The sequence below is a fragment of the Hydra viridissima genome, unplaced genomic scaffold (assembly GCF_058129835.1).
Source record: "Hydra viridissima isolate aposymbiotic clone 2 unplaced genomic scaffold, HvirCarnegie_v1 scaffold_4, whole genome shotgun sequence".
Taxonomy (NCBI): Eukaryota; Metazoa; Cnidaria; class Hydrozoa; order Anthoathecata; family Hydridae; genus Hydra; species Hydra viridissima.
In genome coordinates this window covers 12,405,921-12,546,041 of record NW_028324303.1, presented here as the reverse complement: position 1 = coordinate 12,546,041, position 140,121 = coordinate 12,405,921, and the positions used below count along the sequence as shown (strand labels likewise).

The 140,121-nt window shown below is 29.1% G+C and overlaps 16 protein-coding genes and 5 long non-coding RNA genes across 45 annotated transcripts in view; 6 read left to right on the top strand and 15 right to left on the bottom strand.

Moving 5' to 3' along the window:
- Positions 1-526, top strand: part of LOC145182853 (uncharacterized) — a 12,379-nt gene extending 11,853 nt beyond the window's left edge. For all 3 annotated transcript variants that reach the window (XM_090083659.1, XM_090083658.1, XM_090083660.1), the window contains one exon: positions 1-526. This exon is cut by the window's left edge and continues 82 nt beyond it. The gene's annotated coding sequence lies outside the window, so the exon portion shown is untranslated.
- Positions 527-6,067: 5,541 nt separating this feature from the next.
- LOC145182460 (tRNA-specific adenosine-34 deaminase regulatory subunit adat3-like) lies at positions 6,068-8,523 on the bottom strand. 2 transcript variants are annotated; one of them, XM_080057589.2, is made up of 6 exons: positions 8,391-8,523; positions 8,088-8,219; positions 7,694-7,880; positions 7,338-7,434; positions 6,954-7,252; positions 6,068-6,607 (listed from the first exon to the last, which is right to left on the bottom strand). In XM_080057589.2, the coding sequence occupies exons 1-6, from the start codon at positions 8,443-8,445 to the stop codon at positions 6,436-6,438; spliced, it is 942 nt and encodes a 313-aa protein (XP_079913715.2). In that variant the 5' UTR covers positions 8,446-8,523; the 3' UTR covers positions 6,068-6,435. The 2 variants fall into 2 exon arrangements, with proteins under 2 accessions (XP_079913715.2, XP_089939782.1); XM_090083656.1 differs by lacking the exon at positions 8,391-8,523 and having other exon boundaries at positions 8,059-8,163.
- Positions 8,524-8,545: 22 nt separating this feature from the next.
- On the bottom strand, positions 8,546-9,751 carry LOC145182459 (beta-1,3-galactosyltransferase 5-like). Its single transcript, XM_080057588.2, has one exon. The coding sequence runs from the start codon at positions 9,749-9,751 to the stop codon at positions 8,645-8,647; it is 1,107 nt and encodes a 368-aa protein (XP_079913714.2). The 3' UTR covers positions 8,546-8,644.
- A 4,482-nt stretch (positions 9,752-14,233) lies between these two features.
- On the bottom strand, positions 14,234-30,643 carry LOC145183211 (dipeptidyl peptidase 3-like). Of its 2 annotated transcripts, XM_090083654.1 has the most exons (18): positions 30,576-30,643; positions 27,762-28,077; positions 27,274-27,363; positions 26,490-26,627; positions 26,296-26,370; positions 26,078-26,168; positions 25,436-25,572; positions 22,883-23,013; positions 21,954-22,012; positions 20,639-20,833; positions 18,774-18,880; positions 17,766-17,858; positions 17,623-17,685; positions 17,389-17,513; positions 15,108-15,228; positions 14,821-15,000; positions 14,588-14,741; positions 14,234-14,453 (listed from the first exon to the last, which is right to left on the bottom strand). In XM_090083654.1, the coding sequence occupies exons 2-18, from the start codon at positions 28,047-28,049 to the stop codon at positions 14,311-14,313; spliced, it is 2,190 nt and encodes a 729-aa protein (XP_089939780.1). In that variant the 5' UTR covers positions 28,050-28,077; positions 30,576-30,643; the 3' UTR covers positions 14,234-14,310. The 2 variants fall into 2 exon arrangements, with proteins under 2 accessions (XP_089939780.1, XP_089939781.1); XM_090083655.1 differs by lacking the exons at positions 22,883-23,013; positions 30,576-30,643.
- Positions 30,644-34,390: 3,747 nt separating this feature from the next.
- LOC149889959 (ceramide phosphoethanolamine synthase-like) lies at positions 34,391-41,565 on the bottom strand. The gene is made up of 5 exons (XM_090085079.1): positions 38,681-41,565; positions 37,550-38,422; positions 37,184-37,306; positions 36,011-36,091; positions 34,391-35,459 (listed from the first exon to the last, which is right to left on the bottom strand). The coding sequence occupies exons 2-5, from the start codon at positions 38,369-38,371 to the stop codon at positions 35,430-35,432; spliced, it is 1,056 nt and encodes a 351-aa protein (XP_089941205.1). The 5' UTR covers positions 38,372-38,422; positions 38,681-41,565; the 3' UTR covers positions 34,391-35,429.
- Positions 41,566-46,754: 5,189 nt separating this feature from the next.
- LOC149889958 (uncharacterized) lies at positions 46,755-48,253 on the bottom strand. The gene is made up of 3 exons (XR_016451869.1): positions 47,759-48,253; positions 47,401-47,681; positions 46,755-47,221 (listed from the first exon to the last, which is right to left on the bottom strand). It is a non-coding gene; the product is annotated as an uncharacterized LOC149889958 (long non-coding RNA).
- Positions 48,254-49,610: 1,357 nt separating this feature from the next.
- Positions 49,611-57,702, top strand: LOC145183741 (uncharacterized). 5 transcript variants are annotated; one of them, XM_090085481.1, is made up of 4 exons: positions 49,611-49,767; positions 50,486-50,664; positions 55,061-55,236; positions 55,636-57,702. In XM_090085481.1, exons 2-4 carry the CDS (start codon positions 50,522-50,524, stop codon positions 56,385-56,387), a joined length of 1,071 nt encoding a protein of 356 aa, XP_089941607.1. In that variant the 5' UTR covers positions 49,611-49,767; positions 50,486-50,521; the 3' UTR covers positions 56,388-57,702. The 5 variants fall into 5 exon arrangements, with proteins under 5 accessions (XP_089941607.1, XP_089941609.1, XP_089941608.1 ...); XM_090085483.1 differs by lacking the exon at positions 49,611-49,767 and adding an exon at positions 49,784-49,807; XM_090085482.1 differs by lacking the exon at positions 49,611-49,767 and having other exon boundaries at positions 50,135-50,664.
- On the bottom strand, positions 53,646-57,695 carry LOC149889957 (uncharacterized). Its single transcript, XR_016451868.1, has 2 exons — positions 57,137-57,695; positions 53,646-56,391 (listed from the first exon to the last, which is right to left on the bottom strand). It is a non-coding gene; the product is annotated as an uncharacterized LOC149889957 (long non-coding RNA).
- A 4,372-nt stretch (positions 57,703-62,074) lies between the features above and the next one.
- Positions 62,075-69,809, bottom strand: LOC145182785 (carnitine O-palmitoyltransferase 1, liver isoform-like). 3 transcript variants are annotated; one of them, XM_090085363.1, is made up of 17 exons: positions 69,721-69,809; positions 68,590-68,789; positions 68,182-68,459; positions 67,347-67,558; positions 67,140-67,225; positions 66,642-66,878; positions 66,308-66,356; positions 65,736-65,865; positions 65,479-65,615; positions 65,053-65,252; positions 64,681-64,849; positions 64,423-64,494; positions 64,096-64,259; positions 63,355-63,427; positions 62,949-63,032; positions 62,748-62,864; positions 62,075-62,639 (listed from the first exon to the last, which is right to left on the bottom strand). In XM_090085363.1, exons 2-17 carry the CDS (start codon positions 68,721-68,723, stop codon positions 62,436-62,438), a joined length of 2,346 nt encoding a protein of 781 aa, XP_089941489.1. In that variant the 5' UTR covers positions 68,724-68,789; positions 69,721-69,809; the 3' UTR covers positions 62,075-62,435. The 3 variants fall into 3 exon arrangements, with proteins under 3 accessions (XP_089941489.1, XP_089941487.1, XP_089941488.1); XM_090085361.1 differs by having other exon boundaries at positions 69,586-69,807; XM_090085362.1 differs by lacking the exon at positions 69,721-69,809 and adding an exon at positions 69,508-69,532.
- Positions 69,810-73,166: 3,357 nt separating this feature from the next.
- LOC145182993 (uncharacterized) lies at positions 73,167-80,508 on the bottom strand. 6 transcript variants are annotated; one of them, XM_090085435.1, is made up of 16 exons: positions 80,077-80,508; positions 79,865-79,945; positions 79,573-79,638; positions 79,076-79,126; positions 78,579-78,662; positions 78,324-78,436; positions 78,085-78,184; positions 77,890-77,919; positions 77,773-77,804; positions 77,579-77,615; positions 76,907-77,034; positions 76,759-76,789; positions 76,128-76,261; positions 75,801-75,924; positions 74,060-74,101; positions 73,167-73,357 (listed from the first exon to the last, which is right to left on the bottom strand). In XM_090085435.1, exons 3-16 carry the CDS (start codon positions 79,588-79,590, stop codon positions 73,262-73,264), a joined length of 1,020 nt encoding a protein of 339 aa, XP_089941561.1. In that variant the 5' UTR covers positions 79,591-79,638; positions 79,865-79,945; positions 80,077-80,508; the 3' UTR covers positions 73,167-73,261. The 6 variants fall into 6 exon arrangements, with proteins under 6 accessions (XP_089941561.1, XP_089941562.1, XP_089941564.1 ...); XM_090085436.1 differs by having other exon boundaries at positions 79,838-79,945; positions 80,077-80,478; XM_090085438.1 differs by having other exon boundaries at positions 76,759-76,786; positions 80,077-80,469.
- A 3,716-nt stretch (positions 80,509-84,224) lies between these two features.
- LOC149889956 (uncharacterized) lies at positions 84,225-85,925 on the top strand. Of its 3 annotated transcripts, none has more exons than XR_016452252.1 (3): positions 84,225-84,325; positions 84,819-85,428; positions 85,715-85,925. It is a non-coding gene; the product is annotated as an uncharacterized LOC149889956 (long non-coding RNA). The 3 variants fall into 3 exon arrangements; XR_016452253.1 differs by having other exon boundaries at positions 84,245-84,325; positions 84,879-85,428; XR_016452251.1 differs by lacking the exon at positions 84,225-84,325 and having other exon boundaries at positions 84,355-85,003; positions 85,240-85,428; positions 85,715-85,924.
- Positions 85,926-87,551: 1,626 nt separating this feature from the next.
- Positions 87,552-89,366, bottom strand: LOC149889955 (uncharacterized). Its single transcript, XR_016451898.1, has 2 exons — positions 88,702-89,366; positions 87,552-88,607 (listed from the first exon to the last, which is right to left on the bottom strand). It is a non-coding gene; the product is annotated as an uncharacterized LOC149889955 (long non-coding RNA).
- A 777-nt stretch (positions 89,367-90,143) lies between these two features.
- On the bottom strand, positions 90,144-92,634 carry LOC145182994 (uridine diphosphate glucose pyrophosphatase NUDT22-like). 2 transcript variants are annotated; one of them, XM_080058292.2, is made up of 5 exons: positions 92,053-92,630; positions 91,805-91,906; positions 90,835-90,932; positions 90,458-90,551; positions 90,144-90,354 (listed from the first exon to the last, which is right to left on the bottom strand). In XM_080058292.2, exons 1-5 carry the CDS (start codon positions 92,512-92,514, stop codon positions 90,238-90,240), a joined length of 873 nt encoding a protein of 290 aa, XP_079914418.2. In that variant the 5' UTR covers positions 92,515-92,630; the 3' UTR covers positions 90,144-90,237. The 2 variants fall into 2 exon arrangements, with proteins under 2 accessions (XP_079914418.2, XP_089941654.1); XM_090085528.1 differs by lacking the exons at positions 90,144-90,354; positions 90,458-90,551; positions 90,835-90,932 and adding an exon at positions 91,221-91,368 and having other exon boundaries at positions 92,053-92,634.
- Positions 92,635-92,756: 122 nt separating this feature from the next.
- Positions 92,757-94,371, bottom strand: LOC145183393 (BTB/POZ domain-containing protein 6-like). Its single transcript, XM_080058733.2, has one exon. The coding sequence runs from the start codon at positions 94,307-94,309 to the stop codon at positions 92,969-92,971; it is 1,341 nt and encodes a 446-aa protein (XP_079914859.2). The 5' UTR covers positions 94,310-94,371; the 3' UTR covers positions 92,757-92,968.
- A 1,785-nt stretch (positions 94,372-96,156) lies between these two features.
- LOC145183076 (beta-hexosaminidase subunit alpha-like) lies at positions 96,157-98,820 on the bottom strand. Its single transcript, XM_080058406.2, has 3 exons — positions 97,707-98,820; positions 97,389-97,537; positions 96,157-96,974 (listed from the first exon to the last, which is right to left on the bottom strand). The coding sequence occupies exons 1-3, from the start codon at positions 98,545-98,547 to the stop codon at positions 96,312-96,314; spliced, it is 1,653 nt and encodes a 550-aa protein (XP_079914532.2). The 5' UTR covers positions 98,548-98,820; the 3' UTR covers positions 96,157-96,311.
- A 1,324-nt stretch (positions 98,821-100,144) lies between these two features.
- Positions 100,145-111,892, top strand: LOC145182809 (golgin subfamily A member 5-like). Its single transcript, XM_090086534.1, has 16 exons — positions 100,145-100,458; positions 101,071-101,385; positions 101,583-101,792; positions 102,030-102,252; positions 104,374-104,497; positions 104,589-104,685; positions 104,798-104,904; positions 105,078-105,242; positions 105,349-105,477; positions 105,740-105,802; positions 105,971-106,006; positions 110,537-110,686; positions 110,781-110,862; positions 111,005-111,098; positions 111,393-111,456; positions 111,730-111,892. Exons 1-16 carry the CDS (start codon positions 100,200-100,202, stop codon positions 111,799-111,801), a joined length of 2,190 nt encoding a protein of 729 aa, XP_089942660.1. The 5' UTR covers positions 100,145-100,199; the 3' UTR covers positions 111,802-111,892.
- Positions 108,521-109,617, bottom strand: LOC149889954 (uncharacterized). The gene is made up of 2 exons (XM_090083967.1): positions 109,433-109,617; positions 108,521-109,358 (listed from the first exon to the last, which is right to left on the bottom strand). Exons 1-2 carry the CDS (start codon positions 109,498-109,500, stop codon positions 108,521-108,523), a joined length of 906 nt encoding a protein of 301 aa, XP_089940093.1. The 5' UTR covers positions 109,501-109,617.
- A 1,438-nt stretch (positions 111,893-113,330) lies between the features above and the next one.
- Positions 113,331-116,229, bottom strand: LOC145188710 (uncharacterized). The gene is made up of 4 exons (XR_016452265.1): positions 115,477-116,229; positions 114,880-115,251; positions 114,031-114,761; positions 113,331-113,832 (listed from the first exon to the last, which is right to left on the bottom strand). It is a non-coding gene; the product is annotated as an uncharacterized LOC145188710 (long non-coding RNA).
- A 1,365-nt stretch (positions 116,230-117,594) lies between these two features.
- LOC149889953 (putative ATP-dependent RNA helicase DDX49) lies at positions 117,595-123,739 on the bottom strand. 2 transcript variants are annotated; one of them, XM_090085659.1, is made up of 5 exons: positions 123,626-123,739; positions 119,560-119,918; positions 118,933-119,194; positions 118,710-118,831; positions 117,595-118,323 (listed from the first exon to the last, which is right to left on the bottom strand). In XM_090085659.1, exons 2-5 carry the CDS (start codon positions 119,799-119,801, stop codon positions 117,663-117,665), a joined length of 1,287 nt encoding a protein of 428 aa, XP_089941785.1. In that variant the 5' UTR covers positions 119,802-119,918; positions 123,626-123,739; the 3' UTR covers positions 117,595-117,662. The 2 variants fall into 2 exon arrangements, with proteins under 2 accessions (XP_089941785.1, XP_089941786.1); XM_090085660.1 differs by lacking the exon at positions 123,626-123,739 and having other exon boundaries at positions 118,933-119,178; positions 119,560-119,698.
- On the top strand, positions 123,599-124,612 carry LOC149889952 (U7 snRNA-associated Sm-like protein LSm10). 2 transcript variants are annotated; one of them, XM_090085661.1, is made up of 2 exons: positions 123,599-123,746; positions 124,144-124,612. In XM_090085661.1, exon 2 carries the CDS (start codon positions 124,163-124,165, stop codon positions 124,571-124,573), a length of 411 nt encoding a protein of 136 aa, XP_089941787.1. In that variant the 5' UTR covers positions 123,599-123,746; positions 124,144-124,162; the 3' UTR covers positions 124,574-124,612. The 2 variants fall into 2 exon arrangements, with proteins under 2 accessions (XP_089941787.1, XP_089941788.1); XM_090085662.1 differs by lacking the exon at positions 123,599-123,746 and adding an exon at positions 123,861-123,885.
- Positions 124,613-125,059: 447 nt separating this feature from the next.
- On the top strand, positions 125,060-136,664 carry LOC145182655 (tRNA (32-2'-O)-methyltransferase regulator THADA-like). 5 transcript variants are annotated; one of them, XR_016451704.1, is made up of 18 exons: positions 125,060-125,237; positions 125,369-125,451; positions 125,711-125,826; positions 126,027-126,111; positions 126,218-126,287; positions 126,455-126,487; positions 126,920-126,968; positions 127,347-128,616; positions 129,737-131,721; positions 131,814-132,136; positions 132,285-132,580; positions 132,760-132,816; positions 133,173-133,210; positions 133,595-133,655; positions 135,582-135,655; positions 135,745-135,889; positions 135,962-136,063; positions 136,177-136,664. XR_016451704.1 is itself a non-coding variant. In XM_090084797.1 (17 exons), exons 1-17 carry the CDS (start codon positions 125,150-125,152, stop codon positions 136,572-136,574), a joined length of 5,199 nt encoding a protein of 1,732 aa, XP_089940923.1. In that variant the 5' UTR covers positions 125,060-125,149; the 3' UTR covers positions 136,575-136,664. The 5 variants fall into 5 exon arrangements, 4 of the variants coding, with proteins under 4 accessions (XP_089940923.1, XP_089940924.1, XP_089940925.1 ...); XM_090084797.1 differs by lacking the exon at positions 135,582-135,655; XM_090084798.1 differs by lacking the exons at positions 125,060-125,237; positions 135,582-135,655 and having other exon boundaries at positions 125,426-125,451; positions 125,731-125,826.
- Positions 136,665-140,121: the final 3,457 nt, after the last annotated feature.

The window sequence follows — 140,121 nt, the reverse complement described above, 5'->3', positions numbered from 1 at the left end:
TTTAATAAATGTTTTGTGAATCATTTTTAGTTTTTAAAAAAAGAGTTTTTATTATTACTTATATGAAAACTTCAAATGCTTTGTTTTTTAACTGAGGAATGTTGTATTTAAATTTAAATTATCTTCACTCAATATTTTATTGTATTTTTATCAATTCCTATTTCCTCGTTTATTGGTTTGCACAAGATTTTTTTTTTTAATGTTTTAAAATTTTTACTTATATTAGTAATTATTTATAGTATTTCAATTTTCTAGGCAACTTCAGTTTAAATCCTTTTTTGATATTTTTTTACACTAATATTTTATTTAAAAAACTAAATCTTTTGTAAATATATTTTATAACATTTGTTTTTTTACAATTAGTTTCGATTTTAAACATGTAGAAGGTTTTATTTTTTTAACTTTTACTAAGCGCATTTTTTTAATGACAAATTTTCTGTTTTTATTTAATATATATTTTTAGGATAAATTTTCTGTTCTGTTTATGTTCTGTAAATGTTTTGTGACGAATAAAAATATTTATTCATCTGTTGATATTCTTACAATAATGGTAGCATATTACTCCCTCGATATCTTAAAGAACTAAATAAACCAGCAAGTAAGTAACAAGATTATGTTAATACGAGGCTAGTTAGCATATTTTTATTATTTGCATTAATACGAGGCTAGTTATTATTTGCATTAAGAATCCATGCATACTTTTTTGGCCAGTAGAGGCCAAAAGTATTTAAACCATTCTTTGTGTGTGAAATGTACACACCCCATAAAATTAAATTTTAATTGGTAGGAAGTTCTTTTTTTTTATAAGAACTATGATAATTGCATTTAGTTTTTAGTAAAGTGAGTTCAATAGTTTTTTTACGCTTTTGAATCATCTTTTTAAAATTCTTAATTTACATAAAATTGTTTCAGAAAGTTTTATTGAAAATTATTTAAGTCACATTAAATGGTGCGAAAGCACAAGAATTGCTTTCACATTTTTTAATGTCATTTTAACGATTTTCTTCCTAATTGTGAGATCATAAAAGCGAAAGTTTCTCGTCAGTTTGAGGTATTCAAACAATTTGCACGAGGATCGATTAAGTTAAAAAACACGCAGGAGAACTTTAGAAGCGCAACTTAGATCCGGTCAACCAAGAAAAACTACCAAAAGGGATTGTCAGCTATCAATTATCCTAAATACTTCTAATGCTACAAAAAATTGGTTCACACCTAATAAATTACTTTGAACTGACATAGCTGAAGTTCTAAATCCCGTTGAGACTTTATAGAAGGAGTTTGATAATGCATACATACATACGTACGTACGTACATACATACATAAAAAGTGAAAATTATGCTGACTTAATATCTTAATAAGTCTGCAGCCAACGCCATCAGTAAGTAAAAATAGACTTTTTTTTTTTACCAGTTTAAGAGTTACAGGTATACATTGTTTTCATTTTATATTATTATTGTCCAAAAATTCATTGAAAAAATAACCTAATTTTAATGGGATGACAATTTTAAACTTTTTGGAGTTTGCATTTTTGATTATCGGTTCATTTTTTTAAAAACAACTGGTATACAGTAGAATCTCAGTCGATGTTTCGTTGTACAAAAAACTATTTCCATCGCTTCTCGTAAACAACTTTATAAAAAAATGTCTTTCGATAATAATGAACTCTTTTTGGCTTTTTCTTTTTCACTGAATTCTATAATTAACTTATAATTATTTTATAATCAACAAAAAATTTTAAAGAAAAATTTCCCAAAATCTATTAATTAATATAATTAGTAAAATTAAATAATTTATTAGTATAATCAATAGATTTTTATATTCATTTTTTATATTTTTTGGTGTTCAAACCTTAAAGTAGAGACGCATAGTAAGTCAAAATTCAAAAAAAAAAAAAAAACTGGCAAAAAAAAACCCCCAAAAAATAATAGCTAGGAACTATTAAATTGAGTTATAATGTAACTAATACTCCCAAAAGACTAAAATTAATTGTTTTTTGGTTTATTTTTAAGAATTCGCCTTTTTTTGCACCTTCTCTTGAGACTAGAATTAATTGTTTTTTGGTTTATTTTTAAGAATTCGCCTTTTTTGCACCTTCTCTTGAGACTAGAATTAATTTTTTTTTGGTTTATTTTTAAGAATTCGCCTTTTTTTGCACCTTCTCTTGAGACTTATTACTTTATTTTTTTTTATTATGAAACTCGCGACTCCTTGATTTTATTATGGACCGAATCCCGACTCCGAATCCCGACTCCGACTTTTTCATAAGTAACCAATTTGTAACAACAAATTTACTGTAGTAAAATGTAAACATCTGGCTATTTGTTAATACTAATATTTGTGTTAAAGTTTAATATTTTAATGGTAATATTTGGCTATTTCATCACTATGATACAAATAATCCAACCACTTAGTGCTTTGAACAATATTTATTAGAAAACAATTTCTGAACAAACAACTTTTCTGAACTCTTGTTATGCAATAAATTCTTATGCAGCCGCTAATAACATTATGAATTTGTCAAAATCATGTTTGAAATATTGTCAGTTGGACAGAAAGTACTTGTTCTTCTTTAAGTTCATATTCTTTAAGAATCTTTTCTACTAAGACCCGGAGAAATTCGCTGGTGTGATTAGCTTTGGTGTCTTTTACTGCCAATGTCTTGGTAACTGCTTTATTTTTTTCAAAAAAGAAAACAGACATTGATTGCAAAATAGTTCACTCTTTTAAGAAACACAAAGCGTCCATTGAGAGATTCATTAAGTTCTTCTTTTTGTTTAACGATTTCTTCAATCACAAATTTTCTAATACTCTCTCTCTCCAGAGAAACAAAGTTGATTGAATACTTGCAGTCTTTCTAATTCAAAGTTAATTGAATACTTACAGTCTTTCTGTTTAGAGCAGCTCTTTGGTACTTGGTGGTGGCTAGCCTAGCTTTCTACTGAGAATATGTAGCACAGTGTCAGACAATTTAAGTCGGGAGTTGGGGCATCGTAAAGTTATCTAGTTTAAGGGATGGTAGAGGAGAGCGCAAGGGAGATGATGTATGATTCTCAGTGATAAGCAGCAAAATACCCTATTGCTTATCACTGTTTTAAAGGCCTTAAAATAACATTTCAAACTCCTTGTCCTCCAGTTGTTGCAAACTACAATTCCCATTATCTGGATATCCTACAGCTTTCAGAGCATCCTGGAACTTATTGTTTTGTAACAACTGGAGGGCTTGAGCTTGATACTTGTGCTTTGACTGACAGAACATAAAAATTTTAATGAACAACATCTATAAAATCCTTATGAAAATTATGAAACTTTGAAAGATTTTTTTTAAGCTGGAGTCGGAGTCGGTACAATTTTTCCTACTCTGACTCCAGTCAAAATGAGCTCCGACTCCGACTCTACAGCCCTGCATTTAAGGCTGATTTGAGTAAAAACTAAATTTCTAAATTTAATCTTCTAAATTTAATTTGAAGACATATGTTTAAGATATTTGGTAACTATGAACAAAATTTTTGACACTGCATTTTGATTTTAGATTGTCATTCCTAAGGTTTTGAAAAAAGTGCCCAAAATTGATTTTTTTATTTGTTTAATCATAAGTTCGGTTGAAAAACTAAGACGTTCCACAAGATTCCATGGTACTTTAACATTTTCTATTCACAGATATACATGAAAGCAGAAAAAAAAAAAAAAAAAAAAAATCAGTTGGCCAATTCAATATACAACCTTTTAAAAAAAGTTAAATGTTACATTTCGCATTCTCAAACACATGCTCAAACAAATCATGCTAATTTTCAAACCTCATAAACCAAAAATTGCATGATTTGACAGTCTACAGCCTGAATTTAACGTTTAAAATTAAAACTTATGTACAAAATAACGAATAATATTTAATTGGTTATATTCATCATGAAAAGAATACATTTAGTTCTTATTATTCAAGAGTTAGAAACTAATCAAGACAATTTACTTGAGACTCTTCTACTTGAGTTTAATAGATTGAAGGATCGAGACCATGAAAATATTGATGACAAGATTTTTGTCCAAAACTGTAAATTTAAATGTAAATGTAAATCTAAATCCAAGTTACTGAAACATTCCTCAAGACTTCTGGAACATGAGCGAACCTGGTTGGATAAATATCTAACAGTTAACAGAAAAGAAGTTGCAGCAGGTCCAGGTAGAAAGAACAAAGGCTGGGAAGATTTAAGTGAGAAAAGCAAAAGATCAATTGCATTCAAACCAATCCAAAAAGTAGTTTACTCACTTAAGTATTAAATATTATCTTGTTTAAGGTTGCCAAGTTGGCTGAACATCTTTCTGAAGCATTAGCTTCAATAAGAAAGGCCTCTGGAGATCCTTTCTGGAGACATGAAAGATGGAGGTTAGTTTCTCGATAAAAATGAAGAGTGAAGATGCCTTGAGCTTAAAAATTTAATGTGAACTTTTTGATGAACAGTATCAAGTTATCAAAAGTTCATCCATAATACAGAAGCAGATATTTATCCTTCACTTCATGAAATTTAGAATGAAAGACAGAAAAGTTATCCTGTGGGTGTAGTTATGACAAACATCTGCTTCATCAGAGTATGATTAAACATTCTACAGAGTGTGTTTAATCATAATCTGACAAGGATACCAATTTTTACTGAATGTCAAAACAATGAGAGTATTTGCTAAGAGTGGGGGAAAGTTTGAAGGTGTATTTCACTTTAAAGGAGGTTTTGATTGTGCCTCCAATCAAAGTGCGTATAGACAAAAATATTCTGATACAAATAATGGCGAGGCCCAAGTTAACGAGCAAAGTCTTTTTCAGACAGTTGTTTAACTTAAATTAACCATCATGAAGGAAACAGTATGGTTGAATAAGAAGCCCTCTAGTACACATTATTCTAGACCCCTACATCAATATTTGATGGTAAAGTGGTGAATGATCTCACTAATACTCTATCCTCTCGATCATATAATGTTTGTAGAGCTAAGCTCAGTGAATTTAATAATCCAGTATCGATCAGATCTAAACCAGTCAATGAAAAGGCTTAATCTTTGGGCCTTTCTACTCTGCTTTGCTGGCTCAGATCTTTCGAGTATATTTTACATTTGGAGTACAATATGGACATTAAAACATACTTTACCAAATCTTTGTCTGAAGCGTCAGTAAAAAATAGAAGGATATTTGAGGAGCCCATCTGCAAAACGCTCTAAGTCCAAGTAAATTGATTTTGAGAAATCGAAGGAAAACTGCCCCACGTTCCAAAAAAAATCGTGTTCGTTAAATTTGTATCATTAAATAGACACTATAAAATCACAAGCATAAAAAAAAGTGCTACTTTACAGGATCTCGAAATAAACCTTTTTGAAATATGGACTTATTTTGATAATGTCAGTTGGACTTAGATTATTTTGAAAATGTTTGGTTAAATTCTCATGGCTTGTTAGTTTATTAAAAAGCATTTGATGTAATTATCAGTTTGAGGACCGCAAATCCTAACATCAGTTTGCTCCACATATGAGTTGAACTCTGAAAGAATTGGTTAATATTGCTATGAAACTACGGCTCTAGAAAAGTGTTCTTGTTATGTGATTCCCCCGACTGTTCATGAGCTTCCAGAACATGGGATTCAGATATCTGAGGCACAGGAGGCTCTGAATAAGGAAATTCGCAAAGTTAGATTGAACCTACAGCCAAGATATTTAGACAAAATGTTACGAAACAGTACTAATACCTCTTGATCAGAAGTGATTCTGTAATATCTATTAGTTTCAAAAAAACACAAATCTGAAAAGATAAGACGATACTTTGGTTTTTTGAATCCCAAGTTTTTATTTTAGTTAGTATAAGTACGCGTTTTAGTTTCAGGAACCCAAATTTTATTAAGTTAATCATTGTGCGTGTAAAAGACTCTAATACGCACACGCGTGTTATAGTACGCGCCTTAAATACCTAAATTTTTTATTTGAATTTTTTGTTTGCGCGCGATATTAAATCTAACACGTGTACGCGCGTATTCCGTATTACGAAAGTTTCTCTCTTATAACAAATTTAAATCTTATGATCCAAAAACGCTGGTATTGATGTATCACATGTTTATATTTGGTCATATAATTTTTCACCTTTCTACCTCATTGTGAGACGTTACGAGTAAACTTTTCTCTATTTGTAACGCAGTTAGTTTATCATCAAAATGAAGCGTGACAGTATTATGAAAAATATACTGACTATCAATTCAAAAACATTAACACTTGACATCAGTGTATTGAGTATTTCTCAAGAATCATTTTTTGAGCCATTTTTAGAACTGCACAACGAGCTAGTAAAAAATAATTCAAACCAGATAGGAAAAGAACCTGTGGAATTCACCTTCGCCAAATCGATTAAATTTTGTAAATCGATAGTCGTTTTCTTTTCGTCAATATGAATCTCTATGTAAATCGTAAAATCACGCATCGTCAAGTTTTCGTTTGTTCGTTACCATTTTGTAAACTTCAAAATGATGGTTTAATCCTTCCTCACAGTGTATTTTAAACACACTCTGCAACCCACCATTCGTGATATTTGATTTATGAAAGAAAACTCTGCGTATGCGACTATGAAGTAGTGCCATGCTGCACCTAATTTCACGCGAATTCATTAACTTTAATCTAGCTGTTGAATTAAAGGAGTATGGGCACGATAATTAACAAGTAAATGAGAATCATTTCATCTATGACGATAAACTAACTTGGAATAACTAAGAAATTAATCGAGATTTTAAGATTCTTTTACTAGATCTTAAAAAATTTTGATCAATTACCACGCGTATATGCTTGAAAAAAAAAAACAAAAAAAAAACGATACATTTTTATTCGTAGTGACCATACTTCTTTAAATTTAAAAAGTCCAAGTAACAAAAACACAATGAAAAATTTGATGTAATTTAAAAAATTTAATAACGGAGGAAATACGATAAGTACTTACATTACACAAGGCTCATGGGATAGATAAATATCGTATCCTGTGCAAAGGTATCCAGTTTTTAAATTTTTAGAGATTTTACTATTTGAAACTGAGATATCATTAGCTGAAAAGTCGATGACACAGTACCCATCGTCATTAATCTTGTATTTCAAGTTATAAGCACCACTATCTTGTAGCCAAGCTATCATATCTATAGCAACCATAACTGCATGCTTCAAGGGGTCAGATTCTGTGCAATCATGTGCTGCCGCTAAAATTGAATTAGTATCTGGGTTCACAATGACAGCGGCAGAAGAGTTCTAAAAAATTAAAATATACAAGTTTGATTTTAATTCAAAATAGTTATGAAATACAGGTTAAAAATTCTTTGTTATAAATCTATACTTTTTTTGCTGATATTTCCTGCACTAGATGCATCAGTTCCAAGCTTTGCCTGACTTCCACTTCTTTAAAATTAGTTCCATCGATAATTTCTTTTAGTCTACAAGAAAAGGAAAACCGCATCGAGCATTTGGTTTTTTTTTTTTTTTTGAGGATTAGTATAATATTTGTAATCAAAATGATAACTTTTTTTTCCATAAATAGTGCATCTATAGCCTTAAAACTCATTACATTATAATATTAGAAAATATTACTTCTATAGATTACAAGTGACATAATTCCAAAGTTAAAATATTAAAATTGATATATTGTTAAGTTTCTAACACAAAAACATGTGTATTAAAACGAGAGAACAATACAATTTATTTTCATGAAACTGTACTGGCCAATATTTAGATGCTTCTAGAAATTGCTTCCGTGTGAGTGGAGGAGATTTAGGTACACAGCACTCAAAGAATGTTTCAATATATCCATGCAAGCGATTATCTCCAGTTAAGGAGCCCACATTTCCAATTAAAGATACCAACCCAATAATGACTAATAGTTCTAAAACAAAAAGAAAGCCAAGTGAAGATAAATACAAAGTCTCACTTTGTATTTATTTTTTATTATTTAATATTGATATATAATACTATTAATATTTTCTAAATAAAGATAACAATTTTGTAAGATACTTATCACAACAATCGACACTTTTCGTATGCAGTGATTTATAATTAACTACCTTGCAACCAGTGATTCATAATTAACTACCTTGCTTATCATCAACTGGCTTAATTCTCTTTAAATGATTTAATGATGAGTCAAAAGGGTAATTTTCTTTTAGAATTTCAAGAATTTGTTTAGTGTACCTCCTTTCCTTTATGATGCCAACATAAACAGAAACTAAAAAAAAAAAAAAAGAAGTTTTTATTTCAATTACAAGGTGAAAGGATAAAAATAATGTGTGAAAAACTAGTTTAGGCAAGATCATTTAAGCACTTTTATTAATAAAAATAGAGGTAGAAACTCTTCAAAATAACAAGTTTATGTAGCAGTAAACTAAAAGAAACTAACCAGTTGACACTGACTGTGTAAGATTTTCAGCTAAAATAGGGATAAAAAACAACATTCATAGTTTATCTAAAAATATTTATTTTAATTTATTAATCAAAAAAAACTTTAACATGAAACCAAGTTTGGCCAAAACCAGGGAATTTTAAAAATTCATATTTTTACCAAATGTTACATTATTATATTATCATCTCTATCTTAAATATTTTTTGAAGTATATATTTCTAAGAAATTTAAAGAAATATGAAAGCAATTATTTACAATAAACATTTAAACAACAAAAAATATACAACAAATGCCACAGATGAAATAAGCATTATGTAGAAAATCTCTTCAGCAAGCTGAAAACAAGAAAATTTTGAAATCAAAGAAGAGTCTATTAGTTTGATACGGTTATGAATATTAAGAATTTGGTATTCAGTTAAACCATCTCCCAAAGCAATTGCTGTACTCAGGAAACAGTCAGATGTGTAATCAAGGAAACCTTTTAACTCTACATACACAAATTTTTTAATACGCTGTGGAGACACACCAATATTTCGCATAATAATGCCCACAAATGCATCATCAACACCAAAGATAGGAATCTCATCAGAAGCATTTAATACCACTGGTAAAAGATCACCAGAGAAAATATACATGCCTCCACGACAAAAACTAGGATATTTTGGTTCATTAAAATCTTCATAAGACACAAAATGCTTGTGGTTTATATTTCTCATCACTTTACCACCATGATAAGGGACTCCTCCATAAAAGCGTTTTGTTTTGGATGAAAGAACTTGCAGAATAAGACGAGGTAAGTGCACAAAAACATCATCATCAGATTTAAGTATATAATTTGGAAAAATATAATGAGCCCACTTAAAGGCAGAAAGCAATTTAAAAGTAATTGTTTTATATGTATCTAAATAATCTACAATAATCATATCGTTGTAAGTTTCAGCTTCATGAAACAAAGTTGTTTCATTTGAAGCCATTCTCCCAACCATGAATACTCTCATGCAAGCAACTTCTTTCGGTATAAGCTTAGATTCATAGTACAGCCCATGTAGATTGCCACAATCTCCCCATGAATTACGAATCGCATTTCTTCTCCCATAGTTATATGGAGATGAGCTAATTAAAAGTAACAGTTCAGTTCTTCTTAAATTTATTTCTGGAGAAATGAGAGTTTTAGGAATAAGATGTGTATAAGGTTTATTTGATGTAACAGCTTGTTTTTTAATTGTTTCTGCAGGAGAATATAGAGGGTTTAACTTGAAAATAAAGCTGGAACTTAAAAAGAAAAAACAAAGTACTGCAATTACAGCAGCTGCTATAAATAACAATAATAATCTCGTCATTCGATATCGACCAAACATGCTATATTACTACTTTGTCAAATTCAGAGGAATCATTCTAACGAACCCGAAGCACATAAATATGATTTGAAGTGCACTGTAGTAGTTTATCACCTCCGCCTGATTTATCACCTCCCTCCATAGAAAACCTAAAACGAGGTTGCGCTTTCAGATAATAGCTGTTAGAATTGTGCCTAATGCGTCCGTTTCAGCGCAATAAACTTTAATAACAACAACTAAAAGGAAAGACAAGGTCAACAATTCTAGAAATTAAATTTACTCGGTCATGTTGTGATGTTCCAACTTTATATTTTTAAAAGGTATTTAAAGAAAAACAATAGTGATATAAGTTATATTATAACTTATAATTTTAAATTAACTAGTTATGCATTTTTTTTAGAAATACTTTAGAATTTGTTTTATATGTGGCTGATTTATCACCTCCTCCTAGTAAATTACTTATCTTACTTCTGGTTTATCACCTCCTCCCCCCCCCCCCCTAGTAAATTACTTATCTTACTTCTGATTTATCACCTCCTCCCCCCCCCCCCCCCTAGTAAATTACTTATCTTACTTCTGATTTATCACCCCCTCCCCCCCCCCCTAGTAAATTACTTATCTTACTTCTGATTTATCACCTCCCCCTAGTAGAATAGTGTTAGAAAAGTATTGAGCGATAGTGATAAAAATTATACAAACTACTGATGTATTTTTGTTGTAATTTTTTTATAATTTCTTATGATTTATTATCTCCCTCTAGAAAATTATTTATCTTACTTCTGATTTATCACCTCCCTCCTAGTTGGATAGTGTTACAAGAGAATAGAGCGATAGTGATAAAAATTATACAAGTACAAATTACCTAGTTATGTTTTTTTGTCGTAAATTCTTTAGAATTTGTTTTATATATGGCTGATTTATCAGCTCCACCTAGTAGGGTAGTGTTACATGAGTATTGAGCGATAGTAATAAAAATTATACAGCCTAGTTGTGTATTTTTGTTGTAAATTTTTATAATTTGTTTTATATGTGGCTGATTTATCACCTCATCTTAGTAAATTATTTATCTTACTTCTGATTTATCACCTCTCCCCTAGTAAATCACTAACCTTGCGAAAGTGATTTTATCATTTCCAAATAAAATTTTATCTTTCAATATTCACTCTAACTCCATAAATAATGCAATAAGATTTTAAAAAGAAAAGGTGTTTTTACGCAACATCCCTAGTCAAAGTGCCATCATAATATATTGGGATATTGTCTAAAAACATCTTTTTAACCTTTTATTTGGAGAGCTGACATTTTTGTTATCGACTACTAATACATTTTGATAGTAGTTTTAATTTTCCACACATTGGTTTTTCAATTTTTTTTTTGAGACAACTTATTGTTCATGAATGTTTTTTTTCTTTGGTAATTTATATAAAATTTTATTGCAGATCTTCATGAATATACTTCATAAAAGAGATGTAGTTCACTGAGGAGGAAAAAAAGACTTCCAAGGCTGTACAATCTTCACACTTCCAAGGCTGTAGCGATCAATTCATCAATCTATATTAATGAATGTTTAGAAAAACGACTTCTTACATTTATTCACAAGTATCATGGAGACTTTAACTATTTATTTTGGCCAGATTTAGCAGGTCTCATTATTCTAAAGATTCTCTAAATTGGATGGACCAATATGTCTATTACGTTGATAAAGAATCCAATCCCCCAAATGTGCCTCAAGCACGACCAATTGAATATTTTTGGGGACATTTGGCACAGAAGGTTTACAAGGGAGATTGGCAAGCTTCAACAGAGCAAGTTTTGATTGCATTAAACTAAAACTACAAGAAATTGATTTAAACTTTTTACAGTCGCATATGAAAGGCGTCAGAGCAAAATTGAGATCAATTGCAGATGGTGGTGTTTTTTCATATAAAAAATGATATATTTTTATTAAAAGATAAATACTTTATTTAAAAAAAATATAATAGTAGTTTGTTTTTTTATTTATAAATAAGTTATTGACGTTTTTATTTTGTCCGATAACTTCCGCATCACCCGTTACAAACTACAAATTTATGAAGTTTTCATATGTAAAATGTTAAGTTAAAATTTTTAAAATATATTTAAATGAGCCGGAGAAAAAAGTTAGGAGCCAGAGCCATAAGTTGAGGATTACTTAGTCAGAAAACTTAGCCAAAAAAAACTTAGGAGTTCAAACAAAGTTGGAACCGAAACCTGATCTGTCAGGCGAGTATAAAGGCAAGTATAAAATAAGACACCTACGGATTTCATTTTCACTTGTATTTATTTTTTAATGTCTATACTTTTACATTTTCTATCAAATTTATTGAATTTAAAATTATAAGTTATAATATAACTTATATCACTATTGTTTTTCTTTAAATACCTTTTAAAAATATAAAGTTGGAACATCACAACATGACCGAGTAAATTTAATTTCTAGAATTGTTGACCTTGTCTTTCCTTTTAGTTGTTGTTATTAAAGTTTATTGCGCTGAAACGGACGCATTAGGCACAATTCTAACAGCTATTATCTGAAAGCGCAACCTCGTTTTAGGTTTTCTATGGAGGGAGGTGATAAATCAGGCGGAGGTGATAAACTACTACAGTGCACGCTATTATTAACTTTAGCGGGGTAGATATAAAGGTAAGTCCGACGGAATCGAATCAGAATTACAAAATTCATTTTTCGAAAAAAAACCTCGATTTTTTCCTTACACTCACATAACAGTATTACAAAAATTACGTCATTTTCCATTTTATGTAACAATAATAATGAAAGAGACAACATCCCTTTTGGAATTTAGGTCAAACCTTTATATTCCTATCTTTGGAGTTCCACTAACACATCTTCATATTCATGCTTTTGTCAATATTGTATGAAAATGGTATTGAAAATGTCGAAGTAGTGTTAGTCCCACTAACAACCTTTGGCATTTACAACGTCAGTTTGTTCCAAGTAAAAAAGCGCTTGCTACGAATGAGGTTCAGAGAAAGGTAAGTTATAGCATTCTTTTATTCTTACAACTTTAACGTATAAGTTGGTGCTAACAAACAAACAAGTTGTAAAGAAAACTAAATATCTACCAGAAAAGACAATTCAGCCATCAACTATTAATTTGGAAACATGAAAACTCTGATTTTAATGAAAAAAGGTCAAATTGACGTCACCAAATTTAGAAGAACAGATTTCAAACAAATGGTCAATTGATATGGAATATAAATCAAATTCCAATTATTCATTTTCAATAGCTTGGTTATTTTAAACATAAAAACCTGGTCGATTGTATTAAACTCAAAGCAGCGTTTCAGAAAAACTAAATATTTCCGGTACTTTCAATATAGATGGAGGAAAGGGAGAAGTCAGCTGTATTCACTCTATTAGCATGAACAAGTTCAGCAATAATTCGAACATTTTATGCTCACGTGATACTTGTTAATGAGTTGTTATAGAATGGTATGTGTTTATGTTGACTGGTTAGTTTTTAGTCAGTGTAAAAGAAAAATGATTCTCTATTCAGAAAAAAAATCTGTCGATAGTCATTAAATCTAGAAAATATTGATTTTATGGCAAAATCAACTTGTTGCTGACCTTTATTTTAAGGGCACAGAAATGACACAATGTATTTTGAATAATGACTCAGAAGAGATTGCAACTCTAGTAGCAGAATTTGAAGCAAAAAAGTTCAAAATACTCATGACAATAAGATTAGCATCAGAAATAATTTATACTTTAACGTAGTGATTTATCTTTGTTTTTTAACAAGTTTTTTGAAAAATGAAATCCAAGGGAAAAAAAAATGTTATTGAGAAATTATTTACCAACTATTAAGTTTACTTGCAAAAAACATTGAGAACAATCATTTCATGTTTGTACAAACACTTTTATTAAAATTTTTTATAAGCAAAACGTTGCATTGGATTCTGTGAGGATAGGTGTAGAGTGGAATCTAAAAGGGCAGGGATTAAAGCAATTTCTACAACGTTTAAACTCACTGACAGTATTTTGTCGTTATGGTAAAAATTAATGTTAAAATATGAAGAGATTTTCATAAGCTTCATTGTCACTTCACTAAACATGTGTAACCAATGATATATATTAACTAGATATCTAACTCGCGTTTCCGCAGTGAAGGAAATTTTTTGCCAGCCTGAAATGACGCAGTGATAAATCAGAGCAAAGCAAATTGCAATTAAAATGAAACGGCTGTCGGCATTAAAAACTTGCTTCACTTCTTCTTACGGAATTTTTGTGAAGTTAGACATCTCGTTAATATATATTGTGTATAACATATAGATATATAAGTATGCCATACATACATATCTGTCCACGTGATCTTACAATGCCATTTTTCCGTATTAAATTTAGCTTCTTAGATTCAACCGCGATGTTGCATATCAAAGTCTTATATCTAGATGGTCATGTCTATGTCAATCAAGTTTAATTCTCTATTCATTTTTTATATGTTGTTGAAAGATATGAAGACATTTTCTTAACATTTATTTCAAAAAACATGTATTCTTTGAACATTTATTACAAAAAAAAACAAAAAAAAAAAATCAAATTATTTCTTCAGATACGAATGAAACTGCTTATCAGCAACCCACAACTCTTCAAGTTCAGAATCGTGGTTAGGATAACGTTTGTTAAACGATTCAATCAGTCCTGCTGTAGTTGCCGGAAACTCGATTAATTTTACATCCCCATCTAACAACAACAAATAATCGTCAAAAAATTTAGTTAGGGCATTAAAGTATTTTTTATTGAAGATTGTTTGCACGGCAGCAACATAATAAGAGCTCGATATTTTAATATAACAATCTTTAAAAAAAACATCCAACCTGTACTATATTCAGTATTTGCTTGCACGTACATTCGCCTAGGTTGCTTTCTTGACAACACGATTTCTCTTATTTTGAGTATCTCTTCAGATACTTCTGAGTATTTTGAATACATTTCATGCGCCTTTTCAACGTCAGCAGTTGCTTTGTAAAGCTAGAAATAAAAAAAATGGATCGACTTTAAGTAAAGTAGCTCATCATAGAATGTCGATTTTTATTGAGAAAGGTCTTACTTGCAATCTCATGAGAAAGGTACCAATAGCATTTTTTCCGACGCTTTCGATCTTTCCGCGGTTCAATGTTATAACTAAATCCGGCTTTCCCTCCTCATCACGTGTGTGGTGCACATTAACAAAATTTTCACCAGCCTCAATAAGAACTTGAAGAATCACATATCGTGCATTCATATGAGCCTGAAAAGAGGTGCATAAAATGTATTGCAACTTTTTTTCGTCTTTCTAATGACAACCAATTTAAAATCGCAGTTATTTTAATAAATGGAATATGATATTGCGCACACCTGCTTCCAGCTTGCAGTTTCAGGTGAATAGAACTCCAAGCCAAGTAAGCCAGCTCTAACCATATTAAGCCAGTTTACATACAATATATCTTCAGCGACCTGTTCCTCAAACCCAAAGATCCTTTAAAAAATATAAACCATAATGTACATATGAAAATCAAAACGTATAATTTTCATCGAAATGTAAAAAGGACAGCCAAATTAAAACAATAACAATTAACTGATTTATACTGATCAAAACAATCACAAATGGTTGGTTTGTAAGAACTATTTGATTTCTATTCCTAATAACTTTGACTGTGATCGTTAAAGACTTGTTTGTTTGCATTTATATCTTATGTACAAAATGACCACTTTAACTTGTAAATTTGACAGAATTGAATTAAAATTCTGTGGAGTTGCATTTATGATATGCACCTGAAAAAGTGCACGAGTAATACTTGATTTGTTTTATTGTGGTAATTTGGTCAATCCATAAATAGTTGTTGTAAAATAACAATGTGCGCTAATAATAAAGTAATTCAATACACAGGGTGCATCAAAATGACCTGCACTAGAAGTTTTAGTTTTTTTAAACGAATATCTTAATATCCTAAAGCCTAGTGTTTTACCTTATGTCTGATCTTGTTTTGAACGTCGTCAGTAGATTTTTCAGCAAAACGATGCTTCGGCTCACAAAGCTCTCTTTGATTGGTGTGCTTAAGAACTCTCGGACTTAACCGCTTTTAATAAATGGGCTTCCTCAAGTCCGGATCTCAATTATTGATCTGGATTATTCTTTATAGAGCATTCTAGAGGCAATGAAAAGCCATACAAAAAAATTGATTCGTTGAAGAAAGCGTTGATCAAAGTATGGGATGATCTGCGTGCCACTCACTGTACGTTTTGATGCCGTAAAGCAAATGATATCTTTGAGATCTGTTTCTTTTTACTTTTTAAAAAAACAGAGTTTTGGAAAATCTGGAAAATTTTTCAAACTTTTTTTGAGTGCAAGTAATTTTGACCCATTCTGTAAATATAACTTAAACTAAAAATTAGTCAATATTATTTGACTTAACGCCAGTAATATTGACTATTTTTTAGTTTAATAAAGGATTATGATAATTACTATTTTAAAAGTTTTTTAGATTTTTTACTTGACTTGGATATACTGATGCTCACTTATTCTTCATACTAAGCCTCTTTAATCTATTTAATTCTTTATGGATGAAAATCGAGAATTGCGGAAAGCTTGCATGAAAAAACTAATCTTATTGATATTTATAACCATGTATTCATATGGTATAAAAAATGTTCTCATAGATTTAACAGTAATTTTCAAGGACAGGCATACCAACCATAGCCTGATCTTATGCTAATACCGTTTCAATATTTCAACGAGACGTTTGACACCATAGTTAAAATACAATGACACTATTGAAACCATAGTTAAAAATACTTTTCTTCTGTAGCTACAAGACATCATGATTTAGAAAAATATATTTCTCATAATAATGTTAATAAATAACGCATCTATTGGTTTAAAGAGTTTATACCACGTGTTGCTGAAACTATGACTGAAGAAATTTTAAAAATCTAAAAGAATTTTTCAAATTCTTTCAAATTCTTTCAAAAGAACATCCTAAACATGACAAATTATCCAAGATTCAATCCATTATTGCTGCAGTTTTAAAGTTAGAGATATGAGCATAATCAAGACAAATCAGCATAGTAGGCCATGTTGAGATTTAATATATTGTCTTTAGTGCACTTTCAATCACAAATAGGCGTTAAATAACTGCTTAGTAATCGATTAATGCTGGAGTTAATGAAGCAGTTATTTAGCCAAACTTGTTCGAGGACATTTGACTCTCAATAACTCAAATCCTCCAGAAAAAAAGACCACTAACTACCACCTGCTCAATATATAAGGTTTGGTAAAAAAACAATTTCCAGCCTTTCAAGACAAGCAGAACTGATGTAAAAATTGTGAGAGGGAATAAAGCTCAACTATTTTTAAAGTGTAAAAATGTGTTTGTGTTTGGTGAAAGTTTATGAGCAATCACAATTCATAGTTGAATGATAACATACTGTACATTTATTTTTGTCAAGCTATGAGTACTCTCCTTGTAACTTTAATTTTAAAACGAGACACTTGATGATGACACTATTGTTTTACATATTATTTTGAAATAAACCTATGTCTGTTTTCAAGAATCTAGTCACATGACCAGTCAGTAACAACTTAAAGAAATGTTTTAAGAGATAAATTTGAACTATGCTTAAATATTTGTTTACTTACTTAAGAATTGATCTATCAAGACAAAGATATAAACCAACACATTCTGCTCGACACTCCTCATATGAAGATGCCATGGTACTGAACTTTGTGTCCCAAGTTTCACCAGGAAGGTACCATTTAGTGATCTATAAAAAAAACATTCCATACTTATAGTATTTACTTAGATATGTAGAATATACAACGTAATTTTAAAAATATGTCAATTAAGAATAATAGTCAAGGAAATAAACTCACAGGCTCGTTCAATTCTAAATGTTTAACATTTTCTTTATCAAAATTGAAAGTGCCATCTTCATTCTTAAACAAAAATGACAAAATGACATTATATTGTCTAATTATGTGAAAAACTATTTGGTTTAAATGGAAAAATAATTTACCTGTTGAAAAAGCTTTCCACTGCCATGACCTAGCAGCTCATGCAGACCGACTTGCACTTCAAATGATGATGACTTGTATTTTGAATATAATTCCTTAAGTAAATATTAAACTTGTGAACACCTTTTAATAAAACTTCTCAAAAAAAGTACACTAAAATGGCTGCCTAAAATAATTTCTAGGCAGCTATTTTTGATTCATTTTGGTTGAAACGCTATGCATTTTCAGGTTTTTAGACAGAAGAATTGCTTCAGAAAACATGTAAAATGACAGATGACAAGTAATTTTCAGTGATTAAAATAAATTTAAAGAATAAACAGGAAAAGCTTTTTGTTCTGAAAGTTATAATAATTGCTTTATCATCCCATTTAAATCTGAAAATTATAATAATTGCTTTATCATCCCAAGGTTGCAAGGTGGGGGTGGGAGTGATTGGGGCTGTTTTAACTGCTTGGAGTAGGGTTATGCAATATCTATACAAGTCAAATCAACCAACACACCTAAATAGAGATGTGAGTTATAACAAAATGGTTCCTGCACACAAAACAGCCAATGTTTAGATGGACAAAAGTGAAATAGATTTAATGACCTAGCAGCTTGACCACCAGATTTGAATCCAATGGATCATATTTTGTTTGAATATATTGTTTTCAATATCATTTAGATAAATAAACATAAAATAAACATGAAATAAACATATAATAAAAATATTTGTTTTCGTTTAAAAATATACTTGTGTGTAGCATGACATGATTGATTTTACTTGAAAATAAAAATAAGGTCAATATCTTCAATAATCTTTTTTTGTACTTGAAATAAGGTTTAAATAAAAAAAATCTTTATTTTTTTGAAACCACTGTATATATAAAATTGGTTTTACATTGACATGTACATGTATTTTACATTATGATGACAGTTTACTTGACAGCTTTCTTTTTCCTTTTATAAAAACTTTTTAAATATTTTTTTTCTTTTTCTTTTTTTTTTTTTTTTAAAAAAAAAAATCTTACACGATCATAATTCTTAAGGAATGTGATTTCCTGTTCAGCAGCACGAGCTTGCAAAACATTGCCAAGTGATACATTTTTAAATCCTTCATTTTGACGGATATCATCATCTAAAGAAAAGGATTTTTTTTATTGAGATCAATTTTTCATAAATATTTATGCCAAAAGTTCCACCAAAAGAAATTTATGTAAGATTATTTTAAAGAGCTGTGATTTCATTTTAGCTATTTTTAAATTTACAAGGCCATTGACTTGGGTTCAATTTTGTGATTTTAACACCTGAATTAAGGGTTAAAAAAGACTAAGTGGTTTTTTTTAATTTTCATAAGGTAAAACAACCAAGGTAGCAAATAAGTCAAAGAAACTCATGCAACCAACTGCCAACTAAAAGCCTTCATTTAGAATAATTTAAAGCATTTGTGCACCAGAAATATATAAAAATATATATTGAAACTATTGCTTCTCAAAACCTAGATATGAAAGGCGTATGAATCTCATATCGTATCAGTATCTCAACAAAGTAAGGTAGGTATTTATTTTGCAAAACATTTCTACAGCATCATCATAAAGTGGAATGAAAGTTTTTGATAATTTTACTTTCAAGCTTGTTATCTCATAAATGGACAAAAGGTTTTTTTTTATATTTTAAAAGCTTTATACCTCATATATGGAAAAAATGTATTTTTAATTCAAAAAGTATTTAACAACTCATTAACTGCTCATTTAAACTAACATGAAAACAAATTTTAAAGACTGACTGTATACAGTTCTTATCCTAAAGCTAATTAAGAAAGTTTAAGAAAAATTTTATAATTCACTTTAAAAAATGACACTGTGTATAACTACTGCAATTCAATATCTTTCTTGAGTAATTGCATTATATGAACAAAGTCCATCAAATATATGGCATCACATCATTAGTAATTTAAAAGCACAAGAATATTCTGCAAGACACAAACATAGTTTAATATCAATTAAAAGAACAAACAAAAAGAAGTAATACAACTTTCAAATGATACCATATCAACTCTAGAACAGGTCAAAGGGTTTGCATGCAGCAGTCAAAAAAAAAAAAAACATGGTTAAATGCTAGCTTTGAGTTTGGGAAAGAGTAATGTATAGTCATAAAACAAAATCAAACTGATAACTAAAAACACCCAAAAACAACCTAGGTGCAGAGAACACCTGCTAAAATGCAGATTGCATCATAGAATTTGCTAAGCAAGAAAATGGGTCATATGCCAAGTTGGCGTTCAAATAGTTCTTGGTTAATAATTCATTCACACATTTGGTATATGGATAAGCATGAATTACAACAAGTTAGTTGTTTTAAGATTTTTGATGCTCATCTCAAACAAAATTGCTGTATTAAAAATTTCGAAAAGGAGCAAATTTTCCTACAGTTTTTTAACAACATAACAAACCATGTCATATAATAAAAATAATATAAACTTGATTATAAAGCAAAAACATGAGTTGGCATGCCAAATATTTTGACCTTAACTACTGTGGTGTGACCTAACAAAATCCTATGCTTTAAGAAAGTCCTAGTATAAGAAATGACAAATTTCGTATACATAAAATAAACATTTAGAGAAAAAAAATTTAGTTATTTTATCTAACTAGATATCTTGTTAAAACAGAGTTATTTTCCGCAAATGTTTTGAAAATGTATACGAAATTTATCATTTCTTAAATTAGGACTTTCTTATAGCATAGGACTTTGTTAGGTCACACCACAGTACATTAAGAACTTTTGGACAAACAAGTAATAAAGGGTACCTCATAGAGCTAAAACAAAATTTGCTATCAAGCACTTATGCAAGTTCAAATTATGTGCTAGTTTTTCAATTTTTTAAAACACTTACAGTTAGGTATATTTATCCCAGCAGGAATACCACTTCCTGCAAACACAAGTACATCTAATGATGTAAAATCAGGTTTAAGGAATTCATCTTTCTCATATTCAGCAGGCCAAGGCAGCAACTTCAAAAAAGTCTCTGCATTATCTACCAAACAACCAAATTTTTTGCTCATCTCCTTGTTAACCATTGACACAAATCCTAAAAACCATTAACAATAAGTCAAAGTTATAAAGAAAGTTTAACAAAAATTCAGTGTCTTTAACACACAGTATTTTTAAAAAGAATAATTGTTAAAGAATTAATGTTAAAATAACAATTTACACTGTGGACCAAAGAGTCTGCAAGGTTTTATGTTGTAGCACTCAAACAAAACCTTTTCTTTTAAAAAAGTATAACCCATCTAGTTTTAGTCTTTCTGAAATCAAAATGCATTGCTATAATATTTATTTTAGATATGAATGATTTCTAAAACTCTTAATTTTCCACTTATTCTTGAACTTCTAATATATTATTTTTAGCACTGGAAACTAATATAACAAATGTATTTTTCCAATATATATTCATTTAAAAACTAAAGACTGGACTTTGGTTTTTTGACTTTTTATGATTAATAACAATTAAAATAAAAACTTCTGTATAAGTTATTTAAAATAATTTAAATTTAAAACAACTTTTTATTTAGACATACAAATTTACAGGAATTCAGAAAAAAATTACGATATCTTGCAAAGCTTATGTTATTTTAAGACATTGCACAGAGCTTTTTGATTAAAACCAATTTATACCAATCAAAATAAATTTTAAATAACAATTTTACGTAAGAATGTAAACATGTCACACCAAAAACCTTGCTGTAAATATGTAGAGTACTGTAAATATGTAGAAAAAAATCAGTAAAATATCCATGAAAGATTTTATGAACTGTATCAATCCTCAAATTGTATATCTTGATCTGGATTCAGATACTTTAATTGAGCATCTGATTCCTTAAACTAAACTTCATTTGTTAATTGGCTTAATTTCACTGCTAGGCAACTTTTAGACACCTGTTGAAGGTTGAATGATTGGCTAAATTCAACAAATGTTAACAAGGTTGTCATGGTAGAGAATGGGATGGAACAAGGTTGCTACGTTAGAGAATGGGATGGAAACAACTCAAATAAGGTATTAGAAAACTTTTGATTCTCTTGAGACAAATGTGTTAGCACCATCTACTTAAGAAAAGTTCTTAAATGGATCTAGCCCCCTCAATTAACAATTTTTGGAGGATTTTAATTTCTAATCACAAATTATTTAATTCTCAATTTTTAATGCTTACCTTCAAATTCTCCTCTTACTCCATATGGATCTCGGTATGATTCAATAAAGCCAATATAACTAAAAACAACAAAAATTATGAATAAAACAATTTAAAGTTGACTGAAGACTATAGGGGAGGACCCACAGTTGTCCACCTTTTCTACTTTTGAGAAAAACAGAACTTTGTAATTGAACCTTTAATTTTAAACATTTTTAAACACATCATTAGTTTATATGATTGTGCCTGACAACTGTTTTTTTTGCTTAAAAATTGTTAGAAGTAATATGTAAACATCGAAATTTTTAATGAAAGGGAAGCAAAAAATTGTGAAATTAGACAACTGTGGTTTTTCCTTTGTAGTCTTCATATTTCTTCCATTAACATTACATAATTTCAATGTTAAACTTTTTATTAACCTCTTTCAGAACAATAACTATTATACAAATAAACCTTTTGAAAATATCAACCCCCTTATGATTATTTACATAAAGTTAAAATCAGATAAAAAATAGTTTAAATAAAGTGATAAGTAAAACTAGAATTGCAAGACACAAAAAGTTGTTTAGGTTTTTAGTATAATGAAAAATTTATTGTAAGCAAATAAAGTGACACTTATCACAAGGCTGGCAGTGTTTTATTGAAGAGTTTTGTTCCACTGTTAATTTATATGCACTTATAAATAAAAGAACAAAAAATCTCTTTGTTTTCTTAGATAAATTTTTTCAAGTTGTGTGAACATAAAATTTCATTTTAATATTCAAGAACAAATAGAAACTAGTAAGCCAGCAACATATTCAATACTGTAAACACTATGTTTATTGAAGACTATGTTTATTGAATAGACTTTTTATTGAATGCACTTTTTTTGTAAAAAACTTTTTAAAAATACAATAATACGATAAAATTCCTTCAGTCATCAAACATTTAAAATATTTACTACAACTAACTTCTCAACAATTGGTCCTTGATTTTTAATCCAAAATCGTGACCCTTCTTTATGTGCATCTATACTTCCTGAGTTGAAACTCTTTATGTAATTATCGATCATGTGTACTTCATTGCTATTTGCAGCAAACTCCTGAAATATTGATAAGTGTTAAACTATAAGTTTATAAATAGACAAGACAGTATAGATAAGGTTGGGAATGGAATTCAGCTTTAACCCAAGTAGGGCTTTAAGCTAGAAAAGCTTAATTTTAGAGATCAAATCTAATTATTTAATCTTTTTACTATTACTGTGAATTTTAATCAGTCCTTAGACAACCTCATTTACATTCTGTTAATAATATTGGTCTAACAATAAAAACAAATAATTTTTTAAACAAAACACATTTCAATAAAAAGAAGCAGCTTAATAATATTTTTTACAGAAAATATGTGGTTAATTCATAAATATTTAACATTGTATGAAAAGATTGTTTTCATCAAGGTAGGTTTGAAGTCTCTTTTATGTATGTTAACTTTTCACTTATTCTAAAACTGTTTCAAGTCCATATGAACTGGTTTGAGGGTTTACTCTGTCCTTCTACTACCTGATCCTAAATAAAGTGTTGCTAGATCCCAGCATTAGAGAAGTCTTAGTCTTACAAAACTGGTAATACAAAAGTGACATTTCTTTAGGCAAAGTCACGACGGTCTTGCTTAAAGACTTCATTTCATTAACTTTTATCTTGAATAATTATCTAAGTATGTTTATTCACTTTAACGGAAAAAATATTTTAACATATTGCTGTCAAATTTTAAGATTTTATAGCCATTCTTTATTGACTTAGGTTGTTGTACTTTACTTTTTAGAATCCTTTTTCCTTATTAATTCAAATCCTTATTAATTCAAATCCTTATTAATCCATTTTTTTCTTCCTGTTAGAACCCTTCTTGATTATTGCAAGCACTATTTAGATGTCAAAAAAAAATTATTGCAGAAAGTGTGATCTCTACAAAAATGTGTTGTGTTGGTATAAAGATTGAGAAAAAATGCACCACTAAAGACTCCTTAACAAATTAATTTAAAAATTTAAATTGAAGAAATGTTTTTAAAGAAATAAATATCCTAAAATGTAAACTAGTAAACTCAGGCTGCCTGCTAAATCAAAGATACCTGAAAATCTAAGATACCTGAAAAGAAAATGATTTTATTTAGTTTCTTACCTCTAATAAGATGGTTTGGTACCTGGATATTTATTTAACAATTTTCAATCAATGAATCTAAATTTAATTATTTGATTGATTTGAAATAATTGATTTTAATTAAACTTTCAACCAACTTTAAAGCCAAAATTTAACAAACATAATTTAAATTAATTCATTCTAATCACTAAATATGTCTGAACTTTAGTATACATTTTTGAACCTTAGTATATTTTAAAAACAGAAAATGAAAAACTGATTTGAGGAAAATAGTTTGTGTAACTTATTATTCCCGAATTTCCTTTCCTGAAGGAACCAAATTCCTCATCAAGTTAAAAAACAGTTTCCAGTTATGAAAAATAACTGGAATTTGTTTTTCAACCAAATCACTAACCATTCATCAAAAATTACTTAAGTACCAAATAATTCACCATAATTCACATAATAAGTAGCATGGACAAATTATTTGTAACAAGATTTTCAAGGATGCAAGTTGCATCAAGTTCCAGCATGGTAGTGAAGCAACACTCTTGATTAGCCAACAATTAGCAAAACTTTTTTAAATACAATTTGTTCGGAACTAATTATTTTTTAATGCTTATTTTTTAACGATTCTTACAACACTTTAAGATAAAAACTTACAACTTTAAATATTTTGGCACTGCATCACCAAAAGAATTTTTCTAAACTTAATGACATTTTACAAGATTCTTGACATGATTCTAATAAACATCAATGATTGGGCTAAGCTGCTTTGAACTGATAGTGTAAGGTACATTTAATGTCCAATCAGCTAAAGATACAATCCTAAAATATCAATTCCCACAGTTAAGCATGGTGTAGGAAACAATGGTTTATAGCAGCTTCAGTCACAAGATGATTGGTTGGATTCACCACGTTGAAGGGATTTTTGGGTAAGTTATGTACAAGGAAATTGTTGAGAAGTTAATGTTTCCAAAAGAATAACAGAAAAACCATTTGGATGAATTTATCAGCAAGATAACAATCACAAACATCTCAAAAACAAAATGATTTCAAATCAAAAAAAAAATTGCATTTTGGATTTAAAACTAACAAGTATTTAAAAATAGCCAGCAAGTATTACTAACAATTATTTTCCTTAAATATTTTACCGTTTTCTATTTTTTCTATGCATCAAACACAGACAGTTAATTTTTAGCTTTGAGTTTTTTAGTTCTGAAAGTTCACAAGAAAGAGTTCAAATAAAAAATGATAGAATTTTAAAATTACTTCAAATTAATTCATAAATGAACTTAAGTATCAAAAAAAACTTTCAAATGCAAGTTCTTAAATTCTTATTTAAGCAGCATAATAAAAAAAATAACATGCTAATGTTACTAAACTAAACTTACCTTAGCGTTTTGAAGATTTTTAATAATTCTCTTCATAATAGGACTGTAATCGCCTCGGGTTATGTTAATCTCACAACCCTTATATACATTTCTGCCAAGAATAGGGAATATGGTATCATCTGGGCCCAAAGAACTTTCTAAAAAAGAGTAATATAACATAAAAAAACTTTCTAAAAAAGAGTAATAGAACATAAAAAGTGCTATTCATCTTAAATTGTAAAAAAAAATATACACTCACTAAAATATAATTCAAATTCATTCACAAAATTAGTCGTGAATTTTTAAAAAAAAGAATCTAGCTAATCTAAAAACTTAACAGCTTTTCATCCTTTCTTTTTGGAAATTGCCTTTTACCAGTCACTCTGGAAGTGCCTCAGGTGACACAATATTGACAGAGAAGTAAAGAAAAAATATCCTACCATACAAATAATTCTTATCATAGAACCCTGTGCCAGAAAATTAAAAATTTGTGTAAGTACATACTGCTTTAGAAACATTTTGGACAACATTTTGTACATTAATTAAATGATAGGAAGGAGCTTTATATAAAAGTTACTGTATTTAAGACCAGGCTATATGCAAAAATGGTTTTCTAAAATAGTTCTTAATCAAAAAAGGGAACGTAAGCTGAATGCATCCTACCACTTTTTGCAGCTGAAGCAAGTCGTAACTCAAATGTAATCTCTTTTTCATAGTCATTTTTAAATAAACGGGTGTTGTATGGACTGATACCCTGAAAATGACCAAAGATGGAAAATAGAAAAACTATTTAAGAGAAGCAATCTGACAAAATAACAACAACAGATATAATAAATTTGTCTAGAACAGAGACATATAATTTGTTTTCTTTGTTAACTTACTTTTTCATTCATAAATTCTTGAACAAATGCAATGTCTTTTTCTGTAATATTGCTTGAGTAGTAAGTTGACAGACCCTTAAAGATAAATAGTTTTTTTTTAAAAAAAAAAAACTACAATTATGCTTTTAGGCAATTGTGTATTTAAAGACAGCTGAATAAAGCTCCATTTTTAAACAAAATGCAATAACAAATACCTTTTCACCTAACCCAAGTTCTTGTCGCCTCTTTTCCAAACAATAAATATCATTTGCAACATCATTCCATAATGGCTCCATTATCACAGGGAATTTCTTAAAAGCTGTACTTGCCCATACAATTGCTTGGAATTTAGCCTAAAGTAACATTTAAATTTTATATTTTTTACTTAATACACAGAACTTTAATGAAAAAAACAATTGTGAAGTTGAGTGGCAACAAAGGTGGGCGGTAAGGAATTTACATACCATCATTTTTAGTAACTTTTATATTTTTCCACAGTAATTAAATTAAGTAAATCCCTTTAAAAACTCAAATACATAACATTAACTTTATATTGTCATGATGCTCATTTCTTAGCTTTGTTAATGAATCTTCGTCTGGGCTATGCTTACTTAGAATACAATATAATGGCTTGCAGCATATTAATTTGAAAGATAAATTAGTAAATTAAAATACAATAAAAATAACTTGAATATCATTTTTTTAAGAACCATAAAAAAATCCAACTCTTTTCCCTTCTCAATTTTCAAAAGAAGTTTTTTAGAAAAATTTGTTTCAAAACAATAAAAATGAAGGTAAAGATTTTTTTTTAATTTAATAAATTTAAAGTGATTATTTTGATTGCAAAAAGTTTAAGCTTGTAAAAATGTCAGAACTGCTATTAACTTATCTCCAAACTTTGATTATAAACTTCAGCCACTAAACCTTACTTTTTTCAAATCTCTTAAGAGCAATTATAACAAGTCAATTGAATTTTTCAAATAACTAATATTTTCTGACCTTCTCTATTGCCGGAACAATTTTGGTATCTCCGAATGATTTGTAGTTACCCATATTACTAAAAAAACTTGCGGCATAGGTAAGCAATGACTAAAAGATAAAGAAAAGCTCATTAAAAAAAATTAAACAATTAATACAAGCATTATCAAAGTAAAACAGATGAGAGGGCATTTAATGTTTCTATTAATAAACATTTTCATAAAAAGAAAAATTACAAAATGTTTCAAAGAGTTTAATGAGCTGCATATTAATCTTTAATTTTTATGTGGTAAAATTATTGAGCCTTATTTTTAAGTGCATATATATATATATATATATATATATATATATATATATATATATATATATATATATATATATATATATATATAATTTTCATAGGTAAAACTATAAAAATATACCCTTTTTAGAAAAAACCAATTTCAAAAATATGAACTTCATTGTTTGTAAACTTAAAGATACATAAGAGATAGAAAAAACAACCTTACCTGAAAGTCATTTTCACTAATTGATTTGCATGCTTTGAATGCATGATTTTTTAATGAATCTATACTCTCTTCTGAAAACAACCGCTGCAACAGCATAAAAATTGCAGGTGACTCTGGCGATGTTTGCAAAAGAACAATTAGTGCACCTTCGTTGCATGCATTGGCCATATAATGTGCATACTTTTTTTCTTTTTCTGTTAAACTTTGAAAAGCAGCTTTACAGTCCAAAAGAGAAATAGGAACTGAGTTTGGAATTGTAAAAGTACCATTATCTTGTAACACAGCCATTTTTTCTTATTAGTAAAATCTTTCCTTTCTTAGAAAAGTTTATGGTTATATACATAGTATATTTATTTTGCTTACTGTATACATAACAAAACAAAACAACTATTTGAGTTAAATAAAAATTTTTGAAAAATGAAAAAACTATTTGATAAGATAAAATGTAGAATATCTTCATAAACTCAGGGATTGTTGATTAAATACTTTGACTATGTTAGTAAAACAGTATGAAAGAAATTCTGGAAAAATTGATCTTAGGGTATAAAATTCAGATAAACCTGCTAAAGCATTATAAATTAAGGGGTTAATTACTTAGATTCAGCAACAAAAAATATCAGATTTCAATAATTGGCCCATGGGCAAATCATAAAGTTTTTAAAATAGTCAAATAAAGAAGAGAATGCCTAACTTCAACTTGTTGAGATATTATGAATAAAAATGAGCAATTGCTTTTGCTATGTGTTTTCAGAGCAATTACTCCACTTTACGTAAAGTAATTGCTCCAAAAAAACACATAGCAAAAGCAATTGCTCATTTTTATTCACACTACCTAATGTGTGTTTATAAAACATTCAAAAGAATTTAGTTTTATTGAAAAAAAATAGACTGTAAGAGCAAGGGATATAAATATAGGATTTGCTACAAAAATTCTTACTGGAGGTTTGAACTTCAATAACAATTTCTAAAGCAAATTCAATATTTAACAACTTTCAAAAGTGATAAGATTACTGAAGCTGATTTTAATAACTTTAGAAACTGTGTATATAACTTAATTAAATTTGTCAAAATAATAGTAATAATAATAATAGTAATAATAATAATAATAATAATAATAATAATAATAATAATAATAATAATAATAGTAGTAGTAGTAGTAGTAGTAGTAGTAGTAGTAGTAGTAGTAGTAGTAGTAGTAGTAGTAGTAGTAAAAATAATAACAAATGTTCAACTAGTGTCCTGATGAATCTGTGATATTAATGCAAAGTAATCTTCAAGTTAAAAAGAAAAAGTTTTAGAGTCATTTCACAAAGTAGTCTTATGACTGTTACAATGATAAAACGAGGTACTGTATGATTATTTCAAATAGAAAAGAGCCTATCTTTTAATTATGACATTATGCCTATAAATGCTTTTATTTTCTTATATATTGATATTGAAAGTGTAAAAATTGGCATTTTGTGTTAAATATTTGTTATATTTTAACATCAAATGACAATTCTTTATACTTACCAATGTCTATTCACTCATAAGTCATGGTCAAGTTGAATGGGGTTAAATACATATTTTTAAGTATTTTGCCTAAAGATCCTGCTTACAAGAACTAACAAGACAAAAAAAAATCCCTGAATTTTAGCCATTTGACTAAAAAATTTTTCTTCCTAAGTCTCTTGATCATCAATCATTCCAATCATCAACATCAATGGTATGTGGTAGATTGAAAGGCAGCACTATCCAATGTACCATTTGGAAATCAATACTTTGTGCTAGCTGTGAGGCAAATGATACAAATCAAAATATTTTTTTATATGCAACTTTACAGTTTTTAGGTAGTGATCTTTAAATTTTAATCAATCAACCAAAAATCAGATTACAATATACAAATACATAAAACATTTTGATAACAAGCTTTGACTGTCTTTTCTGCATTGCAAAAAAATCATCAGTCAATGTGACCATTGTTAGATATTATAGAGCCACCAGACTAGAGTAAATCTAAAAACTTTATTTAAAAACCTGAGCTAAGATACATAACTATTTCCATTTCACTTTTTTCCTTTTTTTTTTTTTCATAATTGAATTGTCTATTTCTTATTTTCTGACTTAAAAAACAAACCACAACATTTCTACTCATTGATTTGTATCCACATATTGATCAGGATTGTGTTAAACTAGTTGTTGTAAATTAGTAAGGTTGTGATGTTTTTATTAACCATTGTTCTAATTTGTATAAGACAATCATATTTTCTTTTTTGTGACTAGATTGGCAATAGCAGTGTTTAAAAATGTTTCTTCTAGTTAAAAAAAAATTGAAATTGTTCCTTTAACAAAACTGAATCAACTTAGTCAACACAGAGAGTTGAAGATGGGCATGAATTATACCTAATAATTTTTAAAAACCCAGATAATTCTTAAGGAATGAAAGGAAAGAATATACTGGACACTTAAACAAATTTCTTTTCTCTTTACCATATAGGATTTGAGTATAAGTAATAACTAATAATCCATGATTAATTATCAATAAATCAAAAATAACATTAAAAATCTTTATAAGGTTAAGGTTTTTCCAAACTTTAAATCCTCTGATAGATCAGTTAAGAAAAATATGTTTATGACATATATGACTATACATGATTATATATGGCTACATATCTGAAAGTAAATGGAGTTAAATTTAATAGCTGTCCATTCTGTTTATAATAGTCTCAAAAATCTTGTCCGAACTAGATCAAAAAAAGTGCCTAATGAAATAATTTAAAAAAAAAAAAGAGCTTCGAAAAATATTGAACAATACAAATTTTTAAATCAACTTACCTTACTTTAGAAATTTAACATAACAGCAGATTATAAAACTTTTTTTTTTTAATTTTTTTTTTTTCTTTCTATAAAAAAAGTATTTTTACAAAATATATATTCTTTGTCTATTAAAGGAATCTTATTGTCAAAATTCATTATAATTAGAGTTTAGTAAATTTTCAATATTTTTTTATCAGCTGAAATTATGCAATGTATCAAAATTATAAAAATTTATAAGATTTTAGTTACCAGTATGTTAATATCATCAATACTAACTGTATTGAGACAACCATTGCCTGACACGCTGGGCAGAGTTAAAAGCACATCATTGATAACCGGAAAACCTTAAAGTTGAAATTCTATTTCCTGGAAGTTTGACTTTCCGTAATACGTAATAGTAAAGAATTAAAAAAACAAAAAATACAGAAAAAGTCACTGTAAAATTACTAATAGAAAAACAATAAAATCGTTTACATATTTTTGTGTATGATGTAAACGCGGTATGAAAAGAATTTGATGTCACCATTCGAGGAAGCTGTTTCTAGCAAACTTTAGAACACAAAAAAAAATCTGACCAAAATTGTTGTTCGCCCAGAAAAGTTTTAAACCGCTGAAAAATATTCCGTTGTAAGTATTTTATTGTCTAACTTTAAAATGGGTCAAGTTTTAAACTGTTTAGTTAGTTTTAATGTTACTTTGGTAGCTTATCCTCATAGGCGCCGAGTTAACGGGGACAACAGGGGCAGTGCCCCCTCAGGAAATTTATACTAATAATATATTATCACAGAATATCTCGGGGGCGAATAGATACTCTCGTCCTCATGACAATCCGTGATAATATATTATTAGTATAACTTTCCTGGGTTAGAAATTTTTAAAATAAATTTACAGACCTCTGATAGTTTTAGGTCACAATAAAACCGTAATCTTGTTAAATTCTCTGTTTACATCACGAATTTATGCAACTTTTTACAAACGAGAATACGAAAAAATTCGTATACAATGAGTACGGGTAATAAAAAAAAAAAAAAAATGAGAGAATTCTAATTTGCGTTCGAAAAATGCTCACGTAACATAAATTTCTAATTGTAACAAGAAAATTTCTCATCGTTCGTTATTTTCTATTTTTACAGCTTTCAAATCATTTGATTAAAAAAAGTGGTAGGGAAGCGAGGACAGAAAGATCTAATGTAACAAATGATAAATTTTGTATATTGTAAAATAAACATTTTTAAAAATTTGTTATCTTAACAAGATATCAAGAAGAGTATCAACAGTCTGATCAGGAACCTTAGTTTTACTAAACCCTTTGCTGAGCTTATGATAGTGGAAATTGTTGAATGAAAGTTTGCGAGTCAAAAATTACAGAAAGCGTCAGCGAACATTTTTAAACATCTTCAGTCAGCAAGATGGTTGTACTTCTACAATAGTATAACCAGTTTATTCGAGGCCATCGAAATAAGCTGTAATTTAGACAAATAGCGCCTATTCATAGGCGTTTAATCCAGGAGTCTTAAAGCCCTGCTGCTTCATAGTGGGAGCAACTACGTGTCTTTCGCTATGACGCATTCTGGTCGCTTAAAAGAAGACTACAAGATTGACTACATTCTAAACTGTGTCATTCCAAGTTAAATAGGAACTGATTTTCAAAAGCTTTTTGAGGCATATATCAAGGGTGGTATCTTCGTCAAACCACAAATAAGGAAGATCAAAGTTTGACAAATTACTTAAGAAGCTAAAGAGAACAGAGAAAACAATTTGCAACAGTTTTGTTACAGTGGTTTTTAGCTTTCTGGGCAACAACAACAAACCTGAAAGTAACGAGCAGCTTGTTCAGACTTATAAAAGAATTTCACTCAAATGAGATGCAAAATGTCTTTTAAATTTGATATCCTTGACATTCACTTTGACAAATTCAAGAAGATCATGGGAACTTACTGAGAAAAGCGAAGTGAGCGATTTCATCACGATATACTGGACTTTGAAAATCAGTATCAAGAGTTTATTTAGGAAAATGATTAGCAATAAAATTGAAAATTAAGAAATTCTTCTCATGTATAAAATCTTCAGACTGGTTTTTACTTTATATAGTTGAGATGCCAGTATTGTTTTATTTCTAACTTGTAAAATAAAAATAAAAAAACTACGGAACACTACTGCTAACAATACTATTTATAAGAATTTTTCTATTTGCACTGAGTCAACCGTTAAACCACACAAAAAGAAATTAGTGAATTTGTTGTTAAACTTATCATGCTTAATGTTTATTTTCTTTTGTTACTGAAACAGAAGGACTGTTATAGAAAATTGGGTGAAATAAATCAGTTACAAAGAAACAACCTGATGTGTAGTGTGTGATAGGAACATCATTAATCATTGGTTAGATGAAATAATTCTCAAAGAGATTGTTTCAGATATATTCATTCTTTTCCAGTCTGTGGCGAAAAGTAAAAAAAACAGGATTGGAGCCACAAATATGAGCACTAATAAGGGTTTTGCACTTTTGTACAGCATTGAATGTCGTAGAGGTTAAAGCTTGAAATGCATTCTTTGGTGGGTAGGGTTTCGTAGGAAAGCTGATAACTATTAAAATTTTACAGATAAACTGTTCTTGAGTACGCAAGTACTTGGATGTTGGAGCATCATAGTTCATTAATTTTATAGTCACTGGGGTGAGTTTCCACATAACTTAATTAGAGGATTCCCAGAAGCTGTATATCAGATATTCTAAAAGAAGAGGTTTATGCAGCTATAACATGACTACAATGAATGATTAATTTTTTTTCATATACTTTTATCTTCAAACTTTATATCTATATTATTAGTTGAATGCTACACTGTGTGGGCGAAGAGATGTGTGAGAGGTGAGAATGTGTGACGGGTGGTGATTTTTTTCAATAAAATTATTAATGCAAATAGTAGCGATAAAAATAATTCCTAAATCCAAATATATATATAAATAATAATACTTACCACTGGTTTTTTTTCTTACTTAATGAAAATTTTCAACTATTTATCTCATGAATAAATATTCTGTTAATATACAAATAATAATATATTAATACCAATACTAATACGTAATCAAAGTCACTCAATTTTCTCTTACAACCTATAGACTCAGGGTCAAAGTGTTTTTCTAAATTAGAACTATTCTCACTTTAAAATTTTCTCTTAATTTCCCAAAAGTTTTTTTATAAAACCTTTCTCAAAAAAATTATCTTTTGATTTTCTCATAAAATTCTCTCCAAAAAGAGAACTCCCTCAAAATCCTTCTCATAAAGTTTTCCTCATAAAAAGAATCTCCACAAAATTTTTTTCAAAAAATTCTCTTATGATTTTCTCAACAGTTGTTTTTATTCATGCCTGCTTCATGTTGAAATTCTGGTTGTTACTGTGAATAGTGCTACTGATTTATTTACCACGCAATTGTACATGTGTTCGCCTGTCTTGCACTTTTCTTTAATTGAATGTTGTGTGTTTTAGTCGGGTAAACATTCATCTCTTTTATTTTCCCTCCTCACAATATGTGTGTTATTTCTGTGAGAAATCAGTTTTTAAAAGAAATGTTGTCTATATTCTAAAAACCTGATGTAAAAGAAAAAAACGAATATCTGAATTATGCTTAGCATCCAAAAATTCGCTAAAATTCATTAGAAAATCTAATGCCAGAAGAATTACGTTGATCAGTGTTTTAATATAAATAAAGTTTACTTCCAGATAATTAAACTTTTTTTTTCGGGAATTCTTTGTTAAATTGAACCGAAAAAAGAAAAAATATTTTAATATGTAAATTGATTAAGGGATGGGAAACGCTTTGCGCGTGAACTGACAAATTTTTCAGAACAAGTTTCTTTGAAATCAAAAAAATACCAAATACACATTTTTTGCATTGAATAAAAATACTATTTATATACTTGAAGCTACATATTAAAAAAAAAACAAAACAAAACACGATAAAAACAGTTAACAGGGAACTGTGACAAAAAATTAATTTATAATTATAATTGAGGCTATATGTAAATACACATACATACATACATACATACATACATACATACATACATACATACATACATACATACATACATACATACATACATACATACATACATACATACATACATACATACATGTATAATCTTTTATATCTAGCGTTGAAAAGCGATAAGATCGCAAAAGAATACAAAGCTATGCATAGCAGCTAAAATATTTACAACAGCAAACTTTTAATTTTAGGTATTTCAAAAAATTTACAATGAACTTTTAATGACAATTGTTTAATGTCTAGAACGAAGTAAACATATGCAAAAATACACAGATAGCAAAAATAAATTTGAACGGTTAAATGGATATCTGGTTAAATACACTAACTTGCTTGAAAAAAAAAACACACCTACACAATACTCTGCAGAAATTATAAACCAAAGTATAATATTGCATTATTGAAATTCATGTTATAAAAAATATATCTAGATGTTTAGAGAAGAAAACATGGCAAACTGCAAAGAAAATATCACAATAAAATAATTCAAAAATATATACTTGGAATAATATGGATAAGCTAATAAAAGTTTGTGTTAAGAAAAAAAGAAAATACTTTCAAATCATGAACTTTTTATTTAATAGAAAGATCACTAGAGCATGTTACATTCAGAAACTAATAAGATCAGTGGTTGGTTGCTTCCACTCACATATTTAGGAATAGCAAGGTAAAAAGATTTTATATGGGACCTGCAGCAGTGCCTAATGATACGTTGTAGTCAATATCATTAACAAAACGTTTAGGAAGAGCTGCTGCCAGTAAAGGCAATGAAACAGCTTAGAAAGAACTTTCTTCATTTGTTTGCAGATGCGACCAAACTTCAGATAGCTTTATTCAGACACGCCAAGAACATATCTTATCTAAAAGTGAAAATATGACATAAAAGAAACCAAAGACTTTTATATTCTTTACAAATACAAGAGTTACATAACTATCTAATAAAGAGATGGTTATGATATTTAACATAAAAAAATTAAATAACCAATAGTGTTAAAAAAATACTGTGTTATTATTAACAAAGGTTTGCAATACATTGCTACTTCTTTTACAAGTAATTTTCCCTCTTTTATGTTCTATTACAGTTAACTATATTATTTCTAAAATGGTCAATACAAAGTTGTGCATATAAACATATGAACCCCATTTACAAGCATTTAATTGGTATTATTATCAGACTTCTTTTGAATTGTATTTTTTTCATTGTAAACGTAAAAAGGTTTTATGTTGAGCACTCTTTTCTAAATAAAATATACATATACATGATAATCATTAAGTGTGTGTGTGTGTGTGTGTGTGTATAATATAAATATATACACACACACACACACACACACACACACACACACACACACACACACACACACACACACACACACACACTTGATGATTTATGTTTGAAAGTAAAACTTACATGCATAAGATGCACTTGACACACTATAGTTACAAAGATAATATGAGGTAAAGAAAAATAAATATTGAGCCGAAGCCATTCCTAAAAAAAGAAAAAAAAATGTAAACGTTCTCATTTTATTAGATTCGAGAAAAAAAATATTATTTTTAGCAATAAAAATTAATAAATTAACATAAGTTGAAATTGAAAAATACAAGTAATTTTATGGTTAGTAGGAGTAATATAGTTTATTTTTGTGATACTGCTAACTAACATAATACCTTTAAAAAAATTAGTTGATTTTTACAATGAAATAAAAAGGATTACATATGTTAAAACATAAAATTAAATAAAAAAGCAATTAAAGATTTAACTGATAATTATGTACTGATATTTCACTTTTACAGATACATTCAGATATAAGTCATAAAAAAAGTTAGAGCTTATACAAAATTCCTTTTGATCATCAATGGGTCATATTAAGATTTGGGTCTTTTAAACATTGAAAGAGATTTATTTGCAAGGGTAGACTGTCAATTGATTCTAAGAACCTTCACATTGAAATATCATAATCATTTATATAATTGTTACAAATAATGGTTACAAATTATAATACAAATAATAATACAATGATTGGTTATAAAGGTTACAAATATCATAATACAATTGATATAATCTTCTTAGCAATTCACTAATGCAAAATCATGGTTTTTAAACTGTTTTTATAGCTTTAAAAAATTGTTGTTTTGTTTACCTTTATCACAATATCATGAATAATAAAGTATATTAGTTTGAGTTTTATTTAGAATTTAAAATCTCTAAGACAGAATTAGGATACTATATTTATATGCCATATAAATCTATAATTTGCAAAAAATTAATCTTAACAAGCATTAAATGCCACACAAACCTATTCCATTTTAATTAAAGCAGCCCCAAAATAAAATGACCTTGCAACCTTGTAACAACAAAATATTTTCTTTTCAGAAAATACCTCTTTTCAAAATACTTTGTTATAACTGTATAATTCACTTTTGGAAGCAAAACATTAAGATCTTTTGATATCAATTTTTTTGGTACTGATGTCAATAATTATTTTTAAATTTTAATTGTTTAAATATTTTCATTTTGCACTTTTGTTAATAAACCTTATTAAGATAAGATATTAAGATATGTGAAGAATAAAAAATTTACCCATAGCTTGTCAAACAATACAGCTATCAGAGTATAATGCATAAATGCATCTGCACTTGTCATTTTCCATAACCATAAAAAAAACCATGTGCTTTTATATCCAAGTACTTCCCATTGTTTCTCCTAAAAGAAACACAGGAATTGACAAAGCCAAAACAGATTTTATGATTCTTATATTTCAGGAATATCACATCCTACACTTACACCACTCCTATCTGAAGTGCATATTGGATTAACAAATCACCCAAAACATTGTTACTTTTTGGCTATAAGATATTCTTTAGGAATAAACACTCCACTTGCATTAAGTGATATTAGATACACAACATTCTCAATAACTAATGGGAAAAAAACAAATAAACTTACAAGAGAAATATCCTGTCTCCGAAGTGCAAACAGATTATGATAGTTGTGGTTGAAGTAGTCCCATAGACTGCTACGCAAAATAACAAGAATTGTAAAAAATATTATGGTAAAGTTTACAGTTCTTTTTGAATGTCGTTTAAGACCATAGAAATCTTCAGCTTCTTTTGAAGAAGGTTCTTCTGAGATAAGAAGTGATTTAGAGCCTTCCAGGTCCAAGCTATGCTTCTTTCGCATCTTTGATACATCATCAAGATTTTTAAAAGGGCGATTTTTGTTCAGCTTGTAAATTACACCAACTGTTAAAAAAATTCCTCCAATAGTGTCAGCCAATGCATCTATAATAAATCCATATGATCCCCATACTGATACATATGTTTTTAAAGAAGATTGTGCCCTATAAACTACACCATCCATAGTATCCAACATTGTTCTTGTTTCATACAGTATAACTGCTATTTTGGAAAAAATAACTTCTGGACATGCAATTAATCTCCCTGCACAAAAAGCCAAAGTAAAATGAATTGCTGTAATTACATTAGGAGTAACACCAGGTATTTGAGATATTTTAAATGTATCTTCTGCCCACTGACAAAAAGGAAGATAAATGTAATGTGCAAAGTGATCTTGCATTCGTAATTTAATGCTTTTTGAAGGAAAGTTTTGAGTTATATTTGCTAAATTAAAACCAAGTTCTTGTTCAGCATTTAACTCTTCGAAGAAATTCAGATCACACCAAATGAAATATGTAATAAGTCCAAACATCATATAAAACCCATAGTGGCTGTTGAGAACTGACCCACCTTTATTTTTATTAATTTCCATAATTTTAAAAGCCAACTGTGACCAGGATCTTTTATTTAAACTTCGTTGACTCTAAAAAAATACCAGCTACCATAAATTAAAATTTTTTTTTTTATTTTCAGAAGAGCATTTACTGAAAAAACTTTTCTCAACTTATAAACATTTTAAACAGTTATTAAAAGTTAAATTAAAAAAATAACATATATTTTAGAAGTGTTGAAGTATTGCAGATTTTAAGAGATTCTTGTAAACACCTTATACTTGTTAATGATACTTTTTCACCTTATATTTATAACACAGAAACAAGCCTCTTAAATTCAACTTCCATACCTCTTTACATACGTGGTGACCTCTGATTACACTTTCAAATAAAATATCGTATTGGATTTCCTTGAACTCTCACCATTGTTTAATTTGTAAGTTTCTTTTTTTTTCCCTTTGGCTCAATGTAAAAAAGTTTCTTAAATTTAAAACACTGGATTATGTTCAAACTACAATTGTAAAGCTGCCTGTAACAATAGTCAGAAAAAAATAGTATAACACAAAACAGATAACAGAAAGGTGTGTTGTGGAATATCAAAAAGAAATGTAAATCACTAAGTTGAACTTTTTGTTTTAAAAATAAGAAACACACTTTCTTATACCTCAACAATTGATGAAAGTTAAAAATGCAATTTAGCTTATATTGATGGTTTGGAGAGAAAATGGGAAAACTAAAAGGGTTTAATTGACAGGATCTGAGAAAAATTTTTTAAGAATAAAGATTATAAAAGACATTATCAAAAAGATTTTGTGAAAAAATTTGTGGAATTAAGTAAAAATCAGTATTATTTTTTTAGGATAAGCTTGTGGATTTACAGTCAAATAATGATTTTTAAAAAGTTCACTTGAATGAGCAAGTGAATTTTTATATTGAATCTGATTGTGTATTTTGAAAAGTAGAGATCAAATAGGATTTACATTAAAATAGCTAGTTTTAGATATCCTAAAGCTTTTTAAAAATATGTTAAATCAAATAGAGTCTGTACATGCTCTCACTACAAGATAAAGCATGAAGAGAGAATTAAATGGATTCTTGAAGCCTTGTTTGTAAAAAAAAATGAGATCGCTTTTATTAAGGAGAAAAAAACGCACATACTCTTTTAAGGAAAGATTAAACTATTGATGAGTTCTATTAGTAAAATGCAAAAAGATCTATTTAATAATATTTAAGACTGATATATGGCTGTTAAATGCTGAAGAATTCAATATTCTGTATTTTGAAACTTTAAAATTTATTTTTCTGTAAATAAAAATAAAATATTTGGAAAAGACAGTGTATACTTAATACTTTCACTTAAGCATTTTTTTTTAAATGCTGCTCATTAATACACAAATATTGTTAATCACATTTTATTTTTAGGACTAATTTTGTTACATCAAGAAAAAGGTATACTACTAAAATTAATTGTAGTTAAAACATATTCAACAAAGTAATTGCTAGTAAAAATTTAATAATAAAAATAATGACAAGAAAGAATCACTTAATCATAAATTTAGCAACCAACTTATTATCATTTGACTTTAAAGAAACATAAAAATTTTAAACAACTTTACAATTTTATCATAAACATTAATATTCATTCAGCTCACCTTAACTAAAATTGAATTTTATGTTCATCATCTATATATATCACCTACAAACCCAAACCAAATTATAACACTTGAATAAAATGTTTTTTTTTTTTAAGATCATATAAAACTCTACTTTAATACCAGTTATTAACAAAAGCAAAATATTTTAAACATTCTTTGGTTAAATTTAACTAAAGTTCAAATCTTTTCTATTTAATGTTTTACATATTGAAGCTTCTGTTGATTAAATCAGTATTGTGTTAAACTAAATCAGGTAATAAAATTGGATTATATAGAAAAATTATTAAACAAAAAATCTAGGACTGGGCATTAATCACTGAAAATGAGTCCAATTAAGGAGATTACAAATTAGCTTGTATTTAATGTTTTTCGCTTATTGACAATATTGTATTAAGTAAAATACTGCAATACTTACAATAAGCAATAAATATTCCTATTCATGGAAGAAGAACAACATTAAGAATCTTTTTTCAGTAAATCAACACATCTTCTGCATTACTACTTTACTTTTCAAAATTATTTTATAGAAAAACAACAGAAATTTGATTGAGTATAAAACATTTTTGAAAAGTAAAATAGCGATGGACCAGATATGGTTTTTTCAATTATCTATCCAGTTAGATAATAAATTTAAAAAGCCATATTCAGTACATTACTAAAGTAAAACATAATATACATCAATAGATCATGCTTCTCTGATACTAAACAAGGTCTCTTGGATTGTTTTGCAGGTAAGATTATAGTAAACTGAAATAGATAAATAGTGATACCATATACATTTACTAATTATTTAACTAACCTTGTGCACCATTACATGCTTAAGTTCCAATTTAAAAAAAAAAAACAAATAACTAAACTAATGCAAATAGCATGTAATAGGATTAAATGAGGTTAAAAGATAATTCAACCATCAGCTAAAAAAAGAATTAAAATAAAGTTTCTCTAAATAATTGACTTATATGTAAACTAATATTTTATACTTAACAACTTGAGTTTTTATAGTAGGTATCTAACTACAATTCAAAGATATGAAGAACCTATTCTACCATCTTTCAAGTGTATTTTTTAAAACAATATTTCATAAATATTTTGACCGATTTTGTAAAGTAGATATATAGATTTTAGAAATACTATTAGATATATAAAAATAAATTTGATACAAAAAAAAAGTTAAAGCTATACTTAATTAACTAAATAAATTTCTAAAAATATCTAAATTTATCTATATGCTGTTTAACACCTACCCTGCTACCTAGATAACACCCTTTAGTCTGATGATTATTGCTGGCGTAATTAATTACACAAGCAATTTTACTTGTGTGATGCCAAGAACAAAAACAACTTTCAAGATTTTCAACTTTAAATCTATTTAAGTTAAAGTATCGTATTATTTGATTTGACATCAACGCTCTCGCACATCTATATTTAGTGGACTTTTCCAACTATTTAAAAAGAAAAACCCAATGTGGATGTTTAAGGTGCACAATCCTGCAATATGAAATAAAAGACAAATAAAAATAACACAACCACAAGCGAAGACATGATAATGATTGTACATCGAAAAAATTCGCTCTGGCGTCACTATGACCAGGAAGTTTTTTAATAATAAAAGCAATAAACCTAATTACAGTGCCCGCCCCTCCCCTTGACACGCCTGAATACCGCCACAAGGTAACTGTAGACGAGGCGAATCAAAAACTTTTAATTCAACCAACTCCTTAGACTAGAGTTGCTCCATCTTGAGCTTCCGTAGCCTCCGAGCTCAAGATGAAGCAAATCTAGTTTTCGGAGTTGGGTCCAATATCATAAAACAGTTCACGATCGTAATACATTTCGAAGCTAACTTGTAGGTGCAATCAGTTACTTAAGATATAAAAATTATAAAATTTTTTAAAATGAAAAACTGTAGATTTGGAATTGTTTTAAAGTCGTTTTTTTTTTGTAAAAATTTATAATTTTCATAATTTAGTAGCTTCGGAATACGTTACGACCGTAAACTGTTTTATAACATCGGCCCTTGGTTGAACTAAGGTTCTTGACGGTATAAAAGGTGTATAAAAATAATCGAAATATATGAATTAAAATCGAAATACATTAACTAAATCGAAATATATGAACTACTTTTGGTTTATCGTTGAAGTTGCTTAGTTCTCTTAACATACTTTGATTATTTTTAAAAGAACTCTTTTTAAGTTATAAATTAATGATTTACTCTTTACCACAAAACCAATCTATATATTTAAGTTAACATTTTGATCTCAAAAAATTTATAAAAAATCCAAGCCTGTATTAAAAAAATGTGTGCGTGTGTACTGATTGTATCCACTATCTTATGGATATGCTGTCAATTTTAACGGGTATAGTTAAAAAATTTAAACTGTGCTAACTTTAAAAGGGTGTTAAAAATATTATTAGAATATTATGCAAATAATCATTCGAATAATTTAAAACATTTTTTAATATTATTTTTTATAAAATGTTGTACAAAAAAAAAAAAGTAACTCGACGAACAAAATTAAAAATTAAGGGCGAGGTGGTGCATGTCCGCTCTCCCCCTCCCTAAAAAAAAATTCTGAATGTCATATTTTTTAAAGATAAACTTAGGGTTACAATTTTTCTTAATTTGAAGCAAAAACTTATAAAGTACAATCTCTCTAATTCGAATTTTATGGGGAAAAATAAAAGTTCGAATTAGAGAGATTTTCGAATTATAGAAAGTTTACTCTTCTTAAGGGCATTTCACGGTGACTTCACATTTAATCGAATTATAGACGTTTTCGAATTAAGGAAATTCGAATTAGTGAGATTGTACTGTAATACTAATAACATTTAAGGCAAGAAGAACATCTGTGGAGAAAAGTTTCACTCATGCCTCCCAAAGTGTACCACCCTAGATTTTCCTCTGACTTCGTAATTCAAGTTGTGAGAAAAAAACTCAACGCTGAATTTTAAATATGTTAAACCAGGATCCTGGGAACAGTTTTTAAGATGAGGGGGGATGAGGGGGGGGCTACGTTTTACTGACGCAACTAGATTAAGGCAAGAAAATTTTGAAAATTTTAAAGGTTAAAATTATGCAATTTACTTTCTGCTTGAGGTAGAAATAGCAGTAATGGCTTGAAATTTAGGGAGAAAATCAGAAAACTAAAATCTTGAATTACTCTACATAAAATATATGCGATAATAATTTTCAATCATCTACAAATTATCCAAAAGGGTTTCAATGAACTCTTTTACAACATTTACTAAAAATATTTTTTCATGATTCTTCATAATAACATATAACGTGTTATAATCTAATAAAATGCAAAATATGCTATACTAAAACGCATTATTTTTATTATAATTTTGACGAGCTATGCAATGCTTTATTTTCATATATTTTGTCACAATTTTTCTGATATAAGCTAAATGTATGAAAATGTTTTGCATAATAAATTATTCGACTTCCTTAACCAAAATCAATGTTTATATAAACACCAGTTTGGTTTTCGTAAAAAGTAATCTACAGTTCACTCTCTTCTCGTAGCTAAAGAAAATTTGAGTTTCTCTTGATAACTGGAACTTTACTTGTGGAGTTTTCATTGATTAACAAAAGAGTTTTGACAACTTAAACCATAACATTCTCTTATCAAAGCATAATTATTAAAACATACCTTTTCATTTGTGAACAGTTTGTAACTTAAAATAGCATCTTCTCAGACATTAAAAGCGTCTGCATTGGTATCCCTCAGGGATCCATATTAGGTACTGTTCTCTTTATTATCTACAGTATTGGACAAAACATTTGCAACCAACATCGAGCAATGCTAAAAAATGTTCCTAATTTTACATGTCTTAAAAACGAAACGAACTATACTACCACAGCAAACAGTTCAGGAGTCTGGAGTCATAGCATGCCATGACATGAGCAATCAGCTGACAGGTGACAGCACACAGGCAGAATTTCGTTGACAAGTGCCATTTTGCAGCGGACAAAACAAGTGCAACTTTTTTGGTTTGTTTCATTTTCTTAAGTCTGGTCCGTGTCAACGTCACGGAAGTTTTTTAATAATTAAAGTAAGTATCCAGAAGTTTCCAGAAACATGCAGAAGCGTCCAGAGGTTTCCAGAAGAAGCATCTGGAAGCATCCAGTAGCATGCAGAAGTATTTATTATTTTTATGACTTCAAGTGCAAAAATGGCTCCCGACAGTCTTGGATTGGAACTAAGAAAGAAAATTATTGGTGATTACGTAAATGGAATGTCACAAAAAAGTATTTGTTATAAATATCGCGTGAAAAAATGGACCGTATCAAGACTATGTTCCAAATATCGTTCTACGGGGAAGTTGGCAGCAGATAACAAAGGTGGAAGACCGCGTTCCACCCCTTCTAGAGAGGATTCTATGATCTTCAGATCCGTTAAGAAGGATCCCTGGATAACATCAGTCGAGATACAAAAGCAATTAGAGCTGCCTGTATCGGACCGAACAATCAAACGACGTGTTGTTGAAGCCGGATTGTTTTCTCGACGCCCTGCAAAGAAACTGCTGATTTCACTAAAAAACCAGACTCCTGTTTGCTACATATCATATTACTGGAATGTGTAGAAATGGCGAACTGTCCTGTTCAGTGATGAATCGAAGTTCAACATCATTGGGAGCGATGGCATTTGCCGTGAACGTCGACCGGCCGGAAAACGCCTCGATTTACGTTACTGCCATAAGACCGTGAAGCATGGTGGAGGCAATGTAATGGTCTAGGTCCAATACATCGAAACGATGGAATAATGGACCGTTTCATGTATAAAAATATCCTGAAAGATGTTATGTTACCTCATGCTGAATGGAATATGCCAATAAAATGGGTTTTTCAGCAAGACAACAATCGGAAACACACTGCAAAAGTACTCAAGCAGTGGTTTCAAGACAACCACCTATCGGTGATGGATTGGCCGCCTCAATCTCCGGATCTCAACCCTATCGAGAACCTGTGGGAGATCGTCAACCGCAGAATTAATCATGAAGGTGTTCGTAATAAGGATCAACTGTTTGAAAAAATCCAAAAGGCCTGGGCAGCGATTCCACAAAGTTTGATTGATCACCAGATCAAATCTATGGCTCGAAGATGCAAGGCTGGGATCGACAACAAAGTATTCGCCACGAAATATTGATAGCGAAATACAGCTTGGTCAAGATTTTGTCGAGTTGCACTTGTTTTGTCCAGAAGGAAATCAACTTTTTTTATTACTTTTGATTAATTTATTAATTTTCGTGTACAAATAATGAACTTTGTGATGAATAAAACTTGAAGAACTTGTCTCTAAACAGTTACATAGTTATTTCTCTAAATTGAAAAAATGCAGCACTTTTATATAAAGAAACTAAATTAGCATTATTTGGTTGCAAATGTTTTGTCCAATACTGTATGTAAATGATCTTAATCTTTCTATCAGACACTCAAATACGTATCATTTTGCTGATGGCACTAATCTTTAATTAATTACCAACTCTCTCAAAAAACTAAATAAATAGGTTAACAAGATATGGCCAGTCTTGTTAACTTTTCTAAAAAAGCTAACAAGAATCTTCCAAAATATCTGAACTTTGGAATAAGTGGTCAAAAACTGCTTTTGTCTAGTAGTATAACTTATATTGGTGTTGCGATTAGAAATTTTCAGTTAAAACTCACATAAATGATTTTACTTACAAAAGCCTTTCCAACTGCCCAAGAAATTTCCTTTGTGACATCCTGTATCTTACAACCAAAATTCTTCATTTCTATGACTTAAATTTTTAAATTGCTCAGTTGTCTGTAATCAATAATGCGGCTTCCTTCCTATCACACTTATTAACTACTTTGATAAAAGGACATCTTGAGGGCTATTCCTCTAAAACAGAAAACTAAACAATGAATTAATTAGCCAGTTTCTTCTGAGAAGACAGCATTACTAATCCATTTAATCGCTTTTTGCGACATCGAAGTTAAGTTTTCAATCAAGCTAACATGAAAGATTTTCCAGAGGGAGCGGCACTTGTTGCTGCACCAACAAGGACTATTTTTTCCTATTACGTTTCCTACGAAGCTTTGTTCTGGTTTGCTCAATTCAGTTGTGATCTTGCTTTTTGTTTCCAAATTGAGAGACTTTTTCATTTTCAAAAGTTGTACGATTGATCAGGAGTTCTGCAGCTAACACTGCCAAGATCGTATTTATCTTTTTTCCATGCTTCCATTACATGTGGTAGGTTTTGGAGCTAATAGGCTTAAAATGGAGAAAATTATGCGCATAGTTTGGTTTGATTATTTTCTATTTTGATATTTTTAGGAAGCTGGTGTTTTATTCTCAAACTTGATTTTCTTTGGTTTACAAAAAAATTAACTCTAAGTGAGTATGACCCCTAAAAGTTAATATATATATATATATATATATATATATATATATATATATATATATATATATATATATATATATGCGCATATATACATACATTATGTGTGTATGTGTGTTTACACACTTACACTTACACTATCATTATTCATCAGCTAAACAGTGTCCTAAATCTTTGAAATTCGTTACCTAAGATAGTAAGCGATTTTGGATTTATTGGTACAGATGTACATAACGAGGCAGAGGTCTTGAGAGAAAGATTAGTCAAGTTTGTTTTGCAGATATGCATTATGCTACAACTTTATGAATTCAAGTGAAACCATTAATAAGAATCCATTTCCAGATTTAGGTAAAATAGCATTTTTTAAAACTTTAAAACTCATTATGAAATTTACATTCATTAAAATTTACTCTCATTTAAATTACTCTTACAAAGGTTATATATATTTTTTTGTTTTTGACGTTTTTTTTTGTGTTTATTTAAGTTTCTCAGATGTGTAAACAAAATTCAACACAACAGCACAATTTCAATGAATTTTTTGTTCATATTTATCTTAATTTTCTGTACTAACTTCTTTGTTCAAACGTTTCTTTGTACTATCGCTACTTGTGTTTATTTTGGGCTAAATTTTTATCATCAGGGGGTTATGTTAAAGCTTGAATAACAAATAGTTGATAGCGGCAAGTATATGTAATTAGAATTACAACAACTTTGTACTTGTTGTATGCATATATAAATATGAGTATATCTTTTTGTATATTTTCGTTTTATATATGTATGTAACAGGAGAAACATAAAACTGCAGGAAACTTCGATGATGTATCAAACGCGTAATATTTCTTTCGTGTTCTCATCTTCCATAGTGTTCTACAATATTTGTAAAATTCATTCGTTAAGTAACAAGTTTTAAAATGAAAACTTTTGATTTTTAATCATTTAAACAGTGATTGTCACAATAATACAAGTTTAGAACTCAGGCTCTTTATAAGTGAAAGAAAACAAAAGTTAGTTTTAAACAAAACATTTTTTCGCGTAAAAGCTCTCACCATTGAATTTTTACATGCAATACAGCTATATCCTTTTGAAAAAATATCTTTTCACGTAGAAGCTTTCATCATTATATACTTGGTATTCTTGTAATACAACCGTTTCTTTTAAACAGACAACTGAAAAACTGTAGAATCCTTCGTAAAAAAACCAGTGAGAAGACTAAAAATTTTAATCAGTTTCAATCAAGTTTCTTGATACAAATAGCATGAGTTTAACTTTCAAGGTGCTCTTGCAGTTCACAAGTCCCTAAGCCTTACGTTGACCAAACCTTGTTTGTCTAAAAGAAATAAATTTTACAAATCTTGCACCACGCTGTTATTGCATAAATGTAATACTATAATATCATAAGTTTACCTGATTAAACCCAATATCCTGTTCCCATCAAAGACCAGACAAAATCTGAACCAAAATCTCATTTAAAACCCCTGTTTATGATTGGTGAGTTTATCAATAAAGAGAAAAAAATTAAATAAACTTTACAAAATGATTTTTAATGGAGATGTACCAGTTGCAAGCGAAAATTCAAATTGGTTTAACAATTCTACAAATGTGAATTTTTTTCACTTAAAACCGGAATACCTCCATTAAAGATGAATGGCATTAATCCCAAAACAATCATGATGTTATTGTTTAATCTGATTGGACTATTAATCTGTGAATAATATCGATGAAATGTAGTTGCACCTAATAGAACGAGTTCTGGTGATATTAAACTACAAAAGTATGTTATCTTAAAAAAAAATGACATTAAACTATCAATAACTCTGAGAAGATAGTCAATCCAATTGCATGGCTACAAATTACTGCAAAATAATTTGTAGCCATGTGACTATATTTACACGGTAAACAGATCTGGTCAGCATAAGTTGCAAAAGTTGCAATTTGATGGCCAAACAAAAGAAATTACAAACAAATTAACGATATAGGGAATAAAAATTGTAACCTGCAAAATTATAAAAATTATTCATCATTGACTAAAACTTATAAAGAGGTTCAAGGTTTTCTCATTTTCTTTAACCTTTACTACAAGCTGGGAGAAATAGTTGAACTATACCAGTTTTTCTTTAAGAAGCTTCAATGAATTGGTTATATAAAATGAAAAACCATTTTTTTCATATATACATTTTGTTATAGTTTTATTAACATTTTTCCGAGTGGGGTTGTTTTAGATTTTATGATATAAGAAACATAATCATCTAGTAATATATCTTTTTAGAATATGCTATTTGATGATTACGTTTTTTATATCATTAAATATATATATATATATATATATATATATATATATATATATATATATATATATATATATATATATATATATATATATATATATATATATATATATATATATATATATATAGTTTACGTTATCAATTGGAATTCTTCAATTCAATTTTTAATAAATATTATATTTGCGTGAAAAAAAACACCCATCTCTCGTTCTTTCTTACATTATTATTTAAAAATGCATAAGAAATATTTATTAATATCTAATGAAAAACTTATCTATCAAATTTGTTAACCAGTGTCGTTAAAGTGACATTTAATTGCCTTCAGTTAAACTTATTTCGTTTTTCAAAAGACCTTTCAACCAATAGAAAGATCGAGAAAAAAATACATCAAAAATAATTTCCTAAGAGCGAAGAAGTAAATAGTTTTAAAGCTTGTAATTTTTGAAAGCTGGTTTTAAACTTTTTTAAAAGTTTTATGAGGCTATTAAATTTTAGTTAAGAATTTAATTGCCTACTTAGAATTGAGTATTTTGAATAAAATGAAACTTTAAGAATAAAAATCTTTTTCTACTCTAATTGCTTAAATAAAAACTTTACTGAAACGTGAATTTCAATTGGGTAAAACTTATTTTATGGGTCTTTTTTATTTCTTCTTTCCCCGAAGAAAAAAGGGTTTCTTTGATTACCTTTAAAAGATTGTAATGTGAAAGTTTTCATAGTGTTGAGTAATAGGAGCCGATCGTATATTTTCTTAGTGTAACCATACAATCTTTTATTTATCAAGCAGAAAAATTCTTAAGTATTCAAAAGAGCATTGAGAAATTTTTTTTTGCTTTTGAAGTAATTCATTCCATAGCGTCAGTTCTAAAAAAGCCATTTTCTCAGGTCATCTTTATCTAAACAAATTTTGTTAAACAATTTTTTTTTTTAATTTAATTTGATTGGTGCAGCGGCAAAAAAAAGTTGACAATACTTATTCAAATCAGACTAACGTGTTTAAGAGCTTATCAGCAGATTATCTGAATGGCTTCCATGGTGTTTGGTAAAAGGTGCATACTTGTTATAAAGTGAACAAAATAGTATGAAAAAAGAAATCACTTTAGATGTCTACTGAAAAGTTCGTTGCAGGTCTCAAGCTATTAGTAACTTCTCAATTACAAATTCAAAAGTTTACCGTTTTTTATATTTATTTTAACAGTTTTTTTTTAGTTTTTTTTAAATGTTGTTTTTAAAAAATTGAAGTTTTATTGATTTAAAATCTTTTACTGGTTATTAAAATATGTAGTTAAAAATAACATCAAAACGGCGTCAAAAAAAAAAAAAAAAAAAATGGAACCAGCTTAATGGGTTTTGAAAAGGCAATTTCCTGAGTTTTTCCTCTGAACCAGTAATTATTCATAGCTATTATTTTCTATTTCCAAGAATGTATATGCTGCTTGCATTTAAAAAGTATGCTGTATTAGTCACAAAAAAAACATATGTAAATAATAGAAAAGAGGACGCTACAGGCGTTTAGAATATAGTTTGGGCAATTGCCAAACATTTAAGAAATATTTTCTCAATACTTCTCTTTCACAACTTTTTGTATGAAATGTTTTTCATCGAACAAAATTATCACATATTTAAAATCCACAAAACAGTTGATGAAAAAGGATGAGGAAATATATTATCTTCCTTTAAATTATCGTTTCAATCGTTTCAAACGGAGATGCAAGAACGTTGTTTACCTATTAAACGTTAACCTCTCAACGTTTTCAGTGCTTTTGAGGCCGGCTGTTAAAGAAAGTCTTAACCTATTGATAAATTCTATAAGTAAATATAACGAATTAGTTATTTTATCGTTTAGATTCGAAGCTGTTACAAGTAAAAGAAAATTTTCGTAATGTTTTTGCTTGAAAAAAATGCACACTACCATAATGCTTATGAGAACTTCATTAGAAATGGCTGGGAACGTCGACAAGGCCGAATTGAAAATAATGAAGCTCATTTGCATCTTCTAGAAAACAGTTCGCACAAATTAAACAAGTATGTTTTATTCTGCATTTTTCACATGCTTCTAAAGTTTTAACAAATTTTACTGATAAAAATTTTTTGTTGTTGGTGTTATAGCTGTGTTAATTATCACATGGGTAGGACTTTAAAATTAGTTTCAAATGAACCTTTCTAATTGTGTAAAAGTTTTCTACAAAAAAGAAAGTCTGAAAAATGCATGACCAAAATTTTTTTTTTTTTTTTTTTATAGAAAATGTGTTTTTCAATAAAGATTTAAGAATTATCTAGTCAAAGGGTCGATAGTAAAAAAAAACCCAATATCCTGCTGAATTTTAAAGGGTTTATAACATTTCGGATATTAAGTAACGGAATGTTTTTGAGTAATTAATGCCGCAGCTTTTATAAAAGCTTTTCTTTTTTTTTATAAAAAAAAAAAAAAATTCCTGACGGAGTATTAATGCTTTATAAATTTAAAATAATCATTTTCTATTGCAAGATTTCCAATAACACTAAAAAAAAAAAAAGTTGACATATTATATCAATTTAATGAAATAAATGAAGTATTGCTATTTAAAATAATTTGAAATAATATGAGAAAATATCTTAAGCCGATAAGAGATATATATTTTTTTGATCAAATTAACTTAATTATCATTTGAGTTTAATTACATTTTAAATGGTCTAAAACACATCATTTAGCGAACATAATAAGTTATTTTAGTAAGCGTGTAAACCTGAAATTGTCGTATTTACGGATTCAATTAGATTTGTAACTATTATCTTCTTAAATTCAAATAACTAATCCGGCTTCGATATTTGTTAATTTCTCTTTCTAGATGAGATTTTTTTAAAAACTTTATGTTACACAAAATTTTTCAATCTAAAAAAAAAATGTTTAAAGATATTGCAAAAAAAAAAAAAAAATTGTATAATGGAGCTCTGACTAGTTTCACCATTATTTATCTTGCTCTTCATTAACAAGCAAATATTTGTCTAAATTTCAGGCAAAAAATTGTCTGCGATCGTCAGCAATCGCAACGGGAGTTTTTAAATGTGATACGCGTATAAAATGTATGTGATACGCGTATAAAATGTATGTGATACGCGTACAAACTCAGGCTTGGGAACGTCTTTCAAATTCTAATTTACAAGATTACAAGACACTGGTATATCAGATTTTGCACCGGAAAACCTTGGATAAAAAGATCAGTGTCTGAACCCAAGCCTCACTAATTTGTAACCCACAACACTTGGTAATTAATCTAATGAATTTTCTCTAAAGTTTACCTTCTGTCTGTTAATTCATACTGTCTAAGGAAGCGAATCTTTCTGTAGTATAATGTGATGAATTGAAGATCAGCGTATGATAAGTGTATTTAGCGTACCGGAAGCTAAAATAAATCAATAGCACGAGTTTACAACTGATAGCACGAGTTTATAACTGATAGCACGAGTTTATAACTGATAAAGTTCTTTATGTAAATTTCAGATTTTACTAATTTAAAAAGAGAAAATAAAGCCATTATATTAAAGATTTTAAAAGTATTTTGTTTGTTACGGAAAAATTGAAAGATTAAAAAAGAAAAAATTTAAGTTAAGAGGTTACAGATTTTTTTAAAGGAAGTTATTTACTTTCCTCGAAAACATCCTAAACTTTTCTAGTTATGATTTGTTTTTTAAAATCAAAATTTTACGCTTGTTTTTGTTATCTTTTGGTATTTCAAATTAACATAAATTCCGTAAAAACAGATATTTTGTCCCTGCAAGTAAGAGAATTTAGCATTGCAAGTAAGATATTTCGTGGATTGTTATCAGCGAAAAACAATTACACAAATTAAAGGTTCTATTCAATTCAAGACATACTTTTGTTGGTTCAGCCTCAGTATTATCATTTTTTTGTTAAAATGGTTTACTGAGAAGCTTGAAACTTTATAAACGCAGAAAAAAATTACTTCGAACCAACATGAAAGAATAATGAAGTCTCGTAACACGGTTATTCGCACGCGAAGGAATGGGAGGATTGAGTCCAAATTCGGGATATTGGATCACGCATGGAAAGCACTTGAAACTTGCAAGTATACTTTTTCTGGGGGATTTCATTTAAAAAAAATATTTATATGTGTGTGTGAATGAGGACGTAAAATAAAGTGATAATAATTAGTTCACGTGAAATAAAGACAGATTTCATTCAACAGTTTGATAATTTAACAAGTTAGTTCATGTAAGATGCCCTCTTCTTCAATTTTTACATTGTTAAATGTTTCAAAGGTCATCTAATGCTAATTTAAAATATCGTCATTAAAAAATTTTTGCTTTCGCTTTAAGGTTTTGTGTTTAAACTTAAAATTACATCTGGCAGCAATAAATTCAGATCATCATTGCATAACGCTTTCTGTATTTATCACTATCAATGTCAGTATTGTGAGTTACCATTTTACAATCATTCTTAACATTGATGACTCACTATTTTGCGTGAACACACATCGAACGGCACGTGATCACTGAAATAAAAGTGTCGCAAATTGCGTCATAAATGTACTGATAAGATTAATTTTCATTTTATTGGTGAGCTTTTAATTATAATTCTTCAATGGTTTGGAAGCATCAGAAAAAAGGAAATACTAATTTTTTTGTAATCCTGTACTTAAATATTCGAATAAAACTTGATCTTTAAAACAGTTAGAAAGTTTACATTTATTATTCTCTAGTTTTATTCCCGAAAATTACCGTCAACTGGGTATACTTGTTACAGAAGGGGGTAACTTGAGACACAAACGTTCACTTTGTTTTAGCAAGCTCGACAGCCCCAGGATTTAGTAACTATTCATATCAAATTGTTAAATTGAATAGTAACACCAATAAACCCGCGAATTTGATTCCCATGAATGTCAAATTTGTTGCTAGCACTAAACGTTTTCGTCCAAAATTACCCCCTGCTGTCCTAACTTTAAAGCCTACCCAAGTATACCTAGTTGAAGGTATTCTCGATTATTTCTCTCCATTATTATATTCCATTTTTACTCTCAATTAATTTTCTCAATCATTCTTCTCAATTATTCTTCTCGATTATTCTTGTCGATTATTTTTCTTAATTGTTTTTCTCGATTATTCTTCTCGATTATTATTCTCGATTAATATTCTCGATTATTATTTTCAGTTACTATTCTGAATTGAAGAGCAGTTTTCCAAAACTTGTTAAGTCCATTTTTGTAGATTTGAGATATTTAGGTTTTTTTGTTTATGAAAAAACTAAAACTCACATGTAAAATTTTATAAGTACTTACTTTATATTGCCATATAACAAGTTTTGCATGAAACGGTTTTATTCATTAAATAGACATCAGAGAGAATTTCCAGAAAAATGAGTTATCTCATTTTTTTCATTTTTTGACTTAACCAGTTTTGGAAAACTGCTTTTCAATTATTATTCGTAACTATTATTCTCAACTAATAGTTGCAATTAACTAAAGAGTGCGTTAACTGGTCCATGTATTTGATTTATTTTGCACCCTTTGTTTTGTAACTTTTTTTAGACCATTTGAAACTTTTTAGTTTTAAATGCATTAAGCAGATAAGCAAATTTTTCAGAAGATCACGAGGAGGAAAAAAGAAAAGAGGCCAATTAAAATCACGACTAAAGATAAGTCGCAATATTTTATAATTCTTGCTCCTACTTTCCTCACCAACAAGAATAATCATGGTTAACTCTTTCCCGTTACCTTCGCTCTGTTATTAAGATCAATTCAAATTTCCGAGCCTTTTTTTTTTTACGCCGTTCCTCTACCTATTCATAGTTTTCGCAAAAGAGGTGAACGAACATGCATTGAAAATCAGATAAAGTTGTAAAACGAATAGCTTGACATACTTTGAAATATTTTTAAAATGGAAATACCTAAACAATGTGATATTTTTAATGCCATTAACTTTCCAAAATATTCAAATTGAAATGAAAATCCGCTTTATTTGATTTACAAAAATAACCCGTAACTTTGGATTGTAATTAAAATTCATTTCCTGCAAACTATTGGCAGAATACCAAAGGTTTAATGTTTGTGCGTGCGACTAATAAGACTTTTAATGAGATACATAGAAATTACAAAACTTTTATTATTTATTTACTATTTTGTCGACGTTGTTTTTTAATTTAACATGTTGATGATTTCATTTGTGTTTTATAAAAAGCTTTGTGTTTTCTTTTTTTCTTTTTTCTTTTTTAATTTGTTTTTACATTGTTGCTATTAGAACTTATATAATTTTGATGAATAAAACAGCTTAAGCCATTAAAGGTCTACCTTTTATCCTAGATTAGTTTTTTACTTCGACGATATTCGCTTCAGAAATTCTCGAAGTTAAATAAGCATAGAAAGATTTAAAGAATGCATTCATTTGTAAAATATATGTAAAAGGTAAAAGTTCTTTACACCTTTAGAATCATGGGAATGCTTATTAATGACCAATCAAAAGTTATGGACATACGAAGACGCAAGCAAGGTACATCGGTGAGACACCCTTTAGATGTTATAGACACGAATGCTAACAAGGTGGTAATAGATGGGGAACAATGTAAAAGAAAGAAGCTCAGTTGGTTTAGGAAATACAGTACAGGTAAAATTCAAGTTCCTTTTTTTTTTTTTTTTTTAATGGAATTAAATTGAACGAGTGTAAGAAAAAATGAGATTAAAAGTACAAAAACGAATGGTAAAACATATCAATGCAAACTTTACATGGAAAGGTTTGATAACTATATCAATGCGAACTTTACATGAAAAGGTTTGATAACTATATGTAGTGACTTTTTCGATTTGAAGTTCAATTGCTTTAACTTATAAAAAATATCGTACAATGGATAGTTTATAAAGTTGAAAAAAAATTAACAATAACAACATCAATAATTATACTGACATGCTTGACTTTTTTGTCTCTTCACGTAAAAAAATAACTTAATCATTATCTGTATTTACTTTTTTTTATTTTATTTTTTAACCAATGTCAGTTTTATTCTAGGATCACAGAGTGGATCGACTTCTCGAAAATCAAGCACAAGCACAATAAAATCGGCCGACAACTTGCGAAAAAACTCACAAGAATTTAATGGCCACACTAAATGTGAAAGGAAAAGCACCACAAGTAGCACAATATCGAGTCCAGCCTTGCCTCCTTTCTTTAAAGATTTTATAGAGGAACTTGAAATGCTTAAAAAACTCAATTCGTCTGATGAAGAGACTTTGAAAATATCCAAAAACATAACAAATAACCAAGTATCAGAAGAAATAATTTTTAAACATTTAATAAATATTGCACCAGACTTTGACAAAACGTTTTCTGGCAACCTAGTGCGAATTGTGCCGTCGGAAACCAACGATAATTTTGATAAAAGCACTTATAAAAGTTTTCCGACAGAATTTGAAACAAAATTTGAAAGGCATTTATTAAGGAACCTTGATAAAATCGACCAAACTCCGAAAAATGATTCCCTGCTATCACCTAATTCTAATTCCCTTCGGCTAACACATGAGAGACATTCCGTTCCTTTAAATTTTATACCTGGAGTGAAAAATGTCGAAAGGTCAAGTAAGATCCAAAGGAAACAGTCGAATTGCACTTCAATTCATTTTGTTGAACAAGCAACTTTTTGCTTTAAAGGTGTAAGCTGCCGAATCTACAAAAACACATCAAAAACTTACAAAGCGCTTGCGCACGCTGCTTGCATGGGGTTGGTCATTCCAGCTCCGTCATCTCATAAATGTAGCCAATGATTTGCTATAATTTAGAATTGCGTAATTTAATTTTATATAAGAATATTTTAAAACCAGAATATATAAATAAAGACTATAACTGATATCAGTCTGCTCTTGAATCGTCCATAATGTAGCAAACAGTGCGTTTTAATGACTGTTGTTTTGAGGCAAATAAAGTTTCTGCGACTTTGTAAACTTTAACTACTAGATAATATTTGGAAAAACAGCTTTCCATATTTTAAGAGCACTCTTAATTTTCAAAAGATTTCAAAAAACACGTTTTTACAATTTTCTACGATTATTATAAACAATACTTTTAATCGAATAAGATATTAAACAGGTAATTAAAATCCCATATACATAAATTCAAGCTTAAAAACTCCCAGCTAGGTATTCACTAGAAAAAGTAAAAATTAATTTTTAAATGTAATTACAGTGTCCAAAAAAATACCTAAATAAAGGCTTTAATTTTTAAATGTAATTACAGTGTCCAAAAAATACCTAAATAAAGGCTTTAATTTTTAAATGTAATTACAGTGTCCAAAAAATACCTAAATAAAGGCTTTAATTTTTAAATGTAATTACAGTGTCCAAAAAAATACCAAAATAAAGGCTTTAATTTGAAAAAAAACAAACAATTGTTGTTCATTTTTAATTTTTAATCTATTTTAAGTAAACAATTACCACTTGTAAGTACATTAAACATAACTTTTTAAGAATAGAAAACATATCAATCAATAAAATAGCAGCCATTATTAATGATTTACCTTTAATGATTAAACAAAATGCAAATGTCCGTTTTTTTGATTACTTGCCGGTTTTTCTTTTGGGAAGTTTCATCGATGTATTTTCAGCTCATCCTCGTTTTTAAAGCTTTTACCATTGATGAGATTTTGAAGCAATCTTTTGCTGATCATCTTTTATTTCAAGCGATAATAAAGGAAATAGAATGTTTTTAAATTTCGCCATTCTTCTGTAATCGAATGAGCCAATTTTCCAGTTGCGTACAATACAAGAACTTTACTTGGATCGAGCATTTTCTAATATATCAACAGAACCCTTAGTACACACTCTATCTAACGCAAAAAATGACTTTTGAGGCATCACCGGCGTTGGCTGTGATTGTACTGTTAAAGCTTATCTGTTCAGCTTGTGTGTTTGCCATCGGAAAATAAAAATTATTCGTTGCTATTGACAATTACACTCAGCTAATCAAATGTATACTTTTTTGAGAGTGATTCATATTCAGTTATTTTTTATCTTTTTATAAAAAGTAATCTATTTATTATTAACGCAAATGTAAAATCAATTAGTTTGAAAAATTTAGCTGCCTCAATTCCGTCATTTAACGAGAAAATTGTATCCCGAGTGACGTTATCAAAAAGTTAGTCAATTCTGTCCAACGACGACAACAGCGAGTTCGAAAAATGGAAGATAATCCTACAAAATATTGAAGGTTCATTGTTTCCATGAATACTTTTGATTTTTAAATACAAAATGTTCATAATTTGACAGTTAGCCGAATAATATTTTTTTGCATCAAATTGGTGCATTGCAGATATCACAATGAGTAAAACAATTATAATATATTGCATTTGCCAATTGTTTGATGTTTTTTTAAAGAAATTATTTAGAGCTTGTTAAAGAAATGGGGAAAAGTGGAAAATTGTACTATTCATCGTGTGCGGTTGTGATTAGTTAGTACCTATTTGCAGGTTCTGCCCATTACTTGCATGTGGTTTCTAATGGTGATATTTAATACTTCCAAGCGCTATTATTATATTGCGAATTATCCGGCATAAAAAAAATTGTATCGCTAATACAATAAAAAAAATTGTCAATATAAATTATCAACTACCGGTTTAATTGAATAAAATTTTTGCTATGAATGAAAGCTCTAGAAACGATTCAAGTAACAAATTAATTAGAATTTTTTAAAGTTTCTTTTGTAATTTGTATATGGATAGCTTTTCTTTTTCGTGTGATTTTCATCATTTATTTTACTTGTTTATAAATTATGTTAAGGTAAAGAGGTTTTTATTAGTAGCACGATGGGACGATATTTGACGTTTGGAAAATTGAAAGTGCGGCCCCAAAATAAGAATAAAGACGGTGTAACGTTAGACCTGCACTTTAAACTGATTTAAAGTATTCCTAAAAAGAAGAAAGATAGTCAACACTTTAGAAGTTTTTGTAACTTTTTAGATAATATTATCAAGGTCCACCGTTATACGGTATTGAATGTTGAGTCACATTAAATCTTCTAAGTTCTCTTCTGTAACTGTTGAGCGTAGTCTGTAGACACAATAAAAGGTTCTTGAATTAAGGAAAGCACAAATTATGTTCTTATACAATAAAATTTAATACAATAAAAACTCAATCAAACTACGTAAGGCAAGGCTTCTCTCAAACGTTCATATCAATCTTAATTATTGCCTTTGTAGCTTGCTAGGCTACAAAGGCAATAATTAAGATTGATATGAACGTTTTTTATCAAAAGAAAAGATTCTCAAGAGAAGCGTATAAACGAAAACTTTAAATGCAACTTTCTACATCTATCTACAACTTACTGAGATTTAAAAATATCTGCAAGTCTCAAAAATATTACAATCTACTGTCAAAAATATCATCAAAATTGGATGACGTTTTGTTCTACTTGTTTTATTCTGTGTTTTGCTTTGTACCGTTTTTTATTAGGATGGGCGCATCTTTTAGCCCAAATTCTAACCGTTGTAGACAATACTTGTGTTAACGAAAATCAACAGTTTGATAAATCCAAACCTAATGCAAATATCAATGGAATCTGAAGGCCATCACATATTCAGTTTGAAATTGAACAAAATATTATTTCAAGAAAGGATTACATGGTCAAGAAACGCCTTTATAGATGTTAAAACTAGATCTTTACATGAAAAAAACGCATTCGATCAAATATTCGTAAAGTTTAATAAACTCGCTGCTAAAGCCGGATTTTATTCCACATTACTGACCCGCTGACGAAAAAAATTTTTTTAGTTGTTGAAACGTCAATCGATTGCGCTTTCCAACTTATTGTCGAATTGCGATGAAGCATCTTCTCATATCGGCTGCAATTGTATCATCAGAGAGCATTTTCTTGCCTCATTGTAATCCTCGTATTGATCTTCGTGCTTTATTTTATATCAATTTATCCGTTTCCTAAAATATTACTTTTAATCTTCAACATTTTTTCAAGCAACAGAAAGTTCAATAAAAAAGTTTATAAAATTCTCTGTCTCTTTAAATTTTGGAATTTACAGTACGCGCAAGCTCAGAAAGTATTCTTGTATATTCCGTGAGGTTTCTGTAAATCGAATGCCATCGTTTGAAATCGCTTATACTAACAAATATGCTAACAAATTTACAATTGGCAATACAGTTGATTGACTGTTTTGTTTATTATGAAATTCTCAACATATTGTCGATTATCAATATAACTACGAGAATGCAAAACGACACCACTAAAGTAGATGCCTGATTGCTTTGATAATTGAGCAATTTTTCAAACTGTGGTGAATAGATTTAATGAGATGTAATAAGTTCTAACAAAGCTCAATCAGGTTTCTTAAATATACGATGAACCAGGTTCATTTAAGGCAATTTCAAGAATGGTCCAACGTTACAATTTTTAAGAGGTTTCTTGAAATAGGTGTAAACATTGGTCAACAAAAAGCAAAAATTTTTTTTAATGTTGAAGAATTTTAATTGATTAAGAGCTTTTTTTGTTACGCATAATACAAAAATGACATTCATTTTTCTTTTTAATGTTTTTGTGCTAACTCAGCATAAAAAAAGCTTTTTTTTTTAATTGAGTTATCACAAAAGCGTCACGGCTTTAACTTACGCTAGTTGAAATCTTTTGAATAATTAGTAATCTCTCTTCAGAGTACAGCAGTAATTAATTATTACAACTGCATCCCAGCGCCCCTGATACTTGGTCTCAAGCTTTCCCCTCATTTTGAGAAAAAGAATTGAAGCATCAATGTCAGCAACAAACTCTTCTCCGTTCTCTTCTAAGACACTGTGGGAGGACTCTTGAAAATGTCAGGAAGAGTCTTACTTTTGTGTCTTTTAGAGACAGTCACAGGAATTTCATCACAGTGGAGTAAAGGACGACGTGCTGATTCAAAATCGGCATATTTATGGCAGCTCCAATTTTTCCTATTGATTTCAGTTGGCATCAACAGCACAAAAGTAAAAGTTAGTTGCTGGTTTTGACTGTTTTCACCTAACATTTGATTTCCAAATTTCAAAGAATTCTTCTTACCTTCCGTTCACTGACGCAGATACTCCACACAAGTCTTGCATACCATATGACGAGCCTAAATGTTATTGTGATCATGTTGACAATAAGAGTGTATCAGCACAGATGTAGCAAAACACATGAAGCTTGTTTCTAAAAGGTAATCTAACTGAACCGGATATTTAAATTGTTGAAAATTCAGTAAAAAAAGTTAACAAATTCGAATTTTTATTTATAAACGTGATTACAACAAACAAAAAATTAATCTGAATCTGCATAAAAAAACTTTTACATCAAATTTGTTGTTGTCCAATTTATATATTGAAATAAATAATAGACAATGAATTTCATCGTTTTTCTACCTGTTTTTTTTTCCTCCGTTTTTATGTGAACTATTATTACTATTACTATCTTTATTGCCATAGTTTTTATAATTCTTATAACGATATTCTGTTTATTATCATTGATATTTAAAACTAACGCTTCCTATTCATTGAAGAATGATAACATCGCTTCTCGGCGTAATGGCTAAGATCAAGTGTTGTATCATAAGGGTCTTCCAATGTGTTGAGCTAGTGTTACTAACTCGATTATTTAGCTGCTAAAGTCGGGCAGAGGATCAAGGTTTTTATTTGTTCTCTTTTTTTATTTTCGTTCTTAAGCTAGTTTTTTCCTTTCACCTTGGGGCCTCAAGGCAGATCCGTCGGGGAGGCTATCTGTCGCCAAAACGTTAAACGAGATGATCTTGGTAAGCGTGGAACATCCCACCTTCCAGAACTGCCCATGGTTGATAAGAAGTAAAAGGAAATAAATAATAATAATAATAATAAAGCTCTATAGAAGGTTCACTGATAATTTCAACAATTTAATCGAAAATATGCAAATTTTTGCTTTAGATGGTGTTTTAACATGACTTGTTAAGTTTGAATTAAAAAGGAAAATTTAAAAAAATATGAAATCTAATGCATATAAAGGATGCATAAGAACAAAGAAAATTGTGGTATTTTTTTGTGCTGATGGCAATAAAGTAGGCTATTTAATAGATGTATTCAAAATCCTCACCTACAGATTCTATGAAAGAATTTTTCATTCAAATTAAATTGTTTTTTCCGAAAACACACGTTACAGCTTTTTGATGCTTGCAATTTTAAAAGTTTTAAATCCAAGTGTCAAAAAATTCTCATCAACTAATTACAAGATTGATGAATATATAGGGGCGTCAAAAAACTGTCAATCAAATCAATTTAATCAAAGTCATAGGTTAGATAAAATCAATTTAAATGAAAGTCATAGATAAAAATAAATAGGAAAGAACAAAGTTAAGAGATTGCTTTAGGAAAATATGGTTTCTCAATTGAATTTTAGTATTTTATAAATTTAATTACATCCAGAGTTCGAAAATTTGTCAGCGTAAAACTCTTACCAAGAAAAAACAGGCATTAAGTAAAATAATAGCTATCTTTTAAAACTACAGTTAAAAATACAAATTTACTTCAACGGATATAAAACCACGTAGATAAAAGTATATATACAGTGAGAAATCATATTTTAACTGAAACTCTTTTTTAAATCTTCTGCCACACAAACTAATTTTATCAGATTTTTTTTTATTGCAGTGTGGTACACTCAACAAGCAAAAAGGACTAATAGAGGTCAAGAGTTTTAAAACATAAGCTCAAATGCACGTTTAAGTCGAGAGCTTCAAAATGGAGTAGATTAATTACTTACAATTTAAAGCCACAACAAAAATTGATAAAACTTCAAAAAAAAAAAAAAAAAAAAAGAGGACTTAGGGGAGATAAAAGTTATTTTTTGTTCTTAGTTTGTTCTATAACACGTTTCATTTCGCTAAGCGCCCAAAAGATGTTATCCATAAAACGCTTACTATCGGTGAGTACACATGAAACCTTTGATGATACGTGGAAATAGATCGTCTTTTCGTCAGGTAACATATATGAAACACCGTATCCAGAATCAGAAACAGGCCCGAAACCACCACCTGGTGATTGCTATATAGTATGTAAAAAATGGTAGATATGGAAAGAAACAGAAAAAATCACAAAGTAAAAATTTCTTTTTCAAATTTTATACAAGTTTTGCTATAAAATAAGACTTACATTTTCACGTGCTTCTGGAATGTTCATGTCGATGCCCTTATCCATTTGTTGCTGAGGCTGTTGACTAGTTGATAAAGTCCATGGCAGTTGTAACGCTGATTTAAGGAAAGAACTTTCCTGTACCAAATAGAAAAAAATGTTGCAAGTCTTTTAATTAGCACCTTAAAGTAACACTTCAAGAAGATAAGACCATCAACTTACATAACCTTGACCTCTGCATACAATGTAGAGAGAGAACAGATGGCGGTCGAAGCCATTTCCACTCATGCAATCTCGGTAGAGTGTCTACAAGCAATTTACATTTATAATTGCAAAAAATAAATTTTTGTAGATGTTAGATTTACAAAAATTTATTTTTTGAAATTATAAAATATATTTATTTTATAAGTTTAAAAGAATTAAACTTATTGGTAGAGGCTAAATAAACAAATAATGCAAAAATTTTATCTAAAAAAAATCCAACTAAACATAAATCTTAATCAAACTATAACTACAAATGATGTTAAAACATTTAGAAATCCAGAAACATTTTCTAACACAAACTTAACTTCTCAAGATAACAGTTGACACAATAAAATGTCATAAACCAAAAAACTAAACTTCACACCTGATGTTTATCTGCAGTCAATCTCATGAGAGCAACTTTCTCTTCCGCAGTTGCACTGCTGTTATTCATACACCTACAAACACATTAGCCAGATAAATACAAGTATGCATATCTCAAAAAAAAAAAAAAAAAAAATCAAAAACAGTACTTAATTAATCAAACTGAAACAATACATAATTAAGACTGATAAGTCACAAATTTTTATAATTTAACAATAACCAAGTAAATAAGTCAAAAAAAGTAACTGACAAATGGTGCTTTGAAAAGTATTTTTAGAATGTCACATGTATAAATTTTAATTTCTTTTACATGTTGCATATTTCATTTGATGAATAAGAAAGTTAGAAATAATCTAGAAAATTAAAATTAAATTCTTAAAATGGTTACATGGTTTTAAAAAATAAAAGTGAAAGCCATTTAACCAACTAAATTCAAATAAAACACTTCCATCCATCATTTAATTACAACATTATTATTATTGATAATTCAACTTACCTTTCTTTCAACATATATGTAACTGAAAAGTTGTGAGATAATTTTAGAGGGATGTTAGATTGAATTAAAATTTACTACTCAATGTAGTTACCATGACTATAGTTTCAAACAATCAGAAAAAAAAACAGAAAAAATCATTTTGAATTTGACTGCGTATAGCGTGTCCATAACTGAATGTCATGAATTTAGCAGAAGTACCCTATTAAAAAAATATTAGAAATCTTGAGGAAATCAGAGTATACTCACAAAACAAAATCTTTGCATTCTTTAGTGAATGAACGAACTGTTTCTGTACGCCCATGCAAAAACAGTCGGGTCATAGAAGATTCATAAGTCAAAGCAAACTTTCCTGCAGAATCTTTATAATAAGCAAGTTGTAAAGCCATTTGTACAAAAGCATCAGGACTCATCTGAAAAAAATCCTTTTCAATTTTAAAAGTTGAAAGGAAATTTTAAAATAATTTTTGGCACTAGTAAGACATTAAATATTTGCAATAGCTAATTATATTTAACAAGTTTGTGACAATTGATTTGAAACTTTTGTATAAAATCAGTTAAATTCTAAAAACTTACATTTGTAGTTTTAATATATCCTTTGCCAAATACACTGTGGCCTTTAACACACAAAGACAAGTCTGAGTTTTTCTAAAACAAAAAATTTAAGATAAAAATTGAAAGATAAACAAACATTAAAAAAATCTGTTATATCACAAAATACAACACATAATGCAAATATAAATAAAATTTCTGATGTTTTCATATAACTAAACAAAAATATAACCTTATGTAAAATTAATACATAATGAATTCTTAATAGAAAGTAAAAATTACCTTTAAACAAAATGAAAAAGCATCATTGATGCTTTTTTCTAACTCATGGTTCACATCCCAATATAAGTGCATAGGTGTTATTAATGCCTTTGAGTTAGGAGTAAGTTCAGACTCTGAAGAAACAAACGGCTTACAGTAACCTTGGTCATTATACATTCTGTGCAAGTACCTTTATGAAGTAAAAAGATAAATAGTTTTATGAAAAACCTTTTTCTGAAAAAATATATCTTACTAAAAAAACATTGTTTAATGCTTTATAAAAGTAAAGATGATTAATAAAGTAAATTTATATCTTAAATTATTCAGATTCATTTACTACTTTAAAATAAAGTACATTTTCCTAAATGGGATTATGGTATGAATAGCACTTACTCATTGGTTAGGCAATACTCCATACAATGACCTATAACAGGAGCATCTGCCCAAGAATGTTCACAATTTATACCCATTCGACCATCTTTAAAAACAACAACTGTCAAGGATTTATCAAACCATATTGAAGCGCCATCTCCATGCAGTAGGTGCTTTCCTCTTTCTGTAATGTCTTGACAAACATGATTGTCTAAGACTACCTAAGTGGGTTAAATATTTTCAATTTTATACATGCTTTATATACTGAATTTTTTAATTGTCTGGCAACTTTCTAATTCAACATTTAAAAGAGCTAACTAAAAATAAATTCAGCACAATATATTCAAAAATGATTTTTCTTTTTAAATGCGTGGTTCTATACAATATTTAAACTGCACTTTTGATAAATGCAAGGACTGATAAAAGAAAACTAAAGCCAAGACTTACGACAAAAAGAGCCTCTTCAATTGCTCGCAATGAATCACTATTAATCCCTGTAGAAAAATGATCTCTGCGAATCCGAGCCCAGTTGTTTCGTTCACTCCCAGTAAGTGCTGCAATACGTAGTTCAGCTTGGCATGATGCTATAAATAATAAATTAGCTTGTTAGAATTCTTCTAATTAGGATTTTAATGTGTTATTAACTATAATAACAAACAGCATAATAAGTTGTTTTTTGGGGAAAAAAAAGTCTTAAAAAAGACCTGTTTGTTTTTCAGCATCTTTTAAAATCCACTCATATTGAGCTTGCAGATCAAGAATGTTCAAATTTTTCCCATGTGCATCCACAGCATACAGTTTATAAAAGTGACCTTTTGCCAATACAACAATGTGCTAAAAAAATAATGATTCATCAAAATACTAAAATATCATTTTTCACTTAGTACTTAGATTACTTGTAAAGGCTTCCTGAAAGTTCAGCTTACTGGTAAATTTTTATCACAATATTTATTACAAAATTCTTACTAAACAATTGATAGCTTGAAACTTTAAAACTTAATATAAAAATAAAATTTATTTCCAACCCTTTTTAAAATAATATTAATTGTATTTTTATATCAAAAACTAATATTTTTTATGAGCTTCTCTTGCAACCAAAAAAAAAAAAAAATCAAAGAGGATTTTACAAGGCTGCAAATTTTTTAAGTTTATAAAATAAATTATATTCATAGATTGTTCTCTAGAGTTCTAAAAGTTGGTTCTTAAGTAATAACTAAAGAAATGAGTACTCAAAAACTAAATCACTTATCAGAATTAAGAGGGAAAAAAACATCACCTCAGAACCTGGTGAATGTTGCAATTTATCTTGATCTTGCTTAGGTATTCTAAATTGAGAATGTAAATTACTCAAGTCATCTCCCCAATGAACCAATAAATGTATGTATGTATGTATGTATGTATGTATGTATGTATGTATGTATGTATGTATGTATGTATGTATGTATGTATGTATGTATGTATGTATGTATGTATGTATGTATGTATGTATGTATGTATGTATGTATGTATGTATGTATACATGCATGCATTTTTAAGTATCTTAACTTAACATACCACATTCAAAATTTCAATGAAACTTGCTACTACCTCTGTAGTTGAAGTTGCATTACCTGGTAGTTCCAAACATCCGCTGGTATTGTGCCATGCATAGAGGGATAGTATTTCGAATAGTTAATGGTTCAAGTTTTTCTGTTTCAATTAATCGCTTAAAATTTAACAACAGACAAGTAAAACCAGCTGCACGAGCTGTTTGAATTCGAGTTGGAATCCAACCTCCTTGATCAAGGCAGTAGTAATTAGTATTTATTGCAATAGGATCACGCCCCATTAAGTACACATACTTTTCCCTAAAAAGGTTAGTCACATATATCTAAATAGATGAATGTGAAAAGGAAATATTCTGTAAAAAATTCTATAAAAAATAAAACTAAAAGAAAATATTTTCCAAAATCTTGCTATATTTATCATAATAACTATATTGAAAATTCAAAGTTTTTATATATAGCGGATACAGTAAATCATGGTTGATTAAAAAGTAAACTATACACTTAAATATCTAATCCTTTTAAAAAGACTAAAAAAAAAAAGTTGTATTAAATGACACTTACCACCAATCAGTACAAAAGTTAGGTGCCCACCAAGATTTTAACTGAAGAATCCATTGAAGTTTAGGACCAATGGTTGACAAAAATTCCTGAATTTAAATATCAAACAAGCATAAAGCTTTATTTAGAACAGACGCCATAAACAGTGTTAAAATTTGGTGGTTTTTTTTTAAAAAAACCACCTATAAGATTCCTATTAAACTAACTCACATTTGCATCTTCTTCCATTTTTTTGTAATGTAACTCATCCAAGATTGGTTTTACTGATGTTAAAAGCTTTTGTACAGTACTTTTAAGAGGAGGAACATTCATTCGTGGGAGACTGTTTTGATAAGCATATAAACGTGGTGACCTACCACTCACAATGCGAACCAAGATACTCCAAATCAAAACAACTATACTTTGAGATCGAGGTGGCTGATCTGAATTTAAAAATATATAGAACTTTAAAAGTATAATCTATAAACATATATAATCCATAATCTCAGATTAGCACAAGAAACATGAAAAGTGCATCAATCTGAATAATAGCCAGGAGCTAAATTTGTCAATACACACACAAAAAAACATAATGTTCTCTTGCAAACTTTATAAAAACCTAAGGTTTCTTTATATTTAGTAAACCCACTTTGGGTATTTCTTAGATATACATGTTAAGAATATAAAACTTAATATCAAATGAAAACAATAAGATAAAAATAAAAAGTTTAGGAACTATTTTGCACAACTCAAAAATGTGAACTTTTTTAAAAAACTTAACTTTTGATATCATTTTTTGAGATAAATTTTTTAATTTTACATTCCTTTAGGAACACATTAGATTCTTAAATAACATTAAATAACCTGAGAGCATTAAATGAGATCTTAATGTATACTAAACAAGAGCATACAGTAAAATTAAATTTTTTAAAAGTAGTTTGACATATTTAACTGCTTTTTGCTTGCCAAGTAAATAATCCAATTAATCTCTGAACATTTATCTAATTAACCTAAACTAACTGAATTGAAATTCACTGCATGTGCATCAAATAGAAATTTTACTTACATAACCAGCCTTTATAGGATAATAATACTCTTAGTAGGTACTGCCTTGTGTAAAGAATTACAATAAAGTAAACAACTGATGATATCAGAGAAATCATAAAAACTCTGAAATAATAATTGTAACTATCATCAAGATAAATACAATTGCCAAACCACCAAAAATAATCTGTGATAACATTTAACTTTGGGTGGTCTATAGTTAAAGCAATAAAGACTACAACTAATGCAGCCAATAAGTTATCCCATGAGGTTGGCCATAAACCATTATAGATTTGACGTCTAAAATTAATAAACAAAAATGTTTAAATACAATTAAATAAAATATAGAACTATTTGTAGGAAGTTAAGATTTTAATTTTAAAAATCTAATAAAAAAATAGCCATCTGATTGAAAGATAGCAGACTTTACTTTGTCCGAAAAGCACACAAAACTAAGTCCTGGTAGAGGCTTTTAGCTACTCTTGATTCCTGTTCAACTTTGCTGGTACCTTCTGCTCGATATCGAACTTGAGGTTCATTGGCAGCAGCTCTTGCTTCAGCCATATTATAACTAAGGACTTTTGAAGTTCAGATTTAATACCAAACTTTATGCTTTATCAGTAATAAATTCTATTTAAATAAAATAATGTTATTAGTATTTTTTGCAAAAAAAATTGGTTGTTTTTAATAAAATGAGCACACTTTCAAAATATTGTTAAGTGAGTCACTAGAGTCCATAGTTTCGGAAATTAATGTTTTAAATAAAATCCATCATTAAAATATTTATTGTTATTTTTTTTTACAGTTATTGTTACCATAGCTAAAGTGCCAAAAATCTAGTCATGTCTGAAAATGCATGTAATAATAAGCATACTTGACAAATCTTATTAGTGAGAGAAATATATGACTCAATATTTTGGTTTATTCATCTAATGGCCTAACTTAACTAAACAAGTAGCCTTTTGCATAAAAAGTAAAACCACGAAGTATAAATTTTATATTAACACAAGCCAAACAGTTTTTTTTTAATAACACCTCAATTACTGAACTAAAGAATAGCAACCTAAAAAAACCACTTCTTTGACTTGACACCTCAGGAAAACTTAAAAAAAAAATTACAGCATTACTACAACAACTATTATTGCTCTCATTTTTAAACTTGTTTCATATAAATAACACTTATCACAAATAAATCTCAAAACGAAGAGTTAGTACTTGACCTAAAATCAACATTAATTTATACACAATCATTTTAGAAAATTGGATTTCTAAGATCTGAAAAAAAAAAAAGAATATCTGAAAAAGAAATTGCAAAAACTTAGGCACAAATAAACTTCTCTTTACTAACCTTTTACTGAAGAAATTTTATTCGAATATTTTTATTTTATCAAAAATTAATTATCGCATATTCTAATTTTAAATTTACCATGAATGGAATAGTTCAAGGCGTGTATGTAGGAGGAAAGAGGAAAAAAAAGAGAATCTGCAACTGAAGTAACGTGTTTTGTTTTTTTTAATTCTTCTATTTCTCAGTATATTTAAATTGTATTGTCTAACTTACAATATTACAAAACTCCTTTCATCTACAGAAAAAAATGGTCAGTCGAACTTCACAACTTCTATCTTATGTCAGTTGCAATTGTCAGTTGGAATTTTTTTGGACTTTGAACCTTTCACCGCGTTTGTTTAGATTTGGGAAGACTGCAAACGAATATAGGTGTTAATTTTTTTGAGCCTCGTTTTACCACGCAAAAAAATAAAGAACAAGATGATAACCTCAGAAAACTCTTTCATAAATTAAAGCTTTCTTTTTTGACTTTTTTTTTTTTTGTTTAATTAAAGTTTTGATATATTTACAGTAATAAAAGTTACTGCCGGGTAATAGCTTAAAAATGAAAAAAAAAAAAAAAAAAAAAGGAGAGGAACATCCACCACGGTTTTAAAGAGATTTTTCTTAGGTTCTGTCCTCAATGGCATTTATCCAAGGTATAACCAAAAATTCAATTTTAAATAAGGAATTAAATTGAGAATAAGGAATACGAGTTTTACACATAAATGCAAATAAGTTAAAAATAAAAATTTTTAAAAAATCAACTTGCATTTTTCGTATGGGTTTATATTTATCGAAAGAATTTAATTGAAATAATGTAAAAAACAAAAGAATAATAACTCGGTAATCCTTCTTTTTTGTATTATAAGAATTGTATTATGTTTGAAGAAACTAAACCTCTTTGCAAAAAATTTCACGTGCTACAATTTTGAGTAAAAATAGAATCAAAGATCACACAAGTGGATGAACTATTAAAAACATTTTCTTCAAATGTTTAAGATAACTTAGGTTTTACATAAGACAACCTCCTCTTTTTTGAACGGTTTAAACATACGATTTATTTTTACTATACGTTTTTTTAGATATTCAATAAAGATTGACTTAAAGTGACCATTTTATTTTTGATTAAAATTACCATTACTAAATGGAGCTTTCATTTCTATCTGAAAATTTTTTTTTTTTTTTGAACACCATAATAAACAGTGGGTTGCATAAATATAGAGTCAGTTAATTTTTTAATATGATTTTTTTAATTTTTTTTTTTTTTTTTTTAATTTAAAGCAATAATAAGTCAAATAAGTTAATAATTTAAATTGTTTTAACTTTTATTAACAGTGATTTTATAAACAAAATAAGAAAAAAAAAATTTTTTTTTTTACAGTTGTAAATGTTTCTCATAAAAAAGATACTTTTTTATGAGAAACATTTACAACTGTAAAAAAAAATAAACAAAAAAAACAGAGCAAAAATATAGAGTCAGGGTGCATTTTACTATTTTGTAAGCGCACCACGAACTTTCACAGATACACGAACACGTCTGAGCAAGAACGTTTACATAGTTCGAAAGAAATTAACCACCGAATTTTATACCGTTCGGATAACATTTCGTTGAGATATTTCAACTTAATTCGTTAAATTTTAACTGACTCTATAATTTTGCTTTATTAGAAATACAGGTATGTTCTAATTGGATAAATGTAAATAGACTCAAGACTGGTAAATCTAACGAAGTTCGAGTTAAATACCATTCGATAGAGAATCAATTAATTAACACATTTTAAACACTTTAATCGTATTAATTATTTGGTTTCAAAGATAATTTTGAAAAAAACAAAAATGTAGGTGCATAGATATATAGATGACTGTAGGTGTTTCTGCAAAAACACATGCACTCATATATAAACTCAAAGTTGTATTTTATGTTTGTGCAAATGTTATTTTTTGTAATGAAATATGAACTTTTTTCTTGATTTATTTTTTTTAATAAAAAGTAAATTCAGCCAAATCCTATTTTTTACAATAAAAGTATCAAAGGAGATAAAATGGCCGTGATTGTAAAGTATTAGAAAGGTTTGATACTGCGAAGAAACCATTTGAACCCAGGACTCTTGGGATTTTAAAGTTCTTTATCGACATACTTCCAGTGTAATTAAATGCCATGAGCTGCCATACTGTCCATGAAAAGCCCTTGTTTTCGTAAAATTAATGCACAAATTTTGGGTGCATTTTTGCAACCAAGTGAGATACATTTGACAAAATCTGAGTAATAGCTGAAGAATAGCTCTCGGAACATATAGCGATATATATTTTTTTCAAAAAAAAATTCGCTGAAAAAAGTCGCAGTAAACAATGATTATAACCTCCTTTCAAACATTTGTAATTAAAATATAATGAGCTTGACAATAAATAGTTATGGGAAAAATCCAGCTTACGCTGAAGAAAATATGACAAAGTTTCGATCCTAAGGAATCTTGTTCATCAAGTAAATATTAGCCCTTTCATGCTTTATCGAGGTACAACCGGGAAAACCGGAAAAAGCAGGTAAAACCGGAAAAGTCATTTTTCAAAAATGAAATACAAAATTTCAAAAATAAAACAACATTAAATAATTTGGAGCATCTAACGTGGGTTCGGTTATTATGGTTTATATTTTTAATAATGAAAAAGTTGGTTGAATTGTCTTTTTTTATTGATTGGGGTATTTTTTTGTTTTTTTTTTTGCATTTTACTCTTACTTTCACCAATATTAAACATTTTTAAGTTCAACTTGAACTGGTTTTAAGTTTTATGCTGAAGTAAATAGAGTGTTATTCAATTCTTTAGGTTAAATCTTTAATCGATTTAACATTTGTTTACTCATTTCAACCCGATAACAATTACAACCAATACTCAACACCAATCCAGTCAAAAATCTTTTAAGTAGGTTTTGACTAATTAAAAACTAAAGGGCGCTAAATTTTATCGCATTCAATCAATAGTTTCTAGTTGAGGAGGGGAAGATGTTAACTTCGAATGGTCATAATTTTGTTTTTTTCTCTTATTTATTTTCTAAATAAAAATTTTACTGATTTTAGGCTAGTTTATAACAGTGCAGTACTTTTTAATTTTCATTTCTCTCTCCCCCCCTCTTCCTTTCACATTTGGACCTTGGGACCCTAGTTTTAAGGTAAATGTTAAATAAAATGAAAAGTGAAAAAAAATTGATTTCTTTGCTGTAAATCAAACTTGAAATTGATAACAGTAAACAATAGTTATTAATACACTAGGATTACTTGTTTGTTTTTTTCGATAATAGTTATTAATACACTAGGATTACTTGTTTGTTTTTTTCGATAATTTTTTTTTGTTTACTAGATTTTCAATAAAACTGATATAAAAAATTACACCAGACAGTATTCGCTACACTTTTACATCAACAATATAGTTTGGGATTTCAATAACTAATGATTGAAAATTCATAAGGGATCTTTAATGATTGACACAGGGGAAAAAATAGAGGCATACTAGTGGTTTTGAGATAACCAGTTGTTAAAAATGCACTACCATTGCTTTTTCAATGCTATTGGTTATTCATTTCAAAGTTTCATATCTGTTTTAGAACAAACTTTTTAAACTATCTATTAGACAAGGGAGAGTTTTTTCCCTTGTGGTCATTATTTAGATAAAGATATCTCATCTGAATGAATCAAAAGACGATGTTTATTTAAGAAAACACCATAAACTTTTATCTTACAATTTAACAAAATAAAATAAAAAACTATTTCCTCAATTTCTATGTTGATTCCTGCTTTTCCTCCTTGTTTTTATTATTCTTTTCGTCAATGTATTTCTTCTTCTTTTTTCGCAGTTTAACGTGGTAACCAGGCGGCTATACAGTTAAAATAAACAATTTTAAATCTAACTCTGAGTAGAACCATATTACGAAGAAATCATCCATTAAAATGCATTTAAATGTTTGAAGAATCAAAAACATATATTACTTTTAAATTGTAATTTAGATTTAAATGCTAAAATAATAAAATTAATACACATATAATAAATAAATTGTCATATTCAATAAATTGACTATTTAATCAATAAAGGCTCGTGGTTTAAAAATAACTTCTCTAAAAAAAACTTTGTTAAAAACTCGGTTTAGGTATTTTCAGAAACGAAACTAAGTTTTTAACAAAATCGGACCATGACATACAAATACTTTTCTGCATGACATGTTCCATCGATGATGTGGGATTCATTTAAGTCAAATTTTGCATTTTGTTAGTGAGCTAGTTTCTGCATGACATGGATCAACACTCGAATGTTCTTTTTTAAGATTATAGGGTCATTGTCACATAATTTAAGATCATAGGAGCATTGTCACATAATTTCAGAAAAGAATCAAAAGTGATTTAACCAATCAATCTTTGAGCGAGCGGTCTTACATTATAAGAAATTTGAGCAATTCGGAATGTCGACGAATATCGAATTAAAATCAAACCTATGTAAAAGCTAATTTCACTTTCAATATTTGGTTACTAACAGAAACATTCATAATTCATTCATTTTGTTGCATAGTTAAAAGTGCACTTACCGTTTCTTTTTGCTTCTTTAGGTTTTCTCTCTCTTTTAACAGCTAAAAGGGAATTATTGAGAAGGGAATCATCCAAAAGGAGACTATTTATAAAACAATCAAACTTTTAATGTCAAATGAAAGACAATAGAGATGGATAATAATAAAATTTTATTCATATGCCACTGTGTGTAACAGTGGCATTCAAAAGTTTCCGGCCAGTGACATTTCGTACTCTAATTTATTTGAAAAAAGAAAAACTAACAATTTATAACTAATAATTTATAACAATTTTATATAAGAGATGTTAGTATGAGATAAAAGAAATAAAATAATATAACAAAAAAATATTATTTATGTATGTGAATTTATTTATTATTGGTTGGTATATTTACATATTGTAAAAATGCCAACTGTAATAATAAATTAGTGTAAATACTTCCAGCCTTTTTGTGCTTAAAGAAAAATTAATAGCCTTCATGTTTCACAATAGACTTAAGTAAAATTTTTTAGGTTAAATATTTTTTAGCCATACCTTTGGTGGAATTGCAAGTAGAATTTTACACTAATCTTTCTTCAATGACTTGAATAATACTGCTTTACTTGAGTATATATGCTTTGAACTTGATGATCTAGTGGTCCCATAAGTATTCTATTGGGTTCAAGTTCAGTGATTGAGATAGCCATCTTAAAACTCTCATATTTAAAGCAGAAAACCACTGTTTTAAGAACTTGAATGGGTGTTTGGCTGAAATGTCTAATTCAGCTGGAATGTTTCTTTAGCATATGATAACAAATTGTTTTCTAAAGTATCTTGATCTTGATCACTAGACAAACTCCTTGTGTAGAGAAAATTCCCCAAACCATCACACTTGCTCCACTGTGTTTTACAATTGGAATTTGCAAATCATTTTCTCATGCCAATAGGACATTGTACAAGTTGCTTATCATCACTTCCCAACAGATTAAATTTAGATTTGTCTGACAAAGTTACTTTTTTCTAATCTTTGATTATCCAATATAAGTGATCTTATAAGTGATGGTAAATTTTAATCAAACCATCTTATTCTTTTTTCTGAGTAATGGTTTTTTAATACTTTAAAAACCAAAAAATCCCACATCATGTAGTCTTTGTGTCATAGTACAAAGACTAACATTAGCTAGGTTTTCATCTTTTATCTCGTATGATATTTCAGCAGCAGTTTTCTTGACACTTGCAGTTGATTTGCATTTAATGATAGTCTACTTCTTTAGATGTTTTTCTTGGACTTCCACTGACAATCTTTTAAATCATATCCACAATGATATTTTATGGCAATCACAGTATTTACATAATATAAATGCACAATATTTACAATGTTCACAGACAGTTTACCTATCATTAATAGTGAAATAATTTCACAAGAATATTTTCCTTTCTTTGAAAATTTCATTACTTTCACGAATTGGATTTGCATATGCTGAGCCAAGCCTATGCTTTCACAACCTTCTATGAACTTATTGTAAACATTCAACGTGCTACTATTTATAAATGGGCCTTTGAATATCCTACCATGCCAATATATATTATGTGGCCGGAAACTTTTGTACATGTAAATATAACAACAGCAATAAAAAATATATTCACAAACATAAACAATATTCTTTTACTATATTACTTTGTTTTCTATATCTCATACTAATATCACATGATAAATTAGAATACAAAATTTTACACACAAACACACACACACATACATGGTCAAGAACTGCTTTAAAATACCTTTTGTTGTTCTATTAGTTTTTCTCTCAAAACATTTTCTCTCTTTAAACGAATTTCGTTTCTAATTTTGTCTGCTTCCTGCTGCATTTTTGCCAAATCTCGAGCTCGTGGAGATGTTACCCACCTTACAAAATTTGATACTTACAAGGAATACTAATGTCTTTAATAAATAAGTATTTTATTATATAAATAAGATTAAATGTCTAAAACTAAAACTTATTTTTATGAAACAAAAATTAAGTTTATACATTATTCTACCACTATTAACTATGATTATAAACTTTTTTATTAAGGTATATTTAAAAAAATTGTAAGAGAAAAACTTACCAACGCTCCCCAGGGTCAAATTCAGGATCATCAAATGGTATTCTCCCTTTACCATCCTTAATAGCCTGCAACTTTTTATTGAGACGCACATTTTCTGCTTTGCGCAATAGCTCTTTTTTCTCATATTCTTCATTCTGAATAAAAAAAAAAGGAAAAATGTGAAGTAAAGAGCATATCTCAAGAGAGCAAAAAGCATATCTAAAGTTACATAAAATATAAGGAATGTAAAAACAAGAGGGAGAATAAACAAGAAACAGAATAATAACATGATCACAAGAATCATCAAAGTAAAACAATGGTTTGTGAAATCATTTTTGTCAGTTTTAAGTTGCTTTAGCTGTCTGATTCTATTTTATATGTCATTAGCCAAAAGAATTGTCTGTTTAAAAAACATGTTAATAAAAACAATTTAGCATTTTTATTAGGGACTTTTTTTGACTAAATCATATTGAAAATACTTAAGTTATAGTAATGAATTTACTCGGTAAAACATCAGATACTTTAGGTAAATTATCATATTACTGTATTTAAACAAATGATCATGCTGCATTTTTTAAGGCAATAATCATATTGCCTTGACAACAAGAGAGAGCCTAGGGTTTTAAGAACATTTAGCAAGTGTAAGACATACATCTTTATGAGAATTCCCATCAATTGTTCTGCTAAAAAAAAAAAAAAAAAAAAATAGAATACTTTAGATAGTAAAAGTTTTACCTACTTATTTAATCTAAGTAACTGTATTCTTAAAGATAAAACTAATTTTTTTAAAACAAACTTACTGGTTTACTTGTTCATAATCCTGACTGAGAAAATGCTTGTTTTTTCCTTGTTTGATGTCATTCAGTCTTTTACTTAGACGTATGTTCTCTGCTACAATTTCTCTATCATTTTTCATAAATGCCCTCAACTAAAACATTTTAAAAAGTTTCAAAACAAAAGTAGTATTCTTAATGAAGTGCAAAAGTTTTCAGACACTCATTACAGGAGCTATAACAAGACTATCAGTTTGCACAGTGAAATGATAGACTAATCTTAAGCTTCTGTGATCATCTAAGGTCCTTTTATCATAAATAAAGTCATAATAAATAACAAAATATAAATAAATAAACAAAAACTTTATCAAAAATACACATTAATATATTAAAAGAAAAACCAATTGAAAAAACATCCTCAAACATAGATGCACAACAAATCAAAATTGCTTTGCTCATCAGATATTTTGACTAACAAACATGATTGACTCAATTCATTCACAATTATTGTAATTCAATAATAATATTTCTCTGACCATTTTTTAATAAATCTAATGCTTTAGCTTGCTCATTATTGTATTTTTTCAAATTGAGTGTATGAAAACTTTCTATATAAAAATATTTTTAACACTAAATTATTTTATCCTATACAAAAAAAAAACCATTAATTTAACAAAAAAAGTATGCTGTAAATCATACTTCTACAGGGCAGTACGGATTTTCATCAATCAACATACTAAAAATAAGAAAAAATATTTTATAAACATATATTACCAGTTTTGCATAATTATAGCTATGATTAATTGAAAAAGTTTATTGATATTAAAATTTAGAAGAAAAAAAAAAAAAAAAGTGAACAGATACAAAAAACATTTTACAACATATTAACAAACCTTGTCTTTAACAACTGTTTGTGAAAATTAGCCTGAGTGAAAAAATTTGCATTAATAAATTATTTAGTATTTTTAAAAATATTCAACTTTTGCTTATAACAGAAATACATAGCTTACTTTCAGCCCATCATCACTCTTTTCATCACCCTGGATAATAACATCCAAATAAAAAACAAGCTTTATGACCAAATGGTTAAAATTATAATTATTAATCACCAATGGTACCAGCAAAAAGTATTATTCTACAACTGCATTATCAATCACCAATGGTACAAGCAAATAAATGAAGATAGTAAAACTTTGAAAACTTACACTCTCCTTATGAGACTTTTCCTCTTCACTGAAAGAAAAATTGTCATTAGAGCCACTATCCCTTTTGTAGTTATCTCTATAACTTTGATGGTTAGCTGATCTAAATGCAAAAATAAGCTGAGTTTAAATTCTCCTATCACATAAACTTTTTATCATCTATATGATACTGTTATTGTTGATGCTGTTATTAAAAAAGTTCACTTATTTTTTATCTTTTTTTTTCTCTTCAAATATCTTACTTGGTTTGCATTTGTTGATTTACACTGTGATTGGTTCTCCTATTGACATTTGCAAGCTTTGCCAATAAATGATTGTTTTCATGCTCAATTTGAACAAGTCTTTCTCTCTCAAACTGCAACATTTGAAAAGCATTTAGAATAAAAAAGAGTATGTAATTAACTCACTTACAAAAATACATTAATTTGAATTAAGAGCAAAAAGCTACAAAAAAAAACATCAAGTAAAACATGAAAACATGAATTTGAAAAGCTGACCTTTACATTACTTGCATGGAAACGCACACTATCATACTGTTCAGCATTTTTCTTGAATGAAATAGCAGATCTCATTTGATCCACCTAAAAAGAAAACAGTAAAAAATTTATTAATTTTAAGAATAAAATATGAAAGTTTAAAGATGATGTTAGGTGAATAACTAAATTATTCACCTTCACCATTTTTTTTTATTCATTCAATGTATCCTTTACTAATAAAATTTAATTTTCATAGGTTTCTTTTGTCTGATATTTTATGTTAAACAAAAAGTTTGTTGCATAAGTTCAACTTTATTTGCATATGATTCAATAAATGTTTAGTTCAGATAGAAAGGGATGATGCTAAATATTGTTTTTTATATAAACTTCAGAGTTTATAAAAAAAAAAAAAGAAAAAAAAAAAAAAAAATCCTTTTTTAATATTGATATAAATTACTAAATGATGAACATTATTAAAAAGGTTAACAACTAAATTCACTCCAACAAGAAACACATACAAACTCTTTATGTTTCCTTAAATGCTCATTCCATCTTCGTTCTTCTTCTCGCTTAAAAAATGGAATACCACCTTTAGCATTTGCATAGTATGCCATTATAAATACTTTCACAACATTTGGAAGTTAATAAAAATTTTTATAGATACATTTAAAAAATCCTTATGTTTATATGAAGTCACTTAGAAACATTCAACTCTTATCTAAAATAAATTGAATAGCATCCATAATTTATCTTTTCACAATTTAAATTATTTATTTAAAAAAGCTTAATGACATTTAATGCATTTTAAAAAAGTATTTTAGGATGAATATATTATTAATTCAAAAACTTTTATAGGAAATAAAAAGAAAATATTCATAACAATAATAACAATAAAAATAAAATTTTAATTCTTGAATAATATAAGGCTGAATCCCTTACTTTATTAACTTTTCAGTTATTTTTTTAAAAATCTATTTCTTGTTAAAAAAAACAACAAACTCATATGAAATGCAACCTGCTCTCCAGTAGACATACTATGTATAAGTTCTGCAAACTTTTCATCAGAGTATCATGCTATCTCCTGAAAATAAAGACCTTTTATTATAACTACTGATTTGTAAACATTGATGAGCAAGACATTTTTTCTTTTTTTTTTTTTTTTGTTAAAAAAAAAACAACTGATCTTCAAAAGATGAGATACATTTATTTTTATACAACTAAATGATATTCAAAAAGAAAATGAAAATGGAGACTATTTTAAAGAAAAATAGAAAAATTACTTATATACACTTTAAATTATAAATTACATCTAGCCATCCCATCAATACTTTATTTCAGAGTATGCAACATCATGATGGCCAACTAAAGCATCTTTCTGGAATATTAGCCTAAAAAAAGGTATTAAAATAGACTAATTTATAACAAACTAATTTTTTTCTCCAGGTTCTGCATGGCACATCAGCATATCATTAAAAAATTTTAACAGTGAAAGTCAATAGTGTAACTTTACAAAACTTACTAGCATTAAAAAGCTTGTGTTCCTCATGAGATTTACTAATAACATCAAACAATTGAATTCTGAATAAGTAACAGTATTCCAGCCAAATAAATCCATTGATATTTTAAGATAATGTGAATTTACTTCTATTTAAACATAGCAATAAGCGTCTGCATTAAACTTTGAGAATATTTTAAAATAGCGTGAATCTAATTTTATATCCTACAGTCTTAACTTGTAGCAAATAACAGTCTCCCAGGCTCCCTTCCTCTTGAATACAGTTACAGGTACAACAAATAACCATTCAAGTTTATGCAAATTCTGATGACTAATTTTTGTATTTTTTGACAACCAAGCTAAGAATTAGAGCACTGTAAAAAGCCAAAAAATAAAAAAATAAAAAGTAGAAAAAAACATAAATTTAATAACTTTAACTCAACAATGAACAAGACTACAAAGATTTATTTCATTCAATTATTTAACCCTTTCCTGACGCGTGACGCATTCAATTATTTAACCCTTTCCTGACGCGTGACGCGTGACTTTTAGAAACAGATTTTACGCACCACGGTGCATAAAATCTGTTTCTAAATGACGTGTGAACCGCCTGGCGGTTCATCAATAATTTTAAATTTTCCAGAACATCTATATTGGCTTGAGAAAATATTAAATATATATCTGAAATAGGAATAGTTTCTTAAGTTGATACTTCAAACCGTTTGTCATTTGCATTTACAGATCGATCAAAAATTAATTTTGGCTAAAAACCGAACAAGTTTTACGCGCAGTCATATAGACGTTTTTAACTCATTCGCGAAAGGGTTAATGTCTTAATTTGAGCGCTACTTGCGTTCTTGACAATATTCCCTCCCCCATCTTTCCTGTTTTTAAGATATAGATTATGATGGACAATTTTACTTTGATTAAGAATCGTATAAAAACATAACTCGTATAAAATTAACAAAATTAAAGTAAAGTGCTCTAATCTGAATTTGAAAGTAAAAAAATATACACAAAAATACTAATATTTACCATCTTGAGCAAAGTTTTAAATGTGCTAAAAAAATTTTTTTTTTTTTTTTTTTTTGGGGGGGGGGGGGGGTATTAAATCTCGTTTCCATAAAAAAAGTACACTTTAATTTTTTAAATTTTTATCAGACAAGAAGCGTGAGATTAACCATACTGTAAAAATATTTTTAAGATAACAAAAAATTGATATTTTAAAAACAAAAAAATGATAGAAATGATCTATATTCATATTTAGTTAACACGAAATGATCAAAGTTTAACAATTTTAGGCATCTAAAATTTTTTTCAAAATAAAACCAATTTTCTTCATCCAAATACTGCATATTGCTTTGGAGGTTTTCTCTGTAATTGGTACCACACTCGGAAGACGTTCAATTTCTGAATTCATAATTTTTTCAATTGGTACTCTTTGTTTAAAAACTCGACATGCTTGAAATGGTAATAGGGTACAAAAGTTTTTCTTAAAATAGACAATTCCTCGACTGTCTTTTATCAATTTAACCGGGCAACCTTGTTCCCAACTTAGATGTATCCAAAAATGTAGCCGAAGCAGTATCAAAATCAAAAAAAGTTTTCTTACGCATGTCTATAACCTTGAACGGTTTGTCAAATTCAATAGTGGCAAAATCTCTATCTGGAGTTGAGCAGCTATGTCTTGATAGAAAAAGTTTATGCTCAATTTTATCAAACATGCCATTTGAAATAAACCAAATTTGGAGGAAAAGAAGCATCCTATTTTTAAGTTGCCATGCACAGTTTTCATTCTAAACTATTAGATTCCGTTTAAAGGAAGTTAACTATCCTGATTTAACAGTTTGTACTAAACACAACGCAATTTGAGTACTCCCTATCCATTGAGCATTGTCCCTCATACCACACGCACATGATACCGTTGGCTTTGTCTGCTACATGAACCCCAAAGTTGAGACATAAAATGACTATAGTACATACTAGTATGGGACAGTATTGACAGTGAGTAGACCTTTTGTAGATCCATAGATATGGTACATGCTTGACTTCCGGGTAACGTACTTTTTGTAGCACCACATTGATAACTTCAGCGACAGCATTGACCTTACAATGGTGAAATTCAAGCTCTATCTTACCTGATGATGCTAGCTGTACATTATTGTTCTTTCTTTTAAGAAGAGCATCACACGTTTTGCACGTGTCAACCCAGATCTTTAAAAGTTGTTATCAGTGGAGAAAAGAAGAGCTAGAATACACAACCCAAAACACGCTACAAAACACAAATATTCTAGATTAGCTTCAGCTTGTAACAGAACTAGACTTTAAGACAGAGCTACTGCTATTATTGAAAGTTCCACATTACATAATAAAGCTGGATGCTCAGGAACAAATCCAGAACTAGTGATTGATCGATAACAAATTAGGAGTTTTTTTTTTTTTAAAAAAAAAAAGAAACAATGTCTTCAAAAGCGACATGTAACAGTTGAAAAAAGTATTGTTGATCTTTATTTTGATGGTAGGTAAGATGAGACACTTAAAGAAATTGTAGTCGGAGGGAAATGCAGAAAGCAAGCTGTGTAAGAATAGAAATTGATATATATCAATTGTTGTAGAACCTGGATCCAAATATTTTGGTCACATATCGGTTAAAGCAGGCTTGCTCAGGCAATATTTAAAGGACTTTATAACTTTATAATAGAAAAGTGCGTAATTGCGGTTAATATTTTGCACTGTACACTGTACAAAGGGAGGTGTTCTCCCAGTAAACACGCTTTCGTTGGTCCAACTGACGGGCCAGCATTGGCTACGGTTGGCTAACTGTTGGCATTTCTTGCCAACCATTAACCGACTGTGTACCGCGTGTTTTTGAATCGTAAAAGTTTCCCGTAAGTTTGTAAATGTATATTATAAATATATTCACGTAGACCATGCGACTAATTATTAAAATTATTCAAATAGATTCATTCAATGATTAAAACTATTCAATAGAGTTAGTTTAGTTTGAAGCTTTTTATCATTTTTTTTTTCTTTCAAACGCTTTTTTTACCCTTTAATTAAACTTTTAAACTCAAACTCTCGTACACCTCTTAATATAACCGTTACGCTGGTAAGTAGAAATATTTTACATTTATCCATTAGTGACACATTCAGATATAATTTTTGACATTGGTTGAGTTTTTAATTTATTTTTATGATGACACCATTGTTGTATTTGTATAAGACATTTTAGCTCTATTTTAACTATTATTAAAAGTTGAAATACAGCTAAAATGTATATGTGCGTGTATAGTAGTATGTTTATGTGTGTATTTCTGTATGTATATGTATGTTTGTATAAACATATATATATATATATATATATATATATATAGAGAGAGAGAGAGAGAGAGAGAGAGAGAGAGAGAGAGAGAGAGAGAGAGAGAGAGAGAGAGAGAGAGAGAGAGAGAGAGAGAGAGAGAGAGAGAGAGAGAGAGAGAGAGAGTATATGCCAGATCAGAGGAATTCAGGGAAAAGTCAAGGAAATCAGATATCTGCAAAAAATCTAGGATAATCAAGGAAATTAGGTTGAATTTTAAAAAAATCAGGGAGAAATCAGGGAAAATGGCTCTTCATCAAACTTACATAACTTAAATAAGTTGTATATAGTACATGTAATATAAAAGTTTATTTGGCAGATAGTTTTATGAACTTCACTTGCATCAAGCGAATCTTGAATCTTCACTTGCAAAAATGTAAACAATTATACAACCCATATTAAATGTATCAATACTTGATACATTTAGTGTGGGTTGTATTATTGTTTACATTTTTGCAGTTGAAGAGCATTTTTCTAAATGAATCTAGGTCAATTTTTGTAAATTTGAATTTGGGTAACTTTAAATTAAATCAAGGAAAACAGGTAGAAGATCAGGAAAATATCAGGGAAAAATCAGAGAAATCCACCTAAAAATATTGGAAGACATCCCTATGTATTTTGTATATATTGCATATAATATATGCCATATACAATATTGACATAATATATGCAGTATATAAATAAATGGTATATGCAATTGCATATACAATATGACATATACATTTCATATTAAGCATATATAACATTTTTATTATATTTTATATATATATATATATATATATATATATATATATATATATATATATATATATATATTCATATAATGCATATAATTATAGCATTTTATTAAAAGGGACTTTGACTTCTGAAAACTATGAGAAAACTGTTCAAAACTTTGGGGATCAGGAAAGAAAGGTTTTGGATTAACTATTTGTTTTTTTGTTTGTTTTTTTTGTTTTACTACTTGTTATACATTGTATATGTGTTACGCATACATACATTGATTAAGATGCTGACATATTGACAAAGGAAAACTATTTATATTTTTTGTAAAAAAAATAATTTGTGTTTTAATTAAAGTCATAAATGGATGAAGGCTTTAAAAAAATACATATTTCATGTTACAAAAATACACATTTCTACTTTTTTATGCAGATAAAGGTTTTAAATAATGCTCTTTTCCATGGCCTTAATAACACAGCACAAAAATGTGCTAGAATACCATTTTTACAGCAATCAATTCACCTACAGGGATAAATAGCATGAATGTTTAAAATTTTAACTCCAAATATTTGAGTTCCATAACACCTTTATCCATGTATGTCTTCAATTTAAAAACTAGATTGTGTTTTTGAAACCAGATTCAAATGCAATCAAATATTATTTGATTATTTATGTATGTTTATAGAGAAGTTAGCAGCTTTGGAGTTAAGATTAACAGAACTGGAGCAAAAAAATAATTTTTTAGAAGTTCAAAGTTTTTTGGATAATGAAGATATTGTTGTTCCCCCTGGCCTTCCAATGGAAAGTAAGGAAGATTTGGAGAGGCTTAACCTTATGATACAGATGAAATCTGAGATGGCTCTCTATAAAGTTTGAAATTATTTTTTGTATTATAATGTTTCTAGCAGTCTACAGGTTGCGTTTAAACTAATAACTATTATTTTATAAGATCAAAGATAAGTTTTTTTATAAGTCTTATAATTGTAATTTATCAAAGGTAATTTAATAATACCTTAGTTATATTATACCGCATTACATTTTCATTTACCTTTGAAAAAATAGTTTAAATAAAAAAAGTTGTAATATGTAGCATTATTTGTTTTTAGGTCGAATATCTGTGTTCTGTTGGCGGTAAAGCTGAATGTCCAAAATACATATGATGTGTGTTGGGAGCCATGTTTTCCAAAAATTTTAGCGTTTTATGTAATCTAAACGGATCTTCAAGTAAGATGATAGCTACTGGAATGGGCAAGGTTAAGTTGCGATGTCATCATTTTAGTTAAAGTGCTTACTATGTAAGTATTACTAGTTATGTAAATTTTTAGTCTATTAAAGTCGACTGTATTTTTATATTTACAAAAATATGTTTACAACACTAAGAAAGAATATAATATGTTAGTACTTATGACAATTACCATTAGTTGTGAATTTGTAAGATATTTTTTTAAACTGCTAACCAGTTAATGTAATTCTTGATTTGCAAAGTATACGTATAAGAGCTTAAAAATAACTTAAAAATAATTTATATTTAAACAAAAAATAAATTGAGTTTTTAAATTTATTTTCATTTTATTCTTTTAGCAGCAGTAAGAATTCAGTATCTTAATTCCAAGGATAAAGATATTTACCCGATCGTTTCAAGATGGTTTCAGGGCGCAAATGATCAAGGAGATGGGCGAATAAATAGACAGACGAAAAGCAAGGTTATAAAAAATCAGTTGCAGTTAATTAATGAAAAGAATATTTAGTTATTATTTTCTTTTGAAAATTTATAAAAGCTTATTTTTCTTGACTTTATTTATAAATCTAATTTTTCTTAATTATTATTAATAATTATCTAATAAATCGCCACGTTTTTAAAAATTAGCGTTTTACAATATTGTTTTTAATTAAAGTTGCCAATATTAGTTTCAAACCTTTAATAATATTAACTACAATAATAGAATATTTTTAGTTCTTTATTTGTAAATATTTTTCTTTAATGGTCTGGAAATAAAAGTGTAATGATAAAAAATTTGTTCTTTTTTGTGTTCAACTAAGTTATCAATAAATAATACAATATTTTGTGTCGACAGTAGTACTGTTTGGTAAAATCTGATATACAAACAATCACTATTAAATAGAAAAATAAATATTAAAAAGCAAAGTTATAGTTTGTTATTAAGCAATATTCAAAACATGATTTATAACTTTTGCACTTTCAATTTAAGCGCAAAAGTGAATTTAAAAAATCGCGAAAAAAAATCATATAGTTGGGCCGGTAATGGTACCAACTGTTAGCCAACTGTTTTATTACTGTTGGGCCGTTAATGGCAGCCAATAGTTTAAAAACAGTTGGCTAAGTGTTGGTAAAAGCGTTACGTTTTTTTCACGGTACCAACTAAATAGCCGACTGTTGGCCCAACTGTAGCTAATAGTTGGTTATTGGGATCGGGCCAACTACTTACCAACTGTTCGATGTTTACTGGGCTGAGACTGATGGAACTAAAATTAAACAAACCAACTCAATAGTTTATACGTCAATTGCATGCAAATAAATTACTTCTTCGCCATCCTATTCAAACATTAGATGGTACAACTGCTAGCCCATTAGGGTATGCTGGTAATATCGGTAAAAAAAACTTGATGGTTGTGAGAAATTAGACATTGTTGACTTTAAACCAATAACAACCAATTTGTCAACAGTAGATCAAACAGATCTAAGCACTGATCAGAAATATTTATGATATTGTTGAACCTATTTTAAATGAAAGTGTAAGTCAAGAACTACACCAAAACAATCCTGGCAAGTTAGCACATTTCAAGTGGCTTAGTACTACAAATCGAATCTTACGATTTTATGTCGCAACAAGTGAACCATTTGAGACTCTCAAAACAGTTTCGGAGTATGTGATGAAAATATATGCTCCATTTTAATTTGAAATTAGAATTGTGTCTACTTCACAAAATCGACTTTATCATTTAAGACAATAGAGTCAACACGTTCTTTAAGTTAAGAATTGTTAATATGATTAAAAAGAGAAGAAAAAAAATTCCAAACTTGTCACACACAAGCAGTTGAGCGATGCGTTAAATTAGTCACTGAAGTTTCTGCTAAAAGTTTGCGGCAAAAAGCTGAGAGATGGATTAATACTCTCAAGAATAGATTCACGTTAGAAAATGCCTAATTTCGAAACTAAACGCCAGTTTTCAGTCTAAAATAAGTTGTGACTAGCTCAAATGGAAATGGGTTGGGCTAGGGGGGGGGGGGCTGATGTACAACTACCTCCACGTGGTGGGTCCTGGATAGATTCTAAATAAATCCATTTGGAGTTGAACTGAGAGCTGTACAGAATTAAGTTAATCTATCTGTATTAATGTATGAATGTTTCAGGTTCTTTAACGCAGTAGAATGACGGAAACACAGATAATTTCTGCATTTTACATAAATTGCTTTAATAGTTCGCAACCTCCAAACGTACAATTACTCAAAAAAATTCAGAGATTTAAAGTAATTTAAGGCTTTTTGTCTTAACGACGTCCATTAGATGTGAAAGTAATATTTAAAACAAGCTCCGGATTTATTAAGCAAAATCTGATAAATTTTCACTTTTTAGAAAATTTCAAGCTCACACTGCCGTTTGACGATTTTGTTTAAATGAACTGCAATTTCAGGGGGATACGTGTTTTTTAAGAGGATAGTACCAAAATTGCGCAATTACGCTATTGATTTTTTAAAAAAGTGAAAAACCCCTCATTTTCCTCCACTCTACTGTTTATTCACTTTTTCTTTCTTTGTTATGTAGATAAGTGGACACTGTTCACCGTTTGAAGTAATAACATCTAGCATCATTTTTGACTCAGGATGCTTTCTATGGTGCAAAGATGAATTAATCATTTCTTCTGTTGATGATGCATTTGACGCAAATAGCTTCTCATCTAATTTGATCGCTCTAATCTGAGAGCTTTAAGTCTTTCTGTTAAAAGTTGACTAGCAGGTCTAACAGCACATCTCTAGAGTCCTTCTCTTCTCACTTTGACAGTCTTTCTAATTGAAATAATAGGTTCTTCTCAACATCCTTTTTAAGTTGTTCTGTGAAATTCTCATCAACTTTTTTTTCGCAGGAGTTGGCATCTGAGCAATACACGTTTTTATGACACTCCACTTATTCCGATTACTTCTCTTTTAGGTAAAACCACTTGGATCAATTTTAACACTTCAGTTCTCTTTGCTTTCATTTTAAAAACGTTTTAAAGTAAAAGTATTTATGTTGGGTTTGTTGTCAAAAAATTGTTAGGCATTCACAAAACACAAAAATTTCATTTAAAGTTATGCAACCTTTCTAATATTTAATCCGCGAATCGTTATTGCACCCTGTAGTGACGTAATAGCTATTTTATAACAGCCCTCATATACTCCATACGCCCCACAATACGACAGATTTAAAATCAATCGAGTATCTTTGGGAAAGACTGGATCAAATAACTCGAAGAGCTGAAAGTAAAAATAAAGATGAATTGAAAGAAAGACTTTCCAAAAATGGCAAAAAAAAAAAAAATAAAGAAACTAGAACAAGAAAATTTCTTACCTTGCCCATTTCTCACTGTAGATATTATTTTTCAATGTAATTGTTAATGTAAAAACTAGTCTTTATTTCTTTTTACAATTTACCCATTTCTTTTTGCAAGCATATCCTTGTGTAGATCAGTTTTGAAAGAATTAAATGAATATACGAACGCTTATTTCTGCCACTGTGTGCCTTTATCAAATGCAGCTATTTTTAATGGACTGATACAGCTGATGTCCGATATAACCCATATTTTAACAATTAATACTCTTGAATCAAGATCTTGAAATACCGTTCAAGTTTACATTTCTACAGTGTGAACTTTAAATACCCTTTTAAAGTTGACAGCTGATCACAAAGTATTTCTCAGTATCAATAATCTTTTTCTTGTTCATACAGCAAAAACCATGAACCTCTAAATTGTGATCTTGTAAAAAAAATAAGAAAACTTTTCACAGTTATCGGGATTACTGTAAAACTGAGCTAAAAAGAATTTGATAGTTTGGAAGAAGCAAGATGTTAAATATTAGATGATTTGAAAAGTTGCACCACCTGCATCAACCGAAAGATCAATTTTCGCCGAAGAATTTATAACCCCGATTAAAAGGATCACCTAACTTCCATTTAACCGAGTTATCTAAAGTACAAAAAATCACCCCCAAACTCTTTCATGATAAAAATGTTTTATGGTATTTTTTGAAGTGTCCTAGAATCTTAAAGCAGACAGCTGAAATCAAAATTAAACCAAATCACAGAATTTCTGTTTCACGCGGCGCACAGTGAGAGGAATTAGAAATTTAACTGATCAATAATAATAATAGAACAAAATTCAAACATTTTAAATTAAAATCAAGACATTTTCATTAATTTGGATTAAAACACAATAGAATCAATAAATTTAGAAAAATAGGGTGCTAAAGTCAAATATTATTTAGAACAGCCATATTATATGATATTGCAGCAGTATTTTAAATTTAAAATTATGCTGAATTGCCAGATTTTTCACTACATAAATCGTAAAGTTTGGATTTCTAAATATTTTCTAAATAATTTGCTTCTGGAAGCAATTTTTAGTTAAAAATAATGAGAGAGAGAGAGCAGTCAATAAATGACATAACCATAGGTATACAATAAAAGGTCATAAAAAAACTTTTTGGCTCACAATTTAAAAAAAAGGGCCTCGTCAAAAGTTAGTTAAAAAGTTACATAGTTGGTATTTTATATCTAAGTCATCAATCACTGATTATACTTCTGTTCATTAAATGCAAGTCTGGATCAGGCATTTAATTTCCGTGGTGGGGCGAAACTGTCGATTTTTATATGTAAAAACCCTATGTTTTAAAAAATTCTTTTGGAAACATTTCGAACTAAAAACATATTTAGTAGAGTTAATTACTTTAAAAAGTTGAATGAATTTTCGTTTATTAAAAAAAGAGGATTTTTTAGAAAAAAAAAAGTTGATAATAGTTTATTATGTAGAAAATTAAGTAAATAAGATGTAATAAAAAAACAGCAAACTCTAAATTTTAAAAAACGACATTCAAAGTCTTGCTCTACTTATTTCTCTTTAAGCTGACAACGAAGTTTTCTAAACATATGAAATGCAGCCTGACCTCCAGGAGCCATATTATGAATGAATGCACCAAACTCTTTATCAGAATAGGATGCTATCTCCTGAAAATAAAAAATTCATTACTTAAATACTAACAACAAAAAGGATGAAAACCATCTTTATTAAGGTGATTCTCATTATTTGATAAGAAAAGCATGGAATCACCTTTGAAGACTTAAACAAAATCTCCGTAGATTCATCTGTTTCTAAACCACCTTTATTATATAATGTTTCGATTTCATCCCTAGATAGATTACATCTAAAAAAAACTTTATCTTATTTTACTCTCATTCGTAAAACTTCAAACACCTGAATAAAATGTTATAGATGATTGCAGGATAAAAAGTTCTATAATGCTTCAAAAGTTTATACCGATTCTAATGAATCTTAAAGAAGTTCTACAAGGTTCCTTAAACAATCCGAAAAGTTTATAAAAAAACCTTATAGAATTTCTAAAGAATCTTTTGTCCTGGGACCATAAAAAATATTTATGAAAAAAAAGAAGATTTTTTCTAAAAAAACAAAAAAATTGTTTAATTTACTTGATATAAAAAATAAATCCAGGCTTGCCACCAAGTTCTATATTTCGGAATATGCCAAGGCATACTGGCCAGCTCAAACATGGTTCTGGTATATTAATCTAAAAAAGCTCTTTAACAAATTATAATTATTCAATTAGCTTTAATTTTTTTTTTTTTTTCAGTTTTGAAAAAAATCTATTTTTTCTTAACTTATTCTTATGGCAATTTATTATTACTCTTATGGCTATAACTTATTTTTATCCCAACATTATGTAATAAACATAAAACATTATCTAATAAATCTTATTTATGGAGAGGTGTTTTACATCTTGGTCACAATAGGACCATTATATTAAAAAAAAACTATTTTTTGCAACAATGAAGGGCAAGAGCCAAACTGTTTGATCATCCATTTTAACTTCTTGTTAGCCTCATCTCCCATCAAAAACTAAGTTTACTTTTTCCCGACTCTTGCTTTCCATTTGTTTTCCGTACTCTGTGGCATTGTTGTATCTCCCTCATTAATAAGATTACAAATTAAACCTTACAGTGAAGTTAGATGTAAAAAGAAACAACTGTGTTGAGAATAATGTGTTAAATAATGAAAAGGGTAAAAAGTTGTATCAGCAGTAAAGTAAATATTGATGCAACACTAATCTATCTTAATATAATTAAATATTTTATTTTCAATTTTAGGTTTTTCTCATTTTAACCATTTTTTCCAGGAAAAAAGAATAACCTAGTAAATATCAAAGTAAAACAAGCAACAACAGTGAAGAAACTAAGCATAACCTCATTTCAAATATTCCACATAATATAAAATGAAATTTGGTAACAATAAAACACAATTCTAGCAGCAAATTATATCTTTAACAATTTTCTCCGAGAAATTGAAGGATATAATTGACTAACTTTATAAAGAGTCTAATACAAAAGCCACAGTTGGCAGTGCAAAAATGCTTTAATTTAATTTATTAACCTCAACTCATACCTCATCTCTTACTTCACGGACCATTGAATAAAAGATCTCATTAACTACATCTTCACCTCTAGCAGCAAAAATATCTTCAATGTTTAAGCGAGACAACATCTCCTGTAGCAAAAAACTCATCTAGTTAAAAATTGAAAGCAACTATTAACAATATAGATGAAAATATATTTTTTAAAATCACTTTTTTAAATTTTAGCTTTTAACTTTTTTTAATATTTATTTATAGCAGTCTTTGGATATTATCTCACTCTAGGTTCTGCATGACCTCCGGGTGTATCTAGCAAACCCTTAGCTTCTCCTACCCAATTAGATCTTCTTATCAGAACAATAAAACCATCATTTGATACTACAATTGAAGCAACACCAATTGCATTGCCAAAACATGCATGTTTGTCTTTGTAATTAAATTCACCAAATTTAAAAGCCTCTGTGCAAATATCACTAAAATTGGTGCAGAAAGTTTCTTTATAATCAGTTAGTCCTACACTCACAGTCACTATTTTTGTGTCATTCTGCTCTACATTGGCTAAGCGAAACTTGCTAGCATTAAAGAGTCTTTTATTTTCAAAACAAGCCTTCTCCCAAATCATATCCATTTTTGAATCCATATTTATATAAGGCTTACGATTAAATTCTTTGGATAGAATTACTTTTACATCAGATGATTCAAATTCGCAACAAATAATAATTTCCCAGGCTAATGTATCCATGTAAATATTTTTAAACTAGTATGAAACTAAATTCTGCTAATAAAATGAATAAATTACAAAAATTATATACACACACACACTCACACACACTTACAGAGCTCGAAGTTAATATAATACTGTATCATCTTAAGATATAAATTATATATGATAATGTAAAATAATATTATCTTAATATCAACATATACAATGATAGTTAAATGGCCCAGCACTGCAGATTTTGGGAATAAGAAACAACTAGCTAGTTTTGTTTAGCTGGTAATATTCAAAACAGTATTAAAAATTTATATTTCATATACAATAAAAAAGACTCAAGTATGCAACTCAAATTTACATTCAACCCAGATGTAAGAACATGAGATCTAATCTTTTTTTTTTAATATATATATATAATACCTAATGAATCTTTACAATCAAATTTATGTGGTAATTCAATATTAAACATAAAAAATGTAGTCTAAAAGTAGAAAAGAAGGCTTGGTATTTGTCCTTCATCAAAACTTGTGCCGTTTGTAGATCCAGTACTATTTTCAAAAATAAAATTCACGCCTTCTTCAATTACTTCTTGCTTGCCATCGTCTCCAGCAAATGAAGGTGGACCATCTAGCAAAACAGATATATCATAATATGTGCCTGCTTTTAAATGAATGGGTTCATCAAACATGACTTCATGGATTTTAGGATTACCATTATTGTTAAATTCAGGGTCTGGAGGAGAAACAAAAACACTTTTACTTTTATAAATTTCTTCTTCACCAATTGAAACAGTCATTTCTGCAAAATATTCCCCTCCAGAAGGCGAACCAAACAAGCCAACACCAGCAAGTAGAATTTCTTGATCAACTCGAAAACGAATGGCATCCACATCTTTTTCATCATATCTCCATAAGTAATTTTTCATTGGCTTCACATAACGACTACAAATGTGTGGTTTAAACTGTCGTGGAGTTAAAGGATAGGTTAAGCTTGAGCCTCCGACACCAGAAGTCAAGTAAATAAATATGTTTTTAATATCTTCAAGAGAAAGAAGATCAGATTGTGCAGGACTCAATGCAAATTCTTTTGCAGACATAACAGGAAAACGTATCAAAGGAAGAATATCAGTAAGAAGAACTCTTTTGTTACTAGTAGTCAGCTCTAGTGAATTACGAAAACACTCCCTTTCTATCCATTTCTTTACTGCTTCAAACACATCAACTTCCAATATATCTAAACAGTCTTTTTTAAGGATTTTAATTAACAACATCTGATCTATATCCAAAAATGATTCAGATTGCAAAATCTCTTTGGTTTTTCTTGAAAGAATTGACCAACAATGTTTTTCTAAGCGCTTTTCATTTAAGCATATTGAAGCACTAAGCACTTCTAAAATATTTTCTGTTGTGACATTATCTAACAAAAAGTTTACACATTCCTTTGAAAGAAATGGAATGATATATTTATCTGCAAGATATAATACATCTAATGCATTTGTCTTGGTTAAATTAACTTGGTCATAGTATATGAACCTTAAAAGTTCTAAAAAAGGTTCAGGATCACAGTCATTGATATTTATTATGTCATCTTTTCTAAATTCACTACAGCACATAGCAAAAAAAACAGGACTTGAAGTCCCTAATACATATTTATGAGCTGGAATCAAAATTTGTTTTGTTTTTCCAATGTAAAACTTAATGTCGCTTATAAGTTCATTGCAGTACATAAACTCATTACGCTCAAGACGATTTGCCTTTAATGTCTGCCATTGATGGGTTACTTCTTTCTTGTTAACGCTATCAGAAACCTGATTTTCGTTCATTTTCTCGCCATTTATTCAAACATAAAAATCGGTGTTTTTCTTAGTTACAATATTTTATGATTTATAAATATGCAACCGTACCAAACGGAAGCCTTGATGACGAAATAAGATTAGTTTTTTTTGTTCATCATAATGGTTGCACTTAATGATTTTAGGAACATAAAAATGTCAATTTAAAACTATTAGTTATACATATACAACCTTATTGTTGACAAAGATTTCCAAAAGCCATCATTTAATGAAAATACTTAACAAACTTTTTATGAAGTTATAATTAACTTCGCCTTACCAACTGTTGCAAATACAGAGCAAAAACTAGTTAAGTAGCGAACCTTTTTATATGCAGTTTTTTTTTATTTTGCAAATAATTTATCATTTTTTTAAACTTATAACTTAAATACAAAATTATTTAGATAATCCCATTAAACACAGTTTCCGTAAAATTTGCAAAAATTTTATTTCGGGCAAATTATTTTAAAAAAAGATGAAATAGTTGGATTGCATAGGGAACATGTGACCCAAATGTTAAAGGCAGATTAGCATAACCTAAATCAGCACTTAATTTGTTAGCTTTTTTTACTGTTATATGCAGGGCCGAATTAAGGATCGAGTGGTCGTGAAACTTTAGATTTAGAGTGGGCTTATTATAAAACAAAGGTTATTCAAGCGACAATTTGGATGATATTTTTACATTACATCAAAATATAAGTAAATATTGCTGTAATTAACTTTTAAATTAAAGATTAAAATTGATATACAAGATTAAAATTTGAAAAATTAAACAAACGAAAAAATCTATGCAATAGTTAGCTAATAGTTTTCAATTAGACTGCATTTTTTTAGTTCGATAGTTTATTCATTTACTGAAGTTTTAGTTGTACATAATATTTTTTGGGATTTTTTTTTATATAGAAAATCTTAACCTCAGTGGGCCTGTTTTTTGTTGGAACCTGAGGCTATAGTATTGTAGAAAAAGGTAAAACGATTATTTCTTGCATTAGGCATGGGGAACCTTTTTAGGTTTAAGACCAGGTTGTAATTTACCTCTTAGTTGCGGGCCGGATCAAAATAGCCATTTACAACAACGGCCGGATCAAAATATTCATATACAACCACAGTACTTCCAAACGCGGGAAAATTCATTGAGCAGTGGGAAAGCTATTCTTCTTCTAAAAAGTCTCGATTCATAGCCCGAGTCTACACAGGAAACCATCGCGGCATATACAACCATCATTACAATTGAATGTTGTAACGCAAATGTTGTTCAAAACCTTTTGAATTAGCCAGACAATAAAACAAATAACACACATTATAGAATTAATGATAAAGTAATTTAAAAAAACCTATAGAATCCCTTTTTAATTAGTTCATTAACGGAAATAGTTATTACATTATTGAGAATTGTTAGTTTATAAATGAGGTTGAGTTTTAATACTGATCACTCAGTTGTTCAATAGTTATAAAAATACTACTAATCAAGTCGCGGGCTTAAGGCAACATGTATCTTAAATTATTAGAGTTTTGTTTTTCAGATAAATTTTTCTTTTTATTACGTTGCAAATTAGATAAATTTAAATAATATTGACAAGTTTTCAAAATTTCGAGAAATCTTCTTTCGAGATTAGTTATTAATAAAATGCTTTATTAAAAAATAGAACCCAGAAAAAAAGTAGTCAAAATTATTTATTTATCCTCCAAAAAAATGCTGGTAGTGTTTGCATTTATGCCAAAATAATTCATGTTGAGCCAATTGTTTTTATGTTTATTAAGGGTCATTTACAGCGCATTTAGGTTTGAGAATAAAGAAAGGTCGCACAGAACAAGAAAATTGCAGGTAAGAAAAGTTAAATGGTGATTAATATGTATTGTTTGAGATAAATAAGCATGCGAGTATGAAGTTTTTTTAAAAAAAATGTTTCTTATTTAGTATTTAGATAAAAAAAAGAATAGTAGTCAACGGAAAATTGAAAAAGTCAAAAGCTATTATGTGTTGCTAAGGTTTTTAAACAATGTTTTCATATTCGTTTCTGCAAAATTTACTTCTGGTTACCGGTTCAGCAGGAATACCACGATCAATGTATCTACATCTATGTTCCCAGATTCTCACCAGGGCTTCGGATATATCAACTGTTTCTTTAGAGCTCCATAAACGTTCAGCAACCGCAAACGCTCTGCCAAAAGATCTCTGTATAACGTTTGTAGTATCTACGTATTCCCCCCATATAGCTGCAGATCCCCCCATAACCAATTCTTTGTGCTCCTTTGTACCGTTGAAGTCTTGTGGATCGCATTTGTAAAGCTTGGGCCAATCTAAGCCGTACTTTATATAGTTAAGATACCAACACGAAGATAAGATAGCTTTAAACCCAGCTGAAGTGACACGAGACATCTCTTCTTTCCAGTTTTCTTTCCAGACGTTAACAACGGTATCATTATCAATTTTTACGCCATCATCAAAAACTTCTTGCCAAACAATGTATTTTTTTTTCAAACTCGCTACAATTTTTGTTAATCTTTGAAGAAAATATGTGTGCAAGTTCGTGCCGTTTCCAGATTTAAAATTTTCTTGAAGCCACTGCATTACTTCTGAATTGCTCAGCCAACATGCAAAATCTACCTCGTCACCTCCCAGATGAATATAGTCATCTGGAAATACTTCAGATACCTTAGAATAAAATAAAAGCAGGTAAAACGTTGGTGAAATCATTTTTGCGAATGAAAAAATATTTAATTGGCATTCTTAAATGGCTCAAAGCGATCGTGATTACTTTAAAATTGAAAAACAGCCTGGAAAACTAATAATCTCAATTTATAACTAAATCTAATGCATAATGCATAAAAGAAAATTTATTGTTCCTGTTTTTTTCTTGGTGCTCATTTGTGACCTTATGTTCAGTTTTTTTTTAAAACTTATATTTATATTCTCTAAGCATCTATTTAGTTATATAGTTTGTAAACTTTCCAAGCAGTATTTAACTTTTAATGCAGTATCCCTTATTGAGCACTTTCTAACACAATTCTAATCCTATAGATCACAACCATTTTCATTAAAAAAAAAAAATCAAACAAAAGACGTTACCTCTTTAAAAAAATCTTTCAAGAACTCATAACTTCCATTTCGAACTGGATTAATAGGTCCTTTCATATCTAAAAACATCTCTTCCTGCTGATTAGTGTAGGTACATTCCGTCAAAAGACCCGGAATTCCACCCCAAGAATGAGTGTGACCTAAAATTATTTAATACCATAATAATTTATTATTACCATTTTATGTATTAAGAGAAAGTACGTTGAAAAAGAAGATTAAAAAGCAAATAATTCAATCAGCTCGCTTTTAAATTTGATCCTTCTTAAAAGTGTATAAAGAATATAAATGATGAGAATCATTTCTTCTCACCAGGTGTGTCAAACTCAGGCATCACTCTGATTCCTCTTAATTTAGCATATTCTATAATATCTTGAACTTGTTCTGGCTTATAAACATGTGTCTTTGCGTTGAACGCTCCTTTTTGATGCAATTCAGGAAACTTTTTGCTAACATAAGGAAACGAGGGATCATCCACAATGTGCCAATGGAGAAGATTGAACTTGCTGTAAGCAAGCGCATCTAAAATCTGAAAGATTTTGGAAACCGGAAGATAATGTCGAGACGTATCGATTAGAAACCCTCGATATTTAAAACGAGGAAAATCTTTAATATACGTTTTAGGAACTCGGTATGATGTACCATTTCTATGTACAACTTGTGAAAACGTTTCCAGTCCTCTTAATGCCCCCCAAACACTTTTAGCTTTTAAAGTAGAGGTTGGTTCGGATACATTTAATTTATATGATTCATCACTGTCAGCAGATAGTGGTTCACTAGGATCTTCTACAGATATAACTAGAGATTTAATTTTTTTAAAATTATTGTCCGCATAATATCCTTTATTTGGAAAAGTTAACTCTTGATATCGGCTTAAAGCGTTACTTATAACAGAATGACTTACAACAGATTCAAACTTGAAGGTTCTAGGATCGACTGTAAAATATTCGTCTTCAGATCTTACTTCTGACTGAGGTTTTGGCCAAACTTTTCCATTCTCATACTCATAGCCTAAATCAGCATACTCTGCAACTTTGTTAAACATACGCTTTTCTCCTGTAAGAATTCCCTTAGGATCTTCCAAATAAATTTTACGCCAATTTCGCTGGGCATATACATAAACAACATGATAAAGTGTCAAAAGTAGCAGCATATTTTAATTTATATAAAGTGTCGGCAATCGATTTGCTAAATAATGCATAAAATGGGTATATGTGAGTACTATTATGATATGGTTGATCGGTTTCTAGTCCATTAGGTAATCGATGCGCATTTGCAACTATCACTCTATACTACACATGACTTTATTTGGTTTATATTTGACCTCGACAGTCACAATATCAATTCTGTTGAATGTTTCACTAAAATTTTAAAGTTTAGGTGAAACTTTAAAAACAGAAATTTAGCGATCATTGCTTTCTAACTTTGTTTTTTTAAATAAAACAAAAAATTTTTTTAAACCCATATATAATATAATAGGAATAATGATAGGATTTATATGAAATCCCTTAAGAAAAAGAGTTAGGACAACATTATTATTATTATCTTTTTAAACTTTATAGATTACAATCAAAACTAATTTAATGAAGTCCGCAACTTTTGCTTCGCTAACCAATAAGAAAAGGAAACGGTTTAAATCAAGAAATAATACTTGCTTTCATTCTAAATAGTCTCTTAAAATTTTTAGATTAATAAAAAAGCAAATAGTAATAATTAATAATAGTCAAATAAGTTTTAACTGTTAGTCCAGTAAAAGCAACATCCAACTTGCCAACTGCTTTTTAATTACATAGTTTCAGACAACATTAAGCCCACGTATGGACTATTAATTTTTACGCCATAAGAAAAGATTGCCATGAGGCAAATATGAAATGGTAATAGGTTTGTTCTCAAAAATATCACAAACTAACAAAGTAACATTTTCAAATCTTTTCCTTTTCACTCATACATTCAGAAAACTTGACAAACTACTTTCTGCGATCTTTGGAAACATGAAGACCCAGATAATTACAGTCTTCTCCAGTTATTCTTAATTCTACATGGTTAAAAATTAATTGCTTTTTAGTTCAGTGCACCAAAAAAAATTTGAAGAAAGTATATCAAAAGGCGTTCGACTATTAATAGTTAAGTATTATAATTTTTGTTTGACCAAACTTAAATGCTTATTCCTTAAATTATTACTAGAAAGCATTTGTAACAAAATTTAAAGCAAAGAATATAACTTTATGGAGCTTAAAATCTCTTTTTTTCGAAAAGAGCTACCTTTAGTAACTTACATTAAACTTAAGGGTTAACGTCCAACAAAATCTAAACTCCTTATTTTAGTATCGCTTAGATCGCCATTTTCAAACCGGCTTTTGTGACGTTAGCGTTATTGATATTGGCACCATCGGCTGACGGTGCCTTAAAACACAACAAGTCACAAAAAATGACGCATTATGTTAACTCATCAAAGTATTCAGAGAAAATCCAAAAAACCCTTGAAATTCAGACAATGATTTGCTCTAAACGAATCGAATGCTGCATATAAACATTATATTTAATGTTTACAACAATATAAATGTTTTTTTGTTATTGTAAAACTAAAACTGAAATTCCTGTTGATCTTTTACTTAATAAAGCTAAGAATCATATATATATACATATATGAAAATGCTTTTTTGAATTATATAGTGATGTATATATATATGTGTGTGTGTGTGTGTGTGTGTGTGTGTGTGTGTGTGTTTGTGTATGTATATATCATGTATATATCACATGTATATATCAATTTTAACATTTTAAGGTTAATATACTAGAAAAACCATGTCTTGGTTAAGTGAGATTACATCAAAAGCTGAAACATTTTTGAACAAGATTGATCAAAGTGCTGCCATAACTTTAAACAATGAGTTGTTAACATCTGAAGTGCAGAGTGAAAAAAATGAGCCTGCTTTTGATAATACTTTTCAACCAAAAGAGAAACCTTCGATTTCTCCTATTAAAAGTACATTTAGTGCATATGATAGCAGGAGAATTGTTCCTAATATATTGAATCTATCTGCTGATGATAAGTTCAGTGCAGGTTAGTTTTATCTAATATTGTTTTAAATATAAAGCTATATCATGGTATAAAAACGCAGTCTCTTTAGCAATGGAATAATAAAAATCCAATAGACTTTATTTACAACAAGTTCTTATTAGATGTTTTGTATTAATTTTTTAAAATTACTTTTCCTAAAAAGAAAAATGAAACAAATCTGCAATCCAATGCAGAGCAGCGCTAAAAAGTTAGTTAAAGACATTTTGATGTTATTGATTTTTTCTTTTTTTTTTTTTTGAAAACTTTCTAATTTTTTTTCCTACTTTTAACCCAAAAACTTTCTATTAAAAATTCAAGTTTGTTAGTGTTAACAAAAGTTATTAAGATAAATATAAAAAGATAAATTTTATAAATTGTCTTTATTCTATAGATCAATAAAGAAGATGTAAAAATATAACTATGATAACTTTATGTCCCCTGTTAAGTGTCCTCCTTATTCCTCTGCAGAGTTGTTCTCTAAAGACCTTTCAATTCTAGTCAGAATTATTAGTTTTCTACAGCTCTCTTAATTCCTTATTATTTTACTTTTGTCTAAACTAATCTAACTTCTGATGTTATATTATTTAATTGTTTAGTAGTCATACTGTATTTTAGCTAACAAACACCATGATGATATATTATCTCAATCAAATCTCATACGCTCTACCAGTACACCTTCCTTAATAAAGCAAGATGAAATGTTGTTCCAATTTTTAAACAGTTCACAGCCATCTGAAAAACGTCACCAAAAAAGTCATTCTGGATCAAAAGTCTCTGTTCCACATAAAACACCTGCTTTGCGAAAATCTTCTTTAACAGAAACTTTCTCCTCTGAGGTTAGTCAACCTTCTGGTTCTTCTCAAGTCACTCCTGATAGTTTCAGTAAATCAATGGAGTCTACAGTTACTATTGGATATTCAAGCCCACCAGGTCATTCAGTTTTCAAACTTAGATTTTAAAAGTTTTTCAGGTTGAAGAAACATTAAGAATATTAAAAAACTATTTTTTCAAAATTTATAATCATCTCAATTTATTATTATTGTAAGGAGTTTTGTATCAGTAGGTTTTACATCATAAGTTTGTTTTGGATTGTTGTACTTGTATTAATAAAAATGTATCTCTGTTAGTCACTATCAGTCAGGACAAGCATCCAAATGAGAATAATATGGCAATATATACTACACAAACTAATGAAAAACATAATGATCAATGTGATATTCAAAATAAAGAACGTTTATCTAACTTGGAGTTGGAAAATAAGTTACTCAAAAATGAATTGCAAGTTTTAAATGAGGAGCTAGCAGTGAATCTCCAAAGATTGCAAAAACAGAAAGACGGTAAGAAATAATAAAACAGTCTGTTAAGTATGGGTGCTTTCATTTTTTGGATATGAATTAAATCTAATAAATTACTCTAAGTATTACTCTATTATATAAAGTAAATGGATCTCATGTGTTAATCTTTTACTAAATTTTATTCTGTATAAGTATTGTTAATGCAGGTGATTCATTCAATACTTCATTTTGTTCCTTTGATTGACCTTGAATGTTTTTCTTTTTTTATTATTGGTTTAGAAACTGAAATGTATCAAAAAAGATATGAAAACCGCAGAAATCAACAAAACGAAGATTATGAGCGTATTCGTAGAGAGTATGAAGTGCGAGAAGCTGATATGGTAGAAGCATTAAAAGCAAAAGATTCTCAACTGGCTGTTTTGCGTGTTCGTATACAAGAAGTAGATTCAGAACTAAAAAATAAAATACAAACATTATCAGCTGTTGAGAGTCAAAATGAAAAGTATGATTTTTGTAAATTTATTTAAATGCACATATCTTTTTCCACATAACTTTCTACATAACTTTGGAACCTAGATAAGTTGGTTCAAATGCTATCACAAATTGAAACCAGAAAAATTTATTTACAAATTTATCTGGCTTCAAAAAAAGTAATATTTATGCATTTTTATACATAATTTTTTTGTATAGTTCAACCTTCTGAGCCCACTGTGAGGAATTTTGAAGTATCAACAAAGAAAGTTGTGATTCCAATGATTCCTTTTTTTCTATATTTATTCAATTGATTTGGTATTAAGAGATTTTTGCAAACTGAAATATAACTTTGTTACTTCATCTTTATCATGTTAAAAATCGTGTTACATCAAAATACCATTAAACAAACTGAAATGCAGTTTTTTGCCATATGATGTTTCAAGGATAGGACAATTTGCTTGCACCTGAATCTCTTTTTCATATAGAAATAAGTTTCTAATATACTTATGGTGCTTACATTGTTCCTCTGAAATAAAAAAAGCCTTTTTAAAAGATCAAAACTTGGTTTAACAAAATTGCTAATGAAGGCTTTTTTTAAAAAAAATAAACAGCAGTGGTTTTATGAGTAATGTAACCACTTATACATACATATGGTTTATACTTTACTGAGTGTGTGTCAGGGTCAAGATTGTAAGGTTGTAGTGATGTTTAATAATTTCAACACTCTTCAAAATCCTCTATCTCCCAGCTTGCTCCTTTGTGCTAATCCACTGTGTATCTAAATGTAAGTAAGTGTCTATTACTGGCCAAAACCTCTCATGTCATATAAATATGGGAGGAAAAGTTTCCAGCCATTGGCATCCCATATTCTAGCAAAGGAATATTATTTATGCTTGTAAATTTATTATTATAATGATATATTTTTTGTGCAAAAGTTTTTAGCTAATTTGTCCAAAACAAATTTAGTCCACATGTTCTATAATAGACTTAAATTTTTATGTTATCATTTTGTACCTATACCAATAATTATTGAAAGGTAATTCAACTGTAAACATTATTATAAAATACCACTATATATATGGTTTAAAAGATTTTCTATCTACTGGAAGACTAAGAAAAACATGCAAAAAAGTAGATTTTATCATTGAACACAAATTAACTGCAAATATCAAGAAAACTGCTGCTGAAATATCATGCGAGATAAAGGATAAAAACCTAGCTAATCTAATCCAAAGTTGCAAGTGAGCTGAAGAATGAAAACAAAAAAAAAAACTATATGATGAGGGACTTTTTTGCTATATAGGTGTTAAAAGACCATTAATCAGTAAAAAGAATAAGAAGCCCAAATTAAAATTTGACAAAGATCACCCAAATTGGAGAGTCAAAGATTGGAAAAAAGTAGCTTTCTTAGAAGAATCTAAAATTGATCTTTTTAGAAGTCATGGTAGAAAAATTGTACAACATCCTTCTCGGCGCAAGAAATGACATTAAGTACCAAGTTCCAACTGTAAAAAACAGTGGAGGAAGTTTGTTGGTCTGGAGAGTTTTCTCTGCACAAGGAGTTAGTAAATTGGTCAAGATCAACAGAAATATAAATGCTGCTACTTTCAAGAATATTTTAGAAAACAATTATCATAAGCTGAACAAATGATGAAGTAGAATGACTCCAAACCCACATCCTAAAACAGTGGTTTTCACCCACAAGTTCCTAAAACAGTGGTTTTCTGCTTTTAATATGTAAGTTTAAAGCTTGACATCTCAATCACCAGACTTGAACCCAATAGAACACTTATGGGAAACACCAGATCATCTAGTTTGAAAGCATAGATATTCAAATAACGCCATATTATTCAAGTCATTGAAGGAAGAATGGGATAAAATTCCACCTGATTGTGTTAATAAATTAATTGAGTCAGTGTCACATTGTTATGCGGTTGTTATCACTGCAAAACGCTAGAAAAAGGTATGGCTAGAAATTGATAACATAAAAATTTCATTTAAGTCTATTAGTAAACAAAATGTTACTGGCCAGAAATTTTTGTACACCACGGTATTTTTCTAAATGTTTTAATTTCTAATTGAATGTTTTAATATTTTTATTGTAGCAGCAACTGTAAATTTTATATTGACATTATCATTTAACTTCCAGACTTCTTAAAGATCATAAAGAAGCATATGGATTTCATGGTGATGCTTTACAAAAATTACAACTAAAGCTAGAAGAAACCGAGCAAGAGCTAAACAAAAAGCAACAGGAATACAATGATATAAAAGTAATTTCTTTTTTCAATATTCTGTCATTTATATGTTGTTTATCTTATGCTAATACTATTCTATTCCTTTGTTTTGTTTTGTTTTTTCAAGGAAGAGTTGATAAACATAAAAACTAAACATCAAAGTGAGCAGTTTCAATCTACAGAAATTATAAAGCAACTGCAAGCAAAACAAAATGATGAGAAAGGTATCTTCATTTTGTAATTGAAGAAAAAAAGTTGATGCTATAAGTTTGTTTTTTTAACCGTAGTTTATGTCATGAAATTTCTTATAAAAAAACACAATGGTTTGTATTCTAGTAAAACTTCGTGAGTATGATTTGAAAGTAAAACATTTAGAAGAAACAGCTTCTTTTGCACAAAAGGAGCTTGCAGAATACAAAGAAAAAGCAGCTCGAATTTTGCAGGTATTTGCTGTTACAATTTTGATGTTATCATCAATAATTAGAACATCAAAAAAACAACAGCAATTCTTTTAAAAGTATTTTCTTTAAAAGGATTTTAAAAATTCATTTTAAAGAGAATCTGATGTCAGCTGTCTGCTAATTTTTTTTTTTTTTTGTTAAACTTTATTTTACAGGCAAAAGAAAAACTGATATCATCATTAAAACAAGGAACATTAACCACTGATTCTCAATTAATGATTCATTCAGAATTGGAATCGTTGAAGCAAGAGAGGGATTTGTTAAATGAAGAACTTCGACAAAGCAGATACACTATTGAGCAACTACGCTCCGAATACCATGTTAGCCAATAACTAAATATTTTTAAATCTTTAATAAATTTTAACCCAAAAATCAAAAAAAAAAAAAATTTCTCATTTTATCCTTTAAGTTTTTTGTATGTTTAAGGATTTAGAAACAGTTCACAATGAAGGGAGAGAAGAAAATAATGACAGAATAGAAAGTTTACAAATTTCATTACAAGAAGAAATAGTAAAAAGAAGTAATGCAGAGGAAGACATGAAACGATACATGCAGGTATTATTTGTAAAAGTATTGTTTATGCTGTGAGAATTTACAATAGAACAATAACATGGGTTTTTTTTTTTTTTTTTTTTTTTTTTTTTTTTTTTTAATAAGCTGTTCTTAAAATTTAAAAAGCACTTGAGTGCTGGAATCTTTAGGATCATTTCCCTTTTTTTAAATTGTGTTTAAACAAACAAAATGGATAGTTGTAAAAATACACTAGTTTAATCTTCTTTGTTTGCTTACATAAGCCTTTACTCTTTTTACTATTTAGGAATTGCAGTTTGCAAGAGATGAGCAGCATAGAGCTAAAAAGTCTAATTTAGCATTGGTTCAGGTAATTAAATTGCATTTTTGAAAAATATAAGGTATTACATCGTACAAAAGGTAAAAGATTTATTGTTGTAATTGTCTTTTTATCTGATCTTTTTATTAGTTATTCTTTTTCTTCGGAGTATTAAGAGCAAATAGTAGCTGACAAGTCTTTTCTACATTTACATTTTAGCAACATGAGCTAGAAATAAACAGACTCCAACAGCAGGTATAGCAGTTAATAATTGAAATTAATTATTAAAATTTATAGTGTTAGAATATTTCGTTTATTTGTCTTAAAAGTTGTAGACAACTAAAATGACACACAGTTTTTTTTTTTGTTCTCTTACTGTTTTATTATAAAAAATTTAGAATTTTTCTGAATTTATGAATTTTTTCTCTTTGATGCTTTAACATGTTACAAAATCAATAAAAAAAACTGTTTTCATTTTAAGTATATCACAAATGAAGTATAATAGTGTAATAAATGTGACAAATGAGATATAATAGTGTGATAAGCCTTTAATTATTTTTGTCTTCAAACTATCAATCTTATATTATTCCAAACTGAATTGAAAAAAAGTGGTTTGAAGTTAAAAGAAGAAAAAAACAACAAAACAAACAAGATAGCTCAAAAATCCCAGCATAATATTTAGTCATAGTATCTTCTGCAATTTTGATAAAAAGTCAAAGTACTAAGTAATATCTGGTGTTTTTAAATTTTGATGTTATATATAGGAGTTATATACATACATTAGGGTGGTTCAAAAATAGGTCATTGTAAAATTTCAACTAGAATGGAAGCTTATAAGGTGCCCAGATAATGGTTTTATATATAAAGTTTTTTTTTTTTTTTTTTTTTGTTAATGTTCAAGGGTGGCCTACGGGCCCTAAACTTTTTAATTTTGATGATTTTTATCGATTTTTCAGAAATTTCAACGCCTGTGGGCCACCCTAAAACAATGGGAAAAAAAAAAAAAATCATCAGTAAACTCAGAATGAGTAATAGAAACAAATAAAAATGCACTCTTAATAAAATTTTTTATGTAAAAATTCTGAATGAACCTGGAAAAATTAGGAAAACCGAATATTTTGCTTTTTCAATCATTTTCTTTTGTAATTTCAATCATTTTCTTATGATGACATTTTTATCATTTTTTACAGTTAAACCATCAAATTTTAAATATCATACCACAATATTGCATTTTATATATAAATTTGAGAAAATATTTTTAAAAAATCCTTTTTTTTGTTGATCATGGTACAGTTTTGCTGACTAAAAAGTCAAATAATGCTGGAAGTAGCATTTGCTGCAAGATCGTTCTTCTTGGATCCTTGTTTACTTCTCTTGTAGACATGGTTAAACAAGAACATATTTTGCCTCTTTTCCTCCTTATTGGATTTCATAATAAGCTCCTGAACCAATTTGATAGCTCTCTCAGAACAATCATTGACTATATCTAGAAATTTGATGGTAGTCTCAAACTCTAGATAAAAATCATTCAGCTCCCAGAACTGTGAAGGGGTTTTAAGCCACTGCACTTCCTCCTTCCCATGGCCAATCTTATCAAAGATTAGCCAAGATTGCTCAGTAACAAGAGATGCTAGGGATGGAGGCTGATCTTGGGAGTAGTCTAGTGAGTGAAGAACCTTATTATCTACTTCAATACGCTCCAGTTTGAAGAAATTGGGTCTGTCCAAATGAGTGTTATAGAGTTTCTGAGCTAACTCGTCTCTATCAGGGTAATTCTTATCAGCTAAAGCAAACACAACTAGAACTGGACTTAAGTACCAGTCATGCTTTGACATTGATCGGACTACTTCAGTAGCTCCAGGAAGATTTATTTCCATAAACCTTTCCATAAATTTCCCAGAGGGCTTTTATATCCTATAGAAAATTTAATGTAAATAAGCAATATTCTATCATTATAGTTTACATGTTTTTATTTTTATTTTTATTCTAAACCTTTATTATTTTTACCTGATATGGAGAAGCAGCTGGCAACTCAGCTCTAAGGAACCATTGAGCATAAAATATACTGACAAACATAGCCATATCAGATATTTCCTCTTTGTTCTCTTTAGTTAGACTAGGAATGTGATCGAGTAGAAGGTACATTTTCAGATAGTACAAGGCTTTAGCCATGAACCTGGCATGGTGTACAGGTCCAGGCATGTAAAACCTGAACCTCTCCTCCTTAGTAACAATCATCAAAGAGAGCTCAACTAACTCCTGGTAATCTTTTCTTGATTTCCCATCCTGTATTTTATTAATTTTTGTTTTTAAACATTAAAATACATACATAAATAGTTAACAGAAAATTCTACTAGAATGAATGATTCATTTTACCTTCTTGTATGTCTTATTGTTAATTAAATCTCTGTAGAACTGTTCAGATTCCTGTTGCTGTTGGTTTATCCAGGTTTCAGGTGGAGTTTCAATCCTCTTCAGGGGCAGTATATCTTTCTCTAGATCATTCCAGACTGACTTGATTTTTTTGAACAGCTGGTTATCTGGTCCTGTAGATTTACTACTTGGGTACATCTTACAGAAGTGAGTAATATGACGCTCCAGAACATGGTGTCAGCAGGCAAGGAGAAGAAAAGGCCGTCCTAACTTTTCTGACATTCTGGTATTTACACCTTGAAGCCTTCCAGTGTTTGATGCAGTGGTATCAAAACAGATACATTGTACTTGGTTAGTGAGACCATAATTCTCTAGAAGATCATAAATAGCAATGAACTACTGTTCTCCAGTCCCTGAATCAATAGGAGGAATACCAAGTAACTCAGCTTTTCCATTAACTTTCACTAGTATAGCAAGTCTATTCTGAGTAAATGAAATATTTCCTGTATATTCTTTTACTATTTTTCCATCAAAATGAACAGAAATCAATTTATGACCAGAGTTGGCCAGGTCCTTGATGTACTGTCGAATCTTTTCAGCTTCTGAATTGATCACATGTTCTATAGCTCTGAGAGAGGATGATTTAGAGACAACATATTCACCAACATTTCCTCCTGAGAGAGCTATTACACTGCTTATGATAGCAGTGTGCTGATTCACTGAAAGACCTTCACCTGCAGCAGTTATAGCAGTACGCCTAAGAATATCTTTAGGTAAAAATACACTTTTCTCTTTAGCCTGAACATTTTTGGAAACAAACTCATCCAGATCACTTTCATCAGCATCACCTGCATTACTTAATGAATCAACAGAAGTATCTAATTCATCATGGTTTTCCACCAACTGCTTATCAGATTTCTCACTCACATTTCCACAAACCTTTTTAGAAGCTCTCTCAGCTGCCTTTTTGAAGCTGGTGTCAGTAGGTCCTATGTAACCTGTCCTTTTCTCCTTTTGTATTTTCAAGAATTTGATATCTTCTTTCTTGGCTTCAGCTGTTCTTTTTCTGTCCTGTTTTATGTCTTCAATTAATACTTCTATGTTACATCCTATCCAAAATACCTTCTTAGATTCTGTTACAAAGTTCTCCCTCTTCATGATTTCTGCTGATTTTTCTCTATTCCTATGAGATTGCAGCTTCTTGTAGTTATTCAGCAATGTTTCAACTTGCTTCCTTAAATTAATAATTAATGATGAAATACTTATGGTCAAGTAATTACAAATGATATTAAAATTAATGAAACAAACCTAAGAGAATTCTGTACATCACGAGTTTTATACCCCCCAAGCTTCCAAGAAACCACCAGTTTAGACATAATACAGCAGTGATTCTTATCTTCTGGACAGATTTGTGTAAAACCATTACTGTTGGTACAGCAGACAAGATTTCTCAGAGCAGCATAAGGTATGATTTTACGAAGATGAAGATAATACTGAATAATCTCTTCTCCTGTGGCAAATTGCTTAGATGGAAGTGAGTCCCTTGATTTACCTACTAAGAATATTTCATTGGCCCTTTTGCTTTTTTTTCCATGAATTTTTGGCATTTTATCTATTTAATTATAAAAGAAATAATAATACATAACATAATTTAACTTTATATATTTTCATATTTAAGAATAAACATATTTCTTAGATATTCACTTGTATTTGTTTTTAAGTTTTGCTATTATTTCAAACACTTGATTGACGTCGCTTGCAGTCTTATTGCCAGTTTGGAATAAATGTTTACAGTTGTACTCAGTACTGTTGTACGCTGAGAAAATGCGTGGGTTATAGAGTAAATTGAAGTCTAGATTGTCTTCTAACTCATCTTAATTAACTTTAAATTATCTAAAAAAAAATATTATTTACACTGGTAAATGATTTTCTATCCATATTTATGAGATTTTCACTGTAAAAAATGATAAAAATGATTGAAATTACAAAAGAAAATGATTGAAAAAGCAAAATATTCGGTTTTCCAAATTTTTTCAGGTTCATTCAGAATTTTTACATAAAAAATTTTATTGTGCATTTTTATTTGTTTCTATTACTCATTCTGAGTTTACTGATGATTTTTTTTTTTTTCCCCATTGTTTTAGGGTGGCCCACGGGCGTTGAAATTTCTGAAAAATCGATAAAAATCATCAAAATTAAAAAGTTTAGGGCCCGTGGGCCACCCTTGAACATTAACGGAAAAAAAAAAATTTTTATATATAAAACCAATATCTGGGCACCTTTTAAGCTTCCACTCTAGTTGAAATTTTACAATGACCTATTTTTGAACCACCCTAACACACACACACACACACACACATATACATATGTATATAGGAGTTGAATTTAAAAAGTGAAGGTTTTACTGTTTAGTTGATTGCCAAAAAGAATGTTAGCTCCACTGAAGAGGAACTGGAAAATCGGCTGCGTTCTCTTACTGAAAATCTTATTCATAAACAAACAACTATTGAAGCTTTAGGAACCGAGAAGAATTCACTTGTCCTTCAACTTGAGAGATTGGAGGTGCATTTTAAATGTTTCTAAGTATCTTTTTTTTTAAAAAAAAAAAATTCAAGTTCCAAATGAAATTGTTTTATGCAAGAAAAATTATCTTCAGAAGCAATATGCGGATGTTCAAAACAGTCTGATCAAAAGAAGCAAGGCGAACCAGCAAAACGAGTTTGATGATTTAGAATCAGGTAAGTTTTTTAAAAGGAAATACAGATATCGAATTAATTGAGAGTATTGCAAACGAGATCTCAATACGTTTGTGAGTTGTTTTGTTTCCTATGCCACAAATAGTTTTACTGAGGTTTTACTTACACAGCTAGTTTTACTTAGGTTCTCATATTGCGCCTATTTCGTCGGTGATGCCTTCACAAATTACTAGAAATCAACATTGGAAGAAAACCGTGAATCAAATCGATAAAATAAGGTAATATTTTGTCTACTGTATTTATAAAAAGGTCTAATATAATATAACCTATAATCTAAGGTATAATGTAAATAAGATATAGCCTGTCTATTGTATTTATAATATCCATTAAAATGCACAAAATTGATTGTTTTCGTTATTGTTCGGTATTGTCAGAATTTTTGTGATTTATTTAATATTTACGTCTATAAATATAATTTGAATAATTACTGATCAAGATTTTATTTCTCTATCTAATAAATAGTGTATGTAATGCTGCCTTAAGTTTTTTTACAATTGATTTTTTTAATTAAGCATCCAACTTGGCGTATTCTTACGTCGGTACCCTGCTGCACGACTCATGGTTGTTGTTTATATGGTTGGTACTTTTTCATTAAATTAAAAGCTCTTTATTGTATACTTAAGTGACACGTTAACTAAATTCAATAATATCCACAACCCCGGTAAATTTGATGTAAAAAGTAATGGAAAAACTGACTTTTTACTGCGATAACAATCCCGTTACAGTGTCAATACTTGAATAATCTCTCTTTTTCAGAGAGCGTAGATTTCATTCTTTCCTTTTCAGTGAGCCCAGATATCATTCTTTTTAATTTGGTATATTTACTTTCATTGTCTTTTTTTTTTTTAGATTATCTTACATGTTTGGGTGACTTTTGTACTTTTGACTTATACTCCTGAGGTTCATAAGGATGGCCAATAGTTAATGGAAGTTGTACACCTCAGATCAGAATTATTTATTTATGAGAAATTATTTGTATAGTTTTTTTTAAAAAAAGAACATTTCTTAATTACCCGAAGTTGTACATGGCTGAAGATGCAAAAATTTAACACTATCTTAGTCATAAAAAAATCCTGATGAGCGTCTAGTTTATAAACGAGAAAAAACATTGATCAAAGATTACTCCAAAATACTTGCGATAAAGTGTATACATTATGTCTTGGTTGCAGCGTTCGTTTCAGAATGAAGTGCAAGTCCTCTGAGTGTTAAATCCCTATTAAAGCATGTTGTCTTAAAGGGAGTTCATTCCAGCCATAGAAGTCTTTCTCTTCTTTATCATGACGTACCAAGATTACTTTCAAATTTGCTCAAATAAACCTACTTCTTGCAACATTGGTTTGTTAAAAGAGATGATGTTTTGATGGGAATTGATATGAAAGCCACCTCCATATTGAACAGATCGATTTTTTTTTAAAGTGGTTTGAAAAATATTTAACCTCATTGAAGATAACCAGGGTGAAGCGCTTCATTCACCTCAATAAAAAAATCGGACCGTATGTTAAACTAAGTAACCGCAAAATCACGACCAAATAAAAATCTAACAAAATAACGTCGGGCAATATTAATATGAAACCTCAAGTTCTAGATTTTTTTAGCAGACAACACTACTTGATAATTTTTTTTTTTTTCCTGCATTGGAAAAAAGAAAAAGCATGCGAACAGAATATTAAAAAAATCCGGCCACTTGATAGCAAAAATAAATATGAAAAAATTAACTATTTAACTGCTTTTCAATATCATTAAATAACAGCCGAAGCATGCACATTTTAAATAGATTGACGCATTTTAGTTGTGCTCAGTTAGTGACAAAATGTCAAAAAAGAAGAAATTTAAAGAAAAAAAAAATTTTGTACAAATATCTTGAAAATTCTCAGGCTTCTGTAAGACTTATTACAAAACAATTGAAAGTTTCGCGAAGTACAGTTGGTGATATTCTAAGACGATATAAAGAAACTCTATCAATCAAAAGAAAGCCTGGTACTGGACGAAAAAGTGGTTTTGTTGATAAAAAATTAGCGAAAGAAATTAAGACAACAATTGAAAAAAAAGTGAGTGAAAAATTCAAAATCGGTAGAAGCACTGCAAGACGTGCAAGAATAAAATGTGTCTTTAAAGTATATCGTGCTACTAAGTATCCTAACCGGTCAGAAAAAAAGTTCAAGTGACAAAAACGTACATTATTATTTATGAGAATATTCTTACAAAACATGGCGGCTGCATAATTATGGATGACGAAATCTACGTAAAATGTGGTTCAAATCAATCGGCGGTCCAAACTTTAACCGAACGCAACGATTAACGGTATCAATTAAATTGTAAAACTGAAATTCCGACGAGTAACTGATTCAATTAATTCGCAACTTCAAGTAATTTGCTCGAAAGTTCGTCACAACTTTTATCTAAATCAATTAATTTGCTCGAAATTTCCGGTAAAAATTACGAAAACCATCGATTAATTGTTACTATCCTTTCCCGTTAAATTGACATAAAATTTCGAAACTAACGGTTTTTACAATAACTACTTTCAAATTTTTTTTAGAAACTCATTCGTTACTAACGTACTTTAAAGAATGTTATACACATACTTAGCACAGTTTCACTTTCATTGAAATTGTCATTAAAATTTTTATAATTATAAACTAAAAAACTACTCTTCATCATCTGTCTCTTCCTCTAAATCCAAGACCTCAGTATTTTCTTTTTCTTCCAAGTCATCAATAGGAACATGAAATATCAAAGGCAAAGGCCTCTGAATGTTCAGTTGAACGAAGGCCAGTCTCTGGGCTGTGTCAGGTTTCAGTTGTTTTTTTTTTGGGTAATTATCATTCCAGTTTGTGAAAAGACTCTCTCTGGGCTTGATGATGTGGGCGGAGTACACAAGAATGCACGTGCCAGACTAGCAAGCAATGGTAGATGCTTCTCATTTGACCTCCACCAGTCCAGAGGGTCAACCTTTAGAAAAATTGTGCACAACTTTAAAAATAAATTTTAAAAACGAGCACAAGCACACTTGTTATCCACAAGTATCCGTCAATAACTAACTTTTATGCTCGAGCGAGTATACTACATCAACGGTTACTGACGAAATGTTATGTACTTCTACTAACAAGCTATCAGTTAAAATCTTTTTTATTTCAAATTAAAACTTACGTCTAGGTCAACTTTTGAGAAGGCAAAGTATCTTTTGAATTCATTTTCCTATGGAGGGTGCTAGTCCTCATTTTCAGGTCCAATTGGGAAAGCCATCTTATCCAAATGCATTCTTAAGATTTCATCAATATCCTTTTCTTGGCTTTGTAGCTCACAATTAACATCGTTATTCTTGCTGTCAAGGCGATCATGGTAAGCTTTTGTTTAAGTGTGCTCTTCAATAATCTTTTTCTCCAGTGAATCCCTTTCATTGCTGATGATCAAGTCCCCGTCCTCATATCGTTTCTGGAATTTCGCCTTTTTTAGAAATGAACCTTTAATCAGGCAGTCAAGCAAGTTTCCCATGGCGTACGCTTCTGTTTTGATGCCTCCCTCAGGGAATCTTTTGTCAAGTTCCTCTTTGAGAGCATTTCACCATTGCACCATCGGACCATCAGGATCCTCACCAATCTTTGCCTGTTCAATCTTTCGCCTAAGGAAGCTGATGTAGAATAGTATTTTGTGAATGCAAACCTTTTTGTCCGTTGAAAGACTCTCTGGCGTCTCCCTGTAACATGACAGAACCATGAGTATTTTTTTCAGAAGATTGAACTCATCAGCAGTTGGCACATTCTCCGGAGTGTTTTGTTTCAACTGCTCCAGTTATTTCCGCAGCTGTGTGAGTCCAGAGATCATCATCTGATGACTGTTCAAACGGGTAGCAACCGGGGTAGGAATAACCATGTATTTGACTTAAAGAGAAGTACTTATTTCAATCAATTTCGTATTGTTATTTTTTTGTTAAAATAATTAAACTATTTCAATTTGTTTCGTAACTACATTAAATCATCTAAGCCTTAATTAACTTACAATGGTTAGCTTTACACTCTGCAAGAAGCTGCAGCTGCGCAAGAGGAGAGTAATGTATCCTGGTTGTCCCGGCATCAATAGCAGACTTCAAGACATCAGTCTTTTTTTCCGTTACACTCGATAAGTTTATCGAGGTATTCTGCTATGTTTTTGCCAGTGTTGTGTATCGAAAAGGGACTGACACCCAGAACCCACCTTCTTAACTTGAACTTATCATTGATGTGGTGCAAGGATATCGCTTGATAGGCATCATTAGAGCGAGAGGCCCAATGATCCAAAGTTAGGGCCACCTACTTGCAGTTGGGCAGTTCTTCATCCAAGATTTCACCAAGGCGAACTTTCATGGCTTGGTACAGCAATAGTAGTTTGTACCTAAAACAGAATAAAAAATCGTTTTGATTGACTTAAAACTAAAAACATTGATCATCAGTGTCAAGAGTGACGAATCTTTTTTCCGTCAGTGATAGAAATTATAATTACTTATTGTCAGTAATTGAGTTAAATAGGTTCAAATCTTATGTCAATGACGATTTTCAACACTACTATTAAACTACTTTAAAGTACTAGGCAAAAGTAGAAGAGTGTTTCACGTTTTACTTCTTGCACATGATGCCCATCATCTTGGAAAAAGCAGGTGTGTTGACAAGGTTAAAGGGCTAGCCAACCATCACTTGCCAACCATTCCATGATTGCCATATCTCTTGTAAGCTGATCATCTGAACGAGGAAGCCATTTGTTTGTAGCTCCAGCATGCTTCCTCTTCTCACCACGGTCAGTATCTTTGACTTCAGCATTGTTGTTGGAATTTTGTAGGAGTTTCTTTGTTTTTTTTGCTCTTTCTTCCATCTGGTATTGCTTCCATTCTTCCGGGTGCTTATGCTGAAAATGATATCTGATGCTTGAAGTGGTGCCCTTTGCCATTCCAATCGTGATTTGCATACCCTCAGAGTCACATGCCTTGCACTTGGCCTTGACCTGATTACTCTCGTTTACCTTACAAAATCATCGCCATATGGGTGATCTTGACATGGTGATTACGAATCGTAAATATCGATTAAAATACAAATTGATCCGAAGGTGATTACGAATAATACCGATTGCGTATTATAAATTATGTTTTGAAGATCAACACCGTTTACATTTGTTACTTTTAAATAAATACGTTACTAATAACGTTTTTGCTCTATTTATACAGTAAACTTAACAATACTAATAAAAATACCAGTAAAAATTAGACTTTAAAAACTCTTTCTTTAAAATGAGAACTGATTTGTTATGTAGAGCATTTTTATGTAAACAAATAAAATTATATAAAAAACACCACTTATAAAAAAACCCATATCGTAATTTACGAACTTTAACGCAAATTATTAACGGAAGTTTCGTAACTGACGCAAAGATACAAATTATTACGATTGAATTTTTAATTAATTCCGTTTGAACGTAAGTTACGAATCAAATAATTACGTTTATCACGAAAATACAACTAATTTAATAGATTTTCGGAAGAGCATTATTTTCCTCGTTCGCGATTAAACTGACGCTACTTCGGTTAGTCCCAATCGTTAGCCTCTTCTCTAAAAAATTCAGTTAGAAGATGATTTAGTAATGTATTTGTAGTTGCGGACAAAAGAATAAAGTTTTCGTAGCAAAGTCAAATATGGACAGTAAATCATATATCAAGGAATGTCTTAAGAAGCGTTTACTGCCTTTCATTAAACAACATAGAGATCCTACTATATTTTGGGCTGATTTAGCTAGTTCACATTACTCTACAACGACAATTGAGTGGTATAATAAAAGTGGCATCGTATTCGTTCCCAAACAAATGAACCACCAAATTGTCAACAATTTCGTTCAAACGAAATACTGGGTCATAATGAAAAAATATTTAAAGAAGGGTAAAATTGTTCATAATAACACAGTGATAATTGGAATAGAGTAAGAAGACAAGTTAAAAAAGAAGTTGGGAAAAATTAATGGCGGACATTAAACGAAAAATTCGAATATTTCTTTGAGGCAAGAATAACTTAAGCTTTAAATGTTTATTTATATCGTGAAATAATGTACTATAATAAAATAATACTGTAAAGTAAAAAAACTTTAGTTTTCATACTTAATTTTGCTGTCAAAAGTGGCCTGATTTTTTTCTGGTCCATGCTTTATTGCCCGTGACTTGCAATCACTTTAAAGCTTTAAAAACAGCGAAAAGAGTTCCTCCGCATTAACAAAAATAAAACTTTTACAAGGGTAAAAGAAATTAGCAAATTAAAAAGAAATTAGCAATTAAATCAGCTTTAACTTGATCAATTAATGATTAAAAAAATCTTTCACTTTTCAGAATTCTTAAGGAATCTTTTAGTCTATTTTAAAAATACGAAAATAATTTCGAAAAATCAAACTATGCTTTTATTATGATTTGTTTAAACTTGAGTGCCAAATTAACTGGCCTGCCTTTTTTAATATTTCTTTTTAAAAGTATTATTTACTACATATTTATCAAGCTGTTTTTTCCGTTAAGTATAATATTTTTAAAAACATTTTAAGTGTTAATTAGCATGCCATTTCACATCAAATCTCAATTAAGCATCATGTCAAAAGCGAGTTAAATCTATGCAACAGCTTTACTATTAGTTATTACCAGTAATAATAGAGAATCAATTTATGAAAAAAAACAAAAACTAAATGTTCTGTGCAGAAAAAAAATCCTAAGCGAAACTGCAACTTTTTTTTTTGATAAACAATTGCAAAATAGAATAACAACAAAATCATTTAGACAAATATCATTTTGTTTTGTTCTTCTTAAAAGATTTTAGGTTATTTTTGGAATATGAGTTTAATAGATTTTGTTTTCTTTTATTATTTTTCTTCTTCTCTCCAAAATTTGCATCATTCAGCCTTATTTCCACTTCTCTCCTTATGATTGATACTGGTTTTAAAAGTTTAATTGCATCTTCTTCATTTGTTTCAAATTCTTTCATTTGAACATGAATAAAACTTTCAATAGCTTTTAATCTATCAATATCAAACTGTGTTAAAAGTGTGAGAGACATACCCCCTCTTCCAGCACGAGCAGTTCGACCTACTCTATGAACATAGTCTTTAGGTGATGCAGGGACATTATAATTTATTACAAGTTGGACAAGTGGAATATCTAACCCACGACTAGCTACATCAGTAGCTACAAGTATTTTAACAAGTCCAGAGCGAAAACGAGCCAAAGATGATAGTCGCTCTTTTTGAGACATAACAGAATGAAGTCCAGCACATTTAAATTCAACTTTTCGCAACATGAAAGATATAACCTGACAACTTCGACACGTTTGAGTAAATATTATTATAGATTTTTCAGGAAAATTTTGCAGTATATGCACTAGATAACAATCTTTTACTTGAGATGGTATCAATAGATATTTTTGATCTAGTTCACTGACAGTAGCATAACTAAAAAAGAATTTTAACTTTTTTTCAATTAAACTATTAAGGTTAACCAAAAGAATATTTCAATTAGAAAAAGACCTTGAATAAAAGACTGCAATAAAATATAAATTAGGACCACCAAAAAATATATATATAATGGAAAGATCACAGGGCTTGAAATCCAATTCAAGAATTTCCAAAGATAAATAAGTGAAATATCTTATTCAAAGTATTAGAAATGAAAACATAACTTAAATGTAAGATGAACCATTTTTTGGGCACTATATCCAAAAAATAGGAAACTATTTTTGTTTAATCAGATTTAGTCCACAAATAAGAGAGAATAAACTCATTTGCCTTATAATTAAAAGTAATATAAATTTAAAAGAATATTTTTAAAAAACACATACTCAGATTTCACTTCGTAGCAGAATGGATTAAGAGCAATCAACTTCAAATGGTTTATAGCATCTGTCATTGTTGCACTGAAAAGCAAAGTCTGTCGCTTATTGGACATGCTGTCAAAAATGACCTAAAAATATTTTCATATCTGATCAAATAATTAAAGTTTAGTTTTTTAATCAGGGTAAAAAAAGTAGGTGTATAGATAGGATAGTCAAAAAAAACACTTGCCTCAAGATCATTTTCAAAACTTTTTTCAAGCAAACGATCAGCTTCATCAAGAACCAAGAACTTAATTTTCTTCAATGAAAACTTTGTTCCACTAGAAATATGTGAGGCTAGTCTTCCTGGAGTTGCAATCACAATGTGTGGTTGGTTACTCAGTTCCATTCCTTGTTTGACCATATCAAGTCCACCGATTATGACTGCATCTTTAAGACCAATAGACTTTCCAAGTGCTTTAAATTGATCAGCAATCTGAATAGCAAGCTCCCTTGTAATTAATTAATAACAAGAATTTATTTTTGAAAAGTAAATATTAATGTGTACATTGAATTTAGACATGCTCTTTTAATGTGCACACCTTTATATATATATGAATGTTTATCCTTTTATTTCATCTTTTCAGTTTCTTTAGGGCTTACGGTGGTTTAATGTACTTTATTTGTAACCTATTATCCATCCAGCTTTGATAAGTAATCTTACTTATTTTGTTACTATAGACTTTTTAGTGAACCACCAATAGTACACTAGAAAATATTATACTAAATGATTATTTAAGTAAATTATTATACTGTAAAGAGAATAATAGCTAAAAAATATATAAAGACTTATAAAAATCATTAACACAATCTTTACCTAGTTGGAGTTAATATGAGAGCAAAAATTCCGTAGGGATCTTCTGACAGTCTTTGAATAATTGGAAGAGCAAACGCTGCAGTCTTGCCACTTCCAGTTTTAGCAGATCCAATACAGTCTCTCCCCGAAAGAATTTCAGGGATGCACTTTTCTTGAATTTCAGTAGGGTAGGACATCCCCATTTCTAGACATTGTTTGCTCAACCATTCGTGAAGACCCAAATCAGTAAATTTGGCGACCATTTTCTACCAGCACGCGAACTTACTGTTTAAGCGTTGGGACAATTAAGAACATCTCAGACGTTTATCCAAAAATCTTCCGATTTAAAAAATTTCGCTAATTGCACCCACTTTAACTTTCTAAAAATGTCATTATGACTCATTATAAAAGTAAGGGAGTACCCAAACTAGCTTTCTAAATTATATCTAAAAATGTTAAAAATATCTTTTTTTATAAATTCGTCTTCGAGTGATTCCAAGCTAGTTGTAAATTGTCTATAAATTTGAACGTACTTGTTTTGTTCACATTTTTCGGCCAACATTTAGAGAAAACAATTTGTTATATATATATATATATATATATATATATATATATATATATATATATATATATATATATATATATATATATATATATATATATATATATATATATATATATATATATATATATATACACACACATGCACACATAGACGCTGGGTCCACGGGGGACGACAGGGGCAGTGGCTACTATCCCCCCCCGGAAATATATGCACAGGGGCGAGAGTATCTATTCGCCCCCGTGATAATCTGTGATAACATACTATTAATTTAGTGCTGTAGCTGGTAGAAGTACCAGCAAGTGTGAATTGTACATTTTGATTACCTTTTCAATTTTCAATGCCAGTTTTAAAAAAATCTGTCATATATGTTTTTGAATTCCTTCAAAGATTTTGCGTCGACGGCTTCTCCTGGTAAAGAAGTTTGTTGTTTATTTTGTTTATTTTTATAAATTTAGCTTTGCGTAATTTATGGACGACCCTAATGGCAAAACCATTGAATGGCAGAAAAAACATATATTATCTTATATTAATATAATACCTTTTAGTGCATTATATTAACATAAGATATGTGTTTTAAAAAACTTTTTTTTTTTGTCTTTTTATAAAATACTACTGGGATATGTCTTTCGATCTGTGTTATATGAATTCCTGACTTCCAGTCATTCATTTTAGTATGCACTGCTTTCAAAACTCTCTTCATTTTGTAGCTCTGTCTCTCTTTTGTGCTCATTCAGGAAGATAGTTGGAAAAAACCTATATTATAATCCTGCAGAACAATCTTTTATAATTAAATCGGTACTATCCCTATTAAATTATTTACAATTTTTTTTTTTTTTTTTTTAGGTTTATCACAAGGTCAAAAACCAGTAATAGAATCATTAGTATGGCTATATCGAAATACTTAACTAGAACAGCAAGATATACAATCAGACTTAACAATAGCTATATTGCAATATATAGTCTCAGTTCAAGATATACAATCAGACTTAACAATAGCTATATTGCAATCTATTGAGCAGCCAGCGTCACCGACGATCTTCGGCTTCCTCCAAACAAGCTTCAGAACGGTTTGATTTAACTGGATATATCTATATGTAAAATTCATTTACATTTTATATATCTATATGTATTATTCATTTACATTCACGTAGTAAACTTTTTCTGAAAATTCTTGTTTGTGTCTTTTTACGATTTTTATCAGTGATGAACTTATTCGCCATATAAAGGGCAATAGACATAGAATTGCGGCTCGCTGTCAGGAGTAAAAATAGATATTCTAATATCAAACATATCTAAAATGATCAGAAGGAATACAAGTTATAGTCAGGTAATAAAGAGACATTTTATGTTTAGAAACGGATTCATGAAGCAACTGAATAAAGCAGATACAATTATTATGTTAAAAATTACTCGTAGCATCTTAAAACATTTGGAAAGAGCTAATACCGTTATCCAGAGTAAGAGTTTACACACAATTTCACTGCAAAAGAACTTTACGATAAAGTCTGCAAAAAATTTATTGATTTTGTTCTATGCAGCCTAGCATCAAGGTTTAGCTCCCAATTGTTGTTATTGAATGCAGAGTCTTTTGTAACTAACTTAAAAATCTCTCCAAAAACAATTTGTGACTTTTATTAAGATGATCTAAATATAGATCGACTTAACTTGCATTGGGACATGCTTTATGACATAATTGAAGCCAAACATTTAAATGTAGCATCTTCATGGACGTTTTTAATGTTTTGAAATGTCATGAAAACAGCAAGATTCATCTAACAGAGCTAAAAAAGTTGTGCACTTAATTATGACAGTTCCAACCAACATGTACTACATATATGTAGTACATGTTGGTTGGAACTGTCATAATTAAGTGCACAACTTTTTTAGCTCTGTTAGATGAATCTTGCTGTTTTCATGACATTTTTTTTATGACAAAACATAAAAAACGATTGCTATAGCAATCGTTTTTTATGCTAAAAAGAATGAAGACATTTAAGAAATACAATGACCTAGAAGAGTTTAAACCACTCGTCCAATATCAATTATCTCAATGAAGAACTAGATATTCTAGATATGGTGAAGATTGGTAATGAATTTGTAAAAAAGACAACCATTCGAAGCAATAAAAATTGTTTGTTCATAAATTAATAAAAAAATCCCATACTTTTAATTATTCATGTAGGAACTTTTTTTTTTTTAAGTTCCTTAAAATCTCAATTTGTCATCGCTTATATTTTTGAATAAATATATGTGTACCTCACCAAGTACCTTTCTTAATTATTTTCAACTTGTATCACAAATAATATCAATTTTCTCTCTTATATTTTGCATTTCAAAAAGATAATAGCCTCTTGTGTTCTTATTGAAGTTAGGGGTCATCCATAAATGATGTCAGTAGATTAAGGAAGGGAGTAGGAGGAAATTTTCGCCATCTAACAAGTTGCCCCCTTGGTCAAAATCAAAAGTCGACGTCTATGTATGTATGAATGTATGTATGTATGCATGTATGTATGTATGTATGTATGTATGTATGTATGTATGTATGTATGTATGTATGTATGTATGTATGTATGTATGTATGTATGTATGTATGTATGTATGTATGTATGTATGTATGTATGTATGTATGTATGTATGTATGTATGTATATATATATATATATATATATATATATATATATATACATTTTTTAACGATTTGCAAACATTTGCATAAATATGCTAAATTTTGAAAATATTATTAAAAAACAGGCTTGATGTATTTTATTTTAAACTAGCATTATTTCTTAGTTATGGACACACACAAAAAAAGAGAGCTTAAAAAAGTTCTTTAAGGTTTTTATTTGTTTTTTTATGTTTTTTCAAAATTGCAAAATGTGGTTGCAAATCCTGGCAAAAACAAAATTTGTGACTTTGCAAGACGTTAATATTTTTTATGCGACTATAAACAGGGCCGCAGTTATCAAATTATCGATAACGACTTTCAGGAAGTTTTAAAGCTAACACCCTCGTCAATGTTTTAAATCTAACACCCTCGGCACACTCCAAAATTCTTCGTAGTAAAAAAAAAAAAAGTTACAAATTCATGATAACACGTACTCTATAAGTCTCTGGTTTATGGGGTGTCTGTAAAAAGAAGGCCTTTTTAAATGATTAAGGCAATGCGCAAAAACCTGATTTGTGATGTGTGTAGTTAAAGCCTACCGCTTACAAATAGATTTGTGCAAAAAACTCTTAAAAATAGGGACTTATTGAGTTTTTTGAAATAAGTAATTCAAAATATGGTTGATGCTGACTCATTTGCTTTGTTTTAATTTCTACTTTCACTTTAAAAACCTCTATGGTTATATACAGATTTTTCATGAACAGCTTTTTAAGCATAATCTAGGGTTGCCTCTTTCAATTTATTTTTTTGTTCTTAAAGTCGGCCTAGGTTGTTTATAAAGCAAATATTGAATAAGTTATTATTACAAACCTAATTAGGAATTTTTGTGAATACCAAATTTCATAAAATTTTACTTACAGTAACTAAGCAAAATTTTTGGAGTAAGATTTTTTGTGAGTTCCCTTGCAGATTTTTTTTAGCTTCAAACAAATACGAACCAAATGAACACATAATTTATCAAACTCACTGTTTCCTATAGGTTAGTATTTTAAAAAAACTCACGCTATCAAGTTTAAATCATGTTGTATTTTCATCATTTTTAAATTGCAAATATCGTCCTTTTTTTCTGTAGCAATTCTTCTGTCGTGAAAATCAATCTGGTTACTCACTTATTATAAGTAAAAAATGTTTCCCTATTGGTTGGATAATTGATTAGTTTTTTTTCACAATTTTAATTTCTTTGTTTTTATTAAAATCTTGAACAGTTAATTTTAAGTGAAAGAGTTAATTTTCAACCAGCATAACATTCTTTACAACTTTTTGATATACTTTTAAAATTGTGAAAGAAATATCAAAATAAAGACAATGCCAATAATACTATTATACAACAAAACATTGTTACAGCTTTTATTTTCTCATTTCTTTCACAATTTCAGAATACATCAAAAGGTTTATATGGAAAACAAAGAACCAAATTCTTATTCTCATCATAGTCTGTCTGGTTTGGAAAGGCTTAAAGCCGAAAAATCATTAGTATGTTTGTTACGTGGTTGTCAAGGATTTAATACAACCGTAGAACTTAGAAATGAAAATACTGTTGTTGGAACCTTACTAAATTGTGATGGTTTTATGAATCTGACGATGTCTAATGTGGTATATAAAAAAATTAATGGTGAATCACAAGTATTCTCAGAGCTGCATATTCTTGGTAAAAATATTCGGTATGTTCATATACCAGATGAATTAGATATAAGAGAAACAATTGAAAGAGAGCTCAGAAAAATAAGGCGATCAAGAGAAACTGGGTCACAATTTGGAAATAGAAGAGGCAGAGGCGGTGGTTTAAGTAGAGTTAGTAATATATAACATGATTGAATTAACTATAAGAAATAATCCAACAGTTTACACAGTGTGTTCTATATTTATAAGTACATATGTATACAATTACTGTTTATATAATTATATAATCAATATTTATGTGTGTGTATATTTTTATTTTATTTTTAAATTTGTTTTTGATAATTTAACTTATCAATGTTTAGGGAAAGATGTAGTTTGCTTTTTCTTGTCTATCAAGTTATTGAATTTTTTACCACAGTTATAATAATAAAATTTTTATGTTGTTGAGAAAATAAATCTTTTCTGTGAAAAAAAGTAATCTCGTAAAAAAATTTTTTTTGGAGTTTAAAATAGTTTTACAAAATTTAACAGTGTTTACCAAAGTGTACTTATATATATATATATATATATATATATATATATATATATATATATATATATATATATATATATATATATATATATATATATATATATATATATATATATATAAAAAGATAAGAAATAAAACTATGATAGCTGTTATAAGAAATTAAACACTGCACCTTGAAACTAATTTTGGTTTTTTTGCTTAGATTTAAAATTTTAGGAAACAGTTTAGTTATGAGTCATCGCTTAAAAAAGAAAGATTCACCTGTCAGTCTTGCTTTTGCGCCAGGCAATATTGAATTTCTGTTGAAAAAATATGAAGGTTAGATAAGTGTTTAAATTTAGAATACTTGTTAAGTGTTTCATTTATTATTCTCTTGATTGATTCAAATGGTTGGTGCATTTTTTATTTAGAGATTTTGTTTTATCTATTTTTTCATTGTGTTTTTTAAGAGCTGAAACTTGATATAAAAGAAATTAGGGATTGCATTAGTTGCATTAAAAATGGAAAAGATCAGCTAGGGCAATTAAAAGAGGTATACATTTATTGCATATAATTTTATGTTTATCTTTTTTTAAAAAATCTTTTAAAAAAACTAAAAGAAGTTATTAAGCGTCTTTATAACCAATATACTACCAAAAAAATTACTTGCATTAGAAGATGTTTCTATAAGTTCATGTTAACATTTTCTTTATGTTATGAGTCTTTTTTTGCTCCTGATTATACAATCATAAAAGCTTTTCTTTTTTCAATCTGTTATGTTTTTTTTTTTTTTTTTTTTTTTTTTTTTTCAGTTTAATATTTCTTTGATCAGAAACATTTCTCATAAAGATAACAACTATTTAATTATGCTCTGTGAAATGTACATTAAATGTGTTACTAAACATCCTCTTCGAAGAAAGTTAGCAAGGTATGTTTAAAAGGATTTTGTTTTTTATTGATTTTCTAATGGTTAGTTTTATACTTTTCCATGTTTTTTAGCAAATAAGAAGCTATGTTCAATTTTTTTTTTTATATCATTTTTGCAGATTGATCCAAACAAGCATTTATTTGTTTTGTTTTTTCAGTGATGTCTCTAAAACCACAATCAAATGATTTTCATGTTTTTAGCTTTTTTCAATTATTGGGTGAGGCACTTACTAATTTTTTTGATGTAATGGCTGCTCTTCTGAGGACTTATCTAAATTTTAAAGAAGTATACTTAATATGCCTTTTTATAGTTGTTTCATTTGTGTTTGTGTGTTTTAATATTATAGAATATTTCTTCCAAAGTTAAGAAAAAATTACTAATTTTTTTTTAGGATGTTGACATCAATTACTTAAGAGATATGGTTGAGTTAGTTGCTGCTCTAATGGAAAACTTTCCTGCTGGTATGTCATTATCAATATCAATATTTAAAAGATAGTTTTTATATTTTAAATACTTTTTGTTATTACTTTTTAAAAATTTAAGTTCTCTTAGTTATGAATTTAATATTTTATGAACTCAATGCTAATCTTTTTTAGCATTGAGTTCAAACACATTCCTATTTTATTAGGTGATGAAGTTGTTCAGAGGAATCATCTTTTAAGTGAGTTCAAAAATTATAACTTGTTGAAGTAAAAAATACTGGTTATTAGGCCAATCCTAGTTAACAAGTATTCATAGCCTTTCTTAAGGTTCACCCCTGCTGGCACATCAACAAAAGTGTAAAACTGTGCATAAGATAATGTATGTTATAGAAAACTTATGCTTTGAAATACAAATGTAGCAGTTTACAAACTGCTGCATTTTTATTTCAAAGCTCTTTTTGATATGGCTTTATTTTGGTGTTTAATAGTTTTGAATCTTTTTGTGTGCGACAGTTGTTGTTAGTGATTGATAAATATCCTTTAACTGTCCTTTTACATCTGTAGCAAGTAGTTTGGGAATAAAAATTGTTTGTAATGCAGTTTTTAGACATTTGAGTTGTTAGGTGTAATTGTAATATCCTTTTTGCTGATAATTTTCTGTAATTATTTAGTTTTTGCTTACTTGAAAGATGTCTTGTTGAAGTTTCAAACTCTTTACAGGTAAATTTTTCAAATATTCCTGTACCAAATTAATAAAAATATTTTGTGAATTCTGTGTTAATCTTGAACAGTTTAATAAAGTCTTCTGTAAAAATGATAACTTCTCTCTTTCTTTTTTTTTTTTTTTTTTTTTTTTTATAAAAGAATTTTTTTTTCTATAAAAAAAAGAAAAAAAAAATCTTTTAACAAGATCACAATTGCAAGGCATAAGTAAATTAGACTACTTTGATTTGTTTTAAAGATAAAATAGGAGCCCAATTTGCAGACATGAATTTAATTTTCATGATTTATCACTAAAATGATTATAGTAATTTACAAGTTTTGTGTCTGTGTGTGTACACATGTGATTTTTAAATTTAAAAATTGTTTAACTTTAAGAACTGTTAGCAGTCCAGTTCATCAAACAGATATATTACATCACATTCATGTGACTTTCAAGACTATACTTTTAGCTTTGAACAAGTGTGGACTTATACAGGAAGAAAATGATGAAAAAGACGGCACTTTTAAAAGTATCTTAAAAATTTCTGTTGATATTGTTATTGATGAAGCTATTGTTCTGGACTGTAGAGCATCAGCAGCAATGGTCATTGCTGCAGTTTTATTAAAAAGAACAGCTCTAATGGATTTTTTACTTGCTGTCAATGCTAATTTTCATCAAATTGAATGGAGTGTATGTTTTTATAGATCAGAGCTAAACTCTTTATTTTTGAGCTTATATAAACCCTCAGTTGAATTAGTTCTCTTGAATGCATTACTCACACAGCTCCCTACAAATGTACTGATAGAAAAGCTAAGTGATTCTGATTCTTCAACATTATTTGAATTATTTATTTATCGCTTAATCAAAATTTCTGTATCTCCTGTGGAAAAATCTGTCTTGGTTTCGTCATTTAAGGCAATAGTTAATTGGATAGAAATAGCAATCAAGTTAATTCAAGCAGTTGTACCAAAAGATTTGTTAATAGAAAATGTTCTACCCCATTTAGTTGCATATGTTGATCATCATATTGATACAGTTAGACATTGCATCAATGAAGGTATAAAAAAGTCTTTTCAGCTGCTTGTTAACAGCAATAATGAAAATTTCATTTTTAAGTTCATGACTAACATTTTACTTGGAGATTTAAAATCTCGTGGAAAAATCTGCATTATGATTATACTAGTGGATTTTGTACAAGTTGAAGAAATGTTAAAGCTTGAAAAGAATTTGCCAGTAAAAGTTTTGAATTTGCTAGCTGATGTTGATTTATCGTCACACGCTTGTAACCTCTATAAAGTTTTGTCAGAAAAACACTTAACAGAATGTATTGAAAAGAGTCAATGGATTCATCTATGGACAGAAAATGTTTATGAATACATGATTGGTGAAAATAAAGAGATCAAGGGAAGCATTGTTGAATATATAATTCCCAATTTACTAATTACATATCCTAGATTGCTGAAAGAATTTATAGATAGTATGAATAACAAAATGACCTGGCCTTATGTGAGAATATCTCTAGTTCTTATTAAATCTGCTCGTGCAATGAAGAATGTGACAAAAGATTTTTTTGATGTTTTTTCTGGTGTTAATGAAGAAGGAAAATGGAAGAATTTGCTGCAAATTAATGATATGAAGATGTGCCTAACTCATCTTGATCAGCAGGTATTTTTGTGTGTTTATTTTGGAGTATTTTTTAGTTATTGCATTGTTCTGAGTTTCATGATTTCTTGGTTACAAAATTTGATTGATAATTTAGTCCCAATTACAAATAAGCCAAAAACATCTAAATTAAAAAAAAAAAATTTGTTTGAAAACTGACTCTTTTCGCTTTATTTTTAATTGTTAGATGTTAGTTATGAAAAATTTTGTAAGAGTTGTTTTATGAAATTGGTCCTGATAGCCCTGTGCTGGAATAGCTTGTGAAGAAATTGCTCAGTTTTAAAAAATCATTCAAATCTTGTTGACTCTCAGCATCTTGTTGTTTAAACTTTAGCAGATTCATATATTTTATTCATATATTACATAATTCTTTTAATGACTCAATGTAATTTGCAAATTATATCATCCTGTCTATATCCAATAATGTATCTTGAAGAACGTTTAAGATTTTGCTTACAAATATTGAAACATGTTAGCTTGCATTTATGGAAACTCACATATACATCCCAATATACTTTCCAATATACTATTAAACCGCTAAACCTTTTTTTCATTCATCTTGTCTTTGCAAGTACATTTATTTCACATCCTCTTGTAATTCAATTAGCTTATCTAGGAAAGAAAATTTAACTGACTAGTAAAAACTTTGGTTTTCAAGCCAAGGGTCATCTCCCACTTGGGATCATCTCCCACTTGGGATCATCTAGTGCCTCCTAATTAGACTAATTATACTGTTTTAAACTACCATTAAAACATCCTCTGTTATTAAGTGTATTTTTTCATGTTCTGTGTAAAAAATTAAAAGAATGTAGAATATATCTATGTTAAGAATCAAACTTGGCATCCTTTTTTAAAAAATCTTCTCATTTTTGTCCACAAAATCAGTTAAAAAACCCAGTACATCCCATTTTTGAAGTTTATAGGAATTTTAAGCCAATTTGTGAAAATTTCAATGAAATATTTTTTTTTGTGACTGACCTTTTTGGCTGATTTATAATTTTAACAAATTTGATTGGCTTATTCAGATTAATGGTGCTCCTTTAACAATATTTGTTTATTATTGTTTGTTTAGTTTATTTAACTGTGAGCTCTTCTTTATCAAATTATTTTATTTTATCAAAAGATTAGATTGGATACTCTGTCCTTGATTTGCAGTTCTTCTAAAACAACAGATCCTGTGACAAGCCAGGAAGTTGCGCTGTTGCAACATTTCCTTCATTTTAATATGGCAGTTGAAGATGCTTCATTTCGACATCAAATGATTACTGAGTTTAAAAAATTATTTTTACGAATGTTTGGTCATGCATATAAAATAGAAAAAAATAGTCAACTCAGTCAAATTTTTATGATAATATATTCAGACTTTCTCTATTGGTTTTTTAAATATATTGTTCATAAACTTTATACCTCAGCCCCTTATTGTCAGATTTCATTATCTTTACAACTTTTATCTCTGTTAACAAATATTTTTGATGAAAATAGAACTTCATATCTCTTAAGTCAGTTAAAAATCACTGAAAAAGAAAGAAGAGATTTTACAAACATTCTTTTAAAATGTTTTGAAGATACTTACGACCCTAACAGGTTGCTGGCATTCGATATAATATTAAAGAAGCCTATTTTTACACGCACACCTTCCACCTTACAAGTAATTGAAATATTTAAAGATGGGTTAAAGAAGCTATACAGTCCACAGCCTGATATAGCTTCAATAGCTGCATACTATTTGACATTTATTGCTCTGGATCCTGATCTGAGTGCTGTAGCATCTGCCTTGCAAACTGTATCCATAGAAGAATACTTAACAGACTTCTTTAATACAGAACAAGTTTTAAATGACATATTTTCATCTACACCACTTTTGTTTGCACATTTACTGTTATTTGAACTCAAGAAACAAATGTGTGTAATGAAATCCAGTCTGATAAGAGGATCTCAAAATGCCCCTCTTTATGGTACACTTTACAGTTTACGTTTATTGTTTCAGTTCAGTAAATGGAACTCCAATCACAAAGTTATTTTAGAAGGAGCAAACGTTTTTTCTAGGTTTTTAGAAGATTTAATTGATGTTTGTTTAGAAATTATTACAATTGTTTCGCCATATGTAACAAGTCAGGCGCCAGAAGGATACTTATGTGATGTAAGCCTTGTTGAAGTGTTTCAAAAGATGAACATAGGAGATGTTCCTAGTATTGAACTTCAATCACAAGTTGCAAGAATGATACTTGTTTGCTGCTGGAGATCAATGAAAGAAGTTTCTCTTTTAATTGGAGTTATTGTTTCTAGCTTCTCTTCTGAAAAATGCTTGCTAACAACTGAGGTTCTCTTTCTTAGTAAAAATACAGTGAATAAAATTTGGGACATGTTCTGCAATATTCTCTTGCGCTCTAAACATGCTGGGGCCTATGAGCTTGCTAGTTTAGGTTTTATGGAACTTTGCTCTGTTCTATGGATGCATAAAGATCCAGATTTAGAGTGCATTCCCAGAAATGCCCTAATGTCACTTATCACTGACTTGGTATCACAATCCCTTAATAATAAAACTTTACAGGTAACAAGACGCAGTGCAGGAATACCATTCTTTTTACAAGCAATATGTAACACTGAACCAGTTATTAAAGCCAAATTTACATTAAAATATCTAATGTCTTCACTTACTGAGTTCTGCTTGCATAAGGTATGTTTAGATATCAACAATTTTGTGGTTGCAGTTAATATTTTAAGATCTTTTTACAAAGATACTAAATTAGCTGAGGATATATATCCATACATTGCGAATGGTGTAGTTATTGCAATCCAAGGTTTCTCATCAGCCTGTTGGGCTGTTTGTAATTCTTGTACGCTACTATTTAGCTCCTTGATGCAGAGAATTTTTGGTGTTAAGAAATCTAAAATGACTGGTCGTGAATTTTTTTCAAGGTTTCCTACACTCTATCCATTTTTACTGGAAAAAGCAAAATTAACTTGCAGAAACACAATGTGCAAGCCCTCTACCCCAAATGCGAGCATGTTTCCACTGCTATTGTTGATGTCTCATCTCTATCCATCAGAATTAGAAGGTTCAGAAGCGATCATGAAACTTACTGTATTTATTCCTTATGTCATGAGGTTATTTATTTATTTTTATCTTTTTCATGCTCTACTCTTTTGATGTAAAGCCTAAAATTTTGCAAAATTTCTTTCTTTTTTTTCAATTTTAGTTGTGGCAGTAGTCCAGTGTATAAAACCCGTATACTAGCTGCTAATGCCCTAATTCCCTTGGTGCCTCTGGAGCAAGCAGAAGAGATTACTAGAAGAATTATTTTAGAATTGAAGAAGCAGAAGAGTTGCCAAAAGGTTGATCAAAATTTTATTCATGGTTCTCTACTACAAATTCAAGGTCTAATTAATAGAATCATTGATCCTCAGAAAGTAGTTGAAGAACTCTTTAAGCTTTTATGGATTTTGGAAGGAAATTATTCTCTTGTTTGCAAAATATCTTATATTGAAATTATGAAGAAAACTTTTTATATCTTAAAAAAAGGTAACATTAATGAATAAAGTATTGATTTCAAACTGTCCTTACTTCAAAACAGTAGTTTTTCCATATTTTAAGGTAGAAGTTCCAAATCTTTTTGGAGGATACATTGTTGAATCATGAAGTATCTTTTATGATTTTTAAAAATATGTAGGTGATGAACTCTCTGGTCTTGTTTTGAGCATTCAAAATACTCTTTGCTCTTCAATCTCAACACATTTAACAGAGCAACCTGGACTTACCCTGTATTTGTTCAACATTTTTTCATTTCTCATAAAAGTTCAAGAAAACGAATCCGCTCAAGTTTGGAGACTACTACCAGAGTTGTTTGCTTTAAACAACCATGATCTACAAATGCTTGTAATTGAAGAGTTAATGTCCAAAGATGTTCCAAAAGAAATTTTATGTCTATTAATGAATCTTGATGGGAGAGTAAGGATGATGCCTGAAGTAAGTAAATAATCAACATTTAATGCTGTAGTGAAATGATAGTTTATTATTTGTTTTTTTTTTAGATTATTTTTCAGTCTTTCTTTAAACTGTTTAGTTTAACATTTTAACCAAGAATAACTTTTTATTGACAAACATTTTTTTTTGTTTGTTTTTATTATTAAACATTAATTCTTCAGATATTATCATTGCTCATGGAAAACCAAGACCAGTTTACATTAGAAGAGTTAATTAAAGTGAGTTTTCTAAATGACTTCTTTTACAGTAAAGCAAAAAGTTAATGCACAGAAAAGATTCTATCAGATCTTTTATAAAGGCTCATCATAGAGTACTCTATAAAAGCATTTCATAGTTTCATAAGATTCTACAAAAGCCTATCATATAGTAGTCTGTAAAAGCATTTCATAAACATCAAAGGTTGTTTAAAGAGCTATGGCCTATGATTGGTAGGATGATGCAGTACAATATTCTTCAGGACATTTTTAATTGAAAGTTTTACAACAGTTTATTTTGTTTTACAACAGTTCTTATTTTTAATTATATTTTTATAACTGATAAAGCTTTGCTAGAATATTGTACAATTTATTTTTAGCTTTGGGATAAATTCCATATAAAGGCAACTTTTGTTAGGTATTTTATTTCTCTCTATTTTTTGGTATTTTATCCTTTTTTAAATCTAAAAATAAATATCTAGGCTGATAAAAATTGGCCTAATCAAAATAATTTAACTTTATCACTCAATCTTGTGCTTAAAAATTGATGCAAAATGTTTGTAATGTGCTCAATTAGCATTTTTTGTGTGAAACATAAGATTTTGTTTTGCATTTTTTAATTCTCCCAAATGCTTTAGTTCTGTACCTTGAGTGGTTTTTATAAAATCACTGAAAGTGCAACTATGTTAAATATCTTCAATTTTCAATTTTCTAAAATTATGTTCTTCATTTAATTTCATTTGTATCTTAAAAGGGAGCTTAAATATCTTCAAAGATATAATTTGTAATTTTTTTCTTATAGGGAGAACATGCGTTCTTCATTGCTAAAACTTACTGGTGCAATATTGAGAAAACTGGATCAGGTAATTTAAAACATTTTTGAAAATATTATTTAGCATAAGTCATTATTGTTATTATTATTATTTTTTTTTTTCAAAAGTTGTGAAAATGCAGAAGTAACAAGATTTTAAAATAAAAATAGCTCAATAGAAATGATGAAAGTCTGCTCATACTTTGGAAATATATAAATTTTAGCCTGCTAGACAGCCTCAAGTAAAAAAAATTTATGGGTTTGAATGGTGTTTAAATTAGTTTTCTGATATTCTCTATTCTTAGAAGTTAAATTTTAATTAATGGTCAGGGAAAATTGGAGCTATTTGTCACATGGATAAGTTGACACAAGTCTTGGAAGTCAATTAATCCTATAATACTACTAATAAAAATTTTCTGTAATGCCTTAACAAAACAACTAAAATGGTATATTACTTCATTTTAATTTAAAAGATATAAAAAGTAAATATAAGGCTGATCTTTTGTATTTATGAAGCGGCAAAGAGTATTTCAGAATTTTGTTAAAAAATCTTTTCTAATAACTATATAGTTATTTTTTTTTTGTTTTAACATTTAGTTTTTTAAATGTTAAAACAAATAAACAAAGAAACTACATAGTTGTTACAATAAATGTTTGACAATTTGCACTGCTAACTGTGATGACATGCCCCAGGTAAAAAGTCACGTTTTCAAATGCATATATTTTGCTTTAATTACCAGTTTTCCTAGTAAAACAGTTACTCTGCAGCATATAATAAAGAAGTAAAGCAAAATGCAGTCAATAATGAAAAAGATATAACTAGCACTGATCTCATTTACTAAACTTATATAAGGAACAATTTGATGAACAACCTGATAAAGTGTAACAATATTTAATTCAAGCTATAAACAATTGGAGATGCTACACTCAAAATATTGTTTGCCTTCAACGTCATCTAACAAACCAGAGTATGTAATACATCTAACAACGTCATCTAACAAACCAGAGTATGTAATACATCTAACAACGTCATCTAACAAACCAGAGTATGTAATACATTTTTAGACAAAAAGTCAAAAACTGTAAGAATACTCCTCTTAAAAAATGGAAATTTTTTTCTTTAGATTTCTTTTTTATCAAAGGACTAAAGTTAAAGATTCTAATAAGAGTTTCTATTTTTTGATTTTGCAAAAAAAAAAAAAAAAAAGTAACAGACAGGATATAAAATGGACTCAAAAACAGTTAATTGTTTTGGATAGAAATTTACTGTTTTAGTAAAAACTGCATTGAAATAAAGAGATCATGTGAAAGTTGTACAGTTTGAATACATTAGATGTCCATTTAAAAATCAAAATATTGTGGAGAACTACATACGCTTAAGTTTTTTAAATTGAATATTGAGAAAAACATAAAAAAAAGTTAGCAATCTTGTTTATGACAAGCTTTTAGAATATGATCTCTGGGATAAAAAAACTTAACAAAAGAAAAAAAAAAGATTTTTATAAGATAGTAGAAGAACTTAAGGCAATTTATTGTTAAAGATTGTACCAAACCAAATTTTAAAAAAACTAAAAAAAAAAAAAAAACAATGTAAAATTTTTTTTGTTATAAATATTTCTTTTAATAATAAATGTATTAAAAGCAATTTAAGCATCTATATTTTTAAGATCTTATAGTTAGACATTATCAAAAATAAATATGAAATTTTCACTAAAAAAAAACATGCTATACTTCTAGGGAGATGAAAAAAAAAAACATTGTTTGAGCCAAAAAATGTTTCCTTTTTCCCCTGCAAGTCACATAACATAATCCCGAAACAATTTTTCGTTCGTAACAATGTTTTGTGATAGTTCGATTTGTGATTCGTAGATTTTATGTTTCATTATGTGTGTTGTTTGTATCATCATCTTCTTAAAGATAATTGAAAATTAATCGACTATTTTTTCGTCATTTTATTGCTTCGTCTATTTTTTCTCAGTTTAATTCTTCTCGAGATTCGTTTTTCTTAACGAAATGATTTGTATTGATTCTCTAGAAAACGTTTTTTGAAAGGTAATATATTTTTTAGATTCGCACCTTCCACAATGATTTATCTAAAAAATAGTTTAAAATATGTCAAAATTGGCTAACTTTATTTTTAGAACTGTGATAAAAAAATTTTCAAAGAGCTATGGGAGTTTGCTTTTGAAAGTTCTTGCGTTAATCAGTGTGAAACCTCGCGCAAAGGTGTTGCAGAAATTCTCAGCTATCAGATGTTCAATTCTTCTTTTTATGATTTGGATAAATGTAAGTTCTGTAGATTTCGTTTACTGTAAATTTGTTATTTTTTCTAGATTTAATTGTATTGTGATAATTTAGCATGCTTTTACCGTTTTCTGGGTTGCTGCATCAACTTGTTGCGTGATAGTGATGCTGGTGTTCGGCAAATAGCTGCGATGAGGTTGTTCGATCACACAAAAGGTTTGTTTTTGTTTCGTAAATCAGTTCAATGTTAAATCTTGTTGATGATTTACTGTTTGTTGATGTTTTATCTTTTCTAACAATTGATGATAAATGATTGATATTTTAATCAGAAAAGAACTACATTCCTCAAGCTCAAGTGGTTATGGAAGATGTCGAGATGCATATTTTCAGGCAGTTGGAATATGACATAATCGGTTGCTTTGAATTCATAATTTCAACGGTTTTCCAGAGTGATCATGCAAAAAGAAGAATCGGTGAAACGACTCACACATCTGATGTCTTAAAAGATTTTGTTGTTTTTGAGGAAGGAAAGTTGAATCCGTACTTCGACGACTGTAACCTAACAGAACGTTTGGTTACACTTCTTTTGCGTTATCTTACAGAAACTGACACAGCTAAGAATAGAGAAGAGTTGCTGCACGTTTTACTAATTCATAAGCCAGCTGATTATTCTTCGATATATATTTATTACGAGCAATTGTACCAATTCGTTCAATGTAAAATTTAAAAATAATCCTTTCATAAGGTAAGCTGGGGGTTAACTGTCATTTTTAAAAAAGGTATCGTGTAAAAAAAAAGAAAATGTTAGAAATTAAAATACTATGTTGGTTTTTTTTCTATGATCCAATCTTCGGATTGCATTTACATACCGTTTCAAGATAAATTGTTTAAAGCGATAATTAACCTCACTACACAGTTTTTTAAATCTTAATGCTTGAATTTTTCTCCAGGCATGGGGGGAAAATGGTCATCAAATTTTGTGTAGTTGTTTTTATGGAAGAGATCATACAAAGTAGCTATGATTTACTAATGCAAACAACTTATTTTTTCTGGTATCACATTAGATACCAGAAAAAATAAGTTGTTTGCATGATAGCAAAATATGCAGCATTATAACAAAAAAAGAAAAAAGCATTTTATGAACACACAATAATAAGCTAAAACGTCAAAAGAAACTTAAATTTATTAAGCGTTTTTTCTGGCACAGTTCAATTATTTTCACAGGTAATTGTATGTGGGAATAATTGAGAACAAATAAAACATAATCAACTTGTTATCACAAGACTTAGCGAGAAAACAGTATCTTTATAGCTGCAATTTTTCAATATTACCTCCGCTTATCATCTTACAACCCATTATTAGAATGTTGAATTGTTCAATAAAAATTGTCTCATTAAAATACAACTTACAAAGACCTGATGAAAAGTGCATATTGTAACTATGCTGTGAAAATAAAAGTGTGAAAGTAATTATAGGAATAGTTACCGGTGTAGTGTTTTTAATTAGCTGTCTTTAAATCTTTACTGCGCAGTAAAATTCCAACGTTAAATTTTACTCAGTGAAAATTTTACTGCGCAGTAAAAGTTTAACGGAATAAAATATTAACATGTTACCGGCATAAATCGAGATGGTTTTCATATATTGCTAGCATTAAGCTTATAAAAACTCTTCGTTTTCTCCGAATGATTTTGGCCAGAAGAAACCAATCGTCATAATAACAACTTCCGACACAGTTATTTTGGTACTCAAAGGGATTCTTTTTACGTTTCTTCAAACACTTCTCTTGTTTGTGTAACTCATCTTCTCTCATTCGTCCTCTTACCTCGTCTGAGGTAAGACATTTAGCGAACTTGCACCTGACACGCACCCGCTTTTCATTTTTATCTGGTGGTTTAATTTATTTTAAGGATGATAAAAGCTCGGTTTTCTATTGCCTTTTACTCTGGGAGTTGGTGTCCTGTTTGTTGACACAAATGGAGGTGAAACTTCGGCTTCAATGTTTTCACATGTATTTCACCAGTATTCAGACTTGACTCTGTCTAATATGATAGTGGTATGGATGTGGAAAACTTGTCGCTGGTGATCTTTCCGTTCAGTGTATATATTCAACTAGCCTCGAATGCGATAATGGCGTTAACTCTGAAAATGTACCTACACCCTTTAAGCGCTTCAATAATCCAGGAAATGCACCCTTATCCGCATTGGTAAAGCGGCTCTTATCATAGTTAGTGTACAGACACTTTCGCCTGGCACTATTCAGAGCCCTAAAAACACCAACGTCAAATGGCTGCAGAATGGTGATCGTATGAGCTGGTAAGCACATCAACTTTAATATGTATGGTGAGCTCAACAATCTGTAGTGATATGTGTAAACTTGATACCATGTCAAAGTTGCCCCATTCTTGAAAAATGTCAACATTATGTAAACATGCAGCAATGTTACAAAATTAATGTGAAATTGGCATTAATTGACTGAAAGAAAACCTGGAGCTAATGTAACATTCCGTTTGTATTCTGCAGAATATACACGTGCTCTAGAAGAATATACGTAAAATAAAAACGGCAGGCCACGCGCATCAACATTTTATGTACTACTAGCTGGAATAGCTGGTGCAATGCGTTTTCCAGCTAATAAATATAAAACGTAGCAATTGTAGCTATGTAGTCATGTTTTTGGGAACAAAACCACACTGTGCTGATGTAGCTTTTTCACAACAAATACATCAATAAATCACAATAATCTTTTCTCTAAACAAAAACCTGCCTTAAAAAACTTTCTCGCTCTTTTATAACTTGTACTTTTTCAAAAATATCCAGGGGGCTGGAACTTGGTCCAAACTTAGCCTAAAACCTTCCCTGGGAAAAATTAGAGTTGTTTCCAAAATTTGGTAAGGATCAGATCAAAACTGTGTATTTGAATAAACAACACACATACACACATAAAAACTTTGGGCTTTATATATTACAAGATTTGATGGCTAACAACCCCTTACAAAGATTTCATGGTACCAGAAGTAAGCTTGTGTTTAATCCATAATGAAACAGCTCAAGCCGCTGAATTGGATTGTTTAAGATCACATAAATTTAACCAATAATGGAAATAAAGATGAAATATTTATAGAGAGCATCTGGAGTCATTAACAAAAATGAAGATATTCAATGTGCGATTTTCCTTCATATGATTGGCAAAGATGCTCTAGGAATATATGATACATTCGTTTTAACAACAGAGGAAAACAACCAAATAACATCTTTAGTTCAAAAATGCGAAAGCTATTTGAGCTCAAAGAAAAACATAATTTATTAACTTATATATTCAACACCTGTATACAAGACAACAGGCTGTTTACTTGCCTCCTGATTGATTTAAAACATGCGAGTTTGGAACCCTTGAAGAAAGTTTAATACACGAAAGAGAGGTCTATGGTACTGACTCCAAAGCTGCTAGAGAACGACTACTAAGAGATACTGAGCTCACTCTAGACGAGATAATTAACTTTATGAGAGCAAAAACTTCGAAAGCTCAAGTAAAAACCCTCGAAAGTTCAATCCAAGCAGATGATATCAGCAAACAACAAATTCTATTCAACTCCCAAAAGAATGATCGCCCTATAAAAAATGATTGAACTTAACTTTTTGACATTCCTAATGTTCTGGCTATTCACCTTCATCTAATTATTGCAGCCAAGACAAATGCAAAGAACGACAAGCTTTTCAAACAAGTACTGCAACGAGCGAAAGAGAAAAATTTCTGATTCAACCTCAAAAAAAAAACAATTTCGAGTATCTAAGTTCAAATATCTTGGCAACATAATCATTCATGAAGGCATACAACTCGATCTTGAAAAAACTAAAGCCATATCTGCATACCCTCTAACTGCATGTCAAGCAGATTTGCAACGTCTCTTGGGAATTGTTAACTATCTGAGACAATTTATCCCAAATATGTCAGAGATAACAGCTCCCCTCCGATAACTACTTAAAAAAGATATAGATTGGTAATGGACCAGGAACATACCAGTGCTATGAAAAAAATTAAAAAGCTTCTGTCATCTCCTGTTCTATCATTTTTCGATTCATCAAAAGAAGTTCAGATACAAGTTGATGCATCTTCGCATGGATTAGGAGCCTGTGTAATGCAAGAAGACCATGCAATCAATTATACTTCTTGCAGCCCAACAATAGCAGAACAAAGTTATGCCCAAAAAAGAAAAAGAACTCTCAGCGATTGTTTTTGTATGTGAACGCTTCAACCAATACACCAATGGGCGACA

Coding starts and splice junctions, on each gene's coding strand:
- LOC145182460 (XM_080057589.2), bottom strand. CDS start 8,445: ATGTTGTTTTTTATCCCTATTTTAGCTGAAAATCTTACACAGTCAGTG. Junction 8,220..8,390: donor TACACAGTCAGTGTCAACTG/GTTAGTTTCTTT, acceptor TTTTTTTTTTAG/TTTCTGTTTATGTTGGCATC. Junction 7,881..8,087: donor GCCAGTTGATGATAAGCAAG/GTAGTTAATTAT, acceptor TTTTTGTTTTAG/AACTATTAGTCATTATTGGG.
- LOC145182459 (XM_080057588.2), bottom strand. CDS start 9,751: ATGTTTGGTCGATATCGAATGACGAGATTATTATTGTTATTTATAGCA.
- LOC145183211 (XM_090083654.1), bottom strand. CDS start 28,049: ATGGCTGTGTTACAAGATAATGGTACTTTTACAATTCCAAACTCAGTT. Junction 26,371..26,489: donor AACTTGGGTTAGGTGAAAAG/GTATTTGTTATT, acceptor TTTATCTTTAAG/GGTCTGTCAACTTACTACTC. Junction 14,742..14,820: donor CCTTTCTCATGAGATTGCAA/GTAAGACCTTTC, acceptor TTTTATTTCTAG/CTTTACAAAGCAACTGCTGA.
- LOC149889959 (XM_090085079.1), bottom strand. CDS start 38,371: ATGGAAATTAATAAAAATAAAGGTGGGTCAGTTCTCAACAGCCACTAT. Junction 37,307..37,549: donor GGAGACAGGATATTTCTCTT/GTAAGTTTATTT, acceptor TGTTTCTTTTAG/GAGAAACAATGGGAAGTACT. Junction 36,092..37,183: donor TATTGTTTGACAAGCTATGG/GTAAATTTTTTA, acceptor TTCTTTTTTTAG/GAATGGCTTCGGCTCAATAT.
- LOC145183741 (XM_090085481.1), top strand. CDS start 50,522: ATGTTTTTGCTTGAAAAAAATGCACACTACCATAATGCTTATGAGAAC. Junction 50,665..55,060: donor AGTTCGCACAAATTAAACAA/GTATGTTTTATT, acceptor TTACACCTTTAG/AATCATGGGAATGCTTATTA. Junction 55,237..55,635: donor GTTTAGGAAATACAGTACAG/GTAAAATTCAAG, acceptor GTTTTATTCTAG/GATCACAGAGTGGATCGACT.
- LOC145182785 (XM_090085363.1), bottom strand. CDS start 68,723: ATGGCTGAAGCAAGAGCTGCTGCCAATGAACCTCAAGTTCGATATCGA. Junction 63,033..63,354: donor TGACTGCAGATAAACATCAG/GTGTGAAGTTTA, acceptor AATTGCTTGTAG/ACACTCTACCGAGATTGCAT. Junction 62,640..62,747: donor TTCCAGAAGCACGTGAAAAT/GTAAGTCTTATT, acceptor CATACTATATAG/CAATCACCAGGTGGTGGTTT.
- LOC145182993 (XM_090085433.1), bottom strand. CDS start 79,171: ATGGCATACTATGCAAATGCTAAAGGTGGTATTCCATTTTTTAAGCGA. Junction 77,920..78,084: donor AAAAGTCTCATAAGGAGAGT/GTAAGTTTTCAA, acceptor GTTATTATCCAG/GGTGATGAAAAGAGTGATGA. Junction 73,358..74,059: donor TAAAGAAGCAAAAAGAAACG/GTAAGTGCACTT, acceptor TTAACTGTATAG/CCGCCTGGTTACCACGTTAA.
- LOC145182994 (XM_080058292.2), bottom strand. CDS start 92,514: ATGGATACATTAGCCTGGGAAATTATTATTTGTTGCGAATTTGAATCA. Junction 90,552..90,834: donor GGATTTATTTTTTATATCAA/GTAAATTAAACA, acceptor AGTTTTTTTTAG/ATGTAATCTATCTAGGGATG. Junction 90,355..90,457: donor TTTTGTTTAAGTCTTCAAAG/GTGATTCCATGC, acceptor TTTTATTTTCAG/GAGATAGCATCCTATTCTGA.
- LOC145183393 (XM_080058733.2), bottom strand. CDS start 94,309: ATGAACGAAAATCAGGTTTCTGATAGCGTTAACAAGAAAGAAGTAACC.
- LOC145183076 (XM_080058406.2), bottom strand. CDS start 98,547: ATGCTGCTACTTTTGACACTTTATCATGTTGTTTATGTATATGCCCAG. Junction 97,538..97,706: donor GCCTGAGTTTGACACACCTG/GTGAGAAGAAAT, acceptor AAATAATTTTAG/GTCACACTCATTCTTGGGGT. Junction 96,975..97,388: donor TGAAAGATTTTTTTAAAGAG/GTAACGTCTTTT, acceptor TTTTATTCTAAG/GTATCTGAAGTATTTCCAGA.
- LOC145182809 (XM_090086534.1), top strand. CDS start 100,200: ATGTCTTGGTTAAGTGAGATTACATCAAAAGCTGAAACATTTTTGAAC. Junction 102,253..104,373: donor GTTGAGAGTCAAAATGAAAA/GTATGATTTTTG, acceptor TTTAACTTCCAG/ACTTCTTAAAGATCATAAAG. Junction 111,457..111,729: donor TCATGGTTGTTGTTTATATG/GTTGGTACTTTT, acceptor TTTTTTTTTTAG/ATTATCTTACATGTTTGGGT.
- LOC149889954 (XM_090083967.1), bottom strand. CDS start 109,500: ATGTCTAAACTGGTGGTTTCTTGGAAGCTTGGGGGGTATAAAACTCGT. Junction 109,359..109,432: donor GATGTACAGAATTCTCTTAG/GTTTGTTTCATT, acceptor TATTAATTTAAG/GAAGCAAGTTGAAACATTGC.
- LOC149889953 (XM_090085659.1), bottom strand. CDS start 119,801: ATGGTCGCCAAATTTACTGATTTGGGTCTTCACGAATGGTTGAGCAAA. Junction 119,195..119,559: donor CTCATATTAACTCCAACTAG/GTAAAGATTGTG, acceptor ATTAATTACAAG/GGAGCTTGCTATTCAGATTG. Junction 118,324..118,709: donor TGCTACGAAGTGAAATCTGA/GTATGTGTTTTT, acceptor ATTCTTTTTTAG/TTATGCTACTGTCAGTGAAC.
- LOC149889952 (XM_090085661.1), top strand. CDS start 124,163: ATGGAAAACAAAGAACCAAATTCTTATTCTCATCATAGTCTGTCTGGT.
- LOC145182655 (XM_090084797.1), top strand. CDS start 125,150: ATGAGTCATCGCTTAAAAAAGAAAGATTCACCTGTCAGTCTTGCTTTT. Junction 126,112..126,217: donor CTTATCTAAATTTTAAAGAA/GTATACTTAATA, acceptor ATTTTTTTTTAG/GATGTTGACATCAATTACTT. Junction 132,137..132,284: donor TTTTTATATCTTAAAAAAAG/GTAACATTAATG, acceptor AAAAATATGTAG/GTGATGAACTCTCTGGTCTT.